Source organism: Dreissena polymorpha, chromosome 1 (assembly GCF_020536995.1).
Source record: "Dreissena polymorpha isolate Duluth1 chromosome 1, UMN_Dpol_1.0, whole genome shotgun sequence".
NCBI lineage: Eukaryota > Metazoa > Mollusca > Bivalvia > Myida > Dreissenidae > Dreissena > Dreissena polymorpha.
In genome coordinates, this window is record NC_068355.1 from 170,216,199 (window position 1) to 170,360,377 (window position 144,179).

Consider the following 144,179-nt stretch of genomic DNA (forward strand, 5'->3'; position numbering starts at 1 on the left):
GTTTCACGCGCTAATTACAATTACGTCACGTGTCGTCTGCATGATTTTACTTCCGGCATTGACTGCATGCGATTGCTGTCGCTCATTCAAAGCGTGCGCTCTCATTAACCAATATCGACTTTTTTAACACTTCGACGCTCCGCCTTGAGGCTGTTTTAAGTTGAGTAAAGTGATTTATGTTTTATATTCCATTTCATTTTATGACAAACATAAATTATTTATCATCTTACCATTTAGAATAAAAACAAACACATTTGTTTAGGTGTCATGACAAGCAGGGTATTTTATTTCTTGAAACACACGCACGGAGTGGGTGTTTGTATTTGACAAGGCTTTCTACACATAAATGCAAGAAACAAATCTTCTGACGATCGTATGTGTTCAATGAGCAACAGATATCGACCCCAATGGCACCGCTCAGTTGAAGAGTCTCGAGACGTCAGTAAACGTTGCGACATCCTTCTAATATATTTAAGAACTGAAACGATACTAAATCCATTCTGTAGAACATGTCGTTATACGTATCATTAAACATGCTCATGCGTTACATGTGAATAATTGAACATTATTAATACCCATCAGACGTCAAGCCTAAACTAAAAATAATACAATTGCACAATTTAACTACACAATTCAAAATCACAAGCCCAACCAAGGACGCCACGGCCCTAACAACCGCCCGTCCGCCGTCGATGCCCAAAAAGCACGGAGGACGCCCCCTATGCCCATCCACAACGCCTATTTGCGAAAAGTACATAAAGTGAAGCATTAGTTTTGATAAAAGCAGCTGCGATAATTACAAGATTTATTCATTACCATCAATTAAGAGAAGTGCACATGACTTCACGTACACCCCAAACAATAATCGGTGGTAACGAACGATTCAGGTGTAACCGCGAGCGGGATACGCAACCCTACTGCTCATTTTTCATTTTTCTTTTAATGGCAGGGGGACGTATGAGGACCCATGGCTCAAGACCGGTGTCTAGGTGCCTTCATCACCTCCTGAAACCTCTAATTTTAGAGAAATCTACAAATAATCAGCTGTTACTATATCGTAAACGTTAAGTATTCTTTTTAGAAAACTATGTAAATCCCATGGTAAAATGTCCGGAACCAATGCCCCTTTCTATCTCAAGTCAGTCATCCGTCTGCTCTCATAAAACCCACTGAAACACATAAAACATTATATTAACATCAACACACAAACAGAGCTTAAATAAATAAAACGATTTAAATCAAGTCTTCGCTCTACCCTGCTTGCCTGTCGAATGACTAAACCTACAAATCTGTGCACGAGGAAATCTTGATTTCCGCACCATTGGACATATATCACCTTCAAAAACCCGTATAACCAGTTTATTCATTCACACAACAATAATAAATACATACATGTTGTGAGCAGGTGATCGTAAATCGGCTCTAAAAATTTCGGCGAAGACTATTCTCCTGATTGACACATGCTGAAAATGTACGCGATCTTTGGACAATAGATTGATGCCACTATATGCTCTATTTGATTCATTAAACAACAACATTTATATTGAAAGACACACTTACCTAGATGGCAATGGTAATCCAATGCGTATAATAACAAAATAACAACGTTGTGATATCATGTTTTCTGTTATTCAATCATTTTATCCGTAAGTTATTGATTTGAAATCACAGTTCTTTAAACGATTGTTTCAAATGCTAACCGCTGTCACCAAAAGCTAGACTTAAGAAATTCAATGAGTTGTCGGAGCGATTGCAGTAATGTATTTCTATAGAAGCTACGTATTATGCTTGATAAACACACAATCCTAAATACGTGTTGGATTCGTTCGATTCTTAAAAAAATATTATACTGTTAAAATAATAACCCTCAAAGTCCGAATTGTGATCCCTACAATCCATAGAGTCTAGCAGAAATTACGTCACAAGATATACGTCTGTGACGTAGCCTTATAAACTCACTAAAAAACATACACAAGTCCTTTTCAATGTTCATAACGATTTATTTCTATATTTCTATTATAAGAATGTTATATACTTGTTGTATTATTAGAATCTCGAATCATGTACGGACACATTTTTTACAGGATAAAGAAATGAATAAATTTTAGATATTTGGTATTTTGTAAAGTTTCATTAGATTAAAAAAATAACGTGAACATAAGATTTTTTTAAGAGTGTTACATAAATTTTACATCATAGAAATAATGAAATTAAAGGCACACAAATAATTCAGGATTTTTTTAAGCTTTTTACATAATGTTGTATTATTTTGATTTAGAAAGTAAGAAAGTACAAATATAAATTAGAAAGCATAACAATTGTACGTTATTTTAATGTATGATATAAAAAAGCAATGTGCGAATTACAGATGATAAAGCAAATTTTATGAATTTTCAATAGGCGTTTTAGGCCACGACTTTTATATTTCTTGGTTTACAAAACCGCCGACCCTAATTTTTGGAAAAAGGGAAAAAAAATAAAATCGGAAAATCGTCTTTTTTTTAAATATTTTATTCCCGACCGCACTGCAAAACGAGCGAAACGAGAAAAAAAAAACGATCCGGTTTGAGTACGGTTGCGAATAAAATCAAGTAAGTACAATCAACGATTGGTTCACATATATTGCAGAGATCGGGATATTTTTCAATGTGACACATTATGTACCAGTCCTTTTATGGGCACTTCTCAAAATTTATTTCGGGTAAAAATTACAGACAATAAGAAAATCAGCGTCAGTAAAATGTCGACCCCATCAAAATTTATTTCCGAGTCTGTGACGCAACTATATTGTTTAACATGTTAATTATATTAAACAAACCCGATATTATAGTAGATAAAAAAGTATTTGATAATTAGTATAAATAATCCAATAAAACACTGCCATTATTTACGATATATGTGTTTAGGAATTTTGTAAACACGTCCGCCATAGTTTATAGGAACTGTACAGAAAGTTTGGAAATCGGAACAAATCGGTATATCTCGGAAAATCATTGATAAATGTATTATTTTGTCGTTTCAATGCTTAGGGCCGAGTAATTTCGGCAAATCGGAACTCAACTTGCGTAAAACACTAGCTCAATTAACCATTAAACTCCGCCTCCGTTCTCGGCAAAAGATTCGAAGGCGGAGCTATGCACGTGCTTTTATTAAATTGGAGGATTGCAATTGAGAAACAAACACACGATTGGTTCGGCATGTTGATTGCTAGACAAAGGAAGCCAATTTTTTCGGCGCGAAATTTGTCGCTTTATTGCTTCCGACAGAAAGCGGCTTTCCTTTGATGACGTCAAACTGTCAATTCACACAGACTGCACATTTTCGGAAGACTTTAACTGACTCCTTGTTTACAATTCCGGTAAAAAAAAACACTTGCTAACAATAAACTTTGGATTAAATTATCAAAATAAAGCAAAAGCGAAGTTGACAAATATGATTTAATTAATTCGCATCAGTTCAAATAAGACGTTTTGCGTTGTAAATCAACGAGTTTTCATGACAACAATAACTTTGACAAACATTACCGCGACGACGCATGGATCGATCTACCTCGATTTTTTTTCATGTACGATCTCATAAGTCGAGTAAGAGCAAACACATACCGGGTAATTTGTGTATGAGTAGTTTATCTTATATAAGATTTATGCAACGGGCATTGCATTGCGTAATGAAGCGCATCGAATTATGGAAATGAAGCGCAGTTTTTCGTTTTAATGGGAGAAGAACGCATGTCATTTAATGGAGTGTTTAAAATTGCCTGATGTTACAAAAGGTGCTTTTAGGACTCATTTCATTTGAAGATATAGATGTGTTTCATTGCATAATTTGATTTTTTGTCTCTGTGTTAAGGTTATAAAAGATATGTTGTCTTTGTTCTGATGTTATTAGTATTAACTTTTTTTTCCGTTTTTTTTTTTTTTTTTTTTTCGACCGCCCGATGGACCATTTTCAAAATAATTTTTGTAAACCAATAAAAAAAAAAGTCGTGGCCTTACTATTGTAATTAAAGAGATAGGTACAAGCATATACATATAAATGAGAATTTAGAGACATACGAATAAGGCAGAATATTTGAAGAATTGTACAACAATAACGCAATGTAAACATTAACAAGGGCTGTTTGTAAAACATGCATGCCCCCCATATGGGCTGTCAGTTGTAGTGGCAGCCATTGTGTAAATACGTTTTTTGTCAATGTGACCTTGACCTTTGAACTAATGTAAGATATCATCCGGAAACCACTGTACACTTTCGAGTCACTGTGACCTTGACCTTTGACCTAGTGACCTGAAAATCAATAGGGGTCATCTGCCAGTCATGATCAATGTACCTATGAAGTTTCATGATCCTAGGCGTAAGCATTCTTGAGTTATCATCCGAAAACCATTTAATATTTCAAGTCACTGTGACCTTTGACCTTGTTACCTAACAAGAGCTGTCAGAGGGCAGCGCGCTCGACTATTCGAGTGCTTGACAGTATAACGTAAGCCATCATGGGGAAATTGTTCATATTGGGGGGGGGGGTTGGAGGGTAGTGGGGGGGGGAAGGGGGTGGGGGTGAGAGGGGGTTATAATGTGGGGTGTGGTAATTTATGAGATGTTTTTAAAAAAAAATTTTTTTTGGGGGGGGGTAGGGGGTAGGGGGGGGGGGGGTGAGAGGGGGGTATAATGTTGGGTGTGGTAATTTATTAGATGTTCAAAATAAAAATTATAATTTTTTTTTTTTGGGGGGGGGGTGGGGGGTAGGGGGGTGGAAGGGTGAGAGGGGGGTATAATGTGGGGTGTGGTAATTTATTAGATGTTTTAAAAAATTTGGAGGGGGTGGATAGGGGGGGTGGGGGGGGTAGGGGGTGGGGGTGGGGGTGAGAGGGGGGTATAATGTGGGGTGTGGTAATTTATTAGATGTTTTAAAAAAATAAAAATAAAATTTGGGGGGGGGGTGGGGGGGTAGGGGGGTGGGGGTGAGAGGGGGGTATAATGTGGGGTGTGGTAATTTATTACATGTTTAAAAAAAAATTGGGGGGTGGATAGGGGGGTGGGGGGTAGGGGGTGGGGGTGGGGGGTGAGAGGGGGGTATAATGTGGGGTGTGGTAATTTATTAGATGTTTAAAAAAAATGGGGGGATGGGGTAGGGGGAGTAGGGGGGAGTGAGAGGGGGTATAATGTGGGGTGTGGTAATTTATAAGATGTTTAAAAAAATTGGGGGGGTGGGGGGTAGGGGGTAGTGAGAGGGGGGTATAATGTGGGTTGTAGATGTTTAAAAAAATTGGGGGGTGGGGGGTAGGGGGGTAGGGGGGAGTGAGAGGGGGGTTTAATGTTAGGTGTGTTATTTTATTAGATGTTTAAAAAAATTTTTTTTGGGGGGGTGGGGGGGTAGGGGGGTGGGGGTGAGAGGGGGTATAATGTGGGGTGTGGTAATTTATTAGATGATGTTAAAAAAATGGGGGAGGGGTGAGGTTGGGGGGGGGGAATAGAGGTTGGGATGATGTTGGTAAACAAGCATGCAAAATATAAAAGCAATATGTCAAGGGACAATGAAAAAAATAACAAATGATCTCACACTGACATAAACAAATATCCTCTATTTATTTAACATGAAATTTAAACTTATTGCATTTGTTTCCCCTGTATATAAGAAAGATATAATAGTGTATTACCTCTCCTGTCCTGTTTATATTTATATGAATCAACAAAATTAAACATTAACACAATATTTAATATACAAAATGTACAAAAAAATCTCATATTCTGATAATAGTTTTACTTTATTTTACTCAAATGATGATGTTTCATCGGACTGATAATTATAGATTTAGGATTACAGACCAGTTGCTTCAGTTATATTGTTCAGAGTTCGCCGTGTTGGCCGCGTATGCGTTCTTAAGTTATCATCCAAAAACCATTTTACTATTTCGGGTCACCGTGACCTTGACCTTTGACCTAGTGACCTCAAAATCAATAGGGGTCATCTGCGAGTCATAATCAATGTACCTATGAAGTTTCATGATCCTAGGCCCAAGCGTTCTTGAGTTATCTTCCGGAAACCACCGGGTGGACGGACCGACCGACCGACAGACCGACAGACCGACCGACATGAGCAAAGCAATATACCCCCTCTTCTTCGAAGGGGGGCATAATAAATTATGAATGTAAACAAAAATAGGAAAGTGGTCGAATGTGCGAGACAGACAATAATAATAAAACAGTAATGTAGAAATGTATGGAATGTATTTTGCGTATTGATATGAGATGGTTGTAAATTTGTATATACATATATCGAAGATCTTATGTAATTTAGGATAAGAATTTAATGTGTTTTTGTCGCGTATAGCACAGTTAAAATCTAATGATATGTGCGCATTAAAATTCTGTTTCGAATATACCTTATAGTTAAATGGATGCACGAATCTATGGTCACTCGGCTTCCCTTTACTCAAAAGTAAAGGCCGGTAGAGTTTAATGAATGCACGAGTCTGCTAGTAATCGGCTACCCGTTACTTAAGGTTATATAAAATATATATAATTGTTCTGTCTTTAAGCGTGTTAAGCTTAACAGAAAAGACCCTGCCTTTTGATTGTATGCATGGTGGAAGAATGCTTTTGCATTATATTTATGTGAGAATGGCTGTCAAATCGGCGTGTGCACATTTTGCATCCGGGATCGTAAATCAAAATAACACCCGAAATTGAGATAAATCAATAGGTAGGCATAAAAGTAAGGATAATGATTGTATACAAAAAGAAAACTGTCTGTCTCACCACAAAGTAAATATACTACATGGCTATTTGATAGTCTATTAAGTCAAAATATAACATTAATAAGAGTGTCATTATAAAATTGTTCAAAGGCGTACACATGTAAACAATTAAGTATACGAATGCTGAATCAGTTTTAAGCAGGTCGCTTAATTATTTGTCAGGCTGTATAGAGTAGATACACGATAGTGTGATTCCTAAATACACAGTACCAACAGGCCAAATAGCAAGTAGCGAAAGTCCTATAGCATGGTCTAAAAGTCAAATCTGTAATCACGAACAGTCAAGACGAGAGCCAATTATATCATGCACTTACAAACAGTCTAACACCAAGCATAACCACAAAGACAGCAAGCACTAACGGTATATATTGCAGTTCGTATACATCAAGTATTTACAGTCTACACAAAAGTATCTATAAACCAAGCCTTTAACAGTAAACCCAGCAGTTTCTTAACAGCAAAAACTACGTGTAGAAAGCAGTATCTATACAACACCCACTTACTTTCTAGACCGCCGTCTCTATCAACAATTCAAAAGTTATGGCCGCAATTACAGTGGTGTGTGTCATAGTTCAAGTGTTATATTGCTTAAATCAAATGATAAAGATCACGAAAACTGCTCCAGCTTCAAACAAAAATTAATCATATCTACTGAGTTATCACACTTTTCAATTTATCCCAGAAAAGAGCGTTCCCCTCGTGATCAGTCGTGTATTCAATGTAATTATTGTCTTGAATCCATCTTAACATTTCCAATGGCATAGCGCTATCGGGAACAGTTTCTAGCATCACAAGAACAAGCGATATGTCCTCCCCTCTAGAATATATGCTATCCATTCGCGCCATGTTGAATTCGTACAAGCACCACTTGCTCTTCAGAAAGGCATTTGACAATATGACGACCGTCTTTCTGCTGCTCTGAATGGCGAGAATTATGTTGTCGGAGATTGCGTTGCCAGGGAGGAAGTCTCTTTGATGAAGACAAAGTGACACATTCTCCGTCTCCAGACGAGGAATCACGTCATCAAGTATGAAACGTGTATTGTCCTCTGCATACGATATGAAAGCATCGAATTGATAGTTTTTTATAGCAGTGTAGTATGCCGTGTTGCGGTGTCCAAAAAACGTGTTCCTAGTCCTGTACATAAAATACCTAAATTTCCAACGGTTTTTGTAAACCAATCCACCGATGACGATGAAAATAAAAAGCGCCAGCACAATTACACATGTTATAATGATAAAAGTATATGAATAACACCTGTATTTTAGATGGCTTATATCGTCGAGGACATCTGTTGTAGACATCTGTTCTGTCTTGTCATTAAAGAACTGATAGTATTGGAAATCTGCCATGTTTTCTCTGAATCGTATCAACCACTGAATAAATGCTTGATTATGACAACCGTAGACCAATGGGTTGTTTCTTAAGTCGATTAAAAAGTGCTCTTTGTTTTCAAGTTGAATTTGTATTTGTCTACTCAGTGTTGGAATAGTGTTAAATGCAATATTTAAATAAAATATAGTTGACAATGTGTTTAAACTGATGTCAAAACTTTCAATGTTGTTGTGTCTAAGATCTAATTGTTCCAAGTGTATAAGGGAATCAAAGGTTGATGCAAACAATGTTGTTATTCCATTTGATGACAGGTCTAAGAATTTGAGAGACTGTAACATACTAAAAATGTTTGAGGATGTTTTATTGGAAAGCTGATCTCCAATGTCGTTTTGAGAAAGCCTCAATGTTGTAAGATTACCGAACATTAAAGAGGAAGGGCCGATCCGGGTTATGTAGCAACGGGACAAATTTAACGTTTGAAGATTTGGAGAAAACAATTCTCCATGAATATTTTCAAAGACGTTTCCCGATACATCCAGATAACGAATGTTATTAGTATATGTTGAAGTATAGTATGTAGAGTCATCATCGAGATTGTAAATAAAATTACATTCATATAAGTTAATCTTAACCAAATTTAAAGGTAGTGTAACATCAAAATGAATTTGAGTATTAAAGTCCTTATCAATATAGTTACAAGAATAAGCATTCCGCGCGAGTTCTTTTAAAAATGTTCGATTACAATATGGGCATGAACTCTCATAGTATTCATAGTCTACAGATGTATTTTCAATAACATACCTTATCGGATTAGTTTTATAGTTCAAATGTTGACTTAGAATCGTTGTAAGATTATTTATGCAACCAAGCTGAAGTAAATAAGGACCAAAGGTGAACTTGTTTTCAGTCACTTTAATAATCTCTAGCGATTGCGGTGTCAAAATTAAAGCATTTGTTTCGATGAATTCTATTCTATTGCCGGAAATATCCAATTCTTTCACGGATGTGTTCCAAAGATAACACAGGTCTGACAGGCTTATTTTAATACCTAATCCAAATGTGTTGTGCAAATAAGAAATGTTCAGATGACTAATCCTTGTAAACTGTAATCCGTATGTAACATTTGCTAAAGACTTGAATCCCAGTTGTCGGTTGTAAGAAAGATCCAATACACGAAGATTTTGAAGATGTTCGAACGCCCCAGCAGTTATTCTGGTAATACCACAGCCTGATATATTGAGGATTTGCAGAGATCTTATTTCCGCAAACGTGGAGTTTTCCACTGCAGTTAGGTCACAATTCCTTTCTATATTTAATCCGGACAGTATTAGTTGTTCCACATTCGGGAATTGGTAAACCATATTTGGAAGCCCGTCTAATGTCAGAAAACGAAGGGAATGTAAATGATGGAAACGCGGACAGGATGTTGCGTTTTTAATGGTTTTACATCCGTGTAATTTTAAAGTTTTTAAACAAGCTGGAAGGAATGATGTATCCCATGTGCTACTGTACACCGGAAACAAATTCTGAGATAAGTCAAGAATTGTTAAATTGGTAAAATTTATAAAAGCATAATTTTCAATCTCTGTGATTTGATTATAATGTAAATCAAGTTCATGCAAATTTTCACAACCTTCAAAATTAACGGATGCCAAGTTTCCAAAATTGTTTCTTCCTGCCTTTAACACATCAATCTTTTTCCGTTCACTTGAAATCGTCGAACATATGCTTGCTAATGATAAATTTGATTTACCTTCACAGTCCATTATAAATCCATCGCTTGTGCTATTCGTACAATAACACATCATATTTGGTCCACATTTAAATGCTGTAACTAATCCATAACTCCAAAAAGAAAAAAACATAATTATCACTTTAACAATATCCTGTAAACGTAGCATTTTTGTTGAAATCGATTTAAGAATGGAATGATATAATCGCGGAGTTGGTGATTCGTAACTGAACTAGTTTAAGCATCTGATTACAAAACATATCGTGCTCATGTATGGGAACGAAATGGGTAGACAGGTCCATTAAACTGATATTTAACGCCCATAAATGCATGGATAAGCACACACTTGTTAAATCGTATCTATGTATAGTCCTTCAGCAAGGGAAAGAGACTTGTTCACATAAACAAAACTGAAATATTTAAACAGTTATACATTATTTAAATAAAACAAAAAAAAGTAAAAAAACAGCCCGCCTTTGGGTTCGAACCCACGACCTATATAAACATGATTTCGTAAACACTCGGGGTGCGTTTCACTAAGCTGCGTACGCAAATAATTTCCGTAAATACTTGCGTATGCAAATCTTCTTCTCAAAAACGCATTTCACTAAACAGCGTAAATTAACGCAGTGCGTAAATTCTGTCGTAAATTACGCCAGATATGTTCTTTGCGAAAATCAGAAAAATTGGCGTAACGCCGATCTGTCAGTCCGATCCGTTACTGAAGCGTTAGCAGTACGCGAGATTCGTCCTCGATTATTCCGAGCACGAAGCCCTTAAGTTATCTAATGCCTCAGTCAAAAATAATCTGGTCGCCGGCCGACGATGTGTCCGATCTCCAGGCATCGGGAAGACTGGACACGTTTTCCGCTTATTGTGCATGCGACCGACCGATGATCGCACGGAAACCGGGCCAATTTGTAGCATCGGGCGGCGTCCGGATTAATTTTAAGTCTCACTTAAAATTTTACCTGACGTTGGGCCCGGGAAGGAATCAAGTTGAGATCGAAACAAGATCGGACGATCAACGCACGGGTATTGCCCGGCGATCGCACGACATCGGATTCATTGAACGTGTATCGGCAAAAGTAAAGGTATTTTACAGAGGCATATACATCGGCCGGCGACCGTCTGATTGCCGGAGGGCCTCCGCACGATGCCCGACGGACGCCGGACGATGCTGGTTATAATACACGTACAATTAATCCGATGTCGGGCGCACGCCGGGCGATAACCGTTCGTTGCTCGTCCGATCTTTTTTCGATCTCAGCTCGATTTCTTCCCGGGCCCGATGTCGGGTAAAACAAACTGTGATATAAAAATTTAATCCGGACGCCGCCCGATGCTACAAAATGACCCGATGTGCGTGCGATCATCGGTCGGCGCCAGCCCGATGAGCGGAAAAAAACGCCGGATTATTTTTGACTGAGGCATTATATAACTTAAGGGGGTCGATTCGTGCTCGGAATATTCGAGGACGAATCTCGCGTACTGCTAACGCTTCAGCAACGGCAGCCATGACAGATCGGCGTTATGCCAATTTTTCTGATTTACGCGAAGTACATATCTGGCGTAAATTTACGACAGAATTTACGCACTACGTTAATTTACGCTGTTTAGTGAAATGCGTTTTTGAGAAGAAGATTTGCGTACGCAAATATTTACGGAAATTATTTGCGTACGCAGCTTAGTGAAACGCACTCTAGGTCTCACACGCTTTTCAATTTAGATGTTAATTAAAACGCCGTCAGGTAATGCACGTTCTTGTTAAATTAGATTTGAAAAGCGTTACACACGGTTTATAAGTTTTGCAATGTTGATGGCTGATTATAAATACAAAATATTCATGTATTTACAGTTTTTAGTAAGTTAATTTGCTCGGTTAAAAAAATCATACATCCTATTATGAAACTGTGACAACTTTTTTTTAAACATTTTCAATTTTGAACACGTCCCTTTAACAATAGTCGAGAAATAAACATATAACTACAGATCTCGAGTAATTGTTGAATTGAAGGCTTTTCTAATTGAAATCGATCGTATTCCCACATTCGCTGTTTTTAATGCAATTAATTGTTCGTATAATATTTTGAAATATACAATTCCGTTAAGTCGTTTCATTATATTTACGCTGACTAGTGTTCGATGTGGGTGTTTTTATGAACATATGTGCCTCATTCAAATTGATAAATTCATTTAATGAATGCGTACATAATAAACCAAACGCCTGTTTAAAGTAATAAACCATAGTTAATAATAATTATAAGAGCAAGTTCAGTAATTTATTTGTATTCAGTTCTTAAGCATGCTCTCATAATGATAATGTTTACAGCGTTTGAGTCCTTGTTAATATTTCAGTGAACAAGATATGTGGCGTGTTGTTATTCACTCAATCGTAAAGATGAAAAATATTTTACAAAGTGACTGGTTACACGTGTACAGAGCATTGGAAGTATTATCGCGCGTTGGACGATTGTAACACACGCCATACACCCATTTACCATCAATACTTAGAAACTTAGAAGTTTAAATGAAGAGGGATGCGCGAAAAAGGTTTCAATTAACCCATTTATGCCTAGCGATTAGAAAAAAGGAATTGGCTAATAGCGTAGACCCAGATGAGACGCCGCATGAAGCGGCGTCTCATCAGGGTTTGCGCTGTTTGCTTAATGTAATTTCTGTAAAAATAAATAAATATAGAAGTAAGTATACTAGACATCCCTTATTTAGGAAATAAATTGATCCAATTTAGAAGGATGGGATAGTCCACTAGGCATAAATGGTTTAAACCCACTGACTAAAGGGACATGAGACCAATAGTATCCTTACACCGAGGTATATGTCAATCAATTCCTGTAGTTTAATTTGTTTTCACGTTTTTATCCGGAACACATGGTTACATAAAGTTGTTTGATTTAACAGCATGATAGGGTATTGACTTTGAATGAAAATTTGTCATCTGTAGCATCTGCAACCATACTCTAAACGACGGACGCATCAAATAGGGATTTCGGGTCAATAACTTTGGATTTTTATGAACAAGCTAAGGAAAACTTGCATTGAGGCCTAGCTTAAGATTGCATTATAAACCAATAAAAACAAGGTCAAGTTCATTGCTATTTAAATGTACAACAAGTTTTGCTTAAAGTTTGGGGGTATTCTGTTAAAATTTTATTAGGAGATAATATTAAATGTAGACCCAGCTTTGGATTGACTAAGAGGCCTATCCGGGCAAGGGCAAGGTAACTGCTACTAAAATAGAACAACTCGTGTGTTTTCAATACACTTTGTTTTCTACTTAATTAAATTTTCGAAGTTCAAATTTTGATCAAGGATTGTGTAATCATTAAATACTTGGAATATTTTGCAGTATTTGTTGTATTACATTACATAGTTAAAATTTATTTCCTTTTTTTTGAATTTACCAATAGGGTATCACAAAAGAATAATATTCTTTGTTATTCTTGGTGCATTTTAACTGTGTTGCACTGTTAGTGCGTCAATTTTTGCAAGTTAATATAACGATTGGTTGCTTTTATATTGATTTGAATTAGGTTCAATTAATCTTACATTTTTACACTAATAAAATCCATTTATCGTAAGGTTAGCCATATCATTTAGGAATGATCATTTCCTTGACAGTAGCAACTTCCAAATTCCATTGGTGATGCATAAAGTGAGCGTCGTTCTGGGAAAACTGGGCTTAATGGGAATTAGGCGATTAATTGGCTAATAACTTACATGTTGTTTTTTAAAAAACACATGAACACAAAATATAACTCAACACCTTTTTTAAACAAAAGATGATTCTATAATTATCACGATCAGTAACATCACCAAAATCACAGTATAAAACATATACTTTTGTAGAATAATATGATTATCGTTATTAGTACATGTTTTAGTGACATTTACATTGCTTAGGGCAAAATAATTATGCAGAACAGATTTAGAAACAGCAGAACAAAACATCAATAATAATGAGTTTTACGGATTTACGCTAGCCATGCATAAAATCAAAGGAAGGAAATGTTCACAATTCGTATTATTGTTCATCAATATGATAACATTATAAAATGATTGTAGATTCTCTATGCTTGTATGGCCACGTGTAATGTGCATGGTGTCATGTAAAGTAAATTATTAACAAATTATTTTGATTCATAGCAAATCATGTATATGAGCCTCGTTCAGGGAAAATCGGGCTTAATTAATGTGCGTTTTGTTGTCGCAGATTAGCCTGTTAAGTCCGCACAGGCTTGTCAAGGACGACTCTTACCGCCTAAACTGTTTTTTTTCGCAAAAAAATTTTTTTCCTTCAAACGAAAAATACCATACAAGCGGCGAGTTCTTTCCTTGATAAGTATGTGCGGTCTTCACGGGCATCTGGGACGACTTTTAATGTACATGTATTAAGCCCTGATTTCCCAGAGAGACGTTCATTCTCTATTTAGAAGAGGACACTTTATACATGGCTGTTGTGAATTTAAGACAAAATATCAAAATGGGAATGCCAATGATACATAAAAATGTATGTACTATTGCATGTGAATTAATTGATTTCAATCACTGTTAAATACTTACACCACATTTAATATAGTAGAGCACATGGCATAACATATGCTAGTATATTACACAATGATTTACACTATAGCATTTGCGATCACAGAAAAGCTTATCACACAACAAATTATAATTCTACAACATTATTTTACTGACCCATACACATATGAGTTATAGCAATAACATAAAATGTGAATTATGCATATAGTAAACATGATTACAAAAAAATTTCGCGAAACAATTACTTCAAACATAGCAGAAGGACAAACCATGCGCTCGAGCTTTAGATACAGGGTTTTCTAAAAACAAACACAAAACGCAAGCATGCATCTTCTTAATTTAGCTTATAAATACAAATGTATTAGTCATATTGGCTTAAGTTTATTAACTTAACTATACACATTAAAAAAACCATCAGCAGCGTCTCACACTCGTAGAACTTAACAAATAAGATTTGTTAAATCTGAAAGTTTTCGCGCGATTATTTAATTATAAAAAATACAACCATTTAGAATGTAGCTTGGTTTAAGTTAAAGAGTGAGGAAAAAAGTAAAGATCCCTTCCTCTGAACGTTTCTAGATTATTTGTGTATGAAGACCTGGTAGGAATAATAAGATAAATTACGAACATAAAACAACATAATATTTGAAATATAAAGCAGCACGAGTATTTCAAGATTGCTTTTTACAATAATACTACGTTTCCCCATGAACACTACAGTAGGCCTATAGCCAAACACTAAAAAAATAATAAAGCGAGAACAGTTTCAAACTTAAACATAAAGAAAAAAAAGAATAGTGTACAACCTATATACAAACATTTATTTAAAATAAGTAAAACAAATCGGAAAACAAAATGGTGCTCTCCGAAATAAGTCTTATTTACATTCAAAGTACATAGCATATGATATAGGATGTGCATGTGCTTATTTTTTCGACACACCTCTGTGCTTTTAAGCATCAATTAAAAAAATCTGTTACAACATTCATTTTGTATAGTTTAAAATTTTAATTTTTTCTTGTATGTTTTCCCGTCACTACTTGTAGCTCTAACCTCTAACTCCGTGCCTCCGAATCGCATGGCTACTGTAACTGCCTTTCTTGCCATTGGTTTAGCCACAGTTTGCGGAAACTCCACGTCGAACTGACCCACGAACTGACAACCTTCGTCAGTAATGTGATTCGGATCCGTTTTGTCGGAGGTAAAGACGTAGATAGTCGCCGACGTTTGGTGCTCACCTTCAGGGAAGTAATCCTTGTCAACGATCCATTCTCCAAGTTTAACAGCCTGGCCGCGAGTAACGTGTTTCCGAAACGAATTGTTTGCCCAAAGCCTTCCGCCGTCTTCAAATCTGTGTTCAACGCTGTGTCTTTCCGCATTAAATTCCATGGTACACGACACGCCATACGTGTACGGCATTATTCGGGAAGTTATGATGTCCTCCTTATGTCCGAAAAGTACTGCACCGAGCAAGACGGCCAACTCCGTGATTTGCGGGCGAACAACCGGGATGTTCTTTTCACCAAGCTCCTGCCTCAATGCCTTTATCACATAGCTTGACATCGCAAAACCTCCAACAGCTATCAGCGCTGTAATAGGCAATCCTTTAACTTCCTTGGACACAAGAATTTTATTTGTACAATTCAAAATTTCTTGTACACCTTCATCAAACATTTCCTGGATAATTTTTATTGGAAATGATAGGCGCGAACTTGCAAATTTTATATCTTTTTCCCTAATATGATCTTGTTTCATTATTTCTGATATGGGTTTGTTTGTTTTCTTTTCCCACAAAGTTTTTAGTGAATCAGGAATTCTGAGTCGAAATCGTGGGCTGGAATCCGAGTCACTGGGGTGTTTGACCTGTGAATTATTACATAGATAAATAGTTTAAACATGTAAAGACATATTATCTATTGTTTAATCTTAATAAAATAAATAACTCTGCATACATATCAATTTAAATAAACATTTAAATACCTTGATACTGGTTTTGTTTTTATTTTTATTTGACTGAAATATGACAGTTCAAATAATATTATCGTTTTTGCAGCACAGTTGTGTAATACCATATTTTATACCATTATTAATACAAATCAACATCAATGAATTGGAATATTTAAATCCATACCTCTCGTTTTTGTGTTTCAAAGTCCATTCTTAGATCGAAGTAATCCATTTCATTCTCCGTCACAAATCTATCCAAGACATCTTGGCCAATCAGGTCTCTAAGCATCGCGAAGAACTTGTCATCGATCCTCATACCGCCCCATGGTCCGCCACCTGACATCTGCACGTGCTCCATTTGCCCTCTTTCGCCAACGCGAACTGTTGTGACATCAACTGTACCTCCTAGATTAAAAATAAAACATGGTTTGTTTTGGTTATTTTTTAAAATTTTAAGGGCTAAACTGTAATGGATTGGGGAAATTAATAATTAATAATGACGTCTTAAGAAACTATAAAATATATTGCTTTGTCACAAACATTACTAATACCCCGAACGTTATTTCAGCTTTCTGTAAAGGCAAATAACTAAAAAGTGCCGAGATCATTTGGAAGTGTCATGCTCATCTACACGTCATGGTGATGACGTATTTGAAGTTTCAATTTAATCGCTTGAGAAATGTGGAAGTAGCACCCTCCACACACCTTGAGCATCAAAATCAGTCGAACATCCTAGAAACCAACCGACACAGTGACTCAAAAATACTCCATATCAAATGAGGTTTATAATAACCCATAATATTTATTGTTAGTTGTTTCCATTGCAGGAAATCTTAAAATATATTATTTAATGGTGATATGATATTTGTATCTAAAAGTATTAACCTTTCGCCTGGTTACAATTCAAGCTATCTATAAAATATTGGAAAATTGACAGCAGGTTATTATTTTTCTTTTAAATTTGTTTTTTCACGTCATGCTTAGGAAATAATTGCACTTTACTGTAGAACATATGTGGCTTTAAATGGCATGTTTTTAACATAAGGGCGACTGATATATCAAGAAAATATGTTTGTACCTCACGCTTAGTTTTGTCAGAGAATCATTTTGAAATGCAGCCGAACACAATTTTCTACTAGCTTATCTGCACATATAACTGAATGCTGCGTTGCATCATGTTTATTCATTATTTCAACAATTTCTAACCTCCCATGTCCACCAACATGAGCACAGAGTCCGGAGCCGCGATGTAACGCAGTTTGCCTCCATCACCGTCAATTTCAAGTTGTTGACGTGTGAGCTGACTGCAGTAGATGGCCGCACATTCCGGTTCTAGAGCAATCGTCAGGTTATCTGCTGGAATTCCTGCCTTCAAAGCGAGCACTTACCATCTTAGTTATATTTTTTTCAAAACAGATAAAATAGCAAATACTTTCCTGCTGTAGAGTCCAAAACTCATTCATGTTTTTGTTTAACATTATTAACGAATAAACGTGTAGGTGTAAGCGTAAACTTTTACGTTTTAAATTTCATGGAAGTAAAACAAACTAGACATCATCTTGATACAACTTCTGATCAAGTTTGGTGAAGATTGGATGAAAACTACTTGAATTAGAGAGCAGACAAAATGCTGAATGTTAAAAATGCACTAAGTGACCCCGTGACCTAGTTTTTGACCCGGCATGACCCATATTCAAACTCGACCTAGACATCATGTGGATACAACTTCTGACCAAGTTTGGAGAAGATTGGATGAAAACTACTGGAGTCAGAAAGCGGACAACATGCTGAATGTGTAAAACGCACTAAGTGACCCCATGACCTAGTTTTTGACCCGGCATGACCCATATTAAAACTTGAACTAGACATCATCTTGATACAACTTCTGACCAAGTTTGGTGAAGATTGGATGAAAACTACTTGAATTAGAGAGCGGACAACATGCTCAATGTTTAAAACGCACCAAGTGACCCCGTGACCTAGTTTTTGAACCGGCATGACCCATATTCGAACTTTACCTAGACATCATCTAGATACAACTTCTGACCAAGTTTGGTGAAGATCGGATGAAAACAACTTGAAATAGAGAGCGGACACTGAATACGGACCGACAGACAGACCGACCGACCGTCAGACAAGCTCACTCCTATATACCCCCTAAACTTCGTGTGTGGGGGTATAAAAAGTTCAGAAATTGTTCCATTATCAGATAGTGAATATAGTTTATTTAACATTCCTCGTACACATTAATGTATTATTTAAGATTGGGAAAATTAAATGCCGACACTCAAATAATATAAACTTAACGCTTCTGTAAACAAACTATAGCACACAGATTTCTTAAACCTATACGATACCGAACACGTGGTTACAATATACACTGTATAATTAATGTACGACAACAGTTCGTACCACTTCCGTAGCCGCTTTTCGCATCAAACCCTTTGCACGGTCAGTCCATATAGCCGGGATTGTGATCACCCATTTGGTATCATCTTCTATGTATGGAACTCCTGCTTCTTTAAGATTCTTTATTGCGTGGTCTTTCATAAACTGCATGGACTTTCCAAAGACCAATGAAGCTGACAGATGCTTTCCATTAGCGGCTTCCACTGTTGTATTAGCATCTAAAGAATTCTGTAACAGTCCAAAATAGTTTTCGATAACAAACTTTTCCCATTCATTCAATTCTCAAAGCCCTTTGTACACAAAAAGTGTTTAAAATATATATCGGATATTAATTCATGTAGCTGGTACTTTGTATGTTACAAAGGAAATTAGGTTATGGCATGAATGAACTACTCACGGCATTTGCATAAAGCATCATCTTGAAACCTCGGAAGAAGTACCAGTTTTCCCAGTCGGCTTCTTCTTCCTTGATTGTGCTGAACCTCTTGTCTGCTCGGAAACCGAACTCGGCCACCGACTTGTCAGGCTGTTTGACAAATATTCATGCGTTGTGATTTAAACAGTAATGCGTAGATTATTTATCTCAGCAGGTTAAAAATAAATAAGGAATGCACATTCATTATCTTAAAGTGTCTGATGTGTAGGCAGCAGACCACCTACCGCTTCTAAACATTTTAGACAAAAAGACACACTCGTGCATGAGTTTGCACCACGTCTGTGATTACGGAAAACATAATTTACATATGCGAGGAAACCACACCTCACAGTGTTTAACTAAATTATCCCCGCAACCCCGTTAATCGGAGGGTTTAAAAATAATTATGCAATGCAATATGTCTTGAAATGATAAAATAGCTTCGATAAGTATGGTTATCGATAGCATTGGTGCAGCTTGTTGTGTTCTTATAAGCCCTGATACGCCATGCAACTTAACGTCCTGAAAATTTAGCCGATTAAAAATAAATAACATATTTCTTTGCACAGGATTCTCTGTACAATAGTTTATGAATGCACATACAAATGTAGAAATAATTTTTAATATGTTTGTACCTTCAACAGCAGCGCAGTAAGTGTTTTGTAGCAACACAGTCCACCCTCTGACCATTTCGTGTTGATGTGGATGTCCAGACGATCTCGCTCAAAGTCCGTCCGAAACTGCCAAGCATACCCACTCGCGTAGGACCCGAAGTCGATCGCTATCACCAGGCGCGGGTCGGGAGACTGGAAATAAACAAGCTTTTATTGGTATTGAATGGAGTAACCATAAAACATGGTTTACTATGAAGTCGGGAAGATTATTACAATGTCTACTATCATACGTAATGAGAATTACTATTGTCTATAAGAATGTATGATACTGACGATTTGCTGGAAATAAATTAACCTTCTTATGGGCAGTGAAAAGTATTAGCTTTTAGTCAGTTTTGGTAAAGGTATGTTGTTTTTTAACTGTGTAAATATATTATTATTATGTCGGTATTGTATTTTTTAGAGAAATTATGTTGTATTCTCTCGTACTTTCGTGATAGCAGCTTATGTTTATATTATTAACAGTTATTATATATATATATATATATATATATATATATATATATATATATATATATATATATATATATATATATATATATATATATATCTGTTTCCACTGTCTGCATGCATACATATTGCAATAACATAACAGCAGTGAAAGTCTGCAGTCCAGAGTCCAGTGTTATTAGCACTTCCTGAGGCTAATCCACAATGGGTACGTTAGTATGGGAATATTTTGTATTGAGAAGTCAGACTTGTATATATTATTAAATGAACAATTTGAAGTATCGGTATAATGCTAGTGTGATCTAGTTGCGTATTATTAATTTTCGAGATTATTTGATGCCATTCATAAGACGCATTTTATTGACGGCCACAAGATAAAGATGTATTTATGTTTATCATGGTACGGTACTTTAATGTATATAAATGTTTTTCCTCCAAATACATGAAGAGATGATCATATAATACAAGTTTACAAGTATTAACAAAAAACATACGAGAAAAATGTATACATAGTACATCATCATACAGTTTTTTAGTGATCAGCACAGTTAACATTGACATTATAAACATAATGAACTTATATACACATATATTTGAACTAGGCAGGAAATTGAATTAATATTGTGAAGGAAAATAAATCTCCAAGTGGTAATTGAAACAGAAAAAACAACAACAGTACGCATGTGGTATAAACATTAAACATGTTATATCATAGTGCACACATAATTATATAAGGGAATAAGTGAATACGCATAACGCATATACACATGTATTTTCAAACCAATGCTGATAAAAACATACGCGAAAACAATCTGGCATTCTATGTACGAAAACGAAATTCTAGAATACCTTCTTTTCACTGATTTAATATGTACTCATAGCGTATTGCGGTTAGATTGATAGCAACATAAGAAACAAACTGGTTAACACGTAACGAAAATACCTTCTAGAAAACGTTATCTTTGCGGCCACAGTGCCCGGTCAAGTTTTTTCGTTGTTAAACGTATCCCTTTATCCCACGATATAACATTTTAAGCATTGTAAAGTTTGACGCGCCTGCGTTGAGGAACGTTTGACACAACAATAGGGCTTCACCAATTTTGAGACACTTTGTTGACTTTTAATACATTCGAAGAGACTGAACCTAAAATTATGTTGTTGTGATATTTACATTACATTTCATCAAATGAACGAGTATTGACATTGAGAGACACATTTACAGGACATAAATTAACTAAACTTGTTTTGTGTAGATACTTAATACTTATCTTTAAGATACAATGCCAAGCCACACGTACATATACACATATACATACTATTTCGAGTAGCTCTATCGCAGGGTTACTCGTGGCAGGCGGAGCGGCCCTGATCCCCGGTTGAACTCTGAAAGGGGACGGTTTGGGGGTCCGAGGGGCCAGCGGTGGACTCGGATTCGGGGAAGAACTTGCCATGGCAGCTGCTGCTCAATCACAACACGTTGTCACACAAAATAATTGTATTTTCTTATTGTTCATATAAATATTTCGAACTCCATTAACAGATCTGTAATATAAAATACAATAACGACATTTTGGCTTTGTATAGTAAAATACATATTAAAGGTTGATTTAATTCCGAATGCGTCTTTATAACTATTTAAATTCGCACTTTGAATTCGCTCATGATCTTGTTTCTTCATCAATACATTCTGGTTTTTCAATATCAGTATCAAATACGATATATACTTGCTAACACGTACGTGTATTGAAAGATCTGTAAGCAATTTAAAGAGAACAGGAACTATTACGTTAAAGGCGTATTTATTATTATAACATTCATCGAGTAGAATTTTCAAACATAATATTCAAATAAATTATCACGCGCAAAATAATTTCATCCTTCTGTAGCAAAACACGTATAAACAAAATATATGACTACTGTCGTTTGTTTCATGATATGACAGAAAATCTACGTAGCATGTGTATCCGTAGTATCGGCGCTCTTAATGAAAACATCTAAATATTTTAAGTGAACGATTTAAAAACACACATGTTTAATATGTCAAACTTTAGTTGAATGCGTATTTTTGGACATAACAACAAAACCTTCATTAAAATCGGTAATGTTTAGCAAAAATATTGGCGAGACTAAGCTCCATGTAGTAATCAGTATCATGTACACCGTTTCTCATAATATCGGCCCTTCTGATTGGTTGCTAAGATTTGTTACTATGCGCATATTCTTTTTCAATACATAGGAAAAACAAAGTTCGTGTTCATGTTTTTCTTACATTTATTTTTTTTAACAAATAAGCGGCTTATGCAACATTTGATAAACATACTAATGAACCAAAACAAACTAACACTCTTATGTGTAATCATAATATCGGCCTGAACTAAACATGGCCTACTTTCAAATGAAAACCGGAAATCATTACAAAGATCGTCGTAATAGTCATTAATAAACAGCAAATAACTTAAAACTTCTAAATGGAAACACATTTACTGTCCAACACTTCTTTAGGGGTTTTCATTAAAGGCACTATACAATGAGGATGGCCGATACTATGAGAATAAGGGATATAACAAAATACCACGAACACAAGTATTGCTTCCTAAAATTAAATTAAGTTGATATAATTTATATATTGAAGAGCTGTGCCTGATATAAAGTTGTTACGAAAGATTAATGTTAAATATGCAAATAATACCTTATATTAAAGCTTTTTACGCACATACGCTGTAGTCAATAGTCCATGTAAATCAAAACCTGGGTTTTCCATTCTATTTTTGGAAAAGAAAACCAGTTGAATAAAAATCTACTTACTCGGTATATTCGTATAAATTGAGGATCTTATTCACTTGATGAACTGACATGGATTAGCACTGTAAAATAACAAGTTTAATTTAACAAACAATTTATAAACATGTAAGAACCAAATTTAATTTCAACTATGTGTAACATCACTAATATTTAATGTAAGATTCGAATTGGATTTGGGACATCACGTCCAGTTAACACAGGCAAACGAAGGTAAATCTATAACGATTTTGTTCATATTAACGATTTTAATAATAACGAGTTGTTAACTATACTTCATACATGTTAAACGTAAGAAAAACAACTTACATGATCTTTTACAACTGTTCATGTGAGTGACGCGTTTGGAAATGAAGCATGGAATTCCAAACTTTATTTTTAGAAATTGAAAGTGGCTTACCTAAACTATGGTTCTCCGTTTTCGAAAAATGACGGCAAACGTACGTAAGAGTGAGATTTATTCAAATTATTGGTAGAACAAGTCAAACGCTAATTTGCACAAGTAAATTGTAATGTTTTTCCCGACTCGCTTGTTACGTTCTGCTTGGTTTGAGGTTTCAATATATATACATAATTGGGACGCCGGTTTGGGTTAACACTCGCATGCTCGTAAACACAGAGAATGGTGTACTGAACTGACCTCAAATACAGTCGCGTTCGGTAATCTTGCGTTAATGGAGTATGTTTATCTTATTGTAATATCGAATTGTTAAATATTTTACGGATCATTTACAAGAAATAATCTAGAACGAAAGTGCTGCTTTATTATGATATTTTCTTACTTGTTATGCTGCCGGATAGCGATCCAAGTATGTCCATATGAATCATGGCGAATGTTATTTTTAATGGAATAGAGTTTGTTGGGATGGGCATGCTTTAATTTTGAAATGTTAAATGTGTTGACACAACTTTGTGCTGTATAAAAATGTCTTACCATACTTTTCTAAAAATGGGGTGCTGATCGAAATTAAGTTTTTATCTCCAATTTGTTTGACCGATTGGCAAATTCGTGCGTATGGGATTTGAAATTTATTTGATATTAAGTTTTGTAAGCGATGCCCTTAACCATAACAATTTTATAATTTACCAGGCCCAACCTCCCCGAAAAAGACGTACATGTGTGTTAAAATGTAAATGGCAAAGGTCATTATAAGCTTTATAAATTTGAGAATGTGTAATTGTGTGTAAACTTCAGTTGTGTCTGTGTTCAGCTGTATACAGTACTTTGCACATTTTTCTGTATACTTTGCAATATAATAATTAGTTTTTTGAGCTAAATAAATATCTTGAATTTCCGTTATATAATCATTCAGGCCTTTTCTGTTTATTTTGGGGAAAAGTACCTAGCAAAATTGGGAATTTTTGAGTCGCGAAATCTTCCAAATTGGGAAGAATTTTCGTCGTCAAAAGCATTATTTGGGAAATTATTTTACTGATTTGTTTATATTAAATCTAATGTTTTCATACAAATGAATTGCCCAAAAATGCTAATAAAGTATTACACTGTTTTTTACAATGCAACAGTCATTGTCCACTGCTAACGTAAGTATGTGTATGATAAAAAAAACACACACTTTGTTATGCTTGAAGTTCACATAAAATACATAGCTCGATATGTTATTAAGGTTTTTTCATGATATTCACAGTCAAATGACCTGCATTTAACATATTTCTATTCAAAATTTAAGTTGCCAAATGTCTGAAGGCAACCATTTTTTGAAACACAAAAGTAAAGCTGAACATCATAGATATACAGTATTAAAATGTTAAGAAGCTACAAAGGGTAGTGGCTCTGAATCTGGAAGTGGCAAATGTTCATCACTTGCTTGCTCAGAAACCCCTTCTGGGGAACACAAACTGGCATTCTGACTTTGACTACTGGGAATGTTAATGGGCGAGTCAGATTCTGGGTTAGTTGCAATAATCTAACTCCCAGCTATTGACCCTCCGCGAAAAGCTGTACGTATGTACCCATAAATGCTCAGAGAATTCAAGAAGAACTAGATTCTGGGTTAACCGTAGACGGACTGGAGGTAGTATTTCCCCACAAAACATTCAGTGTTTGTGTGCCTTTCGAGTCAATTTATCGTATTGTACTTCGATAGTACTTCGAATGATGCGACATTTTTTACACTGGGTCCGATTTCCGTAAATTGTTACCCAAATTTATTCTTACGAACCAAAGTAACGTTGAAATTGAAACTAGTGCACAGTTATTTACCTCAGACCATCGATATCAATTCTCAACCAATTTACAATAATTAATGCGTATGGTTGTTACTGACTGAGTCGTGGGTTCTGTTTGATTCGTGGGTATAGAAATCGCGTGAAATCTCGCGATAGAACGTTCGCACATGATGCAGTTCGTTACGGAAAAATGTTTTGACACGGTCACCATTTATTTCCCATCAAAAATGCGTCAAAACAAGTAAATAGTGTAATTCATCATAACTTCATAGGTCCTTATAAAATATTTCCTCATTTATGTATTAGTCATATAGTGTTTCAAACTAACACAACATCGTTTATTGAGTATTTACCATGCTACATCGTCAGTTGACATTTTTCACAAGAAATTAATCTGTCCTGCAAGGTCAGTTTAAAGGCTATTTATAGAATGCAAATCTTGAAATTCTGGCAGCCAATCAGAACCCACGAATCAACCGGAAGCTTATTTTCATGATGGTAGTTTGACACTATCAACACAGTCGATTATTTTGATGTTTAAAGACGATAAACATTTGGAAAAAAGCAACAAATCTTAAAGAAGAAAGGTTAATAATTATTTTCATTATGATTCATGGCCATATATTTATAAAATATTTGTGATGTAACAACTTTATGAAAATTACCCACGGCTCAACCAGACTATAGCATACACATGGTTATCACTTGTTGTATACATACCTGATAATTCTGAATAATCCAGCACTTCAATATTTAAAAGCTAATTCTGACCGAAAATGGCCGTAAATGTGTCGTAAGAAATGCATAGACACAAGCGGTCGCCATTTTTTCTGAAGTGTCAAGATCGCAAAATTGCATTATGGAACACACGATACGATGAGGTTCTACGCGGAATTCCCATTGACACGCTAAAACACGGCGCCCGATTATTTAAAACACGGTACCTACCGGGAAACGCATTTTTTCGGCTTCGATTATTTCGGTCGGAAATAGGGAATTTTTTTTATAATTGGGAAAAAACATCCATAGTTGGCATTGGGAATGGGTCCGACTATCGGACTCGTGAGATAGGCAGAAAAAGGCCTTGTCAATTGATGCACTTTAACGTAATTATACTACTCTGCGGCAACTCAAACAATGTGTGTTAAAAATTAAGAATAACGTTACGAAACATTAAACCCACCTAAACCTGCAAATAAACGGTTGGTGCAATTGTTGTATTTCCATTCAGGTGTAGTTTATCACAAGTAAAGAGCTGCATTGAATCATATGGCGACCACTAGAGACAAAGTTCCATCATCTGAACATGAACATACCGGCGAAAATTATCAAGATACTCCTGCAGGCATGGACATCGATCGGTAAATTTACGGGGTTTAAGTGATAGGATTAACATGCTTTTCATGTTCTTCTTCAACTGCTCCCATGAACGGCCCCTCTAGAGCATCGACTCACTATGACTGTACAAGGAGTCCTGGGTCCGACCAGGGTATATCTAAAGAGCGCTCTTAAAGTGCAGAGTTTTAAAACCTTATAACCTTATAAGACATGCGATAACTATGATAAACTAATATCATCAATTAATCATATGTTACCAAACAGCCAGTAATATAAATAATGAAGCGCAGGTTAGTTTTTGGTTTATTAATTTACTAATTTAACATAATTAATATCAGAATAACGACGATGTAGCGATAGCCGTGTCCGCATATGCTGCTCTCCGGTGGTGATTTTTTTATGGACAGTTTTCGACCCTGTTGTTACAATCACTCAGCGAATAATGAGCTTCTTACAGAGATTTTTACAAGCACTTTTGGTGAATATTTCAGCCTCGTTTAAAGAAAACTGGGCTTCATGCATGTGCGTTGTTTTCCCAGATTACTCTGTGCAGTCCGCACAGGCTTATCAACAATTTCCGCCTAAACAAGATTGTTTTTTATAACGTTTTTATATACCTTTTCAGGAAAGAGATTGCAAAAAAAGTGAAATGTATGTATGTTATTTAATGCAGAGAAAGGAGAGTACAATACAATACAATTATTGCACATGCATTAATTGGTTTTATTTCAATATAATAATTGACAAACCAACATAGCGTACATGTCTGTAGATTTGCGGACACTTGTACTATTTGAATATTGTTCGTATCTAAATTTTCGGACACGAAATACAATAATTATTTTTTCGTCAACTTAGAGTAATTTGTTTAGAAGAGACCTCATGTAAACGAAAAATTTAATATAAGCGGAAAATGTCGTCCCTGATTATCATGTTCGGACTTCACAAGCTAATCCGGGATGACACTTTACGCATGCATGTTGCCAGGTTTTCTTAGAGCGAGGCTCATGTTTCAGAGAGATAGATAGGACAGACTCTGTTTCACAGCCGAAAGATGAGCAGTGTCCGGATTGCTTGAAATTAACGGTAATATTAGAAGAAAATGAACTTAATTTTTAAGTGACATGTTATATTACTGATCAGAAGAGTAAATTATTTGCGAGGATTAGATCAACGCTATTTAATTGTCCCATTTATTAGAAATTCAATTTGTGTGCCGGATTTGTTAAAACAAGAGGTTTAGGTGGAAGAACGATTTTTCAGTGAACTTTTTCATATTTTGTTTTCTCCAGGACGAACGGGATCAAGCAGAACTGAGTTTGAAGTTCTGGAAGCAAGAAGCTCGAAATTGGAAAGAAGACGCTAAATATTGGAAACAAAAGTAAGACAATTTTGGTAATGAATTTCTAGTGTATTTTTTACAATTTCGAAATATGTATCATTTTTAAGATTATTATGTCTCTTTTCTTCACGAAATTTACAAATTATAGGTACGACACTTGGCATGAGCAAATTGCTGAAACAATGGCGAAGAGTTCCGTTATGGAGAAAACGAGTGACATGACATCTAATACTAAAGTCGCGGACATGTTTGATGTGACTGTGAAAGAGATGTGGGTTAATCTATGTGAAGATTTACAAGACAACAACAAGTCAGAAATTCATCGAATTACCAACCTTTCGGAACTAATGCAGGTACTTTTTTCGATTTATGTGTACTTCGTTTACGGCATACAATGATTATTCTACCACCACAACAACAACACTACAACATCCAAAACAACAGCATTAACAACAACAAATGCAACTGCTTCTTTTACTTCAACAACAACAACAACTACTACAACTACTTCTACTACTACTACTACTACTACTACTACTACTACTACTACTTCAACTACTACTACTACTACTACTACTACTACTACTACTACTACTATTACCACCACTACTACTACTACTTCTACTACTACTACTACTACTACTACTACTACTACTACTACTACTACTACTACTTCAACTACTACTTCTACTACTACTACTTCTACTATTAACACCAACACCATCATCACCACCAGTTCTACTACTTATATTATTTCTGTACAACTATTTAATACAATGATTACTAATGTTGATGTTTACTTTTTCTTATTCAGGCAATATACAAAGAATGTACTAAAAAGGTTGATGCTGATACAAAAAAGTTAAGGGAATGTTCCTTCAGTATAAACGATATGGTCCCTGACGAGGTAACCTATTTTCGGTTATTTTGCATTTAGGTAACAAGTTCAAACGATCAATATTTATTTCACGAAACAAATTTCCAACAATATTTCATAACTTTTTATTAAAGTGATCTGATATACTGTATAATATGTTAAATGTGGGTTTCTGTAGATTGCGTTGGCAGTGAGAATGGTACGGAAGCAAATGTGTCAGAATGAAAGTCAAACGACACAGGTTATCGAGGTAATAGTTTGTGTTTGTACGTTTGTTGGTTAAGATAACTCGATATTTTCATTTGCATGTATACATGTTACGTGTTCTTGTTTTAAACTGTAACCATTTTCTTATTATTCTTACTTTTTTTAAACGCACCGCATAATAAATCCGCAACTCAACTTCATTAACTTTGTTGTTTAACAAAGTTGAACACTTCTGCATTTGCAGGAGATCGGAAAAATAATTTTTGACTCGACGATCGTACGAAGAATATCAACATCAAAACTAAAAATTAGTCTTAACGCGTTTATTGAAAAAGTTATCAGCATCAGCTGGTTAATGGTGTCGTCGGATCCACCTCTTCATCTCAACTTTGATGTAAAAGATGAAAAATATGAGGGTGCTATCAAGGAGAGATTTGTCCAGTATTCTACAGAAGAACCTATCAATCCAGAACCTGAAAAGGAGGGAACTGTGCTGGTTGTGGCTTGGCCGTGTTTGGAATTAAAGGAATTTCAAGGCAAACGGTCGAATTCTGGGTATCTCAAAAAGGGAGAAGTGATTGTTCGACCGTCCAGCACACACGTTCAAACAAACATACACTGATTTGTGTTTATTTTGGTGGGAAACTTAATAAACATTCATTGAAAAAATAAGATAAAAATGTGACTTATCAATTTATAACAAGATATAGGCACTTTTTTATCATTTCGAAATACATTTTAACAACTTGATCAAGTATCAGATAGGTCCTGTATCTACGTATGGGGTACTGTCACGAAAAATACTTTAAATTGTGTATTTCTTAGTGATTCATTTCAGCAAACTGATGAAATGATGGTCGACAGTAGTATCCTTTGATTGTAAGACCCTACCTTTTCCCATCAAAACAGCCATTCGCACTAGATTAACTTTATACAGTTTTTTTTATAAAACGTAACGATTTAATTTCATTTTTACAGGAAAGATATTACCAAGTACGAGGTGCGTGGTGATCTCATGCCGCGGTTGTGACACATAATCGAACCACTTGAGCCGATTTTTACTTTTTATCCCGAAGCCAAAGCTGTTGGTCGACATGCACAGACCATATACAGCTGCAGCTATTTTGTCGAACTTGTTGCACAACGCAAAGCCATGACATGGTACTTTATGCCTGAAACTACAAGACGACCACTCAGGGAAACATACTTTTTTAATAACAATAGCACTGACAGATGGTATGAATATCATCTCAGATTTAATTAAAATCATGATGTAATGTCGACCAAGCTTACTAGTCAAACACTGTGTATACTTGATTTAGTTTCATCATATCGTGCCGCAAAATTGCATTGCTTTGGTTTGGATCAGTCCATATTGTAGTTAAATGGTTATTAAACTGAAATTTATTATCTGTCATTGCTATTTAATCTGAATTATGATACAATGAAGTTAATTTGTATATACAGATCAAAGTTCACGGAATAAAAACACTCGATCTTGATACTTGAAATGTTGTCTATTGCTAATGCTTTCTCTAGCTTCTAACACCGTCGTTCGTTTGTAAGTGTACCGTATTTTGATTTGCCTCTACACAGCGAACGACAACTCTGTCTTATACTTCGTCAGTTCTATTTTTGGAAATCGAAAATTGGAACATTTACTGAATGGCAGGTAAGAATTGACATGTTCGACTTTATTTTCATTTACGTTGGTTACCGTCTAATTTTAAACTATCGTTACATATTTCATTCGGTATTCATATGAACAGTATTTTTATACTACGATAAACAAGAAACATGAATAATAAACGTAATGTGTCGAACAATAAATTGATGGAAAACGTTTCGTTTTAAATTCTATTATACATTTTATGTTTTCAGTTTAGGCTAACGCTGTAATTGCGTTTAAAGAAGAATGTATTGTATTTTATTTCGAAGTTAATTCGTAATTGCCCTAGATTGTGCATATAAAATTCAAGTGCTCGATTTCAAGATGGAAGTGGCGGTGTTATCTTAATAGTTAATTAATAGCGGAACAAAGTGCGATATGTACGTGGGAAGATAATTTATAGGCCGCAATTGAGTACGGTTTTACGCTGTTAGCTGGTGATCATGGTATGCATCTTTGTTTACTTTGTTACTGACATAACGATTAGATCAGAAAACATTAAAACATAAGTGCATGCACGCGTGTTTGCGAATGAATTAGATAAATACCCGGACCAAATCAGCCTGTTGCTAAATTCGTTGGTTTGTTATAATAAATTTAAACATAAGTTTAACTAATTTGTTATTTCTTTTATTGGATACTTTGCATTGTGATCTATTTTTATTATATAATAATTCATCTATAATGATGCTTTTTCTTTTATCAGTTGGAGATCAATGGCCGTAACGCACGTTATATCGTTCGTATGGCGGTAAGAATAACTTGTTTATGTTCAATTATTTGACGCTTGGTGTCCTTATTTGTTTATAAACAACGTAGTACGTTACGGTAATTTCTTTACAGTATGCAAAAGGCAAGTTAAGCATTTGTTTATTATATGTAAATATACAATAATATCGTTTGTTTTAGAGGCACATGGTTTGTTGGCAGTTGGGCATTTCTCATCATAAGGTAATTAAGTTCATTATGAGTCCCTTCCAAATGTACTCCTCTGTGTGTGTTATGATCATATTTTTGTATTATATTTAATTTATGTTTTCAAGTTTCTTTTAAGGGACCTTTTCACAGATTTTGGCAATTATTGAAGTTTGTAATTAAATGCTTTATATTGATAAATGTAAACATTTGATCTAATTAGAATTTAAGAAAGAAAAAAAGTAACCCTCAACTGGGCTCAAACCACTGGTTCCTGGAGTAAAAGTCTTACGCTAAGGCCACTCGGCCATCCGTGCTCAGACAATGACTGATGTATTTTATTCTTTATATAAGCAATCCTCGTAGTGTCACAAAATATAACGACAACAGCAGAACTCTCAAAATTATTCAATAGTTTCGCGTTTAAACGCTTTATAATTGTCAAGTGTTTAAATCGTCAAAAGATGCCTTTAGTTGATATTTTAGGGAATTTCCGCACACAGTTCATAACTACAACGAAACTTTGCGAATATGAAACAATTTTTAAAAAATTGTGTCAATTTACCAAAACGTGAAAAGGTCCCTATAAAAAACATATCGGCTTTTTTTAAAATAGGGATGTAGTCGGGCGGCTATTTGGAAGAGATCCGTATACACAATGTAAAGAGTTACAGGTAATTTATGTTGTCTTTTTTGTAAGTTATATACGAATTCCATAAATGTTACATTGATTTTCATTACTGCTTTTGTTTATATTTGAACTTTGATTCAATATAATCCAGTTCGCGCATTTACATGTTACAATCGGTCCTGCTGGACATTTGTCAACACAAAAATATTTCGCAAAAAAGAAGTTATTATGTTTAAAGCATAAGGGTAGTTTTAATGTAAAAAGTAAACGTATTTGCTGTCAAGTTTTAGCTAAGATATAACCGGCATAAAATAAATAAAGAAACATGTTGCTTAATCGAAAAAATGTTAGTTGACATATATCGAAACCATATTTTGCTTAGTGATAAGACATTCTAAGTTGTTTGATGTGTTATATATAGCTATATAAAATATGCACTAAATATAAGGCAATATGTCATCGTGATATACATGAACATCACTCTCCATGTGTATATTGCGTAGTTTGTACACTGTATTTGAATCAATGTTTCTGTTAAAAACATTACCTGAACACACTGACCATTGATTTATTGTATTTAATCAAATTATTTTCTACATTATGTACTGTGTTAAATTCTAATATCTACTTTTACTGGATTCTTGCACGTATTAGTATGATATTGAATACGTATAGCCACTTGTCATCTTTAATATAGGACCAAGCTTTAAATAATACGGTCAAAAATCGATAGTTTGGTACAACTGGATAATAATGTAATAATTTGTTTATCAATACATCGACTGCCAGTGTCACTGAAAGAAAACTTGTTGGAATTGATTTACTTATAATATGACTCGAATCATACCGTTTTATGTATGTGTTAATTCAGTAAATCAAGAGGAAAATGAAGTGATTGTTTTAAGATAATAAACGTAAAATGACCGATTTATATATACATGCAGACAGCAGTAACGAATATTTCCCTGCACATCCTGAGCATCGTTTTTGATTAATCGATAAATTATTGCCTCCTGATAATCGCCTAAGCTTATTAGTCAGTGTAATATCCGCGGTGTTTTACTGCAGATGCGGGAAGACGATTCAACGAAGGAGATCGACACTTTAAGAATGAAGATCGATGACCTTGAAGAGGAAAACGAAAATTTGCGCAACAAGTAAGCGTATCCGTGTACGGTCAAATATGTATCAATACATTGTCAACAAGGTCTTGCTTAAGCAAACATGGCTCTGTTCACGTTTTTTCCTGTATGTTCAAATACAGTGAGGTCTAAATGGGCATAGCAAATTGATATTAATCGTTAAATGGGATCTGCCATCCACCCTACTCGATACTTTGCGCACGAACAATTCTTTTCCACTTGGAGGACGATTCGACTTCTTTCATTAAATCAGTATAACTTACTAGTCGAGCTATTACTGTACCTCTTGTAATATTCGTGGAGCTTACTGTTCGTATTCCGCCGGGGCGGGATTCCGATGTTTTGTTTGATGTCGATAATGCACAGTGTAAACGTTTTGCAGAACTGTTACGATCAGAAATGGAGAGATTTTGAAAGATCCAGGTTGAACCGGATTCTGCTTTTCTTTAAATTGTTGGTGCTTTGTCGACCACTGGTTCAAAGAAACGTAAAATAAAGCCTACTTAACATAAACTTACTTAAGAACTAGGGTCTCTAAGTTTGAATAAAATGACATAATTTGAAGGAATAATACTGCAACTAGACTTACTTGATATTGCAAGCCTAATAAGTGTATGCGCTTGGATTGGTTTTAACGCTCCCTGAAAGCGGGGAGCACTCAGTTGCCGCTTAGTGATTCCGTCCAAAAAATAATTTTGATGGATTTTGTTAAAGTGGATCAGAAACGAATTTCCCCCATAACTGTTTCTGTCCTATTCGTTGTCCGTCCGCCCTTTCACCGCAACTTCCGTCTTTCAAACTATTTGCTTCCGCGCGAGAGCTCAGAAACTAATGATGCCTTTCGATGAAACCTTTATAAAGGGCAGGTATAAGCATCGTTCAAAGGTCGATTCAATATTTTTCAGGGAAAAATTGCTCTTTGATTATTGATATTTATGCCCCCCTTCGAAGAAGAGGGGGTATATTGCTTTGCTCATGTCGGTCGGTCTGTCGGTCGGTCTGTCGGTCTGTCGGTCCGTCCACCAGGTGGTTGTCAGACGATAACTCAAGAATGCTTGGGCCTAGGATCATGAAACTTCATAGGTACATTGATCATGACTCGCAGATGACCCCTATTGATTTTGAGGTTACCAGGTCAAAGGTCAAGGTCACGGTGACCAGAAATAGTAAAATGGTTTTTGAATGATAACTCAAGAACGCATACGCCTAGGATCATGAAACTTCATGGGTAGATTGATGATGACTTGCAGATGACCCCTATTGATTTTGAGGTAACTAGGTCAAAGGTCAAGGTCACGGTGACCCGAAATAGTAAAATGGTTTCCGGATGATAACTCAAGAACGCATACGCCTAGGATCATGAAACTTCAAGGGTAGTTTGGTCATGACTCGCAGATGACCCCTATTGATTTACAGGTCACTAGGTCACAGGTCAAGGTCACGGTGACCCGAAATAGTAAAATGGTTTTCGGATGATAACTCAAGAACGCATACGCCTAGGATCATGAAACTTCATAGGTAGATTGATCATGACTTGCAGATGACCCCTATTGATTTTGAGGTAACAAGGTCAAAGGTCAAGGTGACCCGAAATAGTAAAATGATTTTCGGATGATAACTCAAGAACGCTTTTGCCTAGGATCATGACACTTCATAGGTACATTGATCGTGACTCGCAGATGACCCCTATTGATTTTCAGGTCACTAGGTCAAAGGTCAAGGTCACAGTGACAAAAATCGTATTCACACAATGGCTGCCACTACAACGGACAGCCCATATGGGAGGCATGCATGTTTTACAAACAGCCCTTGTTCATTTTCCTTTTCCACGCGAGATTTCAGACGCTTAGGATCCAAATTTGATGAACGTTGATATGCAGCATCCCTACAGGATGGAAATGTGCATCGTTGACAGGTCTTTTCGGTCTTATTATTTTTCTGGAATTTTTTATAATGTGTTAATTAATATGATATTTTTTTAATTGATTTAACGTTTCCGCGCGAGAACTCGGTAACAAATGACCCGAATTTAAATAATGAGTTTAACGTTTCTGTGTCAGATAAAAGTCTTATGATCCGATTTAAAAAAACAACTTTATATTTAAAAAACCTACGGGGCGTTTATTGTCATGTCGTTCCGCTCCAGTGAAATTTCTTGATTAGATGATGATCTCGAACGTTACGCATCAATGGTTGTTCAAGAAATTCTTGTCCTTTTATGTATAATAAAACAATTTATGATGAAGTTTTACGTTTTTGCTCTAGATTTTAAGAGCAAATGATCAGATTTGATGACAATTGATATGAGGTAATGTTAAAGGATACGCCAGTGCATTTGTTCTGGTAATTCTATGATTTGTTTTTAGAGAGCATTGACATTTGGATAGTAATTTTGTTGTTAACTGAGCTCTCGGACATTTTACATCATTCAGCTTCAATATCAGGTCAATGCTATCACTTATTTTTCCATTGTTTGTTTTCATGCTTTTAAGTAACCAATACATTGACGGTTCGATACTTGGTCGCGTGGAGCAAAACTTTTTGTCTTGGCCAAATGTAAGGCATTACTCTATGAACTTTTTAGAGGCCACATTTATTCGTTAGTCTTTATAACACTCTGTCAGAAATTGTTGTTATGATATTCCGACAATGTAAGAAGCTGGCTAATATGGGGTCTAAGGTCAGCTGAAATAGGAAGCTTGTGAATTCTTTAAAGGCGACATGTAATGTCCTTTCTTCATGAAACGTGGTCAGAACATTTGTCCCAACGATATCACGACGGAATTCGAAACTGCGTCACATATGATCAAAGACTAGATCACTAGCTCATAGTAGAGGTAGAGCTTGTGAACACTATAGATAAATCATTTATATGTGCAATCGTTACACAGCTTATCGAGAACATTTAGACTAATGAGCTTTGTCGAGTGTGATAGTTGGAAAACATGGCCGAAATGATGAACACTATATGAGTGACATTTTTTTTTATCCATTCATCTTGAAAACTGGCTCAAAATATTCCAAGCATATGTTGTTGTGATACTGGGCGAAACATATTGTGGTTTGTTTAACATATATCTGCTAGTACAGTTTTTCTTGCAAGTCAATTGTGTGACCTTATGAACAATAGCTTTTCAAAACACTTTAATTCCCTGTGGTATAAGAAGAGAGCCGTTTAGCCTTTGATAATTTTGTTTTGTTTTGGTTATGCATCGACATTGGTCGATTTGTTTTACACACGTTACACTTTGTTTGCAGTCAATGCTTTTTTAAGAACATTAAAAGCTGATTCAATGCAATTGTTCCCATTTAATTCGATAAATGTATTGGCAGGATCGATGACTTTTACAAGCGTAGTGCACACATGATGGAAAAGAGTGGGTCGCAGGAAAATACAAACGATGAACTTTCAAACACTCGGCTGGCGGACCGCTTTGATGTTGCATTGAAAGAGCAATGGTTACAATTATGTGAAACACTCGCCAACACCTTTAACGAAATTCAATATCTAACACATCTATCTGAAGTTATGCAGGTATATTTATCAATTAAATATGTAAATTAGAGAATTGGATAGCATCGGTACAAAACAATACACTTTTTTATTTATATATGTTTTATCATACCTAATCTTAATGCTAACGTCATTGTTTCTTTTTAGCTGTTTTATCATAAATAATCTAAATTCTACCGTCTTTGTTTCTTTTTAGCTAAAAACATACGTATGCATGCAAACGTAACATTTTTAAATATTCCAGTCAGTTTTCAAGCACTGTACGCAGAAAGTTGAAGAAACTGAGAAACATCTGTTACAGATTGCCAAATATGCCAATGCAGACCATAAAAAGGTTTGATATTATAGAATTGACGTCAACATCTCTTGACATAATGGTCTCGTACGGAGCGTTTTTGAATGTTTTATTTTTTCGTCGTTCATTGTGCGTCGTGCGTCGTCGGCACATACTTTTTAAACACTCTAGAGACAACATTGACTGCCATTAGATATCGACCGAGGTAGAAACTGTGTAACATGGCCTCACAAATGGTGTTACTAAGGTCAATTTAAAACAAGTTTGTGAGCTCTCTAGAAGTCTAATAGCTTAATAATCTTTAAACTTGCTCACAACACGTGGTCTTATGATATCTCATTTGTGTAAGAAAATGATTCTGGTCCGTTGTAAAACACATATGTAAACGTCAAAAAGAGTTGAAAAATGGTCATATCGTCATTAAACAGGAGTTCAACTAATACTTCGGCCTAAAGCAGAAATGGTTCCGGTCTGTTTAAAAACCTGACCGAATGGCGTGTCAGTATGGAAAACTGGAGAGCAACCTAGAATTTATGTTAAGAACTCAATCATCATGATACTCTTTCTGAACATTTCGAGGGCTGAACGGAAAACTGCAGTATCTCCTATATTTAATATGACTTACAACAGTCTGCCGTTCAACCCTCGATTTGTTTACATGATATCTCAGCTGAGCTTCAAAATGGTTCCGTCCCCTGGAAACAAAATGGCCACACCGAGGAAAGGGTGGGGACATTTTCCTAATATGGCTTTGTGAAAAGCATGTGAACTCTATAGAAGTCATAGTTTCCAATCATCATGCAACTTTATTAAAACATTTGTTCGAAAGATATCTGAGCCGAGTTAAACAATTATTTTGTTCTTTGAAAAGTCTTGGATGTATACACTAGATTAAACTTTTTTGTCAAATCTTTATGAAACTATGCCACACCATCATTGACCATCATCTTTATTTAAAATTTTGACACAGATTTAATTTTTGGGTCACTTTCTTAAAGGTTATGAAAACACCTTGAGGTCAAAGGTAAAATGGGTGTCTGAACTATCATGTCTAAGGTACTAAAACAAATATGTGGGGATTCTGTCTGTTTCGATTAACGCCATGACCTATAATGCAGGTCAATTATTGTACAGCTTTATTTGCGAGTGTCTTCATTATTTTTTTTAGTATTTTAAAAATAGTCTTTCACACGCTGTCTAAATATAGAAAGTGCGTATCGCTCGCCTGTGACTTCTGTTTAACGGCAAAAAAGTCCAATGTTAAAAGTCTCCATTATTCATCATTTGAATATTAGATATGTATTTTGCATGTACTTGCTTGTTATTTGTCAAAGTTTAGATATGGCCAGTAGTGAGTTTGGTGTTTCGTGTAATTGGAATTCCCTTTGTATGTGCCCAATCATGTTAAATGAGCACATTTAATGTGTACGACATACATAGTCAGACGTTTTAATATTGCACGTCACAATTTGTTTATCAGACGCACGAAAACTGAGATTCTTATTATTAATACCATATACATGATGGGTGGATGTACGATAATATGTAACACACAGTGCATTTTTGATTTTATTCCATTTTAGCACATTATCATTATTGTATTTGGATTTGACTTATATTAGCTCCAATTAAGTTGAATACACGTTATGTTCAAGGATATATTTGAACTTGCAGGTACGACTCAACTTACGAGTTCTTCGAAAGCCACTAGGCCAGAAGCAGAGTACACGACACTGCGTAGTTCAGGTGACATTTGATAAAAATATATTCACAGTTGATTAATATTCGATTCTCTTCAATCAAATTACTTTATTTTTAATTCACATGTTTGATTTTTGAACCAGACTTGCATCATTTAATTAATGTGTTCTTCCGATAATCATTTAACTACAGGATATAGTCGCTAAAGCCAAAGAAGATGACAGGGTGAATGATTTATTAACTGAGCACACTTTGCCTGATGTCACGATCAAAACAATTGCCACATTTATGAATGATTTGGCGGACATCTGCTGGCTGATGTGTATTGCGAATCCACCTTTAAAACTGAACTTTGATTTAAAAGGAGTTGATTTCAAATCTGTCAGCGATAGATTTGTTGAATTCGCCTCCACTGGAGACGTCAAATATTCTGATGGAAAACCTGGTGCAGTTTATCTCGTTGCATGGCCGTCAGTAGAACATGAGGACAATAGTGGGTTTTTGAAGAAAGGCGAAGTCATTGTGTGTTGAAACATCGAACACCTTGAAATATAAAGGTTTTACTGATTGAAACAGTTTGAATGTGTTCTTTTACAACAGCACGTATTTTGTAACAAGTTTTAAACATATACACATTATATATGTATAAATATAAATAACATTATTTAATTATAGTTTATTTCATACTTTTTCTTAATGCGTAATGCTTGTTCCTTTAGCTTTGTAAAATTATTTGATATTTTTAAACCGTTTATTATTTGTGCTATGATTGTTATTTTTGTGATTATGTAAATTCTTAATATCCAAATGTGACATGTGAATGTAAATAGTTTTAACTCAATAAACCAAGCTTATTTTGCAAAAGTTATTGTGTTTCAGGGTATATTACGACTTAAGTTGTCGTTATATAATGCCGATATTAATACAAATTGGACACAACCGTCAAGACAAATTATCATCAGAGAAATTAGTGCAATTCTCCACCAGTGCATTATTAAAGGCATCTGATCCATTACCCATACAGCATGGGGCGATGCTTATGACACGACTTTAAACATGATTCGCAATATATTTTCTATGAACAAAAAATATTTTTGTAAGTCAATACTTAAACTTTTTGATAATGCTGCTTTCGAATTCTTTTAAATTATTCAGTACAATACACTCTGAAGCTAAATTTTCATAAAAACGATTTCTTTATAATATATTGAAATGTGATTTTAAAGATATAGTCAATCATAACATTACCCAATATGTTATCATGGTACGCCAACTCTAGCGTAGATAGCTATTTACCATTGACATTGTGATTAAACTGTTATCTTGATTTGTTTGGAAAGTCGACGTCACTGAAATTTAGTTGCTAGAAGGTCATGGAGATCATGGACAAAAGAAAATCAACTATGATGGGAATTTAGTTAATGCTTGGTGATGAAATTAAAAAAAATATTTGGGGAATAATTCCCGATATGTTGCTTCCAAACCTGACCATTGACTACTTTGATTTTACTTTCAACTTAATTTGAATATATTTCTTGTAACTGTTTATCATTGCAATTCACCACAAAAGTTGTTCAGTTACTCAACACAGTGGTTAAAAATATTAAACAATGTCATGATGGTGCCTGTGAAAACAACTTTTCATTGGACTTTGAAGTTATTTGAGCAAGGTACGACGTGTTAATTAAGAGTGGTTTTAAATCACAAGACGGATGGACAAGTGCAGGTTGCAACTTTAAAGCACAAACTTAACTGGAGTCAATTACTTTGATTTATCTTGAATGACATCCGATATACGTGATTATGATTTTTATGGTTCAAATATAAAGGCTATTTTACAGCTTCTTTGAACATGAATGGAAATATTCAACAAAAGTAATTATAAATGTGACGGTAACGTATATATGGCGCTTCGAAAATTGCATCGTAAGGTGAATAAGAGAATGTCGTACGATCTTTGATAAGACGTGCCCCTTATTTGCATCACTTAATAAGCGTAGAATCATATTTGGTGCTAAATAAAACCAATTTAAACCCTTAGGACTATGCAATTATCTTTTTCGTTTATTCCTTTTTTTGGTTTTTTATGCGTCAGGTGTTTGTGTGATGTTGCAGACAGTCTTGCATTGCTGGTGCTGCTTATGTTTCACTTTCAATTATTATATTATTTGGATACGTCTATTAAATACAGACATAGTGTGAGAATATGTGAGTGTTACTGATGAAATATCTGTATGGGATTGATTTACATCAAATGCGCTGCATCGCCAACTTGAGAACGACTACAGAATACCTTCTTACGAATAGTTATGTAGAATCGTTCCTTTTTAATGTGCTTTTTCGACTGCCGCAGTACGTTTAGTTAGATGATATATATCGTTAAATGATGATAATGAATAGCGCTACTTTTCTACACAATGAGCGGTGGGTTTGTCGAAGTATTTATATCTTTCTATCAAATATTGATTTATTAACAAAATTATTTCATACACAAATTAATGCGTGTTATGCATACTAAGCTAAAATAGTGTTTGATTCAACAACACATTAAAGTATAAAGGGAGCATACTCAACGAGGTTTAACAGAGATTTACGAACGGGAGTAAATAATTCAGTAAAGTTTTTCCTGTTACTTATTGTTATTTTATTCTCACATGTTTGGAGCGCATATAATACACATTTAAATAATTTAACAATAGTAGTTTAGTTTAAAAATATAAGGCTTTTTATACTACGACAATTTGTTAAACAATTCGCAATGTTTAGACGTCGATGCAAACGTCAATCATTAGCCCATAACACAATTTTTCAAAAGTAATGGTCTAGTATTTCACATTTACAGTAGCCGTGAATACTGGTCCCTCTACAATTATGTATTTCAAATGTTAGAAAATAACCGGACTTTTTAAATATCGCATTTAAATCAAAATAGTGTGCTATATAATGTCCCACTAATATTTTTTAGCCAAATGTTTCTACATGCACCGATGATTAATGTTAAAGAACTGAAATTTGATAAATTATATTCTAATTTATGAATGTACTTTCGTTTAATATTTTAAGTTCATTATGGATTGCAGTGCTTTAGTCTACCACACCCATATAAAGAATATCAAGGAACATAACGGATTTTTTGTTTGGACTTTTCTCTTCATAAATCAAATGCAGTTGGTGTTTTGTTAAGAACTATAATGTTGTTGCAAGTTGCTTCTTATGCAAGGCTTAACCAGGGAAGTTATTTTGGTAGTTTAGCGACCTAGGAAAGATTGTATTAGGTGAACGAAATTGGTGTGGTAATTAACCGGCTAATAAAGACTTGTACAGTGATAACAATCTCATGGATACAGCATTAACACGAGGCAATGAGACCGTTTGTGTATTTGTAATACTGTCAAGATACTTTTTTTGCAAAATGGGTAACCTGAGATAGCAGTACTCTATTTAAGTTAAATTGTATTTATAGTTCTGAGTTATTGTGGTTATTTCCCTTATATGCATTGCAGTCGTTAAATAAACCGAAATACAAGTAAACGGTTACCAACATATTAGTTAAATAACAATGTATTGTGTTATTGAATGGAATGTACTATCAATTTAACTTTAATCACGTTATATCTGATTAAGCCGAATGTGCATGCTTGAAAATGCGTATAGTTCGGAAACTACAATGACGGATTAGTTCCCTTGTGTAGATGTATGACACTATACTAAATCGAAAGTACTGTTCTAAAAGTAGTTGACGGGAAAATAACCATAAGGAAATTATGTTTTTGTGTAGCACGAACGGTTTTTAATGTAATTGTTTATGTTTTCGAATAAGATTCAAGATAAACTGCATTTTAATTATATAAGAATTGCATCTACACAATAAATTGAACAATTTATTGTTAAAGGCTTTTAAACTTTCGTTACATTGTCAAACTAAATTACTTTCGATTTAGATAATAAGCTCCATTATTCATGTTTAATTTAAGTTAGCAACTCAATATATTATTTTTATTTATATCTATATTTACCTTGAAAGGCTTTGATTTATATGCTTAGTATTAATAAATCGTTGGCTTGTATCGTTGTTAATCACAAGCTTTAGACATAACATTCTAAGGCGTATTCACTATCGTTACCTATTATATGATAGTTTTCTGTTACTTGTTCATCAGAACTTTTATTAAAATGAACATTTTATTCTGCTGAGAAACAGCTGTCACACCTATCTCTTAGCCTGTTATATTTGTTTCTCAAATTTTACTTATACGACACTCAGTCGCGAACGGTGCTCATAGTATTCGATTCACAAATTATACAATTTTGTATGATGATTGCGCCTATATTTCTTATTGATGTTGAAATTGAACTTGAAATTGTTAAATAATATATATGATGGTATAAAATGTTATTCACAGATTGGTTCTGGCAGTTATTCAAGTTAGGATTTGAAGCTGGGTAAGCGTTCTGATTTGAGGTTAAAGTGCATTTGTTAGGAACAATGTAAGTAAAAACTCGCTGAAGAGTGTGAGTTTCAATTCAGTTTATAACTCGCATTAAACGCTTTATGTCGCCTTTCAAGAGCTATATACACGACACGTTATCCTTGTGTTTATATTATTATATAATTTTGTTCGACGTATAAGAAAATTGCTGTTGTATAATATACGTGATCACATTCGTGTTGCGAAATACGTAATCAAGACGCTCGTAGTGTATCTTTCAGTGAACCATTACAGTCACAGAATGATGGGCTCGACTATAACTCATTGCATCCATGGGCAATCACGAAGCAACCAACTCAGGATACAGCCAATACTGTGCGTAATGTGAGACAATTATATTCCCTCTACAATAACAAACTACCTCCTCATATACTAGAAACAACGCCGGCACACGACATAAATTTTCAAATACATGAATCGGATTTTAACACAATTTAAATGCAATTTAGTTGAATTAATAATCTTCTTCATTGCAAATCAATGCGAATTCGAATCATTTCAGATAGACACTTATTTGCAAATCGATTGTTGTGACTAATTGTTGGCCTAATGTGATGTTTATGGTGTCTGCATTGGTACCGGATGATACCTCAAATCATTTTTTTATCGTTCGAAGGAGATGATAACAGTTTTAAGAATGTTTTATTGTATACCTTGCCACTAAATGTCGAATAGCATACACACATGGCCGATATTCGTATAATTAAAATACTAATACACGTATTTCGGTTGGTAATTCCATTTTCTTTCCTGGCGATATATCGGCAATGTCTAATACTATATTTCTTTCTATAATATGTATTTGCAGAACCGCAACCAAAACAAAGATGCCAGTTCACAAACAATAGAAAATCAACGGTTGGTATTGTTACTGCTTTAAGAGTCTTAACATTCATTTCGGATCTAAGATCTTCATTATTCTTTATAACGGAAACTGACGAGCTGAACTACATAATGAATAAATGACAAAGGGTGCTACGATGCCAATGGTATTTTACCACACGCTGCTTGATCTATGCCATTCATTAAAAGTGTCGATTTCTTTCTCAACTTTGTCGCTAAGTGTCATTCAGTGCAAGTAGTTAAGTAGCATTAAATTACCAAACAATTATTAGTAAATTAAAGTTTTATTTTTAAATATAACGTCGTTTGATTTTCAATACACAGTACGATTCTCATTGAACGATGAGAGTGCTTCTCTGAATCTGAAATAAAATACTGTAAAACCATAACAAACTTTATGAAATATGGAATAAGATAATCATATATTATTTATACCTCAAAACGTGTATTTGTAACAAAGTCCATTTTCTTTACTAAAATTAAAGAATATAACTTTACATGTTTATAGTGGCATTGTTTATATTTGATTAAGGAGCGTTAATTTTTAGTAAATTCTCGTATTACAGATGTCGAACCCTCTAAGAACAAATCAGCACTATGAGCAGCAACTATGAGGTGTAGTTTAACAGCATTTGTTTTATCATGCAAACATTATTAAGATTGTTTTAACATTTTATACATGTTGCAATAGTAAACTTTATGAGGAGTTGCAGTTGCAGTTATATTTATTAGTGTACTATATAACTTTCATTTTAAATATATATATATATAAACATCCAATGTTTTCACCTGTATATGTATTGAGTCGTAGTAAAAAACTAATAACATCATATACCATATATTGCTTTCAGAGTGTTTTATCGGTGAATATTCAACTCGAACATGACAATAAGATTTTACAGGACAAGTAAGTAAGCGTTTATATTGAAAATTGGAACATGTACCAATGACGGTTCATTGCAATTTGTCTTTTTTTCTATATTAGACATTCCGAATTCGCGAAAAATTACCAATGTTTTCAAGATTGTTTACCACAAACTAAATTATTGTTCATTTAATATAAGTTTGAGGTCATCTTTATGCAAGATTTTTAACGTACCGATTTGTGCAAATAGAAAATGAACATTGTCAATTTCTTTAAAATAAGCGAATCATTTCCTATATATTTGTTATCTAATGAAACGCCGTTTACAATTTAGATAATATCGTTCATAATACGTAATTTATTTGTCCTCTCGTAAGAAGTAGTTTAAAATTTAGGACATTAGTAATGTGTTCTTCAGCGGAATTTGAGGAAAGAATATAATTTATATCGTATTGCAAATAAAAGAACGCTACCAGTTGTCTGTAGACGAATACTGGGAAACAATAAGGCTTTGAAACATAGTATAATTACAGCGATTACCTCTCAAAAATGGGACTTTATTAAAACATATGACATAGATTTATGTCAGTTTAATACAGCCATTAAGTAGCATAGTTCTTATGAAAATATGCCAAAGTTCATCTTAGCTATGTTTGACGGACAAAACAATGAAATAACGTTAATATATTCTTCTATCCACATACCACGTTTCGTCAACCGAACTTGAGTGCTTTTTTTATTTATCCAAATAATCTAGAAGATTGTTATAATAAACTTTGTACGACAAATTTTAATAACGATGCAATTATTATAAATTAATTAAAACTTGATAATCAATTATAAGATTGCTTAAGTCCAGTAATTTTAATATTTTCATTTGAATCTTTCACACCTGTTTTATTTTAGGAGCATATTAATAATGAATGTTTATTTGTTATTACCTTAAGTAAGCAAGATTTTTTATAAGACATAGTCAAGATTTGTTAATCTCTGTAACCATACAAACCACCTATTTTGGTCGACTTAAAAGACTGGAATAACTTACCTATTTCCTATTTACATACCAAATATGACCAAACAATTTTAACTATTACTTAGTTATCGTAGGTTTTATTATCGCACGTTCAGACTATTAAATGTTCGCATGTTTGCTTTAAATACGAGAAAGTGAATTGTGTGTATATATCACAATAAGGTGACATACACAATAACAAAATAAACACGATGTATCATTATGCTTACGACAAAGTTATGATTACAAACAATACACAATGGACATCCTTAACGCCATACTCTTACATATCGAAAAGAAAGCAGGATTGTAGCGAATGTTTCTATAGGGGGAGGGGGATTCTCCCAAAACAAAAAATACAATTTTATGATTTTGTTTTTGAAGCTACTGGCGGGTATTTTTTTACATGTATTACATTTGCTATTAAATTATTTTAAATATTTTGATTTGGCACCTGCGTTGAAAGCATGCTACCAAACGCACGGTAGGCTTGCTCAATAGACGCGATTTGTTAAAGGGGCCTTTTCACAGATTTTGGCATGTTTTGAAGTTTGTCATTAAATGCTTTATATTGATTAATGTAAACATTAGATCTAAAAGGCTCAAGTAAAAAATCCATAATAAGATTTTTAAAAGAAAAAAATGATAACCCCCAGCAGGACTCGAACCACTGACCCCTGGTGCCCTGGAATAAAAAATCCACGCATTAGACCTCTCGGCCATCCTTCCGTATACAAGCTTGGAGGTATTGTATACTTGATATAAGCGATCCTCGTAGTTTCACAAAATATAACGACAACAACAGAACTCTCCAAATTATGTAATCGTTTGGCGTTGCAACGCTTTATAATTTTCAGGTTTTTAAATCGTCAAAAGATGCTTATAAAGGCTATTTTAGAGCATGGTAAATGTTCAGTATTACGGTTTCCTCACAAATATCATAACTAAAACGAAAATTTGCGAATATGAAACAACTTTTTTCAATTTTCTCAAATAAAACTATTTCTTTCAGGATAACATACCATGAACTACAAGCTTTAACGTTTGACAACGTTATTGCTGAGGTAAGTGCAGTGTTTGGATTGTTGTAAGTTACATATTATGAAAAACTAATTATATATGTATATCTTTCAATTTAAAAATTATAAAATATTTGTTTTGGTCAACATGTAACTCTAGTAATTGTAAGCTGGTGAGCCGAAAGTATTACACTAAACGAGTTTTTGTATGTTTATCGAAACTTCAACAACTTTTGTTACTTTTGTTACTTTGACTACACTATTTCAGAAGGTCTGCCTCATTCAAGAGCTGGAGGAAAGGTAAAAAGTTAAGGGATACAATTTTAACACAAACACTTCAGTTATTGCTAGAATCTATGCGTGTCGGTTTAATTCGAATATATTAGAGAACGTTACTGATTTAAGGTCATTGTAACGTTAAGCCAGCCTGAAAATAACATTGAATATATATATATATATATATTCGTTGTTAGTGATTAAAACCTTACATATGATTCATTTCTCTATGGAAATGTTTATTGAAAAAACAACCTTACATCGTCTTGGCGAAAGTGATTGTATTTTAGTTAAGTAATTAGTATGCTATCACTTACTTTATTATTCACAACAGATGTAAATCCCTAGAAGAAAACATCAGAAAACATCGTAGTAACTATGAGGTGGTATCAAAATACGTTTCTACTGCAACGAAGAGCATGCACTTTAATTTGCTTCTTAATGAATCAAGATTTATATTTAGATTTTAACGTTGATTGCATCACAAAGTTGTTTGGTTGCATGCAACTAGTGACTGTTGTACCATTTCCCAATTTAAAATAAAGTTAATGAAGGCATATGTCAATCTCAATTGTGTTTTCATTAATCGCCGCTGAAGAGCCATATTCGAAACAAATATATCATATATTGTTATCGCTTTCAGAGTGCTGTGTCGAAAAATGCTCAGCTTCAACACGAAATTAATTTATTACAGAGCAAGTAAGTGAATGTATTTCATAAAAGTTTACATAATGATACTGATGTTTCACAGCGTTACATGGTTACGAAGGTATACAGACTTCATGTGATAACCGCAGTTTCATTACTATTTGTATTTCCAAAACCCTACATCGTTATTTAGCTATGTAATGATCATTATTTCTTAATCGATTGTTATATTCATTTTCTGACATTTGTTTATTTCAAAGATTGAATGCATGGTATGTAAATGCTGCACAATCAATGGCAAAAAGTGGAAGCTCATAAAACACCAACGGCATGTATTCAAACACACGACTGGCGGAACAATTTGATGTTAATGTAAAAAATGTATGGTTGGATGTTTGTGACCGTCTAAATGCAACCATTCCGGAGTTGGACCGTCTGAAAGCATTGTCCGATATAATTGAGGTATAACGACATTTGTGCATTTTGATATCAATCTTTACTAAGGACGTTTTTTCGAAAGTGTGTAAATGTTTCGTCATAATGAAGTTAATAAGCATGAGAATATACATGTTGAACTCTTCCACTTATCGAAAAATGAAACACGTGTTTATGATATTATAACGATCTGAAATACGTTTTGTTCTTTCGACAAAATTAGGCAAAGAACACTACCATTATCATGAATTTCTCTTAAAATAAGCTAAACTAAACTTGAATTATATGCATTCATGGTGCCAGTGTGGTAAATGTTATCCAATTAAGGATACTCGGAACGAAAGCCCTGGATTCTGAGCCTCAGCGACAACAGCTCAGTTATGAAACATACCGTAAACTATCTATAGATTGTTTACAGCAAAAAATTGATATTTTCATCTGAATGTTTCAGACTGTATCGACCAAATGTATGGAGAAAGCTGATGCAGATGTTCAAATTATCACTTCAAGCTATGATGTGAACGAGGAGGTATGAACCATTGTCACTATGTTTTTTATTCGCTGTGTTATCAATTCATTTTGCAAAGAACGATGGACTAAATTGTATGATAGTCATTCAAAATAATGCATGTTTGATTAAAACTTTCAAAACTTTATCGTATTCAGGAAATGAACAATTTGTTGGACCTTCGAAGAAAATGTGGTCAAACCAGAAGGAAAATAGAGGACGTCGTTCTGGTAAGGACATATTTCTTAACAGAATGCATATTTAAATAGGTCAATGTTTGTTTAAATTATTCGTATCTTTGTTCGCTATATTTGAACGGAAAATATGTAAACAACCCAAATTCAATTAAGGAACAGAGTCACTTTACACACGGCATTGATTAAGACCGGATTGATTTATAAGTTTCTTAAAGCACCTGTCGATTTACGTATCATGCACTTTATATTAAATATTTGCAGGAAATTGCTGATCCGTTATGGAAAAATGAAAATGTGGAAACACTTATTCAAGCCGATAATACAAATGAAACGATACACCTCTACGTAGATTTATTAAAGATGCGATTGAGGTTTGTTGGTTGATGTCCATATCGCAGCCTCCTTTGATGCTCAATTTTGATGTTGACGGCATTATGTATACACCCAATGTCAAACAAAGATTTACTGAAATTTCGACCGATGATGTGATAGAATCGGATGGTGAGCCAGGTACCATTTTGTTGGTCGTCTGGCCGTCCGTAGAAAAACGAGACAAACGTGGATTTTTGAAAAAAGGAGAAGTAATCGTTGTTCCGTGGCGTGATGCAGACGTGTCTATCTAAATCCTCCAACATCATTGTAACTTTCTAAATGATATTGGGAATATTGCAATATTTTAACATGTTTATTATTGTTGAGCATCTATATTCACTTTTAAGGCTAGAAGCTTTATTGTAAGCTTTATTGCTGAAATAAATGTAATTGTTGTTGTTGTTTTTGTATAATCATGATATGAAAAGGATTTGTGTTCCTGTTATATTGTCGCCAATGATGTAATAGTGACTTATATCTTTCCCTTAAGTATTAAGAAATGCTATTTAATTTGATGGTGGCTGGTTGAACAATTTTTTTCGACACACGCGCATCTTCTTTTCATCTCCTGTTTAAGCGATTTGAATTTACATATTTGATGTTCAGATAGTTATTTTGCGTTTTTTCTTCACTCGAGTTAGCATAGTTTGCTTGTTATGTATGAAACTTACTACACACTTTTAGCAGAGAAGATTAAATTACCAAACTACATTCATTTATAAGTTAACCTGAACTTCTTTGATTGTACGTTATTATGGCAAGTAACGACCACACATTGTTTATGATAAGGAAAACATCCATTATAAAACCATTTCTGAGTGTACGATCATTCGATACGATTTTATAAATGGAAGTCACTCACACACTTTAATAGGAGAGAATTTCTTATTTACAATCGATAGTAGTTAACTTAAGTAAACCAACAGCCATACAACACAGGGGCAAATATACAACTCGATATGGAAAATAAGCGTTATTCATCATCATTGTTTTATGGCTTATGAACTATTGTTCATATTTTAATTTAAGAAATTTACACCCGTGTTACTTTGCAATGCACACACATTGGTTAACCATTGACAGGCTGAGTATTTCTTCGCTGTATGTATTTGGAATCATATGAGCATTATCGATATTGTGTTGAATGATTCAAACCTTCGTGCACTGCACAATGTTTAAAGATGAACAATACAATTTAAGTTAAAAACATTTATTGTGATGTTAACATGGTAGACACTTAAAAGTAGGCTTTATTTACAAATAAAATATAAAAAAAGTCAGTGTTAATTTGTTATTCTTAACTTTATTAAACCGCAAACATGAAGAGAAAATGAGTTAAACAATTAAATTATTACATAAGTTCTAGTCATTCACATCGAACTTTAAATGTAGGTAGCGCATAAGTGTGTATTATGTGTCTGTATGATAGTGGTCGAGTATTTCGTAGTTCATAATAAAAGCATGCTTCGTTTTAACTACGTGCACTATCTAACGATTATCATAATATTTCTATAATTTAGTACCATCTAAGCCACTGTCAATTTGACCCTACAATTATCTGAACAATTGACAATTAATGAGCCAACATAGTCACAATTTGATTTGAGTGAGATGAATAGATGTGTGCAAAAAGATAACCGTGTTTATCTATGCTCGCTTCTCCTTCTGCCACTACAGTTCTGTCAGATGCATGTAGATCTGAGTAAAGAGGGAAACATATTGACAATATAGCGTACCTTTCAACAAAGATTTCGTTGTGAGCTTAATTTTGCGTGCAGGTAAATATGTGCAACCGAAATATTACAATCCTGTGTTAGTACATGCTGCATGTTCATGTATGCATATTGCATGTTCATGTATGAAACTGCTACCAGATCACAGTAGACTGACCGGTAATAGATGTATGATGCTTTGAGCGGCTATCGTTTGAATCATGGTATAATGTAAGTTGATTTTGGTTATAATGAGGAATATATTCATATAAATCGGATATTGTTCTTTGCCAAATTGTACTAGGCGAAGAACATATAAAACATTAACATTCTCGAACGTCGATCAGTTAAGTTTAAACTGACCAGGTTTCAACACAAGTGTGAACATTTATGTGAAACTCATATTTAAGTATTTCTTTACAGAAGTGACTTCAAATTCAGGAAAACAGAAAATTCAATTATCACAGAAAGCAGACCGACGTCTAACTTTAACCTGACACACAATATGTACCGCTTTAAAATGGTTTAATTTCTAGAAGGATATTTAAATGCAAATGTGTGATATTTGAGCCATAACCTGTACCTATTTTTCACCAATTTGTATAGAATAAGATTGCTTGTTTAGGTTTTTTGTTAGTTTCGATTTCGCTGTATATTCTTATTTACGTAAGCTTAATATTCTCAAATTATAGACCCACATGTTTATATTATCTTTCTTAAACACAGTGTGTAACCTGATAAAGAGATATTAAAAGGTTATTTTTGGAAACCGAAACTAACGTATTTCATCATATTTATAGCATTTGTTCATACAAACATTGTGAATATTCTGTCGGACAACGAAGCTAAGGTAATGTAAATTTCTATATGTCTTAGCAACTTATTATTATTATTATTCTAGTATCAATAATATTATTAAACTTTAAATATTGATTGTGGATATCATATATATATATATATATATATATATATATATATATATATATATATATATATATATATATGGAACACACAATTGTAGTTTTCAATTAAAACTGGAAATACAAGTACAAATTTAAACTTAAAAATTTCTTTTTCAGAAACATGAATTTCTTTGGATCATGTAAGAGTTGCAAACAGTTGGAGGTACTACGGCAGTGAGCCGTTTTTATTGTTTGTGTGATATGTCGTTTACACAAAGTTTATATGTGTATATGTTATAAAAACACGAGATCGATTATCTGTACGTTTATGCAACAGAAGTACATTACCAAACTAAACAATGTACACGGAGAGTTATAACCTTGCATACTATATATAAACTATTTTCAAACATTTTCTGAAGAGTAAACATGCATTAGGATGATGAAACTTTTACACGTTGTATAATTGAACTGCAAGTAACAGGTTAAACTGTTGGCATTAGATGGAAAGATGAGTGTGTGAATTTTATAAACTCTGAAGTAACTTTAAATACCCAAAAATTCATTGTTTTTTGGGGGAAAAACGTCCAGTTAATTGCCTGTGCTTATACGTTTCAAATGATTATTCACTGGCTACTCGACTATTTATATCGGAAAGGAAATTATATATAACAAATCTAACAAAACTATTACAATCACGTACGTGTTTATATGATTTATCAGGTAATATTGACAGACACTATTTTGCTAAGGCTATATTTTAATTTACAATACTTGTGATTGTAATGTTTTAGGGAACAATTCGCGATACTCAAGCTCTACTAAATGAAGTTATGAATTCAACAGTTGAAAAAGAGGAACTTGTGAGGAAACAGGGCCAAAAGTAATTGTCTTCTTCGAAAAAATTAAGGAAACAAAAAGCAATCGCTATATATTTTTAACACATATTTGAAGATTCGTTTTGCATTTTTACTTAATTGCTTTATCCTAAATAATGTTTGGTTTAAATGTTATAATTGCTATATCAAAATACGACAATGCGTTTTATGTTATTTGCTTTAATGTTTATAAGATAGCCCCTACTGCTTTACTTGATTGTAAGTATGGTTTATGTTCCGTTACATTTGGCCTCTGAAGTTTATGCGTGTTTATTCCCGTTTGATATCTATTGACATATTGTTGCTTTAAAACCAACGTAAGGACAAGAAAGATCATTTAAAGTGAAAACATTAACTGCTATATGAAATTCTGTTTCATGCCGTGTAGAAAATGGATTGTTTTTTTATTTACAGATTAAACCAGTTGATGTCAGAGATAATGAACAAAAGTGGAAGTTTAGAAAACACAAATAATGAGATTACAAACACAAAACTAGCTGCCAAGTTTGACTCAAAAGTGAAACAAGGCTGGATTGAAATTTGTGAGGACCTTGAAGGGGACTTTTCGGAAATAGAGCTCTTAACAATTATGTCCAGAGTTTGCGAGGTGAGAAGTTCAAAATTAATTTGGAAATTCCGTTGAGTATCATGAAGGTATGGTTCGTCGGATTACAATTATTTGTTCTCCGAAAGGTGTACACAAATGTCGTAAGAGTTATTTAAATTCTTTAACTCGATCGTGCATACCGTTTAGTTTAAACATATTGTATTTAACGAACAATCATGGTTTACATGTGCATAGGATATACAATAACAACCGAATCACATTGCAGTGTTCTTCTCCATACGCAGTAATTGCAAGCTAGTGTGTAACATGTCTTTAGGTAGCAGACATTTATTTTAACAATGCAATACATGTATATCAAAAATAGTAAAACAATTTAGTTAAATGTATGTTAAATAGAAAGAAAGAGTGGGTTAATCAAGGTTGATGAGATGGATGTGAAAACACATCAGACAGAAAAAAAGACAAAGCGAAACTGTTTAAAAAAACAATACAAGGAAGTTGTTTTCCTTGACAGACAACTAGGTATCAAAACGTTCACTGCATTTTATGTACAAATGAACTGCATCGAAGATAAGCGTTTTTTTTTCTAAATTAAGACTTTCATCGCCACACAACTAAGTGTGTATGGTCGGAGAGGTATAATGAGCAATTCTACTGAAAAGAACTTCTATTTGGTGTGTAAATCGTTGACATTCTAAACAATAATGAGAAAATGTTTCCATTGCACCACAATCGCATACAGATGAAAGAACAATATTGCATTTAAATAGATGTTGATTAAAAGAATTACACTCAGTTTTGAGTCTTGAGTGAAGCATTTGTCGGCCCCTTTCGCCATAATAATATAATACATTTGGTTTCGAAACATTTATATTTGGAATATGCATACAAGACGTAAGATAATCAGCATGCTTTCTAGAATCTAGAGGAAGTTTGTCGAATTCCGTAATGGTTGATAGTACAAATGAATTAGAGTATGTTGTTGTGCGGGTCGTAACGTTTCTGATGTTGTCTCCCTTTCGTAATGGGTAGAGGTTATTAGCTTTGACTATTTCCGATACAATAGATTTTAGGCAAGCCGGCTTAAGATTTTTTTTGTGATTTTATACATGAGAACAAGTTTATGTTTTCGGCGTCTAGTATCTAATGTTTATCACCCAACATATTTGTAGAGCTCAGTAATCGCGACAAGTTTGGTATAACCCGATAAAATTCGTGTTGCTTGTATTTGATTTTTTTTTCTAAGTCGTCTTTTTCAAAATTACAGCAATTATCAAAAACTACGTCGGAAATATCAATTATTGGTCTTATAAACGAACAATATATAATGGCTAATGCTTTCCGATCGAGAGTATGTTTGAGGCGGCGCATGATATTTATTCGTTTCCAGGATTTGTCCTTAATGTATGCTATATGTTCGTGCCATGAGCCGTCATTCGCTATAAATATTCCTAAATGTTTATGAACGTTGACTTCTGAAATGGGTGTGTTTTGCATACTCAAAATTAGGTGGTTTGGTTTATTTTGTTTTCGGGAAATAAATGGTTTGCAAATAGTTTAACAATAAAAACGAATAATAATAGGCGATGTATGCTTTTTCTGCTTTGCATGACTTCATGCCTAGTGTGACCAAATCAAATGCAATTAAATTTATTCTAAGGCTTTTAGAAATAACATATAATGAATCAAATTCTGTAAGTTCAACTGCTGTTTTTTTATATGTACATTTATTTATTACTATTACACCGTTCAAATTAGTATTTTTCGATTATCGGGATGACTTAGATTTTAAAAGTGTTAATTATCTCTTTATGGATGACTATAATCCAAAATTACCCTTGTAGGGCGTATATTTCCAGATTAGTTCAATATCAAAAGGCATGTTTCATGAAGTAATAATTACAACTTCTGTCACATTTATATGAATGCTGCATTCTGATTGGATAATTTGTTCACGTGGCCGGTTTTTCATTTTCCGATGAACCCACTTCGTATGAAAATTTAAGCATGAATATTCATGGCGCTAATTTCTGGTCATAAACAAGTTACCAAAATGAAGTTATGTTTAGCGCGAAACTATATGGCGTTGTTTTTTATTGGTAAATAGCGAAATGACGTTATATTTTTTGCGCAAACTTCAACGTTATACCCGTTTGACGGAGATGAAACCGAAACTGAAAATAGATTCATGAGCTAGCTTACAAAAGACTTTTATGACCCTTACCACGATAGAATTTCAGCTTTAAGATCATTTTGTGTTGTAATTTTAAGAATTTAATAGCATTTTTTCTGCATTTTATCGGTGTATGAATTCTAAGGAAAAATACACCTAATTTATGCAAAGTAGGCTTACTTTTCCAGACAGTTCATACACCGATGAAATGTAGAAATATTATATTCAATTCTTTAATGACTTGAACAAATGCAACGTTTCTTTAAGTAATACATTATTTATATAATGATACCAATAACATGAACTACTCAAACGATTTACAACGTTTTTTTCTAAATTTAATTGTTTGATTTCGATGAATAAAGTTTCCTTGAAATCCTTACTGGTGAACGGAATTTCTCATTCATCATTTTATATTGACGTTTTTAAACGGTAACGTGTATTCATTCAAATTTGGATGCTGGAAACGTTGTTTATACATTGAATCGGTCCTATGTATCCAAATAATAAAACTCGCCTTCTCATAATAATAATTGTTTATTTGTTTTGATCTCCAATTTGATTATTAGTCAGTACTGTATCTATTTAAGGAAGGTAGCTGTTTGCTTCAACAGCGTAAATATATATCATATTATTAGTATTATTACTTAAACATGTACGTTGTGTTCTGCTAAAAAATATAATTTCATGCATATCATTTTATTAGTGTTTTTACAACCATATCCGTTATGAAAATAGTGTCGTCTGCTAGTAGATTTTAAATATGTATCTGTGTTGTGATTAATCCGTTGTTATGTATCTGTTTGTTGTGAATATTCTTTTTTATTGCTTTTGCATTTGAATAATTAACCTGTATGGTTAACTTTAATATACATGTTAATAAAAACTCGTATGTAAGTCGTTAATTTTGGCTAAGTGTGAAGTTTGACGCATCATTTACCCGGCTCTAGTCCCCAATACTTTACAGCGACCCTTACAAGGCTGTTACCCCAGCTTTAATCATGTGGATGTTTTATATGCTTGCTATTATTTGTTAACTACTTGAAATGCTTAATTGGATATCACTCCTGTTTTTCAGATCGTCTTTACTGAATGCCAAACAGTGATTAAACGGGCGGATGAACAACTTTTTGAAAGCATATTCAGTCATGAAAAACATATTTCCGAAGCGGTATGCATGAACACAGTTTGAATAATGTGTATATCTATGTAAAAGCATTGTCGTTATTACCTGGAAAAATAATATTTTAAAGTATGCTAAATAATTAATGCACACTCGATGTATTATTTCAGTTATTGAGGGAGATTCGATTTGCAAGAGCGACCAATGGAGCAAATACGGCAACAAGACAAAGCCAGGCGCAGGTCTGAGAATACTATTGTCTTTAAAATCAACAGCTATGAAATAAAAGGTGTAGTAAAATATAAAAATGAACACTTATTTAAATATTCATGTTGTGTTTTTTTATAGAAAATATTGGATCGCATCGAGTGGCCAGAGAATATAAAAACGATTATATCCGAATGTCCAAAGACTTGTATTCAAACATTTTTGACAGAGCTTGTCGATGTCTGCTGGTTGATGGTGACCTCCAATCCACCGTTGATCCTAAATTTTGACGTCAAAGGAAAGGAATATTCGGCTAATGTCAGGGAAAGATTTGTTCAAATTGCAACGACGGACGTAATTTCTGACAGCCAATGTTTGCCTGGACATGTTTTGTTAGTTGCATGGCCGTCAGTCGAGCTGGAGGATAATAGCAATTATCTCAAAAAGGGAGAAGTTGTTGTTATGCCAAACAAAACACAAACATAAATGAAAAGATACCATTTAATTGATCATACATGATAGTTATACTGTTGTAAATGCATACAATCTAGATGATTGTTTGTGAACGCTGTGAAAAATAAACGACCAGTGTCTTATCAAAGATCTTAAACAAATTACACTTTGACAAAATTGACTGCAATTTATTGACAATACTCGTACATTTACAATCAATGTGTATTGCTAATCATCCTTTAAAACTGAATTTTGAAGTGAAAAAGATATATTACAATTTTGTCGTCATTCGATTTGTTGAATATACCAACGCTGAGAACATGAATTTTCCTGATGGAAAACGCGGTTTAGTTCATCTGATTGCTTGGCTTTCTTTGGAGCTCGACAACACCAGTTGATTTAAAAATAAAAGCCTTAGCCTTCTTCTGCGCCTTCATCGATTTTTCTCAGGCGCTCGATAAAGTTTGGAGAGCTGGTCTCTGGCACAAAATACTTGGCACACAAATTAATGGTAACTTTTTTCGAGTCCTTTTAAACATGTACAGAAACATAACATCATGCATTTCCTTTAATGGAGAATGCTCCCAGTACTTCTTGTCATAAATAGGTGTCAGACAAGGCGAAAATCTATCCCCAGTCCTATTCTCACTTTTCTTAAATGACCTTCACTCATACCTGCATATAAATGGATCCGTTGGGGTTGAACTTATCAACCCAGATACTGCAATATCGTGGTTTAAGCTTCTGGTCCTGTTGTATGCAGATGACACCGTCATTGTCGCGAATAGTGCATCTGACCTGCAAAACAGTCTCAACACATTTCATAATTATTGCAAAAACTGGTACCTCAATGTAAATATTGCAAAAACAAAAGTTGTAATGTTCGGTGCAAGACAAACAAGAAACTTTAATTTTAAATGTGGCAATAATCAACTTGAAATTACAAGCACTTATCATTATCTTGGCGTTACATTCTCAAGTAATGGTTCTTTTTTAAACGCGCGCAAACATGTTAAAGAACAAGCCTCAAAAGCCATGCACCTACTCTGGAATCGTGTTAACAATGCAAATCTACCCATTGACCTAGCTATTAAACTTTTTGATCATACTGTCCTACCTATACTTACTTATGGCTCAGAAATATTTGGATATGAAAACCTAGAAATATTGGAACAAGTTCACAAAGATTTTACGAGAAAAATAACTAAAGCCCGTCGATCCACACCAATCAACTTTCTATATGGTGAACTAGGTCGCTACCCTTTAAGCATTAATGTAAACACAAAAATGATCTCTTTCTGGAATAGACTCATCACAGGCAAAGAAAGCAAAATATCTCTTCTTATTTATAAATACATGCTTTCACAACCAAATCTAAACTTCAAATGGATACATAAGATAAAAGAAATCCTAACATCTGTTGGAAGACCAGACATCTGGCAAAACCAAACACAAATTACACAAAACAACATCCACATACAAATCAAACAAACACTTATTGATTAATTTAAGCAATCGTGGAATGCTGAATTACAAATAAGCAACAAAGGGCGCATATACAGCAGTTTTAAAAGAAACCATGAGTTTGAGCCATACCTGATCAAAATTCACCCGGATGAGTCCCAAAATATCTTCAAATTCCGTACTGCCAATCACTTTCTTCCTGTAGAAACAGGCCGCTATGAAGGCACGCCATTCCATGCACGCCTTTGCAACCTATGTCACACAAACGAAATAGCTAATGAAAAACACTTTTTAATGACATGCCCTTATTTTTATTACGAACGGTATCGATATATGGGAAACCTAATAGAAAGGCACATGACGTTTAATGAAATCATTACGCCGATATCAATAGCAGAAATGAAACAGCTTTCGAGATTTACCAAAATAATAATGAAGAAATATACCAGGCATTAGACTAGGCTGTAAAGGTCGAACACTTATTTATTAAACAACAACAACAAACGCCAATGCCTCAACTCTCACTTACTATGCTTTTTAACAATTCACTTCTATCGAACACCTATAACCCTTATGTATGTACCTTGTAATAGCATTTACTTTTCAACTGTAAAATGCCCTACCTTAATCTCTCGAGCAGTATCCAATTAACTGTGCACTTGAACTCTGTAGAACACACGCGCCTGCCATAACCGATAATCTTCACACGAGGCAATGTACAATTCTAACTGCGCACGGTCTCAAACGAGGTCGCAAAGACCCGTATGTAAATAGCGCAGCGGCGTAGCCACCTGTCGCTTATATTATTATAGTACGATGTTTAACTGCGAGATGTATTTACTCTTATATAAAATACATAGCATATCTATATTCATATTTGTTAAAAATAGCTTTTTCTTATAAAGAGTTTACTTTGAAAACACAAAATTAAACGCCTGATAATTGTTTCGAGAGCAACCTACACTGTAATACTGATAAATATGTGCTTGATTAATGATCGCGAAAATCATTCCTTATCCTGATGCTTTTTGTCACTTGTAATTGTGCCATTATTATAATTATGATTATTATGATTATGACATTGATGTTGATTCTTCTTCTTCATCGTATTATTATTATTATTGTTATTATTATTATTATAATTATTATTATTATTATTATTACTACTATCATTCCTATTATTATTATTTTTATTTTTGATATTAGTATTATTATTATTATTATTATTATTATTATCTCGCCGTTGTTGTGATGACTACTACATGTCTTAATATTATTACAAACGTTCTTTTTGTAAACATGCTTATTCCATCTTCACCGTATTACGAATTAATACTATAAAATATCAAAGCATCTATATATAAAAGCTGCAAATAGATTCACATTGTTTATATGACTTCCCCCATACAACAAAATGTACCACACTTGAACCGGAAACATGATATGTATTTTGTAACATGTATATTATATGTTCCCCATGTTGTATCTATGTATACCTGGGGGAAATAAAGTATTGTTCTGTTCTGTTCTGTTCTAGCCGTTGTTTTAAAATGGAACAGAAAAGCTTATGTTCAAGCATTGTGTCATTTCTTATTTATAAAAGGTACTTGTTATGGATTAAACGTTAAACATAGAAACAGCAACAGTGCTTACGTACGGAGTAATGTGATAAAATAATAATACCCTTTCTAAATATCAAAGTTTTGCTAGTCTCCGAACTCTTATATGATAGTTTGAGCATATGTATAACATGCTTACACATACTAACGTCGCATCACCGCTGCCATTGCTACGAAAAAACAATGTGGTAACACGCATTCAAACCATGCAGGTCGTTGGTTGTCAGCTAGCATCCCAACCTTACATATCGTTGTCAGCTAGCATCCCAACCCTACATATCGTTGTCAGCTTTCATTCAAACCATATAGATCGTTTTCCGCGTTAGCATCACAACCCTACATATCGTTGTAATCTAGCATTCAAACCATACAGGTCGTTGTCAGCTAGCATCCCAACCCTACATATCGTTGTCAGCTAGCATTCAAACCACACATGTCAGTTGTAAATCGTCGATGCACTACTGGTGACTTTCTCTCCTTTGTAAATCTGCACAAAATAAAAAACACACGCACATACTAAACTATAGAATGCTTCGCAAACGGATGTTTCTACTTACAATACGAACATAAACATTATTACGGTACTTACAACATTACAAACTAATATATACTCATAATTAAAATAAGCGTAAAGATTATACAAGTTTGAACGCTTATTTGAGATGTTTAAAGTTAACTATATTGGATGAATATTCAAACTTAACTATAAACAAAATTTATGTTTAAGTTGTTTAAGCACAACACAAGGTTTACACAGAACATTATCTTATTAGATGTATACGCTAGATGTACAAACTCTGGCATCATCGTGCTTTTTTTCTTGTGCTGGCGTGTTAATATGTTTATGAAAAAGTTATATATTAAATACATTCGTGTTAATAAAGTATTCAAACAAACCAATTTAAACGAGTGATCCTCATCAAAGATGATTTTTGTCGCATCATTAACTGTTCTTTGAAATGTTCTTATGACCTGAAAAGTAATATAAAGTAACATATCACAGAGTGCAAAGCTAATCTCATAAACTATATACGAAAGATCTTATACCTTATTCAAATATTCCTGTTATTTATACACCCGCAAAAGTACAACACAAGTATAATTGTGCTTCAGGTGTCGCGTATCAGCAGTGCCGGATAAGCGCCGTGGAGGCCCATAGGCAATGATAGTTTTGGGGCCCAAGCCACTGGCCCTTAGTCGGCCTAGTGCTTAGTAGAGCGCCACTTAAATTAGCAAAACGATACGGTTTTTCAAATTATAAGTTATTGTCACTTTGTAAGAAAATGTCAAGCCTTTGATCGGAACATAACGTTGATATAAAACAATTGGAATCGTAAAATCATTAGATCTGGCTAAGTAAATAAAGAAAATTATTTCGTCACGGTATTATGGGGCGCCTAGAAGTCACGTGGCCCATACGCAGTTGCCAACTCTGCCTAATGGGTAATCCCGTACTGCTTTAAAATCAGCTAAACCGTGTGCTTAGGTTGGTTTGCATAATGGGTCCTCGTTTATCAGTTCGCTTATGAGCTAACGCGTGCGCTATTTTGATTGTATAATGGGTCCTCGGTAATCAGCTAACCGTGTGCTTATTTTGGTTGTATAATGGGTCCTCGCTTATCAGCTAACCCATGTGCTTAATTTGGTTGTATAGTAGGTCCTATAATATAATAATAATTTCATTTTGAACTATTATCTGCATTATACACTGTCTATAAACATTTGTTAGTATGTTAACAAACTTAATGTGTGCGTCATTTAAATCAAGTTAAAAATGCTTATCAATTGAATATGATGAATAAACAAACGGTTTAATCTCAAGTGATTTTGATTGCATACGAATTCGGAAAGGAAAGTAGAAATAACATGAACACTCAAGTATATGCATTTAATTGAATATACATTTATAAAAATACTGTACCTAGTGTTCACATTAATACAATGTCATCGTTATCAAGTAAATGCATGACTTATTATAGAAATGTAAAACGTTATGCTCGTTTAGATATAATTTAACTCCTCCGCGGACAACATCTAACTCCTCCGCGGACTACATCTAACTCGTCCGCGGACTACATCTAACTCGTCCGCGGACTACATCTAACTCCTCCGCGGACTACATCTAACTCCTCCGCGGACTACATCTAATGGCCATATTCCACTACAAAAACAAGCCTACGATTCGCTACGATTTATCACATTTTTTGAATCGGGAAGACTCGTGACAGTCTACGATTAAGTTACGACACTGGTACGATTGAGTTACGACGAATTGTGGGGTTCGGTTGAAGTCTTGCGAATAGGGTAGCGACTTCACTACGATGTGTAAGAATCTACTGCGACTGTACTACGAACGATGCAGATCGGTCACGACTAAGCTAGGACCTCGCCGAACGCACCCATGAATTAGGCGCCAATATATATTGATATTGATCATTCTTTACAATGTGACCTACATTCTTCTGTGTACATGTACATGTGTAAGAAGGCCTCCGTTCCTTTTTTGGCGCCAAATCAAAAATGGAAGTTCGACGAAGCGCAGCTGTAGTATTTGCACTAGAGCTTGAACATCAACACCAAGTGTTGATGGCAAGAGGAACAAAAAGAAGGACGAGAAGGCGAGCGACACCTAGTTGGTGGGTTAGACCATGGCTTACACCGACTAGAAGGCTAGAATATGGACATTATGACCAGTTTATGCAAGAGCTTAGGGTGGAAGACGAGAATGCGTTTGGAAATTATGTCAGAATGCCACCCAAACTGTTTGATGAGCTACTCAACATGATAACTCCGTACATCCAGAGGAAGACCACACATATGAGGAAACCATTAGAGGCCGGAATCAAGTTGGCGTTGACCATCAGACATCTTGCAACAGGAGATAGTTATAAAACTCTGCAGTACAATTTCAGATGTGGCTACTCTTCCGTGGTATGGTGTGTGCAGGACGTTTGTCAGGCCATAATACAAGAGCTGAAAGGCGAGGTCATGCCCCTTCCAAGGACGAAGGAAGTCTGAAAGATCATTGCAGAGTAGTTCCAAGACAAGTGGAATGTTCCCCATGCCCTTGGGACATTGGATGGAAAACGCATTGCCATCAAGAAACCACCAAAGTCGGACAGTGTGTTCTATAATTAGAAAAGGTTTCTTTTCTGTTGTGCTTTTGACACTAGTGGATGCGAATAATAAATTTATTTGGATAGATACTGGCGGATAAGGTCATCAATCTGACGCACATCTTTACGGTGCATCAGGACTGAAAGAGAGCATTGATGACGGCACCATCAACTTCCCTGACAGCGATCCCTTGCCAAATGAAAAAAACGACACACCCTACTTCATTCTTGGGGACGATGCATTTCCCTTGAGGACATTTCTAATGAAACCTTATGGCCGGAGGGGTCTGGACAATGACATGATGGTGACCAACTACAGATTGTTCAGAGGCAGACGTGTTGTAGAGAATGGCTTTGGAATACTTGCAAACAGATAGAGGTGCTTCCTGGGTACCATGGAACAAGGGCCTGATGTGGTGCGGTTACTTGTTGAAACAAGAGTCGTTCTTCACAATTTTCTGAGAATCAGATTCCCTACCATTGACCCTGCAGACGCGGACCGGTAGGATGAGAACCACAATATCATTCCTTGTGCCTGGAGAACATGTCTAGAGTTGGCGGAGATACCACAGCCGCACGTGGGCAACAAAGACAATCGAAAAGGAAAAGTGATGAGGGAATACCTTAACGCATATTTTAACAGCGAAGCAGGTTCTGTTCCGTGGCAAGAGAGACTTGCCGGTGTAAATGATAACTTAATGATAATACTCGTATTTTGATGGTAACATGACACACTATGGTTGAAAAATAGAGTGTTCTTACTGTTGATCTTTCGCATATCATAAACTGCATTGGACAATGTCTCAACTCTGGAAAGGCCTCAAACAATAAATGTTTAGATCTTATTACGTGCGTGTTAATCGTGTACATTACGTCAATACCAGTCGATAGCACTGTACTTCGTCTTGCATTTGTTGGTACCTACCTACCTACCTACCTACCTACCTACCTACCTACCTACCTACCTACCTACCTACCTACCTACCTACCTACCTACCTACCTACCTACCTACCTACCTACCTACCAACCTACGTACCTACCTACCTACGTACCTACGTACCTACTTACCTACGTACCTACCTACCTACATACCTACCTACCTACCTACATACCTACCTACCTACCTACCTACGTACCTACCTACCTACCTACCTACCTACCTACCTACCTACCTACCTACCTACCTACCTACCTACCTACCTACCTACCTACCTACCTACCTACCTACCTACCTACCTACCTACCTACCTACCTACCTACCTACCTACCTACCTACCTGCCTACCTACCTACGTACCTACGTACCTACGTACCTACCTACCTATCCACCTACCTACCTACCTACCTACTTACCTACCTACCTGCCTACCTACATAAATACAATGTGGATATATTCTTATTTCTAACGAATTGTGAAGACAACTTCCGCATGACTCACAACGTTTTATTTTGTTTTATATTAAATATAAACAAAATACAGAACTGCAAATCAAAGGGAACGTTTATGGTGATTTATATTAAATTAGTTCAGATCTTTCTCAATTATTATACCAAGCATAAAAAAATAACTTGAAGCAATCCGTTTAACACATGAAAGCAAACATAGCAAACAGTCAAAGATAACCGTCTCAACACAACTTAAAGAGTACAGTCTGACACGAAACTCAGTGTAAGTCGTCTCTGTGGCCTGAACGTCATCTGCTGTCGGATCACTGTTCATCATATAAGCAGACAAGCTGAATGAACCGTCTTCCTGAGACCCAGAGGCCCCAGAGGATCTTTGGCGCTGCTTTCTACCGACAGAAGGCACCATTCCGGTGTAAGTGAAGGTCTGCAAAGACATCTTACGAGACAGTTCCTGTTGACTTGGAGACTGGGCGTATCCTGGGAACTGTTTATCGACCCAGGCTGGTTCCTGGGAGTGCCAAACCGACCGAGCTGAAGCTACAGGCCGGGACGGCCACTGCGAGGGATCTGGTTGCCACTGCTGATACTGTTGCGGAGGAATGTTGAATGATGCCGGTACAGACATTCTTGATTCCATATCTGCCTGTTTCTCAGCGTTAAACATAAGTTCGAACATTGACTTCTGAACATCACGGTATATGGATATCGGGAGGTTCTGAAACGCATGTCCAAGGTATTCAGCGAACTTTAATCTCTCGGAATGGGGAACCTGTGGCACAGCAGGGGTTTGCAATAACTGTAACGGTTTTTCCTGACGAACTTTACTGGTGTGAAGTTCCTTGTCCAGGATCTCGGTCTCTTTCGTCTTGGCTCCTTTCGACATCTTCCTGAGAACCCTCTCCCTGGCTTGTGGCAGCGTCATTCCGGAAGCTCTGAGGCACAAGGAACTGGAATCGTCTCCACATCCACTGCTGGCGTTCTGTCATCAAAACAGCTGCCTGTCCAGTCTTCTTCCGTCTGAGTTTTCCCATCTGGGTGCGTATGCTCTCAAAAAAGGTGGTTAGTACCTTCACATCCCTTTCCATGTCCTTAGCTAGATCTCCCCACGCCTTATTCTTTTTGAACACATCTAACTCCTCCGCAGACTACATCTTACTCCTCCGCGGACTACATCTAACGCCTCCGCGTACTACATCTTACTCCTCCGTAGACTACATCTTACTCCTCCGTAGACTACATCTAACTCCTCCGCGGACTACATCTAAGTCAAGAGGACTTTATCTAAGTGCGTGCATATCTAACATACAAATGACAATGACGTAGTGACATCATTGCATGTAAAAAAGTGACAATGCGTAGTGACATCATGGAATGTAAGCAAATTAAAATTTCGTAGTGACATGATGGTATGTATACGATGCCAACGTATGACAAAAACAACAACAACAATAAATCACACGAGAACTCAGAACTCCGATAGTCGGATGTGAAGTTAGGAGAAATTTTACTTGCAATTAAAATTACGCAATGCCAAAACTAATCGAATGCCGACATTGGTCTAAAGTTGTTATGTGATTGCAAAATAGCTTTGTCAGGTAATATTTTCCTCTCATTAAAGACGGTACCACCGAAACCCCCGCGAACATAAAAGTTACACAGATGAGCCGTATTCTAAGAAAACTTGACTTAACGCATGTGCGTAAAGTGTCGACCAAGATTAGCCTGTTCACATTCGCTCAGGCATTCAAGAACGACACTCTCCGCTTTTATGGATTTTTTTGTTTAAAGAAAGTCTCTTCTGTAAGCGAATTCAGTGTAGCTGGCAAGTGTCAGGCCAGATTAACATTTGCGTATTGCACAGGCTAATCTGGAGGGACGCTTTACGCAAATACATTAAACCCAATTTTCCCAGAACGATGCTCATTTATGATTCCTTAAAAAATGTTGACCTCCTGTTTGTCTTCCGTTTTTGTGACTTTCTTTTACTCAACTCAGAAGATGAGTTGTGGGTATCCACTCAGCTGAGTATTGAGAACGTCGGTAACCGCAGAAACAATCTCATATCTCAGCTAATGGAGTATGCACATATTATTCCGCAAACTCAGGGTTGAGTCGGGCCAAAACTTATAAAATACTTGTGTGCATACTTAAACGATGGTCAAACTCAAATCAATTTTTTTCAAAAACAAACTACAAGTTGAGATTATTGACTTATGTACGTTCATGAAATTAGGCCTTGAACTTCTCCTACCTTCTTGCTGCCGTCTTCTTCCCGCGCTGTGCCCGGCCACGCCCTGTGTGCGGGAACCACGAGAAAATACGTGGGCACAAACCCCACGCGCACCATCCTTATGAGCGTGCTGAGGAAAGGGTCAGCCATGCGCGACTCGCCCGGAAGCGACGGACATTTCGTGACTACAATATATTAAGAGGTCAGTCATGCGTGGCTCGCCAGGAAGAGACGGGCATTTCATGACTACAATAGATTAAAGAGTCAGTCATGCGCGACTAGTCCGAAAGTGACGGACATTTCGTGACTGAAAAAACCAGGTGCATAATTAGTTTTGTTATAGATCTCTTAACAAGAATTCGGTTTATACTCTTTGAAAAGGTCAGTCATGCCAGACTCTCCCATAAGAGACATTTCGTGACTGAAATCATTTGGTGCATAATTATTTTTGTTTATTATCCTCTACAGATGTATTGGGATTATAGTCTTTGATACTGTAAATGTGACATTAACTTTGCACTCTGGATCATCAGACGATTTATTGCTTTAATCTGCCTTTCTTATGGAGGATTCCGGAGATAGTCGATGTATCACGACTGCCTGTCTTATGGAGGATTCCGGATATAGTCGATGTATCACGATTAATTAATTTTGGTATATTGGGTGGGTTGACAGACACACTAATTTAACAAAAATGGATTGGAAAATGACCGACGCGACTTTCTACCCAAAAATCAAAAATTCCCGACAAAAATCTTGTTCAAACCATGATATTTCGAGCCGATGATAACAAATTGTTTTACAGTAATTGAAAATTATGCTTCGATTTTTCTAGACATTGAAAGCACGCATATGCTTCAACTTAACATATTTAAAGATAAATATATATTGAATGGCAACAATGCGAAAAGGCGTGCATTTTAGAGTAACAGGAAAGTCTGTTTCTAAATTACTCCAATAGACCATGTTATAATAACATTGAGCTCTTTAACATCAATTGCTTCGTGCGCTAATTTTGACTGCTCGTTAAGTATATTTTATGTCTACAAAAACGTCCTTATAAAATTCCTTTCTTAGTTTGTTCTTATGATTCGGTGTCTGGTCAAATTTAACATGTATGAGCAATTGAACGAAAAGACGATTTTATCCTGCACGTGTGATGCTCGTGGCTACTCACGTGGCATATCGTTGATCGTCTTCTCGTAGATTGGAGCACTTGACACGTGATTGGACGCGTTACTGAACGCGACATCGACCCTAAGAGCGCTGAAGACCACCAACTTGTCAACACAGCTGCAACGTGACAACGCACACATAACCAGACCATTCAGATGTCATGAACAGTCATTTGCGTAAAGGATATGGTGTCCGCCTGGCGACCGGAAAGTCATGGGTTGTATGTCAGCTGTGAGAACATTCTTGAAATCTCCCAAAAGTCACCAACTACTGGTTCTATCCAGGAAACGAACTCGGGAGTTTCAATCAGCCTTTGGCATTCGATGCAATCAAGCTTAAATAAGTAGGTAAACTAAACACGACATACAAACATCACACACATGCCATGAACATACTCGGGTCATGCAAATGTCAGATACACGTCATACAGTCACATGTCATTCATATTCGTTTCTCTGCTGCTCGCTCCCATTATTTCTCGAAACTGAACCGATCAAATAGGTTTATAATAAAGCATTCAATAGAAAACACAAAATTCTGGAGATGGGAAACATATGTTTAGTTGCAGAGCTTTATATTGGGAACCACTCTTCATCTTATTATTGGCAACGGGAACCACTCTACCACTTGGAAAGGGGAACATATACAACTCTACCACTTTTTATTAGGAACGAGAACCACTCATTCAATTTTTATTGGGGTCTAGAATCACTCCACCACTTTGTATTGGGAACGGGAACCACTTTGTTTCTGGAACGGGAACCACATTTTATAGGGAACCACTGCTACTCAGCATTTTTAACGGGTACATGATACACAGTCGAACTATTGATAAACTTATAATAAAAATAGATTATAAAATCTGCTATTTATTTCGATATTAAACGCTTTCATACCCGATTGTTTATATTGTCATTCTTCGTTCCGATATTCGTCTTTCAACGCAACCGGATACTATATATACCATAAAATGCGCATGGCCTAATAATTGTCATTTCATATCGACAATAAATAACTTTAGATTCGATTTGAATTGATTTGAAACACAAACTTCCACATTTCATCAACTGGCATTAAAATAAATTATCTGGATAAACGGGGCTAAATGCATCTGTGTACAGAGGTTTTCATAAATAGCCTATGCAGTCCGCACAGGCTAATCAGGGACGAAACTTTGCGCTTTAAAATAGTTTTTGTTTAAAGGATGTCTACGCTTCTCAAAGAAAATCCAATATATGCGTAAAGTTTCGTCCCAAATTAAACTGTGCGAACTGCACATACTATTATTGGACGACACTTTACGCATGTGCATTAAGCCCCGTTTTCCTAGAGCGAGGCACACATTATTTCATATCAATACAAAACTACGTGTACCTGCTCGAGCACATGTCGACTATCCAGCTGCACACGTGGTGACAGGTTTCCGGCTTGAGAATCGTGTTCACCAGAATTACTGAAAACTAGATACAAATTTTCCAGTAGACAGAATCACTAAAACGAGATATGAGGCGCGTTCGAGGAAAATGGTGTTTAATGAATGTACGAGTTGCACCATAGCATTTACTTCGAATACAAAGACACGTAATCATTAGAATTAATTTATGGCTAAGACAATGAGACCAACGTCATAGTAACAACAGGGTACATTTCCAAATGATAATAATGTGCAATTAAAAGGCATTTCTTAAGTTAACTTAAATGAACGAATAAATCAAGGGTAAATAACAACTCATGTGTGAACTCGACTTTGGTATATAAACAAGTTATAAATGCTATCTCCATTGTATGACTCCAATATTATAATTGAGTTGTAAAAAGCAATTCAAACTTAACAAAATATCAGTGATGGGAAAAAGCGTTCAATGTACATGTGCATTAAAAAGAATTGAGGACAATACATGTGATTGTTATGGAACGCCTCGTCTGTCTTCTGATAACTATTGATATATCGGAGGTTTCATTGAACTGATGTGGGTTTAAAGCATATGATATGAGTTTATAATAGTATGCTGTGTGCTTGCCATAGTGTGCTGTGTTTTTGTGATGGTATGATGTGTGTTTGTGACAATGGTTATTCTCAGAGAACGGACTAGACTATGTCTCTATAAGCTAAGTTTAAAATAAAATGCTCCTCGTTAATTGAAAACGTTGCTTATTGCATGCACGTAAAGTGTCGTCTCACATTAGCCTATGCAGTCCGCACATCGGGGACACCACATTCCGCTTTTATAGTTTTTCGTATAAAGGAAGTCCCTCCTTAGCGAAATTATATTTAAGGCGGAAGGTGTCGTCCCTGATTAGCCTGTGCAGGACGACACTTTACGCACATGCATTTAGCCCAGTTTTCCCAGAATTAGGCTCATATAGGTTCATCCGTAGGTTCCAATGGGACCACGTGGTTTCGGTACGACATAACTATCGTCTGCTCTTGCAATTGTTTTCGGAAACAAGAAACTTAATGTTCGACGTAACGAATATAGCTTAGTATTAAATTATTGCGTCCATTAAATTTGCACAATTAAGCAATTGACTGTTATTCATGTGTGTATTTATATACATAGTTGTAAATTTAAAATTATAAATAATTAATTATGATTTATAAGAAAGCATGCTATATATATCAGACACACGAGAATGTATTTTTTTTATTATAGTACGTGTTTAAAGGTAATAATGATTCTGCCACATTAGCACGGTTTTCACAAACCCGTGTAAAACACTTTTAAAACAGTTCATCAATTCAGTTGCTTCTTATCAGTTACATCTGCACATACCGACGTCACAATTCGTGTCTTATCTTTACATTGACTACAGTAATCCATCTTTTTTAAAACAACGTTTCATGAAAATGCTTTTAGCACGAATTCTCTTTCCGATAAATGAACGTATAGAAACACCAGCAATATAACAATTTTGAAGTTTACAGCCTTCAGAGGAATACAATTTGCACTATTGTTGCGATTAAAGGATTAGCTGTTTATTAAAACCTTTGAAAAGATTATATTAATACATAAAGCATGGATCACTCTTATTACCAAATATCAATCAACAAGTGGCTGATTGATTCCGATAACAATTTCGGTGTTTAAGGGAATATTGGCGTGCACTTCTGACAAAACATCATTCAATTTATGATTATATTTAATCTTCAAAAGCCATTAATTTATTATGGTGTTTACGTTTATTTGTATACATACAAAGGAATTTTGTCTCGTTTGCAGTGACGTTATGTAACACGAGAGCATTGTTGCAGCAAATGAATAAACCTCTTATTTATTGTTAAAATATATCAAACACATTTGTTTGTTGACGAATCGATCTCTAATCGTTATTGGTCATGCTTATGGGCTTCAAACTGATTTCTTTTTCATTTTCTTATTTTATTATTTTTCTTTTGCTACCGGATATAATATTTTAATTTTATTAATATTTGATAACGAAATATATTCTTTGAAACACTATTCGTTATTTGTTCGTTGCGCATGCGTCAATGCTGATCTAACATTGTACATGTAATCTGACTCAGTCTTGTTGATAAGTCATATTGCAATTGTAAACTTTTGACAGAGATCCTTTGTGCTTTTTAAAATTTAAGTTTGAATATTGTTAATATTATTAAATAAAAACAAATCAGTATCCTCAGAAGAAAATAATTAACAGTAAATGTTTATTTTATGCTGGCTAAACAACGGGTTAATTAGTTAGGGGCTAACTTTGTAACTTGGTCTTCTGCAGCATCGAACTTGAAATATCTTTCGAATATGAAGATATTTATTTCAAGTACTAAACCAATATGTATACTTGGAGACTTTTCTAACGCAACATTTTTCAAACTTGAATATCTCAATTATAAGTTAAGATTTTGATTTAAAATTGTACTTGTGATTATATGACTACATTTTGAGAAAGCTCACGATAAAATCATGCATCATTGGCGATCGGACGCTGTAGCACTAGGGGTATATATTGTTTCATCTGTTTGCTAGTGGAAATGGTAAAACAATATTATTATACATTTAGTTTAAACGTATTTATTCATTTCGTCATAATACAATTCAACACATTGTTGCTAAGTTTACATTCATGGATTAGAAAACAAACGTAAAGTTTATATTAATTCTTTTCCATGGTGGAGTTGACTCATACATGTATATGTTTTGCATTTAGGCGGCCACAAAAACATGGATACGCTTACGTAAATGTAAGGATTGTGATTAGATCGGGTTCAAAGTTCAAACGGAATCATGACAGTGTGGATGTATGTCATACAAACAAAATCGATAGTTGATTAAGAAGGTACTGAGGCGTAGTGTCATAGAGGCCCCTACTAGGGTCGGGTCAACGTCCACAGCAGCATCGTTCTACGAGTCAAATCGTTTAGTTGCTTCAATAAACTAATGGATACGAAGAAATAATAAAGTGTTTAGGTCAAATGTTCGTCACCATTTAAACGTTATTAACAGTTGTTGCGCATGGAAGATTATTAAAACAATGTTGTCGTATGTGCTGATACCTTGGACAGTGAAGCAAGAAGTGAGACGGAGTTTCAATGGCGCCAGATATGCAATCCGGTGAAGAAGTAAGGTTTCTACGATGAAGATCGTAGTTCAAGGAGCTACAGCCAAGTCGTAGGTTTGTAATCTTCTATCACCAACGTTGAAAAATGGACACGATTTCGTTTGATTTTTCTCTTAAATTCAAAAACTGAATTGGAGTTTCTGACTTCAGAAGAAAGATTGTTCCAGTGGCGGATTGCGGAAGGGAGGAAGGAATATAAATATAGTTGAGTATTTGCATTAACTGGAAGTATTCCGTTTTGGGATCGTAGGTGAAGGGCTTTGGATGTGCGAACTGGGATCAGGTTGCATAGATAGAATGGTGCAATATTGTTCTGCTTTTTGTATATTTGCGTCATACTATGGTTCTTTCTTCGTTGGGAGAGTGCTTTTCAGTTTAGGTCCTCTGAGAAGCCGGTCGATGTTGCAATATTGTGTAGCACCTGTCACGTTCCTTGCGGCTTCAACTTCGACAGATTAAATGTCATGAGCTACAGAACAGTTGTCCCTAATGATGTCGCAATACTCAAGAAGTGGTCTTATAAGGGTGATGTACATCTTTTCAAAATTTGACATTGTCATTGTATATTCCAGGCTTCGAAGTATACCGATTCTCTGCCAGGCTTTTGCAAGGATAAATGATTTGTGAGAAGACTACTTGGCGTCCTCAGAAAGGACCAAGCCTAGGTGGGTGAGAGTTTTGTTTTGGGAAATCGAAGTTTGTTCCATTAAAAGTGGTGGATGAGTAGGTGTTATGGTTTTTATCGAAAAGAGCATACATTCGTTTTTTGAAGGATTAAATGAGACCAGCCATGAAAGTGACCATGAGATTTTGCGAGTCAAGTCAAGTTTTAAAGTGACAGCAGATGAGGCTGGGTTTTCAACAATTATGTACAGACTGGTGTCGTCGGCGAATAGACGAATGTTTGCCTGGATATCTGTAACTATGTCGTTGATGTAGAGTAGAAAGAGGGGTGGACCAAGTATGGACCTCTGCGGGACACCAGCTTCAACTGTAGTCCAACAGAAAGAAGAGTTGTTAATGACGACACGCTGCTTTCGGTCTGATAAATAAGACCTGAACCAATTAATAAGGTTACGTCGAATGCCTGCTGCTGTTTCTTGAGGAGCCACACTCTGTCAAAGGCTTTGTAAATATCACATAAAACGGCTCAAACCTCTTTGCCTTCGTCAAGAGCTTTAAGGTTATCGTGGTATAAAAAGATAAGCTGGTTGACCGTGGAATCACCTTTCATAAGACCTGACTGGAATTGTGTGATCATATTATTGAAGATGAGATAGTTGTATAGATATTTATGGAAACAGCGTTTCATGAGTTTTGCAAGACAACTAAGAAGGGAGATTTGACGATAGTTAGAAGGCATTGAAGGGTCGGACTTTAAAAAAACGGGACAAACGTTAGCTAATTTCCATGACGATGGGAATACTGACTTAGAAATGAGTGTTATGAAGATGACAGAGAGCGGGACAAAAAGTTCATGAATTTCCTCTTTGATGAGTTTAGGGCTTATCAAATCGGGTCCACTTGCCTTTGAAGGTTCAATGAGCGTCGCTGCGTCGCGGACATCCTGTGCTGACACTTGAATATCTGAGAGGACGTTATTGGTGATTGAGTAAATTTAAGGGATCGTGTGTGTGCTGTTATCTACAGTTGATTGCTTAGTGAAGAAGTTGTTTACGAGATCAGCTTTTTCTGCGTTTGTCGATGCTTCTGTGCCGTTGTCAATAAGCGTTGGAATAGTGGTGGAGGATTGTTTATTTGAAAGCTGTTTGACCATTTTAAACCAGTTTTTAGTGTCGATATTATCAGAGTTTATTTTGGAGATAAGTTTTTCATGGTATGTTTTTTTAGTGTCGCTGATGACTTTCGTTGTTTCATTACCGGATTTACGGAATTGAGCCCATGCTGCGTGTATTTTTAATCGTCTTGCTTTTTGGTGAGAGCGTTAACGTTTTCTTATCAACAGGCGAACTTCTTTGGTCATCCAGGGTACGTCTTCAAGTCGAATAGTTATTATCTTGTTTGGAATGCCGTCAGATGCAGCAGAACAGATACTGTCAGCTACCTTATCAGCCAAGCTATTAAGATCTTACTCGTTGAGAATCGAGTCTCAGTTAGTTTATTTGAGATTGTTTGTAAATTTTGTGTAGTCGCCTTTGTTGTATAATCAGATGCGACGCTTGTAAGTTGGAGGCTTAGGTTGTACAAAGAACAACTCCTACTGGACAATTAAAGCGAATAATATAAAGAACAAAAGGATCAGTAACGAAGCTCGTAAGCACTCGTGAAGGATATTTTATAAAACGGGATCAATTAAGGAAGACGAGTGTTCAGTAGTGTGTCGGGGTGGTAATGAGTTGTTCAGTGTTTTAGGAGTCCATAAGGTTTGTTAGTGTGTTGGAATGATTGGTTAAAAGGTTAATGTTGAAGTCGCCAGAAACTAGGATGTTGCCAAACTGTCCATCAATGCCTGGTCGAGACTCTGCTTTATGTTTAGCCATTGTGTATTTTTAGAGTCTGGTGGACGATAAATTCCACCAATGAGAAGTTGTCGATGATTTATGTGGACTTCGACCCAAAGGGCCACTAGGTTGTTGATGTGCAGATCAGTACGCGTCGTTGCAGGTATGCTTTCCCGAACGTAGATCGCTTCTCCACCACCAATGCGGTCTTTTCGATCACAACGAAATGGTAATTTGAAGTTGGGAATGTGTAGTTCAGCGTCTGTAATGGATCCATGTTTCGGTGAAGACTAATACGTCATATGGCTGTGCCTCTACTGAAAGTAAGTCAATTTTCGGCACTAGGCTCTGGATGTTGAGATGCATTATACTGAGACCGTGGTTGGTAAAAACCGAGTAGATAGTTGGATGCGTGTGGGGGTCAGGGCCTTGGTTCGATTCGATGTCGCCAGATAATGTTAGTAACAAGGCGTACAGGAATATGTCATACAAGCACAGAATTTGTGTCACAGACAGGGCAGCACCAGGGAATGTATGTTTAGGTGTTTGTTAAATCATGGAGGTCGGTTGTTGTTAAGGTGTGATCCCGATGCTGAAGCATAACACACTGACCGTAATAAGAAGAAGCCGTATGGACTCGAACCCGACTTACCCGAGAAGGCCCCTGTGACACCACGACATATTATCAGCACCAAAACAATCATTTCCAAAACGCAAACGGAGGCAATCGGACGCGGGTAATTAACAGGGATTTTAAAACATTTTCGATGTGTATGTATATTGTTTTTTTATTTTATATCATTCGTGTTTATTATTTGATATTGTAAAATTTCATATGTGAATAATTGGAATATAGGATTGAAAAGAAATAACAGAGAAAAAGGCTAAATAATAACCTCATAACCGAACCAACCCGGTGTGACTTCCTGCCGGTTTAAATCTCCAGTGTTTTAGAAAAACCGTTCTTATGAGGTGACCACCGCGTAAGTCTGTCTATTTTACAGATTGCATTTTATGTTTTGTCCAGTATTGTAAATGAAAACGGCCACCTTCCCTATTAGTTCGCTTCTAGTTATAGACCATCACTTATATAACCGGGAATAGTGCTCAACTTTACCCATAGCCTGCGCTTTATTTCGTCACAATAGAGTAAATAATGAGATACTTACGTGGATTTAAAGTTTCTTAGCGGAGGCAATGTTTACAATTTTCTACTTGGCGTGCTAGTCAAAATGACGTCACGGACCACGTTGTATGGCCACACTGGTGAAATATTCCGAAAAACATTCGATGAAATCCGGTATCCAAAAGTACGTTCTGAAGTTGTAAAGGGACACACATGTGTATGCATGTATTTTGATTTTACCCCTATTTCATTTAGTTTTGCAAGTGTTTGTTACCAAGCGAAATTTTGTCAGTTAATCGAAATATTCGAAGCGCTTGCGCGTGACGTCATCACGAGAGCCGCGTTCTTTATGTAAACACAATAATCGACTTCAGGTCAATGTCAGTGAACCGTAAAATATAGACATTCTTCATACAACTGTTAATACTAAATACATGTATTAGCTCTACTAGATACGAAACCGACTACTTACGTTACATTTTATTTATTACTTAAAACATGGGTTCTACAACAAAATCACATACATCCGTGAAATATCTACTTCATTTCCATCTGATAAGCCTGTTTGGCAGCGACTACTGAGGAGATAGTGGACACTTGTTGCATGGTCTAACCCGCGCATATTTCCATTTTCTTTTAGTTCGGCTTACGTATCGCTTGAACTTTCAGTGTTGTCAAAACCTTGTTAACCCTTCCTGGACCACAAATATTGTCGATATTTGCTAAACACATGATAAATATGTATAAATTGTAACTTGCATAACGACAATACATAATTTATTTATGAGATCACACAAGTAGCGCTTCTTGGCGTATCATTTTCATTATAGTTTTAGGAACATATTCTTTTGTTGTTTGTTTAAGGAAAACAACATCACTTAGTAATTAAAGTAAAACATGCTGCCCTTAATTTCCACGCACTTACAAAATAACGTTTTCCGTGCATGGTATCTTTTCATAAAAAATGTAAGCAAATATAAGCCTGATTATATGAATAAAAATCATTGACAGAGTGCATGTTTCCTCTAAAATCTACTTTACTTCCATTATGAATGCTGAAACTGTGTTAAACTTAAAAATATATTGCATAATCAATGTAATTGCCTGTTCCGATCTTTGTATTGATGTCAAAACAAGCCATTCCACTTTTTGGTTACGTGATGGGTTTTGTCGTACGATACAAGGTTTACATGGCTACAGTCAACATTCTGACATCGCACAAACAAAAAAGCACTTAATCCCTTTATCTGTTACAAAGGAGATTAAATTTAGTAAGTGGCACGGGTCCTAAACGGCATTTTTGTCAGTGGGTCAAATTTTGAACAGCGTTTGGAATTTGACCATCCGGCGACCGTATTTCCACGAATCTTTTTCTCTATAATTATCAACACTGCTAATAGTTTACCTTTATCTTTAACTCCAATCACATAATTACCTTCAACAATACTACTTCTTTCAATATTTCTTTTTAGAAATATTTTTCTTTTTGCTAAAACAACCTTACTTATAACGCAAGGTGTCGACCATTTTAGTTGCCATTTTTTGTAACTTTAGGGTCCTACATTAAGTATTTTATATCGATATTTATCGAATATTCGTCGTTTTTCGCACATACCCGGAATACGTTCGGAGTGACGGATAGGTACAGAATAAGGCGATATTGCACGTAGTTCGTCAGAGTGCTAAAACCTAAAACATTGTAGAGAAACAATCCAAAGGGTCATTTTCTTATCGTAATAGATACTGGAAGAGGAGACAAATTATTATGTAAACTTTTTAAATATGATTCATTATTTATAACATACATTATACAGCATGACGGAGGAAAAGTGGATCATCGATGGTTATCACAAAAGCTTAGTGTGTGTCTACAATATAACAAACTAAAGAACGAGCGTGTCCACCAATGGACACTTATCTGTTGCGCAATGGGTTTCCGCATCCATCGTGGACAACCGTAGAATATAGATTTCTTTAAAATATAATAAAATAATGTCCAGTTTGAAGGACGACAGAACATCAACGGCTTCAAGACATCCGCATTCGTGAGGTTCGATTGCATCAAAATTGGGAAAAAAGATGAGAACGAAGCAAGTATCTCTTCCATAGCTGATGTTTATGCGTATACGTATCGTTAATTGATATCTTGCAGCAATATCCTTATGGAAATTTTGAAATTCCCTTTCATTACTGTTTAATTTGAGTTGCAATGATATGAGGTTAAATTTTATTTACACTTATATGTATCATGAATATTGCTGGGCCAAGTGTTAGGTTGAGCGCTCTAAAACCGGTTTAAATCCCATTTTTTGACCGTTCGAAGGTGGTGACCCCAGCTTTATTCTTCTATGTGTGTATGTTGTTTCGTATTGTGCTGTGTCGTACTTTTTTTGGCAATTGGTCACTTGCCTTACATAAAGGTCCAACTAATTAAGAAATAGAAAACCTTACTGAGGGCCCTATGGCAGAATAGTGACCAGCCAGGCAGCCCCAAATAGTATATGGACCTCAGCCGAAATTGGGCCTGAAGTGAGGTTTTCTATTTCTTATATTATACCGAACATTTTTGTGCAGATAAATGTCAATAGAATTAAAAATAAATAACACAATATAAATTCCATCAATATTTATCAGTTACTATTAATAATATGTACCGTATTATTGTTGTGCGCGAGTTGTCTCCCTGCATAAGTTGGACACGCAAATTTTTTCTTTTTTACATTCATTTTTATTGTTAAGCTTTTCACATATTGAGGTAAATTTGATATAAAGATAACTGCTTACATTAAAGACAATATGTTGCAAAACATTTATCCCAAATATAGCATTACATTTTTGTATTTTTTAAGATGTGATTAATAATAAAAAACACACACTCGTGACCTGCCAAACGAATCGTGCGTTTACCCTTAGTATATATACAACAATCTTTGCGTTGTAAAACTTGCACAAATGTTACTAATAACTAACCAATCTCCACGCAGAGTTGTCGTTCCTTGCTCTCACATACAACTCTGCGAAATGCTTAGCTTGCCATTTTGCCTATGAAATAGGTAAAACCGAACAAACGCATTCAATGTATATTTGATTGGATATTTAAGATCGCATGCATTAAATTAAGAAATATGACTTTTAAATGTACGCTAAATCGTGCAAAAACTTGCGAGTTTTAATGCAACTCTTTGGAACTATTTTATTGCCCATTTAGGCAGATGGAATCATTCCACGCACTTTACAAATGTAAACAATTGAACATAATGTTTAGTGAGTGGCGTTAGGAATTGCTTCGACGTGTGTGTGTGTATGTTGGTTTCTTAACATCAAAAAACCATATCAATTTTATTATAATGAATTAAGACTGATATAAGATATCATGGTATGAGATGGTTTTCTTTAATGCAGTGAATGCAATGTAACCGTCGTGCAAGAGATTGATAACTAACATTCTAGCGGGCACTATAAGATGCGCGCGCATCTAGTCAGCGAGCGCTATTACGTTATAGCGCCCGCTGACTAGAAGAAATACATTTATGTGAGGTATAGTATTTGTTTATAATGATAATGCAATACTGCTCCAGCAGCTGGAATTTCACTTGTTTATATTGAGTGTTTGTTACTGTAACATCGGCCATAAAAGAGTAACATGATCAGTAGCTATGCAACAACTATCATAATCACGAGAAATAAAGGGATATATATTGATATTGTTTGACAAGTTAAACCATTTAAAGAAAGACATTGAAAACAGGAACTTAACCATTATTCGGTTAATTAGTCAATCGTAAGCATATCGCGATATAAGAAAATCATTACATTATCGGGTGAAAACCTTTTTAACCATCCGCTTTTAAGAACATCCATGTTAAAAATCTAAGAAATACATGCTTTGAAAAAAGGGACAAATCCATTAAATAAACAGAATTCAAAATGAATACACAATTAAAATAAATAAGTACAATACAAAGTCAAAGAAAAGATAGATCACAAATGGTTTCTAAAACATATAGATATAACAAATCACGTGGTTGGATAATATAACAGTTTTATAGTATAGATATTAGTAGTCGAAGATATATTTTCAATGTGTTTTTATTTTAAATGTATATGATTATTGGAGCAAAGTCAGAAATGTTACTAAGTTACTTCATGCATAGTACCATCGCGACATAATCGTTGTTCACGATCAATACCGTTTAATATAATTGAATCAAATCGTTAGAGATGGGATGATCGCCTGAAACGTTGTAATTGTTGATCAGATAAGCAAATAATTTTAACAAGATAATTTTGATTTTAACACACAATATAAAGAAGTGAAACTCCAGCTGAATTAAATCGGTTTTGAAAATTTCCCGACAGTTAATACACAAATGTAATGCTGAAAAATCTTATGCAATCTATAATACTGGTGAAGTTGACTGAATTTGTGTTCGCCATTCCGGTATGTAAGTATCGATAAGTTAACATGTTATGCTAGCGCCATTCTTGATACACCAAAAAGCAATTTCGCTTGCATTAACGGAATATATATACTATTCCCTGCTGGATTTATATTTTTCGCAATTTCAACCAGAAATAAATGGCATTTTCTTGACATCAAATTGAATGAGCAAGAGAGAAACGACCTAATTTACTTCTTAAATCCAAGAAGTTCATTTAAAAATTGAACATGTAAAATGTCTGTATCGTTCATATTGTAACCCCCCCCCCTTAAAAAAAAAAAAAAACATAAAGAAGATTTATAATTTCAGATACAAATGATAATATTGGGACAACAATAGAAATTTGTTTTGATATATTACTTAACACGGTTAAATCTTGCCATAAGCTTTAATTTATTGATAATTGTAAATTGTTACCCAATATTTCACAGTGTGATTATATGTAAAATGTATACCTCGATACATTAAATTGTCTACACTTATTTTTTGTTCTTTATTTATTTTTATATTTATTTTTATTTATAATACTATACTCAGCGGTATTTAATTGCTGCCCTTTATAAATAGCGACAAAATCACCTCTTGTCCATAGCATGTGATAACCATTGTTATCAAGGAAGAGTATGAAAAGTTGCCTTCATTTATACACTTGATGTGTTAATTAAATGGTTTAACATGGCAAGCTATTTACATTGCCAGAGGAGGAGAAGGGTGTTTACAAACTTGTTCACATACTTCATACATTTGCGCGACTGATAAAAACAATACCATTTTTGCAAACTACATTTGCAAAAATAGCAAACATATAGAGCATCATATTGCCAACCCTACAGCCGCATTTGAATGGTCTTTATGCGACACCCAACGCACATAGCATGTATCAATATATACGTCAGTTCCGCTGCCATGTAACAAACACGTATTATAAGTGACAATAATTAAATTCAATTAAATGCTTGTTTGTTTTATCTGGTAATTGTTTGGTATAGGTTTTTTAAAGGTTATTTTACGTTTTTCGAAAACTTAAGTATCATTTTAGTAGACTGTTTTTAATCTTAAATGCCGAACATATTTTGAAAGCCATCGCTTTTAACTGATTTAAATACTTATAAGTTCTTCTGTTATAGACCGTTAAATTATTTGCTAAAAAGCGATTTGCTTCATCGTTTAAATTGTCGGTTTAAATATAATACAGATACTAATACATGTAGATATGTGTAAGATAAACTTGCGTTGAATATAAACGTCAAATATTTATCTCACAATTAGTTATCACCAAGTGGAATATGATCTAGTGACATACGTTATATATTTATAGATATCGAAACAGACGTGTGTAATCATGTGATTGTACATGAGGTAAAGCAAATACCCTGATAACTGTGTCGAACAGCGGAACACGTCAGTGATGTTAATTGTATTTGTGTATTACTATCGCATGCGAGACACACATAATAATATAACTGAACGTTAAACGCAGTTGTCAAATATATATGTAATACATAATAACTGTTTAAAAAGCCACGGAATAAACATCAACAAAAAGTGCAATTTTTTGATTGCGTTTATCGCCGATAATTAAAAGAATTTCTTAATACATGTTAGCTGTATATTTCTGTCTCCCTAAAACGGATCTACAACTGCGTGTTTAAATTTGCACTTGCAAATCGGTTTTTGTCCGGCTATTGTGTTAATGGCTTTTTATTTGTCTTTATAGAACCATGAGTTGCTTTAAATGTCAGCATTGCGATGAGTTGAAGGTAAGAAACAATTTTACCGCTTTAACTGGGTGTGTATTTGCATTTAACAACCCTTAGGTTTTTAATGAAATTCTTTAAGAGTGAAAATTGAACATGTGTTTACAGTTTTTGTCGGCAGCGAACTTTTCCAAACTGATAAAGTACAGGTACTTTACACACACATTATTGTTTTTTACGGTTGTCAATTATTTTATAAAAACAATACGCGATGAGGATACATTACCCTTAAATACTTGACGTACTTACCAAAAACCCGCGTCAATCAACAATTAGAATATCAGACCTAAACTTAAACTTATTTTTGTGTCTCAAATTTTAAGTTTAGCTCAACTGAATACGAGTCTATAATATAGAATACACAACTTTATAATTATGGTTCAAGTTAAGTTCAACATTTAAACTTAACTACTTGTATATGACATGAGCGTTCTTACGTTTGCGTTACCGTAAACATATACCATAATTGAATAAATATAACATTTATATTATTTTTATATGTAGCGATTTACATTCATACATTACTCTTTTATTTTTTCTAAAAAATCTAATGTTTGAACTTTACTTTATTTGTGTATAAATACAATAAAAAGCATTACATTTTAAATCAATAGCTCAATACCTTGTAGATATTTTTTAGTGTAGAGCCTATACAGATTTTTCATTTTCATATACTTTACTTAGAATTGAGCCGACACAGGTATTATTCCACTCATTTGTGAGCGTAGGTTTAAAAGCGACGTTAAATTCGGATTAAGCTTTGCATGTACAACTCGACGGTTCTATCCTATATGTTTACAGTTTATCAAATATCGTTTGCGCGGTTTATATTTACAATAGCACCATTTAAGTGTTTATATATTGACTGGTTGTTGTTTATTTCAAGACAATTAATGAACATGCATCGATTCAATACAGCTTAGCTACGCCCCTGCTGGACTGTGATAAACGTATACGTTTCCACATGAAAATGATGTTACATGAACGTTTTTTAATGCCGCCGGTTATAAAAAGTCTTCTTTTTTTATAGACAGAAAGACAGACAGACAGACAGATATTTTTATTCAAGACTTATACAAAATACATTGTCTATATATATACAATCGCCCACATATATTGTCAGGTGATTTTATACAAAACATAAATAAGCAGAAAAAAATATGTTAGGTACAAAAAAACAACACAAAAAGCAAAACTCGTGGTTTTTAAAATAAGATTGTTACATTGCAGTTGGAAATATATTACATACATCATAAGTATACAGGAGATGAATATATTATGACATATCATTTATCAGTCTTGATCGTATAAAAAGCGCTTTTTTGACAAACAGTGACAGATAAATAAGTTCCATTTTATCCACCGTTTTTAACAAATTCAAATATTCATAAACAGATGGTTTGATATAATAGTTTTTTTTGTGTGTTTTTTTGTCTAAAATCATTATACATAGGGCATACACAAACAAAATGATATTCATCCTCAATGTCATTTAAATCACAGAACATGCAGTATCTTAAAGATCTTTCCTCTACATTTCTAGCGTATCTAACCGTTTGAATTCTCAAAGGGTGTACATATAAACGTAATCTACTAACATATGCTCTTAAAGATTTAGGTACAATATTTAGATATGATTCATATACTAGAGATGCTTTAAAATTCCTATACATATCCATCATCGAGCTTTCGTTCACAGCATTGTACCATTTAAGTTTAAAAGAGTCAACAATTCTACATTTAAATACATACAAAAATGATTTAATATCAAAAGCATGCGCATTTTCGAATACATCTGGAAAACCATAATCATTTAACATCTTTTTAACATTATATATCCAATTTGTGCAACCCTTTTCACAATATCTAATTGCTTCGTTGTATACATATTTTAAAATAATGTTGTCGCTTGACTGCAGCTTAAACCAATATTTTAGTATACGTACATATCTAGGTATATAAAGCGGATATCTCCCAAGTTTGCCATACACCATATTATTACATGTATTAAGTCTAACTTTTAATAGACGTTTTAAGAATTTTAGATGCAGCCTTTCTAATTCTTTTGACTTAGTTTATCCCCTAACTTCTGCTCCATAATTGATGATAGAGCCAACAAAGGCGTCAAACAATTGACAAAGAGTACTAGGCTTCAAATCATAGTCCTGACATTTACAAAGTAAAACATTTATGGCATTTAGCCCTTTACCAACTAAATATTCTTGATTAAGATTAAAACTACCAGTATAATTTAGAACAACTCCTAGATAGTTAAAATCACTAACAACTTCTATTGGCTGACTATTGTAGGTCCACTTCTCTGAGGTCAGTAATCCACCTCGCTTACGAAAACCCATAATTTTGGTCTTATTTATGTTAACCTGCAATCTCCAATTATTGCAGTTAGTGTGTAAATGGTCTAAATGGTTTTGAATTTCTGTTGGATTTTTACCTATAATAGCATGTCGTCAGCAAACTAAAGTAATAAAATCATAACATCATCTAAACGTATGCCTGCATTAATATCATCTTGGAGATAAAGTTCCAAGTCCTCAACAAAGAGAGAAAATAGCAAAGGGGACATTACCTCCCCCTGACGCAAGCCTACTGAGTATGAGAAATAATCAGAAAATGAAGAAAATGATTTAACACATGATTTAACATTGTTATACATATCTCTAACAACTCGTAAAACTTTACACTGATTTCCCGATTTAAACATTTTCAACCAAAGACCGTTTCTATAAATAAAATCAAAACATTTCAACATATCGACAAAAATAACATACAAACGTTTATTTTCAAACAAATAGTTCTCAACTAATGACTGAAGTATATATATTGCATCTACAGTTGAACGTCATTTTCGAAATCCGAATTGGGCGTCCGAAATAATGTTATATTAATTGCAGACATTTTCAACCCTCTTATTAATAACTGAGGTAAACAGTTAAGAAAGACAGTTTACAAGTACCTCTGTAGTTGTTTACATCTGACTCGGAGCCCTTTTTGTGAAATGGAACAATAATACCGACTGTCCACGCTTCGGGGAAAACTCCAGAGTTTATTATCTTATTGAACATATCACTCAAAGGCAAAGCTAAAATGTCAATAGATTCTATAAAATATTCATTTAACAAATTATCATGTCCATGGGCTTTGTTCTGCTTAAGCAGTTTAACGGCTTTAACAATTTCTTCCACAGAGATAGGTCTATCTAGCTCCGGATGAACGTTATTCGGCAAATCAAAATTATTATGTGCATTAAAAAACTCAGATTCATCATTTTCACAATTAAAAACATTGCCCCCTAAGTTCTTTAAAAAGTCTCGAAAAGCATCTAAAGGTATATTTCCAGATTTATTTTTAGTTTTTGTTCTAAAGTGTTTCCAAAAATCTCTCGTTTTTTTCTTCTAAGATCCTCAATCTAATTCATTTTCGTTTTGTAACTTGCGTTTTTTTTCCGAATAATACCTTTATAATGCTTTTTACGTTCACATAAAAATATACGATTTTCTTGCGACTTATCTAAATTGAACAGTCTATATATACAGTCTATATATTGTACTATTATATACTACTATAACTATTGCGAGCTGTATTACAAACTGGATCAAACCAATTATTTCTATGTACAGGTGACGTACTGAAACGAAGATCTTGTTTAAAATAACATTTTTTTGCAAACAAAGGATCTGCTATACTTCTCACTGTATCCGTAAACTTATTAATCATAGTCTTTTTTATATTAAACTAGCGCTTTCATGCTTGATGTATGTGTGGACTTTTCTGTCAGATATTTAACAAACGGATCATTTTGTGTAATTATAGTAATACAAGTGTTTGTTTTACTGTAGACACACTTTAAATGAATTGTCTTATAAAACAGTCCATGGGTTCTACAATGTGGACAGTATTGTGTTGCAAATATAGCGCCCCATAATCAGGCTTTGTTTATGCATTTGTAATATTTGATACTGGTCGACTAAATCAGCGGAAATAACAGTTCTTTATGTTGGGGTTTATGTTTGGTTTTTCATAAGATACTATTTTAGCCATGGTGTGGCTTTGTCCACCATTTTAAAGATTCGAACGAGTTTTTGTGACTGCCTTAGAATGTTGAGTACCCATCTTAGATTAAATATCAGCTTACGGATTCATATTTTTCATAGTCATTATATCCAGACGAAGCTCAAGTCGGAAGTTTAGAACAAAAGTGAGTTAAGTCTGACAATTGAACTTCAATAACATTATAAGTAGTGTGCAAGGCTTTATCTGTAACGTACATATTGGCGTTAATATTCCAGAGAGAAGTAATAGAGAAAGACGAGGAGAAAGAACGTTTTATAGACCAAGTGATACAAGCAATGGAAGACAAAGATGAGGAATTGAAGCAAATGAAGAAAAAACTAGAAGAACAGGAGCAAAAGTTATTGGGATTAAATTATATACTTAATTTATTTGATAACACAATAAATAATAAATAAATCTCTGACATAAAATTCAACAAACTACAAGTTCCGTATGTGGCTACACGACTTTTCTGATTTTGTACTACCACCACAGTGGACTGTTTTAAAGAGGAAGTTAAATAGGTACGCAAAAAGAAAATGACTCGATAGCGGTACACATTGATAAACAACGGAGTCAGTTTAAGTACGAACTCTCAATTAAATTGAGGTAAATGGGAGTTTCGAAATCTCCGAAATAACCACATTTTGAGCACATTCAAGGTAGCAGCGTCAATCGGTTTAGATTAGACGTGCTAGTATAACACACATAAACACTAAGAAGGATGCCTTGTTATCCTATAATGTCTCACACACTTTTTCCGTAACAGCGTTTTTATAAAAGTATACGACACTTTCACTTCTTCTTTGCCAAAATTCAAACGCAGAGGCGTAAACGACTTCTCCTACAAGAAAGTGAACACATTTTTAATTTTAAATCCTCACAAGTTAAAAAGTTGTAGATAAACATATTTTATCGCGTTTCTAGTTTTGCTTGCGCAACTAACAATTTTTGCATTTTAATATATATTATAAATAATTTAAACATTATACATGATGTGTATGTTTAGCGTTAACAAAATATTTCCTGATAAGTAAGACACGCCGTGTATGCTTGATGATTTATAGGCTAAAGTTTTAGAACAGACAAGACGGTTTACCGATTTAATACCTCCGGTGCTTTTTAGTGACAGTTCCAATGCTTAACACCTGTTTTGAAAATGCTTAAATGATGTAATATTTTGTTTTACTTAAAATCCTGACGATATTAATAATTTATATTTCCTATTAGTTTCTGTAGTTTCAAGTTTGAATATATTATACTATCGTCGGAACCCATGTTCACTAAAACACGTTATTTTTAAGGAGCCTTGGGTTATCACGTTAGCAAAATTTCTTATATATAAGGCGACATTTTATTGGTTCCACGTGCTTTCTGCACGGAATTAAAAAACAAAATAACTAACGCGTTTTTTTTAAACTGGTACATGAAATGGGTTAGCGTTTTGTCGTTTGTATCATTATCCGCTTTACTTTATAGTCCGTTATCTGATCAACATTAGCATTTCCTTCCAGGTCTAATTCACCATTTAATTTAGTGGCAATGCTAAATATCCCGTTAGTTTCAATGATGATTCAAGTACGACATAGACGGTATTCTTACGTTACACTAGAGGAGCACACAGTTTATATTCGTTTTATTCATGATATTTTGTTTACATAAATCTCTGCCTAGTATGGTATACGACATACATAAGCCACTCGAATGAACATTACAACTGGAACAATATATTTGCATACTATTTCCTATTTAGTATATGTAAAATAAAAGTATCAATAAACACATAAATATGATTGTGATATCGTTACCAATTTGTTTGCTATTTTCATCCTTTTTGATCAATTATGGTCTAAAATTGTGGATAGCAACAATGATTTCTCCAGAGTTTCTTGAGATTATTTTTTTACTATAATACACCACCGTTATATTTTTGTTTTATTAAATATGACATAACAATCTTTTTATTTATTTTGTGTTAGTAAAGTATAAATTATGATGCATGCTACATTTTGTTTGCGATAATAATCTCCTTTATATTCCGTTTTACCATACTTGGGTTATAAAACGCTGTTTAAACGTAAATTTACGTTCGTTGTTATTTTAACCTTGCTGCATTATTTTAACAATGTTGGGCTTTTTATAATATCATATTAAACTGTTTATGTCCGAGATCATGAACAGACTTTTAAGGTTAAACAACAGTAAACGTAATGTTTTATGCGAACATATTAAAAAAAAGTGCTTATTTGTGGTTTATCTTAAATGTGCAACGGGCTACACACGGATACATGTAAACGTTAGACACCTTATCAAAGTCGTGTTTAAATACAAATATATTGGCAGGTGCAGTACACAGAAAATGAGAGAGAGTGGATCCCAGGAAAATACAAATGACGAGTTCTCAAACACCCATCTTGCAGAACGCTTTGTTAGTTCACTCAAGAGGCAATGGCTAGACATATGTGATGCACTTCAATTAATAATCAACGAAATTCAGAAACTGACAGCTCTTTCTGGAATAATGGAGGTATATTTATTTATTTATATTTGATTAATTGACCAGAATTTAAAAATTCTTTTATAAAAGGAATAATATATATTACAATATGTAATATGCCTTAAATTTATTAGATAATGCTTTGTCATAAATGTTATCGTTTCATTATGTATTTTCTTTCTTTACAACAACATATAATGAATGCATTGTGAACACATATTGACATATTTCAGGCAGTCTCCAAGCACACCGCCCACACGGTTAATGATACGGAAAAAAATCTCGTCCTATTAGCCCAATATGCCAATGAAGACCAGAATGCGGTTTGACATTTTCTTTTCCGATTGGCGTATAGAACTAATGAAAGCAATTCGTTTTATTTGTTCATCATTTCAACAGTTTGTTTTAATCGGTTTGCTTTCAATTTCAGGTTCGGCACACCATTCGAGTTTTAAGACAGAGACTTGGTCAGAAAAAGAGCACACGGGACAATGTTGTTAAGGTGAGCTGAAATTATGATGATTGTTAAAATTGATTTGAGTTCTTTCAGTAACTTCAGGTATCATGGCTTGATATAACTTAACTACCATCAAAAATGGCGTACATCAGCTTTTAAATGTTTTAAAAATTGTGTGCTCCCAAGTTATTTATGGGGTCTGTTGGTGGACGATATTGCTAGCTGTGTGCGGAAACGGCTTTTAAACTTCAACAACAGTTAAACGTTGTTGATAAATTTTGCATTAATACTGGAATGGAGATTTATTTAGAAAAAAATGAAATTATTGTTTTTTAGAAATGGCTGACCTTTTAGAAATTACGAGCGCTGGACATATCGGGGTACGAAAATAAGTACCACTTCCGCTTATAAATACATGGGGTTATTGTGTACACCCAAATTATCGTGGAACGCGGCGCAAGATAAACTGAGTTCACAATCTCAAACAGCAAAATTCTCAATGTAAAGTTATAAAAGGACTTCCCTATTAAAGAACTCATACTTTTTGATAGCATAGTAAAGCCAATATAGTGTAACTGCTTACAGATATGGGGATATGAATATGTAAATGCCATTGAAACTGTCCAAAATAAATTTGTAAACGCCATCTGCATGTAAGGAAAAATACGAATACCTTTATCGCCCTTCTCGAATGTTGCCGACTACACTTATCTGTTACATATTTTGTTAATTGCATTAAATATTGGTGTAAACTGCTAATGATGCCTAATAACAGATTTCCTAAACAATGCTATAATATGTTAATATCAAAAGATACCGCCGGGCGTACCTTCTGGTCAACGAATGTAAAATCATTAATATTTAGATATGGTTTCGGGTTCGTCTTGATCTCTCAGGATGTTGGAAACGCAGATTTATTTGTATGCAATTTTCGTCAGCGTATAATTGATTGCGTCACCCAAAATTGGCATAATGACATAAGAAATACATCTAGAGGTAACCATTATAAGAACTATAAACTCCACTTAACACCGAAAGAAATTTGCAGTTGGAATTTGCATATAATTTGAGAATTTGTAATTTTTAGCTCGACTAATATATATAATATATATTTAATGGAGCTATCCTACTAGAGTTGCGACACATTAAGGGTTTCGCGGGATAGAATGAGTGAGGACTAAAATATGTGGGTACGAAAATTTTGGGTAAGAAAAATGTGGGTACGAAAATTTTGGTTACGAAAAAAAATGTGGGTACGAAAATTTTGGGTACGAAAAAATTATGCAAAAAAAATTACGTACGAATAAAATTTCGGTGCAAAAAAACATGTTGGTACGAAAAATATTAGTACGAAAACAAAATGTGGGTACGAAAATTTTTGGGACGAACAATTTATGCCAAAAATAATTTGGGTACGAAAAAAATGAGCTTGGGATCTTGATCACCAAACTGGCATTTATTTTACAGACTCATCCGTTCTCTGATCACTTTTATAGAATCGAAAGTGTTCCGCTATCACTAATGGTCTAGGGTTGAAGTATTTCTGCAACCGTTCACATAGTACTTTATAGGTATTTGTACCTGGTTTGTCTGGGGAAGTCAAATCTCTCAAAATCTGGTAAGTTCTTCCACCGACTAATGACAACAGAGCCAGTACACGCTTTTCGTTGGCTATCTCATTAGCAGTAAAATATTCCTCCAACCTTTCACTGTAACAGTTTCACGACTCCGTACTGTCATCGAAAATATCAATGTTTCCGATACATGTCGCCCCCTTTCAGTGAATGTTTCTACCAAGTCACCGGTTGAAGACAAACAAATCAAATTTGTATACTTGAAAATGCCAAGTTGACGTTCCAAACTGTCAGCCGACACTCGCCTATCACAAATCCTCGTCGCCAATGTTAATTGAAGGGTTCGCAAGAAGATTAAACTATTAATTTAAGGCTGGAATTGCGAAGACAAAAACGCATGGTTATTTCCGGTGTGTAACCAACAGGCTAACAAACACACTTATGCACTAGCACTGAATCCCCGATGCCGGACAAAACATCAAGTTAAGTTGTGTAAGAAATAAATGGGTTTACAAACTTTCTCGCGTGGTAGGCCTAATGGTATATACAATTCAACTCGTTGGACAAATTCAAGATCACACTTACACTTACACTTACCTAGTTTTCTGTCACGCCTATTTGAACAACTGTACACTGCACAAAGCGCGGGCCTCTGTATTGATGATATTTAAACACAATAATTCCGTCGTTGATTATTTAAATAGTATATACCATCGAACGAAGTTTGGAGAATTACTAGTTGTCAACGAAATGATTGAAACATAAAATAATAATAATCTGGCAAACGCCGCGTGCAAACCATAACATTGTAACGTCACCAGAAGATGTGTTCACGTCACGAAAAGCGCTACTTCCGTCCAAGCGCGTTTTTATAGCGATTGCGCAATAAAAAACACCCCTTTTTCGGGATTTAATCAAAAACTGGATTTTTCACAGATATGACGAATACGCCATCGTGTAGATCGCGTTCTGGTCCATATACATGTCAAATTCCAGCACAAGTGTTGGGCCAGTTTTCAAGAAGCCCAAATCACGGCTGGAGCTTAACGAAACTCAGCCCCCATTATCATTCGTTCAATTGAACGTCATCAAATGATGACGTCAATATAGCAATCATTTCATACTCACCCCGGCGTCGGCGTGAGCGTTGAAATGTTTAAGTTTGCGTACAACCTCAAATATTTTCTATGTCCCTTAACATATTGCTTTAATATTGTGCATACTTCTTAACCAATATGACCCCAATATATAAACAAGAGATGACAACTGTATCAAGCATTTAATAAGAATAACGGCCCTTTTTTTCACTAAGAATATGCATAATAATTATAAATCTATGTTAAAGTTTGCGTTCCACCTCAAATATTTTCTTTGTCCCTTGACATTTTTTTATTTATATTTTGCATACTTCTTTACCAACATGACCCCCATCTATAAACAAGATTAGACAAATGTATTCATGATTTTGTAAGAATTATGGCCCTTTTCAAATTAGAATATGAATATTATTGATTAATCTATGCAAAAGTATGCGTACCACCTCGAAAATTTCTATGTACCTTGTCAAATTGCATTTATATTTTGCATACTTCTTTACCAACATGACCCCAATCTATAAACAAGAGACGACAACTGTATCAAGCATTTTGTAAGACTTATGTTCCCTTTTTATACTTAGAAAATTGCAAATTTTGTTAAGTTTTGCGTTAAGGTTCACTTTATCCTAAAGTATCAAGTTATTGCTTTTATACTTGCAACACTACCTAACTTTCATCAGGGAACTGTGCAGGCAAAGTTATGTAACTCTGACTGGCATTTTGACAGAATTATGGCTCCTTTTATACCTAGATAATTGAACATTCGGTTTAGTTTTTCAGACTTGGAAAACTCGCTAACTATCGTTAGGGAACTGTACATGGCAAGTTGCATAACTCTGGTTGACATTTTAACGGAATTATGGCTCTTTTTGTCTTAGTATCTTTGAATATTTTGTTAAATTTTGTGTTAAGATCCACTTTACTTCCAAAGAATCAAGGATATTGCTTTCAAACGGTACTGTACCTGGCAAGTTGAATTTGAACTTGACCTTTGAATGATCTCAATGTCAAATTAATAAATTTTGCTTAAATTGCCATAACTTCTTTATTTATGATCAGAGTTGATTCATACTTTGGCAAAACAACACTTATATATATTTTTTTCTTTGTTTTCTTATTTTTTAAAGAGCATCTAATAAATCACCACACCCCCTCATTATACTCCCCTCTCCACCCTCACCCCACCTTAAAAGGTTTTGTTTGAAACATGGTAAAAAACAACACAAATATTTATTGATTTTATTTTTGAAGGACCGTCCAACCATCCAACCGAAGCTATTGCTATCAAACTTGAAATAAAATCTTATTAGTTTTTTTAATGTCTTTACACATGTTCAATAGATTGTGGCAAATATACCTGAACTCAGAATCGTCTATAAAGTACAACTTCTTTAAAACATAAGCGATCAATATGTTTCAATTATGGTCTTTTTCCAATTAGAACATTACTATATTACATTGACCTTATTGAATATGAACAATTTCCAGATGATGGCTTACGTTATACTGTCAAGCACTCGAATAGTCGAGCGCACTGTCAGCGCGTTTTGTTTTAACGAGAATAATTGATCTATTATTGATTGTGAATACCATGCGTTCTTTCAATGTAGTAAATATGACGTTGTCCGTAGAAAATTTCTATATAACTGGCACATGGGTGGTAATCCTGTACATGACTTTTATAATCTGATGAGAAAAACAGATAATGACACATTATTGAAATAATGTTTGTATGTGTATCATCTGTCCAAAATATATGTACATACTGACATTCCCAAAACATGTGGGTGTTTCATTCAGGATACATTGAGCAGAATCCTCACAAACTTCAAGACTTTATTTAACATTTGTGCAAAAATTGGTTGTTTGGGATAATGTGCATTACATATTTGTACTGAAATCTTCTCAAATTGGTATAAACATATCATTTGAAGACAATTGATGTGAAATTAATTTTTTTAATTATGTTCTCCTTTTCATTTATTTATTTGTTAGAACTCTTATGGTTTTTGGTAAAGCACTAATCTGTTAAATACACATTGACATGGTTGGGTAGATTTTGTTTTTTTATCATTCCGGAGCTTAATATGCAAAGTTAATTGGAGGAAGCAGTTTTTTCTTTTCGTTAGGAATGCTGTTGATCAACGTGCTATATGTTTGTTTTCATTAAATAATTATATGATTTCTGGGAAAAAGTAAATTATTTGGGTTCTAAAATCAAATATATGTTCTAAACATTGAAAACCGTTGTCTAACCATGTTTTGATAAACAAGGTTTTAATTGTGTTCTTTATAAAATAATTGTTAAATAAGTTCTTTTTGAATTGGCATTCTGCTGTCGTTGAAAGACGTGCGCACATTACCATCCGTGAATCAACTGTTTTAGAAATTAAGATTGTGAATGTATTTTTGTTTAACGTCTGTTTGTTTTAAATTTGAGTTGAATATTAATAAACCGCCATATTTATCGAGCAGGGTTGTGTATATTTGTATTAATTTAGATTTCTTTTTAAATACAACGTTTATTATAACTTACTTTACTTGATTCAGTGAAAATGTCAATATTAATCATTTGTTTCTTATAAAAGCAAGCTTACACGAGGGATACGTGTTCAGTTTTACTTTACGTAATGAAGATATAACGCACTTAACACCAATATAACTGTTTATATATAACATTGATTCCGTTGATATTCGACATTATTAATTTTTCGTCGACAAATACAAATTACAGACTGCCGTACTGAGGATACGAACGAAACCCCAATTATATACTTTTTTTTTTAAAGAAGGAAACTCCAAACTGGAGTAAACGCAACTGTTCGATGCACACAATTATAATAAAACCCAGCCATGCACATGTATGCACAAGTAGTGTGTCAGTGCATGTCAGTGCATACATTAATGTCTGTCGTATGTATTATCTGGTACAGCCAGTTAGGTAGGCAATACATGAAACAAGTGACCTTCTGATATCGTAAAGGGAAATACAACGTTCCATCACATACAGGATATTCAACAATATCCATTAAACATGGAATAAATATCGCCGGAAGTTCTCTTATGAGAATCCGCTAAATGGCTTATATTGATATATTGAAAGGATTCATTTAAAAGTTTTGGAAATTATATATTGCATAAAAGCATGTCTAATTAAATGCGTTTTTTACTTCACTGTTTTGAAACGCAGAGGTTATCTCTGATTTTACCATGCCTAAAATTGAGTTTGCCCCTTGATGAAAGTGACAACCAACAATTGTCAGCAAATCAGCGTATTGGCAAGACACTGGATATGATCGATGCTGAACTGTCTGAATGTATAATATATGTGCTGTCGCAATCATTTTATATATAAGTTTGTTTAGATAAATATGTACTTAGCAATATTCACCTAAATTGATGAACACAAAACGAAGAACCTTTAGTGTTTTTGTTTTACCAATTAGTTTGAATGAAAAACACACATGTCGATATAAAACGAAAATATATTTCACTTATTGCTAATATGAACTCATCTTCAAGTAACAAGACTTTAGCAGCGATTCGGATTTCCTATACAGCCCTATCACCATCATTCAGGTTATGCAACTATACATACCATTTTTGGTGCAAATCGTTTGTTCAAGCATACATTTAATTGTTTTTGCCAACATGTATATAATGAAAAACCCTTTTGTGTTACAGGATATAGTCGCTTAAGTGAAAGAAGATGAAATTGTTCGAAGTATATTAACCCACTTCAATGTGCCTGATGCAACGGTCGCCACTATTGAAAGATTTATGTATGATCTTGCGGACATTTGCTGGTTGATGTGTATTGGTAATCCGCCTTTAAAACTGAACTTTGACGTAAAAGGAGTGGATTTCAATGAAATCGACAATCGATTTGTTGAATACGCGATTATTGAGAACGAGTTTTCTGACGGAAAACCCGGAGCAGTGTATCTGGTAGCTTGGCCCTCATTGGAACTTGAGGACAACACAGGATTTTTAAAAAAAGGCGAAGCTATTGTGTGTAGATAGATATTAACTGTTTAACAAAAACGCATATTATGGTAATCTTAGCGTATCTCTTATTTAAAGGGACGTTTTATGGGTGAAACGTTTTTTATAAAAGCCCAATATTAACATAATTTAAAAAAAAGATAGAATTATGTCATTTAAACATGTTTCTTTTCTTTGTTAGTTGTAAAATTTTTAATGTATAATTTATATTCTCACTGATCGTATTACAATTGTGTATATTCAAAAAAGTCAAATGAGATTTTTTTGTAAATTGTTTTGACAAATATACATACTTTATTATTACAAAAACACTCACACGCACGCACGCACGCACGCACGCACGCATGCTCACAGTGCGTGTGTGTGTGTGACAAAATAGTTATGTTGAGGGACATATAACGGCTGAAATTGATCTGTACTATCAAAAATTCACAAATATTTAAAATACAAAATTCAAGAATCATTCTCAGGAGTAATACGCTTTTTAAAATCTGCTACTTGCTTATTAAAGGGTAGCGACCATTGCCTTTGACATGCATGGCAATACGTGTTTTTGTGTTATGTTGTTTTTATGTTTTCGCCTGCATTGTATAGGAAATCTGTTAGTTTCCTGAAATAAAGGACCAGTGGGACAAAATTTACTTCTGGTAATATTTCTATAGTTGGATAATACATATTCTGTTTTCTATAGACAATCAAGGATATGAAGTTATGGCTATTATGTAATAATAATTGTAATAGCCTAATTCAATGAAAACTATTCTGCATATTTCTTGGATATCGTTAAATACAATGTAGTCGACTCAACGCGCTCTATTTAAATCCATCTAAACTTACATATTTAGTAGTATATTGACTTTTGTCATATTACATGCACGTTTTATACTTAATTTTTGAAAAATAAAATGGTTATTTTATATGCGTGTGTTATCGTCTTACACCACAATAGCCTCGATAACAATTCACCATAACATTTGTTTTTTAGAATTGTTGTCAATAAATCTTTTGTTGTTTTTAATAAATATTCTTTTAGAATAAATATTACTGACATCTTTGACGCTCGTACATATATTTCGTAGATAAGTAAAGTTCTCTAAAAATGCCGTTTACTTGCAAACTATAAAAAGTACATTTCGTTAGCATCGAAATAGTTTTGTGATATAATAATGTGTTTTCTTATGAAGAGTACAGATAAGTCTTATCAAATTAATTGTTCATACACATGTATACCCAAAATGGTAAAAAGTCGACAAACGACTATATAAACATATTATATTCTAAGTTAATTACAACGAACAATTTTATATACACTTCCATAGCCAAATACACATATTTATCTTATTATTTTATGAAAAGGACAGGTTATCGCATTTATGCGGAGGTAAAATGAAGAACGGCACTATAGAATAATAGGTTTTCTCACCCGAAAATGAGTGCCTTAACTAACAAATCAGATCTACACCAATCGACCGTCTTTAGCTAATGGCATTTCATTCTTCCTGATCCCCACACTAGCGATTTTTTTCGGAATAGATATTGCTCTCAAAAATGACTCCTACATGCATACTCGAGCACCTCTCTGTCATTGTAACTAAAACTCTATGGACAGAAGCTCATGGTTCTTCCTGCTGGGTATGTATAAAACAATACTATTTTATCCTGAATTGCAGATGACGTATAAAACAGCGTGCGCTTTTACTTTGTGAGACAAATCAGTCATTAATTGTTTGTTTCCAACAAAAAAGCTTCACTTTTTTCCAGAACTGCAAGATTATATAAACTGAATCTATTTCTCCGATGGTCACAATGTGCCATTATGGGATATTTCAATTGTATTTTCTGAAAACCAAAAAAACATTTAATATAAAAAGGGATATAAGATCGAAATGACCAAATTATAATCAACATACACAAACACGCGGTGACCTAGTAAGCACAGCCACTTGCGCTCCAAATTAAAGATAAAGATTAATGATCCATAAACACATTTAAGTATTGCCCCAATTACACTTTTATTTGTGAACGCTCTCTTTTTACATTTTCGTCTTACCGAATCGATGAGAGCAGGACGCCCTCGCTTGAGTACCGCTTATTAATAACATAATGGTTTATCATGAGAACTACGCCGTGCTTCCGACGCTGCCCGGAGCCAATCTCGCGTTGTCTCGTACATATTCGGATATCGTCGCTAGAAATTCATATGGAATATATTGTCACACAAAAAACCCACAAAAAACAACATTGGCGGAAACACAATACTAACAAACTGTAACATAATATAAGCTATAGGAACTTTTGTTATACAAAAAAAAATATCTGCTACCATAAAATGTGTGATTAGGCCAGTTAAGGCCTGTTTGACTTGTTTCCAATACTTGTGGTTTCCGATCTTGTGTTGATTTACCTTCGTTATTGTTGCAAATGGATCAAATTCAATAAGGAGCAACAGCTTTAATAGGTTGTGGTTTTGCAACTGTTATATACATCCCGTGTTGTGTGAGAAGTTAAAGATCGCACTTAATGCAGGCAGAATGTGTGTACATTATTATTCTTTAATTAAACAGTCAAATTTTATAATAAATGTAATAAATTAATTACATAAAATATATAGTTATACACGTAAACCATGTTAAGTATGTGTTTACTTGTAAATCATAAAGCTTACAGGCATATTGAATTGATGCCGCTTTCCATTTAACACCTTTTCTTTGTTAATTTCAAAGCATACTAGTCAGATATCGGTTATGTAGTTAAAATAAGTGATACGACATAAACATTAAAACTGAGTAACGATTGCAATATATGGAATATGTCCCTTTTATTTGGCTCGTTTACAGTCTCAAGCTGAAATAGTTGGCAAAGTGCCATCAAGCGTTAATCGGTATAAAAAGGTCTATGTAGATGACAACTTTGTTATATAGTTAATATATTATACCTGATCTGGATATTAGCAGTTATTAGAGAAATTCTTTACATTTAAAAAAGTACGAACTTGGGTGTAAGGCTTCTTTGGACGGACACAATTACAACAGAGCGACCACTTTACACTGTTCGTCGTGTCTATATATTTAAGTCGCACAATACACGTTCGCAGTTTTTCGGTTTGATAGCTTTTTAATGTTTACTTCGTTTTGTCTTCTAAATGTGGGATTCATTCCGCATTGTTCTTGTCCGTTAATCCGTCAATCCGTACGCCTGAAATTTCGGCCTAATACGTGTTTACTCAGTTTACACAACTCATCTTTTACCGCTGTGGATTACGCTCAAAGGTTTTTATCTGAATGTATCTTAAACGAAGTTTGGCAGCAACCAGTTTGAGAAGAAATATGGCCATTTCACTGTTTTTGACGATTTAAAAATAACGATCAATAGATAATTGTATTTCCTGCGCGTGTGCGGGCGGTCGTTATGCGTCGTTAATCCATTGGTTTGATAGAGGCTTTGTTTTAAAGAAGCCTTTTCACAGAATTTGGCATGTATTGAAGTTTGATATTAAATGCTTTATTTTGATAAATGTAAACAATGAACCTAAAAATCCCCAGTAAATAAAAACAAGAATACAATTAAAAAAACATAAAAAAAGTAAACCTCAACTGGGCTTGAACCACTGACTCCTGGAATCCTGGAGTAAAAAGTGTTCCGTTAAACCACTCGGCCATCCGTACTCATGCTATGATGGCATGTATTGTTTACCTTATATAAGCAATCCTCGTAGTTTCGCAAAATATAACGACAACAACAGAACTTTCCCAATTATTATTTCGTTTTGCGTTGCAACGTTTTATAATTTTCAGGTTTTCAACTTGTTAAAAGATGCATAGATGTACAATGGAGATTTTAGAGAAAATTTGCGAATCTGAAACAACTTTTTTTTTTATTTTGTGAAAAAAGTGAAAAGGCCCCTTAAAAATTGTGTTCGCATATATCTTAGAGTCAGACTTAGCTTTGCCGTGATAAAGAAAGTTTTGAATAAAACCATGTATGCACTGTGCGTCTTAATTGACCAAATACCTTGTATTTAAATAATGACTTAAAAATCCACACGAAAGCCGAAAACGCTTAATGCGTAAGCGATTTTGCATTTTTAATGAACGTTTGTTAACATAATCAAGTACCATTCTGAGCAGAAAAAGGAAACACAACCGAAGGGAAACAGATACAACACCTTTGTATTTAATATGTCGTTATTCAAAACAACTTTCAAATTCTCTTTTAGTATGGGAATAATGACATTCTAGAAACATAAGCAACAGATAAAATTGGTATGCATACCATCGTCTTTTATTTAAAGCAAATAAACAATACAATTAAAACAATTTACGCAACATTAAACATTAAATCATTAATTCTATATGTCTGTGCATATACTTATCAGATACTAAAATTCAGTCATTTTTTGCAGAAGGTGTGCTAGAAAAGTAGCATGTGAAAAGTAGCATGCGTTTTCAGTTTTTCCATTCAGTGACAATATCTCACATATTAAAGCATCATTTGTACAAACGTTTGCTATAACAAATAAAAGCCTGGTATTACCTGTTGATATTAGCGTTTTATGTTTTATCACAGTTACAATAACAAAGATTACTATTTATCCTAATTTTTACTCATTAAATGCACATGCGTTCATATTTGTTTTGTAATAATATACATCCCGTAAACCAATGCTCTGTTCGCTTTACTTTTTTATTTTCATGCGATTATATAGTATATTAAAACATAATTAACCATAATATGTATTGTTTTGTATACTATTGTGGAATAATTAACCACATCCTAATTAAAACAAAACATACAAATTAAAACAAAAATGTATATTGTTTTGGGTACACTTTTCTGTAATAATATTCTACTAATCAAAAATAGAAACACAATGTGTTTATCTTTGTAGAAAGATAAAAAATGAATTTCGACAATTTTGGAAAGGGCAAACATATTGTTTTAAATCAAAAATGCATAAACATCTGCGTAGAGTATGGATTTTAAAAAGACACCGATTTTAAATTAAATGTGGAAAAAATTATCAAGATTATAAAAAGTAAATATGCTAATATTCAAACACAATTTATATTTGTGTTTTATTTATATTTAGAATAGTTACACACATATAGAGGAAATAACACAATTACTATTAAACAATATATACTATATTAAAATACATGAAGTAAATCAAAGGTAAAATATCAACAATCACAAATTAAACAAATAGCATTAATTATAAATAAGCAAATTTCTAAAGGCTAGTGTGTACTGTATGTTCTATTCGAACTTTACACAAATACGTGTGTATTACCCGATGGCGGCGTTTTAAACTATTAGCTTTGATAAAATAAATTATAGACTGAAATAACGTCATAACCAAATTGATTTTGTTTTCCGATTGCTGCAGCATTAAGAAGATTTAATTAATCCTCTGTTTCAAACATAAACAATAGTTTCAACAGCATAATCGAAATAAAATAATTGTATGTTTTCAACTACTATAACCTTATATAAATTGGTACATTATTAACATTATCAACAAAGGTGCTTTTCATAGTCTGAGGTTAAAACGCTATACACAAATTCATAATGTATTGTAAGTTTTGTTTGACCACGTACAATCACAAGAAAATGTATTAGTAATGTTCTTAAACATCTTGGTTGAGATGAGTATGATGAATAAGATAATGAACATAAAATTAACATATTCTAATCAATTTGGAGAAATCTTTATTTTCGTAGGGATAGATCTAGTTTCTCTTTTTATAAATGTGGTTGCATGATTTTGATACCGAAGTTTCTTTTAAATTATGGTATATATGTTGCTTAAATGTAATATTTTTTGAAAATTGGAAGGGAAATGCAATCAGGGTCCACACAAACTGGTTCAAAGGAGCTCAAAACCACACAATTTGCTCACAGGTATTAAAACAACGTATGAATTTGTATAAAAATTAACCTCACATTATCACGATTCAACGCAAGCAGCAATAAAAGAGAAAACATTTCAATTATATTTGCATTTAACTACTCAACAGTGGAATTCAGACCAGAGAAATCTATTTTTAGAGGTTTGTGACACACAGATATACAACTTAAACAATTATCAACTATGTTAAAGTAATGTTTCTTCAACCGCGCTTTGTGCCACATAAAATAAAGTGTAAAGTCACCCGCGTTGGATATTGGTCAGATACACATATAGGAGCTTCGATGTACCGCCTTTTCCTGCTTTTCGGTACTTTTCGTTCTTTATGTGACTTTTTATGTGTCTGTTATTAAACTGCATCCTTGTTGCTTTTGTGTACATTTTGCTTAACTTTTCATACAGCTATTTAAAATTTAAAGAAAATTTTGTTTTACTGTTTGTAAATAATTCTCAACAATTGGAAAAAGAGCTGTGTTCATTACTGATTTTCCCAACAATTTACCCTCAAGTTTTAAATCATTTTACCCTACGCTATGCCTTTAATTGTAAGGCATTGACTTTTAAAAATATAAAATAATTGTTATGATTGTTAAGACGATAAGTGTATTAGGGGTATTTTTTTCTGTATGATTCCTACAAACGGATAATTAAAAATTGCAATTAAATCCATCATCTATATCGTTTCATGATAGGATTTATATATGATTAGAAACATAAAATGAATCACAAATATAAGTATAACTAACAGTATTTTAAACCCATTTACCGTTTATTCAAAGGCTTTACGGAAATGTTTTCGTACAATTTAAAAAAAACAACAGAACAAATGTATGTTATGTGTACTAAATTCTTGTCATATTAATAACATCACCAACCAACACGTTGGTTCCTACGTACGTTACACGTTGAGTTATTGAGTGATTGAGAAACATAATACAATTGATTTTACATTACTACCAAATATCACTTTATAATTGTTTTTCTTAGTTTATTGTAAACATTAAGAAAAAGAGAAAATCAAGAAGACAAAAAAGCCACACACGTGAGGGGGCTTTATCTACACTTCGGTCGTTTTCGGAACACTAATTAACTTCGAAAAAATATTCATAAAATTGACGGTAATATCACATATAATTAATCATGACTGAAATATGGAAATAAAGAACCTCCTGGCACATTATCAGGATTTTTGTTAACATTCACTAGTTGTATGTGAAGTGGAATTCGCCTGATTAATAGGAAGCACATTTGTCACCGAGGTAAAAGTTTCGTAGCAAAACAATGGCAGTTCAAACCGGTTGAACGTAAGACTTTTTGTGCAGTTAGATTATATCCGAGTGACAACCGATATGGCGATTTGTAAACAAGTGATTGTGTGTCTCCACTCTTTGTTCATATTGCGAAAAAGGTACACAATCATCAAATCATTTGATTTGATAATATATTCGTTTTAACCCGAATGAGTGCATATTTGGTAAGTATCTTCATTTGCAAACAGGTAAACTGTTCCGTAAATATGGGTGAGTGTATGTTCAAGTCAATGTCTTGATAAGGTAGTCAGCGCATTAGAAGTACGTTGATAACATACTCTCCTGAAACTCTCGACCATTCATTACTGAAATGACATGTAGCAAATGTAAGTATCATCCCATTTCATTTGTATAATAAAGGGTATACACCCGACTACAACTCAATTATTACATTAAACAATTCTCACGAAACGCTTTAAGGTAGAAAACATTGCTATAAGTATTGCATGAACAGTGATACTGTCACAAACGCTTTCACATTTTTAAGTATTTGAAATATGTTTTTCCTGTTGTTGTGTTTGTGGCTTTAACTTCAATCTCTGTGCCTCCAAATCGCATGGACACACTAACCGCTCGATTGACTTTTTTTTCTTCATCACATGGTGGAAAATCCACATCGAACTGACCGATAAACATGCATCCCTCATCTGTTGTATGGTTTGGATCGGTTTTATCGGAAGAAAACATATAAATGGTTGCAATTGTTTGATTTGCATCTGCTGGATAGTAATCTTTATCAACTATCCATTCTCCACATTTTACTGACTGACCGATCGTAACGTGCTTTCTAAATACTGTGTTAGCCCACACTTTTCCTCCGTCTCTAAATGTTAAATCTTTATTATGTCTTTTCTTATCATATTCCATTGTACAAGCTACCCCATAGGTTCGCGGCATTATACGTGATGTAACAATCGCTTCGTTGTGACCAAACAGTACGGCGCCCTTTAGAATAGAAAGTTCTGCGTCATCTGGTCGGATTACAGGTATGGGACGACTCGCAAGATCTTCCCTTATTGCATTTGTCACGTAATCTGAATTTGCAAATCCTCCAACTACAACAACAGCCGTAACTTCATGTATCAATTGCATTTGTTCGAGGATGTCTGTGATAAACTCGCATATGTCTTTGATAACATTGTTAAACAAATCCAACACTTTCTTTATTGGAATATACAGTCGTGAATTCGTGAAAGATAATTCACTTGCTTGAAGAACCTCTTGGACCTTTTCGCCTTTGATTTTTTTGAACAGCGATACGAGCGTTTGTGAAACCTGAACTCGAAAATGTTCTTGTTCGTTATGAGGCCCAACCTTTGAATATAAAGCATTATTTATAATATTTAAAAATTATATAATTTAACATACATACTGTTTGCGAAGTGTTTGTTCTTGCTTATGCATACATTAGAAAATTATAATTGATATAATGTTTTTACAAATCAATGTTTTAATCTTGGAATCGACGATTATTATTGCGCCTGGATATCTTACGTTTAAATCATGTAGTTTTATTGCATGAACTAGTATTTGTGTTAAAGCATATTTGTAATGAAGGAACACGGTACACAAAGAGCCGAAAAAACACTTAAGACGTTGGTTATAATGAAAATAAATTATCTTATAATAGTAAATATCACATAAAATTGATAACATTATTAATTTTTATAAACGACAAAAGATTGAATATTTTGGAATGTGTTTTCGGACATCACATGGATTCCTTATCAAATAAAAACAATTTATATGTTACAATCTGGGTGATCCAGATAGCAGTTTAATCCAAAAGCCATTGGTTCAAATATTAATGGTACTAGCATACTAACAGTTTATGTTTCGAGTAATAATTGTCTAATTGTTTAATTAAACTATTTAAATTCCAGTGCTTGAATATATAAATTTAATGACAGACCTAAATTTTACCAGTTTTTATAGGTTTAAAAGGTCTTCAAACATAAATTATCATATCGCCAAATTTAAATTACCGCAAATAGTAAAATGCATGCTAAGACGGCGAAAGTTCTAAAAAAACAAGCACGAGCCGTTTTCATCACTGGAATGTCTTAGTAGGGAACATTTGTAGCGAAATAGTATGGGATGCTTTTGTATAGAAGTATTTGCGACACAATTTAGGATGTCAGTTAGAACTTCTGACAACGCATTAAACGATGTAGAAATATATATTGGTCTTATACAAATAGTTAGGGCTTGTCCCAATGAAGAAAACAGAAAACAATTAAAAAACTTACCCAATCTTAACGATTAACATATACCGGTGCTAACGACATAATAAGATCCTTTATCTAGCCATACTGAATTCACAGACATAAATGGCCTTATTAAAATTGAAAACAACATATGTGCTTCAAAAAGGATACTTTCGGTATAAAACACTAAGTCATAAAATAATTCAATCGCAAAATTAATTGTACACATTTTTGGCATTGTACAATATTATTTTTGACTAAAAAACCTTTCTTAATTGTGTTTAGTTCTAAAATATACTCGGACCTCACTGTATCGCGGCATTCATTGTACCGCGCTTTTTTATAACTCTAAATATTTGTTTTATTTATATATCATAAATGCTTTTCTAATTGAACTTATCATTTTCTTGCATAGTTTGGCTAAACAAGTGCTTACTTTCCTAAAAATATTTTTGACAGTTTGCGATCGTCTGTTAAGTTTGAAAGGCACGACATTTCCGCTGTTGAAAATAAAGTTAACGGAAGCGCATAGTAATACAATATTTAAATATTGAATGAAAATTGAAGCAATCATTTTTTTAATGCATAAATTTTAGGTTTCATTTTTGAATAAATGGTGATGTAATCGAATTTGAACTAATAATTTTGTTCTATTTTTAGGAACCTCAACCAAAAAACAGCGTCTGCTGCATGACAGAGAGATACTTCAGATGGCGTTTGAGGCCACTTTGGGTGGTGTTTCTGCGTCCAGAGCCGCAATGATATACTCTGTACCAGAAACAACCCTTAGGGACAGAATAACAGGTCACATTGATGCTGATGCAAAAGTTGGACAAAAACGTCACGACAAACACTCAATAAATATTATGATGAACTTTTCCATGTACTATCAAGAACAAAATAATAGATAAACATCAAAAGATATTAAATATCGACGAATCTGGAGTCACCAGTGAACATATACCACCAAACAAATCATATGCAAAACGGACACTGTTCCACAAAATGTAAGATCTGCACAGTCTTCCAGGTTTACCATCATAGCAGCTGGTTATGCTGCTGGTCAAAATGTTCCATCTTATTATGTCTTCCCATGACACCGTTGAAACGACAATTTATTTAAAGGATCATGTCCAGGGTTAGCAGGGGTGATGTCAAAGTCTGGATGGCCCAATACATTAGTGTTCCTGAACTATCTGACGAAACATTTCATTTCCTATGTGTCTATACAACGAATATCCCACACTCATACTGTACGATGGTCACCGCTCACAATTGGCAAAAACGAATAATGTCATCCTTTTCGTTCTGTAACCACACTCAAGTAATTTCACCCTGTTCCTGGATGTTGGCATTTTCGGGGCTTTCATAAACATATATTATTATCAGGAATGTCAGCGCTTCATGAAGATAAATCCTTGCTTGAACATTACACAATACAATATTGCCGAACTAAACTCAAAGCCCTATCTGAAAGCCCCTTCTGCAGAATATTTAACATCAGCATTCAAGAATACTGGAATATCACCACACAACAAATCAGCAATATATGACTCCAAAATAGCATCTTGTACAATCTTTGATGAACCAGATATTACCACCGAACAAACGACATATAGTGAAGAAAAACCAAACCTGATGCAGATTGATGTTGATGCAAAACACGATTCTTAGTCTCTAGCTGTTGATTTCTTTACCAAAAAGACAATCACTTGAGCCGTTAACCCCAAACCTAAAAGATTTGTGCCTCAATTTAAAAGCACAAGCAACTTGATGGTTGAGAAGTATGTTCAGCAGCTAACAGCTGCAGCCAGCTCGTGATCCCGAAGATGAAGAAAAGGACACCAAATGGACCTAAGCCGAGTACATCTGGACTCAGCCAAACAACATTTGCCCAGTTTGAGTCCTGAGGATGCGAACAGTGATGATGACATTTAGACTTACTCTGAAACATGTTGCGCGTGCAATAGGTGTGAGCCAGCAGATATTGACAATTTCCAATACAAAACATTGGTGACACGAGGAAAGTGTGAAATATGTCCACATTAGACTCATTTGAAATTATGTTCAAATGTCAGAGTAATACGACGGGACACTGAATGTCTTTGTTTGGCAATTGTTGCCCACCATACTTGAATTTGAATTGTGTTTCCTTTTGTAACATTAGCGCGATAGAATGGAGTGACCTAGATTGTAAGGATGTTTTGACAGGTATAGCGTGTTTGCTTATACGTCAATAATTCTCACACCAAAGTGAAATACATGCGATTGTTTTGTGAAATTATGTTTTTATGGATTTTATCTTTATTTGAGGTAATAAATCGGCGTTTTTGAAACGCTGTCATTGATTTTCAACAAGTACCGCGATACAGTGAGGTCCCATGATAAACGCATGGTTGCGAAGAAAAGCTGACCCTACAGGATCTGCTTATATAAACAAATAAGTTGAGAGCAAGATAAATGCTTTTAGATCATTTAAAGATCAAATCTACTTCATGGCAAGTTAATAGTGCATTTATTTGGTACAACATATCATATAGTGAGTCATTTTTTGAGTCTGGACATTTGTTTAGACGCCAAGGCTTAAAACACGATCTTCATAAAATAAATTAATGCGCTTAGACCCTTTTACATTTAAAACTAAGACTACTCTCTGCGTTGAGTCACCAATTGACCCTGGGTTCTACAAACACGGACCGCGTATTGTTTTTCGGAAAGCGGAAAGCATATATTATTTGATAAAGATGTTAACATAATACTAATATAATATAATTCTAAGATATACAAGCATGTGTTGGGTGTTCGCGGTATGCAACAACTTGATAATCGGCTTACCAACTGTTTAGGTTACGGTATGATTACATATGATACGACAAGGTTCCTATAAGAAAAAGGCTTCAAAATTAACTAAGCATATCGTATTTAGCAGCTCTACACAGATATTCAAAGTGTATGCCATTCTAGGCATATATGCTCACCTGACGTTTTTGAGTTTCAACGTCCATTTGCAAGTCGATGAAATCCATTTTATTCTTGACTTGAAATATATCGAATACCTCATGGCCAAATACTCCCATAATCATATTTAAGACCTCGTCATTAACCCTCATGCCTCCCCACGCTCCACCTCCAGACTTGTGGACATGTTTCAGGCTGAGGTCATCATTCACCTTCACCGTTGTTATGTCAACTGTTCCACCTGAAATTATACACGACGTCGATTTTATAAAATGTCAAACATTTCAGAAAACTTAATCTGGTAACTGGTAGAACAAGCAAGTAGAAAACATCAGCAAACAAACGAGCAAGGTATATGGAAGTGATTCAATATTCAGTTTTCAAAACAACATGTAATAGAACTAGTTATACATAACTATGTTTAAATGTATGGGTAAGTTTGTTTATCTAATTGTAGGCATTGGAAAATAATAAGATAAAATCATCAACGAACATATTTCACGGTAAGCATACACGACTAAAATGTTGTAAACATAACTAAAGTAGAATCAATATGCAATTCATTTACATTGTTTTAACATTAAAACATGATTACCTCCCATGTCAACTACCATTACGGTGGATCCAGGTTCGAAGGCGTATTTTTTGTCTGAATTATTTGCACTGACAAGGAACTGACCGCGTGGAAGTTTTTGACAGTAGATTGCTGCGCATTCCGGTTCTAGTGCTATTGTTAGATTGCTGTCTCTTATGTTCGCCTTTAAAATTGAGATCAGATATCAATTATCCAGTATAATGTGTTAAACGGAAACAATCAATATTATAATGTATATCCATAACGCTGATTGTTTATGCAATTATGATACTGCAAGCGATGATCACAGAGTATCCGTTTAGCATAAAAAACCTTGCCTTAATTACAAGACCTTACGCCCTTCTAAAATAGAATTGTCTGATTTATGTGTGTATATAAGCGCCATGCCAAAGCTTTTGTTTGCCGATTGGCTGCACCATACTAGTTTGTTAAAGTTAAGAGATTTAAGAAATAGGAAAGCGACCAAGTTGTGTGAGCTTTATTATATGAAGGATGTTGTAATAACGCGACACAATGTTACCCTTAATACATGTTTATCTCGTTTAACAAGGCCCGGGTGATTCCCTTTTCATAAAATGGCATACGTTATGATTATAAATCAAACTAAAGAACCTTATTAATTAACTAGTATTTTATGTTTTTCACGGTTCCGAAGATATCAACTTATCTTGCATTTATAGAAACAATAAATTGCCATACATTTTACCTAAATGGGACTGTGATTATTACTATAATCAAATGTCTTCATCTACGACCAAAGTCGTAGGTTGAGGTCAACATAGAAAAAAATACTCGTATAAGTGGAATCAGTGTTCAATCACTCGCTTATCTTTTCAGCGATTACTATTAAAACAACTTGGTACTTATGGTAAGCCTTTTCAAGGTCGTATTACACCGAAGAATCAATGCTTATCTGTATTGTTCAATAATCCTTATTACTAAAGTAATACAGGATGTTATGGTTGTCAATAATATATTAAAGGTTGAAATAAAATAGTTGAATCAATTCAAAATACAAAAACATTGATCTTTATGAACCGCGAATACATTTTAATGGTAAACGAATACAAAAATATATTGCTGAAAAAACAACAACCGCTTTTAGGAGCATACTTTCAAAATACTCAGTAAACATGTACGTTTCATACAATAATAAACAAAACCGTCAATACAATCCTATCAGGATGTTGGAATAAAATGTTTGTCTCATTGCACATATTATAGACGACTATATGGAAACACAAAAATGCTCATTTTCGGTCATATTGAATGACAAATAAAGTTTTTATCACATTTACATACAACACCTTGTTGATATTTAACAGACCATCGATTAATTTTGAGAAAGTCCAACTTAAAACATTTATAACTGACATAATAAACTAAACAAACTTTTACAACAACCTGCAAAATACTTGGTAAAGAAATGGCGTTTATATGAGAAATGTCCAACAAAGCCCAGAACGACCCTATAAGCCTGCTGCCTATGATTACCTGTCTTGCCGCTTCTCTCATTATACTCTTGGCTGAGTCAGTCCAAATAGCTGGGATCGTGACAACCCATTTCGTTTCCGCATCAAGGTAATCAACGTTATTTACTTTAAAATGACGTACCGCATGGTCTTTGAAATATTTAATCACACATCCAAAAACAAATGACGCAGGTAGATGTCTTCCTTTGTAATCTTCGATTGTTTGGTTGAAATCTACACATTCCTATAACACAGTTTTTGTTGACATTAAATATTATAACGAAATAATGTTAGCATACAATCGCTAGGAGAAATTTCATCTGTTAACTCTAAGCATAAATTGATGAATATTATTAAGACTTATATCTTGTAATTAAATGATACAAAGAAAGAAAAAATAAATATATGTTTAAAAAGGAATTATTATACATGCGATAGATTATTGTGAATTCTTAAAAAGTATTGTTTCTATGTGGGAACGGTGAAATCAAATATTATAAAACGGTTTGGTCTATAGATTAACATGTTGGTACTTTTTTTCTATGCAACGTCATCTTGAAGCCTTGGAAAAAATACCAGTCTTCGTGGTCTTCATGATTTTGCTCAAGTGTACACAACTTTTCTATGGCTACGTAGCCAAAGGCGGCAATAGTCTTATCTGGCTAGATAAAACCAATTTAAAGAGAATTGTTAGAAGCATACGTGCGAATAGGTATACTTTAATAAATTATGATATCATGGTTATCATACGGTTTATACCTGTTCAGGAACAATTTTATAATAACTTTCTACTATGAATAATATAAATAGAACATATTTATTCATTTAATGATTAAAATCGAATCGAACCGGCAATTTCAATGAAATGCCTTTGGAAAACGTATAGACAAATATTCTAAACAAATTTTTATTAAATAAAATGAAAATATCCTCATTAAAGAATATACTATATTTAACCAGCCACTGCTCGTATGTTTCAGGCGCACACATATATCAATAATTTTGGAATCTGTGTGGGTTAGAACGGTTATTTAATTACATATGTGTTGCTATGTTTGTTCGATCGTTGTGGTGAGATCAGTTATCACTACGGTTTAATATTTTAAAGTTATATGTTTATGTTTTGTATACGCATATGGGTAAATTTTGCTTTATTGTCGCCCTTTATTTAAAGTATATTTTAAACTCTATAAATGTTTGAATATTACATCATCAACGAACTAGTGTCTACTTTTGACTATTTCATCATTTGACGGCGGCGAAGTAAGTTTACATAATATACCGAATTATACGGACATCATCATACACATATTTACATAAAATCAACTTCCTGACGCTGAACAAGGAAAGCCATTACGTCAGATTGTTGGTATTCAAATACCTTTAATAGAAGAGCTGTCAGTGTTTTCTGTAAAACACGTGATCCATGCTGCCAGTTGGGATTTGTTTGTACTGCTAAAGGCGTTTTTTCGTATTCCCATTTCCAAAGCCAGGCATACCCGCTTGCATACGATCCTATATCTATTGCAATCACTAGAAGAGGCGTGGTCTTAAACAAAGTTAACAACAATTAAAAACGCACTAGTGCAATATTCGTAAATGCAATCTTACAACTAGCTGATTGTACTCTGAGTTTTAGCTTTTTTTACTATACACGTGTGATTATGTTATAATTATAGTACATCGTGTGTTTTATGTATTGTCAAATGAGGTTGTCTTCATAAGTTTTAACCTAACGCAAAATGTTGACAAAAGTGACACACGTTATAAAGTTTCCTAAACTAAATAAATTAGTTCTTACCACACACAGCTTTAATGACATTATACATTTAGATAAATAAACTGTTTAAGAAATATAAGCTGCTAACCTTATCTATCGCCTTCTCCATTACAGGTACCTGTGTATCCTGCGAAAAACAGAGTTTTTCAGAGATATTCCTTACGCTTACCGAAACGTTTTGCATTGCATTTTAAGATGCACGCTGTAACAAGAGCTGTCAGAAGACAGCGCGCTCGACTTTTCGAGTGCTTGACAGTATAATGGGGAAATTGTTCATATTCTATTAACTGGAAGAGGACCATAATTGAAACATACTGATCGCTTATGTTTTAAAGAATTATAGACGATTCTGAGTTCATGTATATTTTCCACAATCTATTGAAAATTTGTAAAGACATAACACAAACTAATAAGATTATATTTCAAGTTTGATAGCAATAGCTTGGGTGTGATGGTTGGACGGTCTTTCAAAAATAAAATAATAAAAATAAATATTTGTGTTTTTTACCATGTTTAAAAAAAATATTTGTGTGTGGGGGTGGAGTGGGGGAAAAATGGTGGATGTGTGGTCATTTATTAGATGATATTTAAAAAATAAGATGAAAACAAACGGAATTTTTTTTTTTCGGGGGGGGGGATTCTGGGGTGGAGCATGGGGGATGGTTTGGGTGGAGTCCATTGTGGTATGTCAGGTAAGTGTTGTAAGAGCTCCGTTCATGAAACACAGTGCCCCCTACTGCGCCGCTTTGAAGCCATATATTTGACTTTTGACCTTGAAGGATGACCTTGACCTTGACTTTTCGCCACTCAAAATGTGCAACTCCATGAGATACGCATGCTTGCCAAATATCGTGTTGCTATCTTCAATATTGCAAAATTTGACCTTAGACCTTGACGGATGACCTTGACCTTTCACCCCTCAAAATGCGCAGCTCCATGAGATACGCATACATTCCAAATATCGAGTTGCTATATTCAATTTCGCAAGATTTGACCTTTGACCTTGAAGGATGACCTTGACCTTTCACCACTCAAAATGTGCAACTCCATGAGATACGCTAGCATGCCAAATAACGTGTTGCTATCTTCAATATTGCAAAATTTGACCTTTGACTTTGAAGGATGACCTTGACCTTTCACCACTCAAAATGTGCAGCTCCATGAGATACGCATGCATGCCAAATATTCAGTTGCTATCTTCAATATTACAAAATTTGACCTTTGACCTTTGATCTAGATGGATGACCTTGATCTTTCACCACTAAAAATGTGCAGCTCCATGAGATACGCATGCATGCCAAATATCGAATTGCTATCTTCAATATTGCAAACTTTTACCATTGACTTTGACCTTTGACCTTTGAAAATTTGGTTAATTTTTGCGTTTAGGTCCACTTTATTCCTAAAGTATCAAAGCTATTGCTTTCATACTTGCCACACTTACTAACTATCATAAGGGGACTGTGCAGACAAAGTAATGTAAATCTGTCTTAGTAAGTGTTGCAAGTATGAAAGCAATGGCTTTGATACTTTAGGAATAAAGTGGACCTAAACACAAAAAATAACCAAATGTACAATTGTCTAAGTATAAAAAGTGGCATAACTCTAAAAGATAATGCTGACAGAGTTATGCAACTTTACATACACAATTGTCTAATTGCCATAAAGAAGTATTCCAAGTATCAGTTACTTGTCTTTGATAGTGTTAACCTTATTTGACTTTATAAAAAACGTTCACCAACGGCGACGGCGACGGCGACGACAAGGCGAGTAGTAAAGTTCTCATTTTTCTTCAAAAGGTCGATCTAAAAATGATATAACAGCGATGGGCGTTCTTCTAAACTATACTGGTACAACAAATATCGAATGAAGTACCTAGTTACAAAGTGTATCACCCCGTTTAAACCAACCTAGAAATCTGACTTACTTTCAACAAAGTTTAAGTATAAGTGTTTTCCCAATAGTGTATACACTATTGCTCAAGGAGAATAACCCGGTGACGATTTAACATGGTATAGATATTATTCAATCACCAAATAATTAGACAAGGTTTCATCAATATTAAACCATAAATGTTGCTTGTAGTGTGCATATTAGATCTTAGATAAGATAGTGTGACCTACTTTTTTGAATCCGCTTGACCAATATTCAAACTTTGTGAAGGTATTGCTTACATTAACATTCTTACAAAGTTTCATAAAGATTGAAGATAAATGTGGCTGCAATGCCATCAAGGTTAAATAAAACTGTGGTCTGTATACTGATAATGAGATAAATATTGACGATGCACGACGCTTAACGCACGACGACGAACGATCGACTCCGACTCACAACAGTAGCCTACACCAAGAATTCCGTGCTCATGTGATCAAAACTACTTAACTGCATTTGCCAAGCAATATGTAAAGACTTGATACATCAAAAGACGTGATAAGCGAATTTTAGCTTTTATGTGTTGTGCACATTGTTAATTGTTCATGTTGAAATGTTGGTGTGTGTTTTTATAATTTATAAAACTATTCCATGTTTTACAGACGAAATACAAAACGATAACCAATTGGCTGGATCTTACTGTCAAAGTTGATGTGCTTGGCAAACTGTGTTCATCGATACCCGTTACGTCGACCTTTGTATTTGGCGTTTCTTTTGGCGATGGATGCTGGAAAGAAACATTAACTTTACTTTAAATAGTTATACACGCTGTTAGTTTCACGTCGTTCTAATCGGCCTGGTTTGAATAATCAACATTTATCTAAGAAGTTAGCGGAATGTTTAACTTAAATCGATCCACACGATGTTTGTGTTTCGAGCGTTTTTGGCTAAACTGTTAAATAATGCAACATGATACATCACAATAGTAAGTACTTTACTTCAAACCATTTAATACATTCACATAAGAATATTTATAGGTAATATGTGTACTATTGTGTACTAGTTATTTACTAGCAACATTGTCTGAAAATAATAAAGATCATTTGACTTGTTTACATATAATTGCTTCATTAAGTTTAAGCCAAAACTTAAACATTGATACATGTACATAAGTTTTGAATGCATGACAATAGCATTGTGCAAAATGTTTGTTATATACATATTAATTAATAAACGATATTTAAATGAATCTGTTTAAAATGTACTTTGTGTCACTAAGAAGGTTCAATGGAAAAGCTACATTGTGACATATTTCATGTTTTACCCTATTAAGTTTCGAACAAATGAGAAACACTTCATTGGAAAAAGGTGCAATATGATATTCTGCTACTTTCAATCTCAACAAGTTTTAACAAGTTATGAATAGTTTAGTTGGGAAAGGTACCATATATGACTTACTGTTCCTTATACTCTTACCATAAAAACATATACATTCAAACATATTACTTTGTCATAATGTTGATACTAGTTGTTCCTATAATACTGTTAAAATGTTGGGACTTCTAGATTATATACATGAACATGGTTTGACAACATACATTTAAGGTCAACAGTCAAGCCTTTTGGCGTTTATTTTTTTTCAACACGCCTGAATCATTATCAACTTGACTGAGATATTATCCAAAAACACGTTTTATCAAGATGTATGGTGTTTAGGCTAAAGGTGTAATTTACTGAGTGTTCTCGGGCGTTTTATTGACTAGGTTTTAACCACATGTGGCCCTGTTTCGATATCGTCTGAGATATATTTGCAACAAGAGGTTCATAATAATTGGGAAATAAATATGGCCTTTATACAATTTATCTTTGTATTTTAGTGTGTCTGTATAGCCTATATGTCAAATTGCTAAGTTTCAAAAGTAACAAATTAATTCATGGGTAATAATTACAAATAGGGAATAAATCTTTAAGGTTTGAATAATGTCCCTCAAGCAAATCCTTTAAAAGTTGATTTTCGAAGACTTTAACATATCAAAGACGTCATTGCCGAATGGGTAGCTTAGTCTAGAGCTACACTGGCCGCATGGTGCATATGAGCAATCATTGCAAGACGCGGCTCATATGTGCATACTGAATACTCGCTATCAGTTACATACATTATCATAAATCAAGCATACACGTATAATTTAAACCGTGACAATTTGTTTAAACTCGAGTTCTCTCAGTGAAAATTATTACACTGTTTCAAACAGTGTAAGAATTAATGCGCTTGATAGATTTGAGTTGATTAATAATATCCATATTTGTTACTATATTGAATAGATTTAAAATCATTCAAGTATTGTCCACATAATGTCGCACTAGCTGCAAAGAAAAAAAATACAGTCGAAACCCGATAGCTCGATTTCGCTTGTCTCGAATTTCCGGTTGGCTCGAACTCTCTTCGAAGCAACGATTTTTTATTGCTATGTATTCATATATATTTGTGCCGGATGGCTCGAATTCGCGAGGCGCGAATTATCGGATGGCTCGAACTGTTTTCACAGTCCCGGTCACAGTTTTCACACATTCTTTTTGTTCGTTTGGGTCGAACTCGCTTCGGGTGGAATAAAGCTGTCTAGCGATTATGATCACTTTATTGAAGGCCCGCTATAATTGCAAACATGCCATAGGCTCGATCGTTAATTGATTTGAGTAAAAGATAACATTTTGTATACAATCTAGCGTTTTTAGTAGATGCTGTAAGATTATGGCTTTGTTTCATAGCGCTGTTCCTTACATGTACCCGTAAATGTGCTACGTAAAAGACGGGCTGATATATATATTTAGTCTTCACACAACTAAGCACAATTTTCGATCTATAAATTATATAACAAATTATAAATCCTTAATTGGTGTTTTCAAGGCCAGGGTAAAAAACAGAGATAAAAATTCATCAGAAGCCCAATGTAAAATAACTCTGGAAAACTGTACCTGAAAACAACCAATATTAACATGTAACTTAACATTATGTCACACAAACATAACATGTCATTTGAGCCAATTTACTACTAATGCGGTTCGAATTTTAAAAAAGTAAAAGTTTACTGATCGAAGTCTAGCGTAGAACTGACCAAACAATGAACACCCCGTGCAAATTCCCGCCTATGTCCACCTGAGTGACCATCACTCACGTGACAACCACACGCATGAACGAACCGCACATATACCTGTTTTGTGCGGTGCGTTATGTTTAGACATACGTTCTGTGCTATACTCCGTAACGCACAGAACTGAAAAGTCCTTACTAATTAAACAACTCTTCAACTGGATATGTAAATCTATTGCAGATTCATTTTAGTAAACATAAGTATATTAGAAATCGGTTGGCTCGAATTCCGGATGGCTCGAACTTGTGTTGTCGGTCCCGGCGAGTTCGTGCCAGCGGGTTGCGACGGTATAGCGACTTGTGTTTAATTAACTGTTTAGTTTGCACTGATATTAAACTGACTTGAAACACATTACGACACTTGAAGTGGCACTATGATTACGTTCTTTATGCTTACCGGTTAATCTCAAATTAAATATCTGTTCATGAAATATGCCGGAATTTCCGTGTGTAAATTGCACCTGCTTTAATGATTACTGTGTAGATAATGCATATGTATCTTCATTTCTAATCTCATATTGAACAACCATTTATAAGTGTCTTGATAATGCATGTAAGGCTACGGGACATCGAGGAAAACTTGGTCGTACTTGCTTTTAATATCATATTAATGGGCGATAATTAAAAAGGTTAGAAAGATCTTATGTTTCCCCAAATTAAAAAAACATAGCTCTATATCTTAAACTCTCTGCAGACAGAAATATGAAAACATTGAAAATGTTCGAGGGTATCTTCTACTTCATCCACCAAGTTAACTAATTCATTTGGTTGTACTACAATAGTTGAAATGGTACTTCCAAACGAAACGAGAGAAGATAAAAATTTAAATGTACATATATTGTAATATGGATCTAACAATTGATAAATAAAACAAGTAAACTTGCTTAACCTATTAAAAGGCTTTCAAAACAGCATACAAATGCTTTATACCGTGTGAGGTTTCTCTGCAGCTGATCGTTCTAACGATGATGCTCTTCTTGACTCTTTTTGACCCATTTCTGATTTGCTGCGCCCCTATATATGCCTGAACAAAACCGACATTGTTTTATTTGCAAGATAAGTAAAATGGGATAGTTTGAAAGACTGCATTTAAACGTCGGCAAGTGTTTGCTCATTGTTGCTTTAAATGTGAATAATGTTTTCACATAATTGTAGTATGGTCGCTTAAAGCATTGCATTGCAGTGTTCTACATATACCTCAAAGGTCATGCGCGTTTTTGTTTTACCATTCTAATGTATAACAACCTGAAAAAAACATATTTGTATGAGCACATTGTAACAGAACACACGAACAACATTACATTTTCACATTTCAAGGTTTCAATACTCACTTACAAACAGTGCTGAAAACAATTTCTCAAACATTATGAATTCTTCCGCAGACTGCTAGACATCATGCGATGTTGAGTTCTGTGTTATTCTGTACAGTCATGTTATTATTTAGCACGTTAGAGATGATCGACAGTGTATCGCATACATATGCATATAATATATACTCGTTTCTGACTTTTCTTATATTGACACGTCAATAGCATTACCCCCGGATAACGTTTGCATTACAGTATTGTATATAGCATTCAAATGCGAGGAACGTCTGTTGTTAATCCATTGTCACTAGAAGTCCTTAGCATTACTCCTTACTTAATTTAATAATAGTACTTAATTTCTTTATATGACTATTTGTTACGAAAATACAAAACACAACAATTGACATTTGAATGTGCTATATTTATTTATTGAGTCAGAGTATCTATATGCAGGAGTCTCCTTCGTGTGTCACTAAATTAAATAGATGTTAAATGGCGATACTATAAAATATTTGACTGAACGGTTTCCGCTGCATAACCATAGCTAAACTATCAATCGTTTACCCTTTTCAGTGAATAAACAAACACTTGTATATACAAAAATAGGATTTACCTTCACATCCAAACGAGAACGGCATATGGCCTATAACTTGTTATTAGTCCAACTAAAATCACAACGCATATGTACAGATAAAGTATTCTAAATGCAAGCATTACGATAAAAATAATTTGAGTCGAATGAGCACACGAGATAACGAGTTACGAGGCCATTTGTTTACTTTAATATTATACAGATTATGTACTGTGCGATAAATATGATATGTATCCATCTAAACTTTAAAAGTTGGCCTTGTACGCCTTTACAAGTAGTTAATTGATAATGTACATTACCGTTGATACTTTTATTGAAAAGACTTTGTATTAATGCCTTAATATTGTTTATAAAATATTGTTTGTATTTAGAACAACGTCTCATGCGCATGTTTGCATATACTTTATATCAGTCGAAGATACTATTTTCCTTGTTAAACAGATACACATTTTCTCATCTACTTCAAAAATTGTCTCAACTCCTTTATAAAAGGTTGTTCAATACTGATTGGAAACTTTCAAAATCAAAATTGTATGATTGCAAAAACTAGACTGATGCTAAGAGGATTGCATTTTTTTTGCAGGCTAGACGTGAGTATTGCTGTATGAAGCGCAAAGTTTAATTAATTAAAAAACAAAAAAATCATTATGCGCAATGAGTAAATCTAACTCGCGTAAGATCTGTGAGAATATTTAAAAATATAGCCCAAATATTAATGATACAAATAAGATTAATCCTAATGAATTTGTTTATCATTTTTTGAATATGTCAGCAATACACAACGACAGTTCTTTTCGTGATGATACTGTTCAGAAATCAGCCGACGGGGTATATAGTGATGGCCTGAATTACCCTTTGTCGATTGAAAGATTACGAACATTGATTTCATATATAACAATACATAAAAGCAGTGATCTGTTTGTCTATAAGTAAATGTGAGTCTGGTATAACACGCTAGTGTATAATGTTCAATTTGTTCGGTCAAATCGTTCGTCATGGTAATATATCCCATCCCCTATAACAATATATTTCCCTTATGATGTGCGATATTCTTGTTCCAAGCATACCCTGAAATATTTCAGATAGGTGAACATGTTAAGTTTGACTTTTAATCTGTACTTCTTAATCAATGCCTTAAAAGCGCTTTATGACAAATATTATTTTATGGGGGTATCTTTTTATTGTAAACGACTTAAACTATTGAGTATTAAAAACTATATTAAACCATGCAATATGTCATTCCTTTCTAATAAGCACTAACATTACTAATTTTATATTTCACCCGTGTTTATATGCCCAAAATATTTCTCAAATAGCGGGCCTAATTTTTTTATTTCATCCATGTTATTCGCAATATATCAAATTAAAATGAAGTGACTAATTAACACAATAACTTTTGACCTGATTTGTTACATCTGTAGTACATATGGCTCGCACGTTACAAAAGCGGTTTTGTTTACGTGAATGTTTTAATACAATACTTATATGACCTAACATGAGGATTGTGAACACATAAGTTTAATTTATTTTTTGTACTTGTTAAACAGATTGTGTTTGTTGCCTGCAAACTTTGAATTTGCACCCAACCGAATTTCAAAGTACACAAGGCGCTTAATCATGAGCAAAAGCTTGTCAGAGATGTAGGTCATCTTTAATTATTATTAATAGAAATCCCGAACTTATGCGTAAAGTTTTATTTCGACATTTGTAGAAAATTGAGAAATGTCGTATTTGTAAGAAAAAAATGATCAACGATTCGTAAATTCGAATCGGGGTATGGTTCTGCTAAATTGGAGGTCAGAGTTATGAAACCTGGTCGGTGACCTCACACAATTACCCCGAACACAAGTGGGAAGTTTCAATTGAATACATGTACTATAAGAAACAGTGATATGGAGTTGTTGCCAGTTTTCAATAACCCAATTTTTAAGGTGAAAAGGGGCACCATTCTGCCTTATTGCATTTAAGAGTTAATGAACTTGGTCAGTTTTCTCCAACAATGACCCCGTTCACTTATGTGAAGTTAAAATATATACCAGTAGTGTAAACACTTATGTGGAGAGGTTGCGCATTTACCTGAATCAAGTCTCTAAGTACATTAAAAGGCATACGTGTACTAAATTGCAGGTGAAACCTGTGACATTTGATCAGTGGTCACGACTAATGGCCCCAAACACATGTGTGACTCTTGCACTGAATATCTGTTTACCTTAACCGGAGCAGTACGCGAATTCCGTCGGCGACGACCATGCCAGAATCTAGGTGAGACAGTCGTTGCATAGTCAAGCTTAAAATAGAAAAAACATCTTAAATCAATATTCTGCTAATTTTGAACTATAATTGACCTTTCGACAGCCGATTGATTGACAGGCTTATTAACCAATCAGATTACTGCATAGATTAGGCCCGTTTCTATCCGCCATTTTGTCCGTCAAACTCGCCGTTGTTCGTCACATAAGCTTATACGTAATGCTGTGTTTTAAACAAAGAAAATGGTTAAAAGTTGCTGTTATGGCACTTGTTATTCAGACACAATGTATCCAGAACGGTTAAAAGATGGAACTACGTTTTTTCCGTTCTATTAACCGGGTACTTATCTTAAAAAATGCAAACGTTGGATTCGTCTTTGTAGTCGTCTCAACGAACAGCTTAATCTCAACATATTAAGCTATCGCCCGAAAGCAAAACACCTCGACGTTTGTTCTAAGGTCGTCATAATAAGATACTACGCGAAAATAGAATACAGTCCAACCTGCCTAAGCGACCGCCTGTGAATAGCGACCAGTTGTCAATAACGACCACATTGCTTTCCCCCGGAACGATTTCACTATATTCTGTACCTGCGAATAACGCCCACCTGCCAACAACGACCAGCGACCGCAATTTTACATTCCCAAAGTCGAATTTGATAGCTAACAACGACCACGTCAATGACCAGCGACAACCATTTTACATTCCCAAAAGTCGAGTGACTAACAAAATCGTTTTAATTATCATAATATAACGTTTCATAACGAATAATTTAGATTTGACAAAACAGCATACACTAACTTATTAATACAATGACAATATATTTTTTGAAGGATTTTCTATTAAACTTTGTACGTTGTCATCGGTTTGCAAAAAAAATAATCTTGTATTCCTTGAAAGAGGCTTACAACGACCACTTCAATCATAACAATTAACGATTTCACAACTGTCAATAAAACAATGACCGCCATAATGCTGTGATAGTCACGTGATAAACATCTTACCAGTGCATTGGTCGGTCGCTATGGAGATATTGGCAAGTGACAGTTTACTCGATAGCTGTTTCTTTTGTTTATTTAACACACATTACTAATTGGTAGCCACCTGCTTCTTTTATGCATTTGGCAGTTTGACGAAGGTGTAAGAAGTTGCCTTTTTTATTTTATTGGCTCGCGATTATTTATATACTAATTGCCGAAAATACCAAACGTTTGGGGCTTATATCAACTTATAAAGGAAATTTACGGTTTCTTTACAATTACGATGCAAATTGTACACATACAATTTAAATTCATTCCTTTCTTAAATTTCTCCGTGATACGACGCGCATAGATGATAGATAAGTAAATTTTCTGTTAAAGTTAACCATTATGGCATCCAAGCGTTAGTTCGTTTCTAAGTTTATGTTTGGAAATTGAAATTATACATGTAAATATAAAACACAATTGTGATTTCAATCCTTTTTTACATTACACATGTTTTAGAATTCACACATTTAAACAATAGAGCACATACATCATACGGTACCTGTTAAAAGCCTACTAGCATATTTTGCAAAGTTTCAATCGACCCTGCGAATAAAGACCACCTGTGAACAAAGACCACAACGACCAAATCCCTCGAGTGGTCGTTATTGGCAGGTTGGACTGTATGTAAGTTTTGCACCGGACACGCTATAGAAAACGAGTATCACTTTTTACTTGTTTTTCCTCTATATAGAGAAATTAGAAAGGAACATTTAACCATATTTTCAAAGGTGGCTAACGTTAAATAAATTTGACATTCTAATGCAGTCGGCTAATAAAAAAATATTCTAAACTTTGCTAACTAGATTATTAATGCTAATGAAATGCGTAATAATAAAGACAATCAGTTATAATTTTTAATAATATCACATAAAATAGAGCATTTTTATTTCTCTCGGTTTAAATCTTCCGAATTTAATGTAGCTAGTTGTATATCGTTAAAAGTTAAGAAACTATTTTAAAATGCGCATGTAATTATCAATAGTTGCCAATAAATGTCATTTTACACCATATGTGGGCTTTCTACTAATCCGTTATCAAAACAGATGCCGCAAACTGTGAATGACCCTTGACACTTTGATAGCCAGTCTGATTAGCGAGTTTTTTTTTTGTACATGAAAATTCTTTCAACTTCTTATATTTTAAACATTGCAAAAAATAGTTTAAGAGGAAATTAATAATATATTGTGTATGTTACTTTTTTGACGACATTGACTATGTTACACGATTATAACAATGCTCATGGGTCATTTTGACCAAACGCATTATAGATATGTGTTATATCGGATTTCAATATAACGTTCTTTGTCTTCTTATATAATAAATTTACTTACCTTTGCCACATTTGCAATATTGCCATCGGTTGCAAAATTAACGGCTTTTAATTAAAAAACTGAAACATCTATTACTCAATGAAAAGTATTGTGACAAACGACAATGCATACTGTATGTGATAATTTGCGATAATTGGCCGACTTTGACTATAGATTAACGACTTTTAAGTAGACTTATAAAAAAGTTATGACTATTTCATAGATATGATAATTATATTCAGCATAACTATTCAATGATAATAAAAATATTGTATGGCCTTTCTGGTATACCATGAGGCGTTTTTGGTTCACTGATGCGGACTTTTTGGGAAGCCTTTTTGGTAAACGGCCTTTCTGGTACTATATCTTTGAGGGGAGCTAAACACCTATTTGATACATTACATTTAACACATTTTAAATAAAACATGATAGCAATAGAAACATTTCATGTAATTTGGACCGAAATCTTTGTGAATATCTTCCAACGTACCGATTCGCGTAGCCAGTTTTATGACGGACTTCGGCGGAGTGACCTCCCTTGAAATCGGGGGGCGTGGCTTCACTCTCGCTGTCGAAAGGTCAATTGGCAACATATGAAGCCGGCTTTAATACGAAGTAAAGATATGCTTTGCGTTAAAAATGTACTTTCTGTTGGCTGACTGTTACAATGACAACTTAAAATTAACATTTTAATGAAAGATTCAACTAGAACCGTTGTTACAACGAACTCAAATTCCAATTGAACAGCTTTTATCTCACTATTCTTAGAATGAATGAAGTTAGTAGTGAATTTTTCTACATTTATCATTCGGGTTCAGTCGTGGCTTTTATCGTAAAAACCGTCGATTTAATCTTCAAAGATATCGCAAACCTAGTTGTAACGTATCGATATGGAGCGCACAGAAACAATATGAACGTAGGATACTGCTTCACCCCGTACAGCATCTTCATAATTTGGTGAATCTGATATTGCTTCAATACCCTATCGACGATATCGACGTGACACACACACAATCTACACATCTAAATTAATCTCAACAAAATGTAGCTTACATTGCTTAAGTTACTTTTACGCAACACTGATATGGTAACTGTGCCCAGACATAACATAACATAACAGCCGTGAAATTGTGCGTCCCTAGAAATTGTTTCCGTAATAAGATACGTGTACGATCAGTGGTCTGTTAAATGTAGCCCATACCCCTCGATCTTCTAGTTTCTACCACTCGAAAATATCCTTGCAGTATGTTTTAACAGTCTTAAAAAACAAAAACCAAAAAACACAAGTTTGTCTTACGAAGAATGTTGTTCCAAGGTTGAATGCTAATTAAACTGGCTCAGACTCAAACTTGACAAGGTGGAAATTGTCGCTAGAAACTGCTCCAGACAATGCTTCCACACGAAGTCTGAGACATGCCCAACACCTAAATAAAAAACTAACCAAACTGCCTGTCAATGTGTCAATAAGTTACATAAATTATTAATACATCATGCAGTTCTAAAATGTCGTTATTTATAAGCCACAATTGATAGGATAAATATGTGCTATGTATAAAAATGTGGATAAAACATACCGTAATAATAATGTGTCTGCAATAAAATGCCTCCATTTTAACAGCAGAACAATTTTAGCTATCGGCATCACATTCTAGTTTTGTTTTTGCAGACCGTCCGGTCTTATTACGCACTTTCATTTTGCAACAAACTTTTTTTTTCAAACGAATTTATTAAAATAAATTTAATTTTGAAGTAAATAAATCAATCTTAAGAAGATGAACACATTACGTTCTAAAATACACACATTGTTCCGTGTTTTATGTTCTAAATTAAAACTCACTCTTTTATTTTGTATTTTAATTATTATTTCCGGGCTTTTACGTAAATATCCAATCGTTGCCGAACGCTTTCCGAATACGTCGATATCGCCCGAATATTGCCGATCTCATGAATTCCCTGTTGCCTTAACCCTTTATTGAATGATGTAAATATATATATATATATAAGATAAAACATAACAGCAACAGATGTATAACAAACATATATTTAATGACATGGTTGTAATTATCAGTCTAAATGATAATATACAAATCAAGTTAATAGTCACAAAGTGACATTATAATAAAACATTGTCTTTAATTGACAAGGTTTTGATGTTTGTATTATGTGAAGCGTATCAAAGTAAATTATCAACAAAAAGAAATTAAATATTATTAAATTGAAATTATATTAAATATGAGTATTAAATATTATACGCATTGGACAATTATAATCAACAGAAATTCAATGTTATCAGTGGGTCACGACATTGGCAAATTCCTACTATATGCTTTGGAGCGGTGTCAATATTGAATAAATACCAATCTAATTATGGATGTGGCTCATCTTATTAACATCATCATTTATTGGCGAATCGGCATATTAACGATACATGTTTTAGAGCGATGCCAGATGATAATACAGGTACTATACGACAAGAAAACTTCAAGTAAATTACTCAAAGCTTACCCCGCTAATAAGTCATGTCTTGAGTATGCGGGCAGCCCATTTATTGTTATTTGATTTCGTGTAAATAGCGGGCTTCCATCCTTATTCGTCTATCACATATATCATATTACTTCGCTACTTTTGGGCACGTTGTTTTGCACAAGATCCCGTTGGAAATTGTATAAGTCATCATTTGGTGATCTGATCTATATTAATACTCAGTTATTCAGTAGAGAGCAGAAATACATACACGGTTGGACGGTCATACAATTTGTCATTGTCTCCGGGCCAATATGCCACTAAATTGAGCTTATAGTTTAGAATATTTTACGAACATGGGAAAACGTTGTGTTGCTATCAAATAAATAAACATAAATCGCTATGAACATTGAAAAGGACTTGTGTATGTTTATTATGAGTCTCAAAGATTACGTCACATTTTCATGAATAGGAAACGTAAGAGACTTAAACTGTATTGATGAAAGTAGTCATTCCACAGGTCTTCTATGCGTTTTGGAAAACAATACATCACAAACAACATGTATTTCAGGGAGATGACTTCAGTACGCGTTTATCGATAACATAATCAATCAACATGATGGAGCGCTAAAGTAGACTTGAAGGAAGACCATAGTTATAAAAATGCGATTTGCATACATATATCACCGGAATTATGATGAATAAAAATGAACGACATCTGACAAAAAAGTGCAACAAAATGACGGAGTACAGATTATTTTCTTAAGTCACATAGATAAAACATGTGACACACGACGTAGAACATTCAAACCTAAAAAATACCATAAAGGTCAGACGGAAATACGGACTAAACGATAAAATCTACACCATATTGAACCGCTGACATTCTGTAAAATACGTTTTATTACTTTCATTATTTTATAAGTTATACGTTCCGTTCTTATGCGACATTCATCATCGAGTCAGAAGGGTTTTCCCATGGTAATGAGTAAGGTTTAAGGTTTCATAACTCAAGTAATTATACTGATTTTCTAACATAACACACAACGATCCGACGGAAGAACGAATGGCTAAATGGGCAAAGGAATATCATAATCCCCCAAATAAAATTGGGGCACACAAGTAAATACGTTCAGATTATTCTCCTCTAAAATCGAAAACCGTAAAATTTATATCTATTATATATTTACAAATTAAAATTGTACTATTTTTGAAACACGTGTAATAAGAACATTATTATAGTAATAAATGCGCAATTGTCTTTTAACATTTCAGTTTTCAACTGCTGTACATACATGGGTATACTTTGGGAACCCATTTAACTGAGCGACCGAAAACTCTGCTTTTCACAAAATTGTCAGTTCTATTTTTGGAAACAGAAAGTTAGAGCGTTTTTTTGTGTGACGAACAGTCTTAAAAATAAAAGCGGGTAAGACGTACTGTTGTATTTTACTTAACGTTTGTAAGTGTTACTATAATTATAGCATGCAATTTATCGATCCAAAGATAAACAATTATACAAATCAGTATAATGATAGCGGACTTCTCACATACACCAGTTTTCAAATCGAAAGTGAGCGGAAATCGTTCACATTTGATGCCATTTTATTTATTTGTTTGTCGTGAATACTTTGAGCAAATTGGTACATAAATGTCCAGCGACCCGGATAGTCATTTCCCCGGGACCTGGGCCCGTATTCACCAACCGATTCTTAGACTTAACAATAAAGAATAGACTTAGAACCAAGAAAAATGTGGCCAGTGTTTGTATATATACAGGTGTCCACTGGTGATTATGTCATTAACAAAATGTTGTATATGAAGAATAATATAGATAGAGATGTTTACTGCAGAGTTTGACTCAAAATTAAAGAAATTCTTGAATATTCTAATTTTAAGAATTTTCTTCATTCGTAGACTTCAGTCTAAGAATTGTTTGGTGAATACGGACCCTGTACTATTTTAACTGTTGTGCTTGTTTAATTAAAAGCATATGTTATTAGCCATTACCGCGATTTCCATAATCAAGTGCGTTTGTTATCGTTTAATCAAGTAACGGTCACAGTTGATAATTTTGCTTGTTCTTTGTCGAGTCAAATGCCGTCACATTGTCGTAGCGTATCGTCTTTGCTCGGTTTGATTGTTCTAATGACATATTTGTATTGCTCGATTAAGCGATACAATTTGAAGCGTTAGCGATTCATTTATTGATAGCGGATCATATGCGCTATGAACGAGTGCAATGTCCATATAATGAAACGCGCGTAGCTTGATTAGGATTTATAGTACACCTTTAGTCAAATGAGGGATATGGAGTAGGATTGATAGTACAACTTCAGTCTACTGAGAGGCATAGAATAGTATTGATAGTTCATGAAAGTTATGTGGTAGGATTGATAGTACACCTTCAGTCAACTGAGAGGTATGGAGTTGGATTGATAGTACAACTTCAGTCAACTGAGAGGTATGGAGTTGGATTGATAGTACACCTTCAGTCAAGTGAGAGGTATGGAGTTGGATTGATAGTACAGCTTCAGTCAACTGAGAGGTATGGAGTTGGATTGATAGTACAACTTCAGTCAAATGAAAGGTATGGAATAAGATTGATAGTACAACGAAAGTCAAATTAAAGGAATGGGGTAGGATTGATAGTACACCTTTAGTCAAATGAAAGGTATGGGGTAGGATTGATAGTACACGTTTAGTCGAATGGCAGGTATTCAGTAGGATTGATAGTACACGTTTAGTCGAATGGCAGGTATTCAGTAGGATTGATAGTGCAACTTAAGTAACGGTAGGTATAGAGTAGGATTGATAGTACAACTTCAGTCAAATGAGATTTATGAAGTAAGGTTTTTAAAACACCTTTAGTCGAATGAAGAATATGGTGAAGGGTTGATAGTACAACTTTAGTAAAATGAGGTAGGAATGATAGTACAACTTAATGAAATGGGAGAGCTGAAGTAGGATTGATAGTAAAACCTAAGTCAAATGAGAGGTATGGAGTATGATTGACAGTACAACAGTAGTCAAGTGAGAGTTACGGAGTAGGATTGATAGTACACCTTTAGTCAAATGAGATTTATGGAGTAGGATTCAGAGTACAACTTTAGTCAAATGAGAGATATGGCGTAGGATTGATAGTACAACTTCAGTCAAATGAGAGATATGGCGTAGGATTGATAGTACAACTTCAGTCAAATGAAAGATATGGCGTAGGATTGATAGTGCAACCTCAGTCAAATTAGAGGTATGGAGTTGGATTGATAGTACAATTTTAGTCAAATAAAAAGGAATGGGGTAGGATTGATAGTACACCTTTTGTCAAATGAGAGGTATGGAGTAGGATTGATAGTACAACCTCAGTCAAATGAGAGGTATGGAGTTGGATTGATAGTACAACCTCAGTCAAATAAGAAGTATGGAGTTGGATTTATAGTACAACCTCAGTCAAATGAGAGGTATGGAGTTAGATTGATAGTACAACTTTAGTCAATGAAAGGTATGGAGTAAGATTGGCAGTGAAACGCCGGTGTGACGGGGTTTATAGGACTTTTACTGAAGCTTTTTTGCATGCAGTTGAAATGCTGTTATGGACACGAATCAAAACACATCATCAACACATAAGTCTTTCGGACACGTGTTGCGAATGTGTCATTTTCGTCATCGTTATGAGCATGGTATTTACCTAAACATGGCAAGTTTTACCCCACCGGAATATATGTTTCAAAATTAGAACTTGGTACGGCGATACTATGTAATGAAGAATTGGTAAATACAACGATGTTTCTTTTCATACGGACTATAAAGGTGATTCAATTGATAAAACTTGCGAAATGTACATGATGTTTTATGTGCCTTACATTTAATTACGATCTTTTATAAAGCAGCTACTGGCCTTTTATTGTCACATGATTTTCGAAGATTTATATTTTGGTTCGTCTTATGTATCGTCCATTAAAAGGTTGCTTGACATATTTGTCTCGTTTTTATAAATAAACAAAAATAAGTAATTAAAATAATAAATTTCGTATCATAACCACTATCTCCGGGGACACTTTAAGAGGGCGCAGGAAAATCAGTAGCAAGATAATCAGTTTTAATAAAACATATATCAGGTCCCGCTACAAGAATACATGCTTGACGACAATGCGGCATACATAAGGAACACTGATATTTGAAGTCAATGTCGTGAGCCCGTAAACCACATTAGGCATGTATTAAAAAGTATTTTTTTTTAATTTTGTACTGAACGTTTTCATATTTTAAAATTGTCACCAAATACATTTCTGCTGGAAAAGTAAGAAAAAACAGTATTTATACATGTAAGTTATTAATTTGCGGGATAGAAACCGTTGAAGTGCTCCGTCAATATAACGATTACATTCCAGAAACCATGAGTACGAATGAAAATGCATATAAGTATGTTTAGAAATAACATCAACATGGGGTATTAAGATTCGGTCATTAGTAACTTAATGTGTATGCTTTCTTCGGAGATTCAGGTTTATATAGTTGCTTAACACTTCTCCGTGGGAAGGTAGATCGGATGATCGGGCGGTCCATATATAATTCGTTTCCGCTTTATTTATAGAAAACCTCATTACTGACATGCATGCAAATTGGTATGATTGTTCATTTGGAGAAAAGCAAGCTTGATTTAAAAAAAGAACACAGGTTAAGATACCAAGGGCTTGTAACAGTAAATTCGTTTCGCATGACATTTTTAAAACGCCCTGAAATCAAACATGAACATGGATGAGTGGCCTTATTGAAAAGATCAGACATTTTGATTTTAGCTCCAATGTTACTGGTCAAGATCGCAAGAGCTTGTATTACGAAACTGGTTTCTACATCATAGTATTAATATATATTGAACTTCGATTATCTGTGTTGGTATGCTAGCAAGTTTGAGAGGATATTAAGACGCCTATGTGTTTATGTCACCAGGTCAAAGGTCAACGTCATATTAGCTTGTTATAGAAAATTTCTTTCTTCACGATACCTTTATATCGCGTTGACCAACACTGAACATTAGTATAGTGATTACCATGGTAGAATGGAAGACGCATATAAAATTTAAATTGCCCAGGTTTAACGTACAAGTCCGTGTTAAATGACTTTGGTGTCCAAACAATATCTTGCGAACGCTTTCACTTATTAACATCTAAATTGGAATGCTAATAACATGTGAGGTTAGAACAATTAATTTTGAGTTCTTCAGGTCAAAGATCAAAGTAAGATAGATTAGTAGCCTGCTTTGTTCTATTCCATGTTCAGAGAATGTTTATGGTAACATCAAATAGTGTGGAAGCTTTTAACACCATTAGATTTAATGTCATTGACACTGGGACGACTTGTCTTCATGTCGGAGGCATAATTGTTTAATAAATATCTATTGATTGGTAGTGTTAGTTTATTGTTGCATTGAATCGATTATCTTTTATGGATTAGTTGTGATACATTGTGATATATTTTATAGAATTTATAATGATGCTTTTCCTTTTATTAGCTGGGAATCATCACGTATTCATCTAGGGTATACCATGCTTCGTATACCGTTCAGGATACCGTAAGTATTGCATTTTTATGTTTAAAACTGTAATCCTTCATTCCACATATGCCGTTATTTAAATGACAAATGCTACATTTATTTCATTGATATGTTTTACGTGCTTTTTCGACATTTGCTTTCTTATACATGAAAACGTAAATATATTTTATTCTTATTTTTAGACGCATATGGACTGTTGTCGGTTTGCCGATTCTTGCCATAAGGTAATACTTACCTATAATAACTTTATGACATCTTTTTTTGATAGGCGCTTAAGGTTATTTACATTTGACGTTATATTAAATATCGGTTCTACTTTCTTTAAAAGCGTTCTACTTTATTTTCAATTAAGTTTCATATTCCGGATGGTTTGGAGGAAAGCGCCGAGTGCAGAATGTAGTGATTTGCAGGTATGTATGTTCCTTATTTGTGATTCGGTATGTTTAAATATTATAAATGATCATAATTTGATGTTTTTTATAGTTAATATTTGTATTTGAACTTAAATGACATTTTCTCTGATTCGTCTACTTGTCAACACTTTCTTAAAACTTTTCAACACAAATATTATTTTGCAAAACTGTGTTGATCTGTTTAAGGGGTGTTGCTGCAGTTTTGCTGATTTTTTTCCACCAAATAGATTTTGTTCAAAATTTATATTCAAGTACTATTTACAAATACTATATGAAAAATGAAATAAAAATATAGGGTTACCGGCCTTGTTTTGATTTTATTCACCATTTTATAACATGTACGTTTTTCATTTAAACTGGAAAATCTCTAATTGCCTCAAACCAATTAATAACCTTTGAAATAGACAACATATAAATATTATATAAGCTGAGATACATATAATACCATTTAATTAAACAACACAATGCCACAAAAATGGAGAACATAAGTTAAATTAAACAAAAATATATTTTTTGAAATTTTATGTCACCCCAAAAAACATCATTTTTTAACTATTTTTAACACCAAAATGTAATTTAAAAAAAAATCTGTCAAATAGAGTTCTGCAAAACTGCTCAAATATGTTCATATACGTGTTGTCATCATACACAAATAAAAAAGGGGGTCACCGCACTTTTAACCGAGATTTTTTGTTTTAACTATCCCTACCGTCTACGTCAAATTTGATAAAAATACATCAATTAGGCAAAACCCAAGTACCGGTACATAGATTGTAAGAAATATGCATAAACATAAGAAATTGTTTACAATCTTAACTGGGATCACAACAGCTTACCAAAAGACATTAATAAAAAACAATATTTAATCACAAACATAATACCATACAGTATCAAACTCGACCTTAATCATTAATAACTTACATGTAGTTGTTCACAGATTTTGACTTGTTTTGAAGTTTGTGATTAAATGCTTTGAATTGATAAATTTAAACGACATGACTAAAAAGCTCCAGTATAAAACAAGAATGAAATTAAAGAAATAAAAAAAAGTTTAAAAAAAGTTAGCCCCACCTGGGATCGAACCACTGACAATTGAATAATGAACCAACTCGGTCATTTCTGATGATACTGGGAACAAAAATATTGAGTTATAATAATAGCATCATCGGTGTTGCTATAAATATATTCTCGCTTAAATAAACTGCCGCAACACCCCTTTAAAAGGATACCTGTATTATTGTTGTATTAAGGCAGCATTTGATTTTAAATGTTAAAATATAAAGGGAATTAGTTTCATGGTAGATTATACTTGTACATCTAACTAACGTAACGGAAATATGGAAATGTTTATTTTTATCAATCGAGAAAATTGGTCTTAATATATCGCTGTAATACATGGTTTGTATGCTTAACGATAAGACGAATAAGCACTATGTATTGAATTAAAGGGGTAACGATTTGTTTTCCACGTTTGTATCATTAAAACTTTGCTGAAATTTAAGGAAGTTACTTTTCGAGAGAAAGTTCCAGTTCAGTCGGACTCGTCTCGTATTTTGTTTGTGAAAAGTCTTCAAGCCTGTACGTAACCATTTTCAATATCCTTTTGGTAACATTAACATATTAATGTTTTAAGTAAGTTATTTTAACCGCATTATATAATATTTGACAGATGGAGGTTGACAGTTTGACGAAGGAGGTTGACAGTTTAAGGAAGCAGATCGATATTCTTAGACAGGATAATGATATGTTACGAAACAAGTGAGTTTATCTGCGCAATATCTGTGTTTCAAATTTACCCATCATATTGTCAAGCAGGTCTCTCGTAAGTTGTTTACGGTCACACAATGCCAAGATCACGTGTGGCGATTGCAAATTAAGTTAATCTCTGTATACAACCTGTTGTTCACCATTGTCCAGCTTGCTTACGAATTGGTACTCCTTTACACTGCATCGACATTTCCTCATCTTGTATGAAACGATTCTAATAAAATGTTATTTCCAACAATAAACGCGAAACAGAACATTTTCAAGCGTAATTATCGTGCTTTTAATCTAAGTATGCGGTGTTGCTGGGTAAACATGTTGCCGATGTTATACATTGATTCCGATTAGGCTCAGAATGATTTAGATTGTTGCATAAATTTTACTAGAAGATACGGAATATTATCAGATTGAGAGGGAATTTGAATTTTTATCGATTCTGATTTTTGCTTATTCCGCTTTTTCGTTAATGCTTTTTTGGGTGACTGGTAAAATGGAGTAGAAAACACAATATATCAGACATAATCGGAATCAGATTGGGCTTGTGTTTTAATAAAATTGCAAAATGGTTTATTTGTAGGAACAATGAATTGTACAAGCAAGGTGCTCAGATGATGGAAGAGAGTGGGTCACTTGAAAATACAAACGACGAATTCTCGAACACCCGGCTTGCGGAACGCTTTGATGGAGCTCTGAAGAAAAGATGGATTGATTTATGTGAAGCACTTGGGGACGCTTTCACCGAAATTCAGTATCTAACAAATCTTTCTCACGTTATGCAGGTATAAAAATCTTTTAATATATAAACAAGTATTAAAAAACATCGGTTAGAAAAAAATAGAACATTTAATTATTAAATGCTCAAACCTAATCTTCATGTTAACTCTGATGGTTTCTCTTTTCTACATTTATTTGCCTCAACATGTAACATATATTCGAACGTTCCAGTCGGTTTTCAAAGAATGTTCCCTGACTGTTGAGGAAACTGAGAAACCTATGTTACAGATAGCCAAATATGCCAACGGAGACCATGATAAGGTTAGATATATTAGATTAGCGCCAACAACTATATATGCAATATCTTGCTATGGCCATAGTTTGTGTCTTTTTTATTTCCCCTCTAAACCTAAACCATATACATTTTTTCTGCTAGAACCTTATATGTTTCGTGTATTTTTAAAATGAACTTGACACAGCTTGTCACTTTGTTGGGTCCCTAGCCCGAAGATTATGGTCGTATATTAATGTCAGAAGTCAAATGCTTGTCAGGACTTAAAATTAAAAAAAAAATTCAAACAACAAATGCGATTGTTGCCTATTGCGATTCAAGCCATGACCTTAAGGTCAGATGTAAAATGTAGGTCATTATACAGCTTTTTGGGCCGTTGTCTTTTGTTTACATAGTTTTCAACGCTTGCAATATCGAATTGGCCTGTCGAGTGCTGAACGCTATGCCCCCATATTTAAGGTTCAATGTCAAACTTAGAGATCAACTATCAAACTTGTACACAATGGATTATTTGTAGGCTTTACCTATTTCACTTGCATCAATCTTCTCTGTTAATAATTACTTGCGACGAATGTCTATTGTTTGTCTATATCTCAATAAAAAATAAAAACACTCTTAAGGTTGATGTTGCGTGTTATTGGCATGCCCCTTTGATGTGTCGAAACATATAACATGAGCGTATTCACTTCTTTGACATACATACACTTCTTTGAATGACACGCAAATAAGTGTTCATCTGAACTTGAAGCAGAAGTTCTGAAAACATTTAACAAATCCAGTGTGGAATAAATATGAAAATACAAGCTATAGTGCATACATTTATGTAATTTCATAAAATTACCTTATGGGTTTGTCTTGTAAAATATCAATTCCTATTTGATTGACCAGACCATAACTTCAGAGCATGTATTTGCACCTGCAGGTGCGACACGCCCTACGAGTTGTTCGAAGGCCAATTGGTCAGAAACAGAGTACACGAGAGTGCGTTGTAAGGGTAAGTTTTGATTGAAGATGTTGACAGTCTATTCACTTTCTTTTAAACGTTTCATTTTTAGCTCGACTTTTCGAAGAAAAATTAGAGCTATACCACTCGCCCCGTCGTCGGCGTCGCCGTTGGTTAATATTTTTTATAAAGTCAAATACCTTTAACACTATCAAAGATAATTAAGTTAAACTTGGAACACTTCTTTCTCATAACAAGAAAATTGTGTAGGTCAAGGCTCATAACTCTGTCAGCATTACTTTTAGAGTTATGCTCCTTTTTATACCTAGAAAATTGAAAATTTGGAAAGGTTTTGTGTTTGGGTCCACTTCCTAAAGTATCAAAGTTATTGCTTTCAAACTTGCAACACATACTAACTATCATAAGAGGACTGTGCAGGCAAAGTTATGTAACTCTGACTGGCATTTTGACAGAATTATGGCCCTTTTTATGCTAAGAAAATTGAAAATTTATTTAAGTTTTGTGTTTTTGTCCATTTACTCTTAAAGTATCATAGCTATTGCTTTCAGACTTGCTCCAGCAGCTGGAGTTACTCTTCTTTATATTGGAACACTCGCTAACTACCATAAGGGGACTGTACAGGACAAGTTGTGTAACTCTGATTGGACTTTAACGGAGTTATAACCCTTTATTGACTTAGTAACTTTGAATATTTTGTTAATTTTTAGCGACCCTTTTTTGGAGAAAACCCGAGGTATTGTCATAGCCTATTCGTCGTCCGACGTGCGCCAGTGCCGGCGTCGTGCTAAAACCTTTACATTGGCTTTAAAATCAAAGTGCTTCCAGCTACAACTTTAAAACTTCATATATAGATGCACCTTAATGAGTTCTACACGCCACATCCATTTTGGATCACTAGATCAAAGGTCAAGGTCACTGTGATCTCTAAAAAAAAATCTGACAAGCTTTCGCAGCCGAGCGTGGCACCCGTCATGCGGTGCTCTTGTTGTGTTTAGATACACTTTACTTCTAAAGTATCAAGGCTATTGCTTTCGAACTTAAAATACTTTCTTACTTTCATGAAGGTACTTTAACTGGCAAGTTGAATTTGACCTTGAACTTTAGATTACCTTGAATCTCAAGGTCAAATAAATAAATTGTTCTTAAATTGCCATAACTTCTTTATATAGGATCAGATTGTATTCATACTTTGACAAAAGAACACTTACCGGACATACCACAATGAACTCCACCCAAACCATCCCCATGCCCCACCACAGAATTCCCGCCCCCCCCCAAAAAAAAAAAAAAAAACAAACAAAAAAACACAAACACAACAACACAATTAGGTACAAATATTTATTTTTTTCCTTTTTTTTTCTTATTTTTGAAATATCATCTAAAGAAAGATTTTTTAAACATGGTAAAAAACACAAAGATTTATTTTTATTATCTAAGTTTTCGAAAGACCGCCCATCCGTCCCACCCAAGCTTTTGCTATCAAACTTGAAATATAATCTTATTAGTTTGTTTTATGTCTTTACAAATGTTCAATAGATTGTGGAAAATATACCTGAACTCAGAATCGTCTATAATGAACCACTTCTTTAAAACATATCAGCGATAAATATGTTTCAATTATGGTCCTCTTCTAGTTAGAATATGACTTAATTACCTTGACCTTATTGAATATAACAAATTCCCATGATGGCTTACGTTATACTGTCAAGCACTCGAAAAGTCTTCTGACAGCTCTTGTTTATTTTACATGCGTTTAAGTGCAACATATAGAGTATACATGGCTGGTGCCGAGATGGAGAAAGTTTATCCGGTCAGGCTTAGAAAAAGAAAATAGGGCGAGCTCTATATTTCTTTTTCGGGCCGAATCGGATAAAATTTCTATATTTATCCTGCTTCATGCCGTTTACACATTTTATCAAAGACAAATGATTAATTGACATAACAATATAATTATTCTTGTCGAGCCTCCTTCATGTACACAACATTCCAGACGACCGAATAACTACCGATTGTGTCACTTAAAATATAGTTCCACTTTAAACTGTTCCGTTTAAGACTTTCCTATTGAAAATATAAGAAAAAATTATATGAGAACAAACGAATCGATAATGTGATATTTTTCTTGGTAAAAAATGAAAAAAAACATGCAGCAGCAAAACACAAATTAAATGTTATTTACCTGAATGACAATGTTAATCCATTGCTTAGAATATAACAATAAATTTAAAACGATAAACACATCCATTTTCTATTATTCCATCCCGTTGTCGAAATCCATTTTCTGCTTTTCCGTCCCTATTATCGAAAAGTATTTTAAACCACACTATATTTCGATAGCGTTTGTTTCGAATACTAACCACTCTGACATAAAACCCGATTTTCGAAATCGTAATCCTGCCGTAGGTTTAGCGAATTATTTTATTCCTATCGAAGTAAACAATTATGAATGACAAACACACAATCCGAAATACATTTATGATTCGTTCGATGCTTTTAAAATATTAAAAAAAAATACTGTTAAAACCACCATGTCAAAATTGTTGTCTCTAAATCCTGAGAGAAACTAGATGATATGTTTTGTCTGAGAAATGACGTCACACTAGATACGTCATAAATTGCGTAATCAAGTAAATGAAAATGAATAATACGGAAAGCTGGTTCGGTTATATATTTTACAGAAGAAAAAAAAATGATGATATATAATATAAGGATAACATTCATGATGCGTCCCAATAAATTTCAAAGGTCAAATATTAGAACATGTTAATCGTCACAGCGTGCTTAGGAATACACTACTTCCTGTTGACCGGAGATAGGACAATTTATTCGACCCTGCTTTATTTGGTCTATTTTTGCAACAGTTGCAGGATAAATTTGTGACATGTGCATCACAAAATATTTTATTGTTCATTTATCACAAGTTTAAAATGTTGTTTTTTTACAGGATATAGTCTCTAAAGTGAAACCAGACGATTTGTTTACCAGTCATAATGTGCCTGGTGCCACAGTCAGAAACATTCAACTATTTCTTAATGATTTGGCGGAAGTTTGCTGGCTGATGTGTATTGCTAACCCACCTTTAAAACTTAACTTTGATGTAAAAGGCACTGATTACAACTGTGTCAGCCATCGATTTATGGAATTCGCAACTATTGGGAACAACACATATTCTGATGGCGAACCCGGCGCAGTATATCTTGTTGCTTGGCCTTCTGTGGAACGTGAGGACAACAGTGGGTTTTTGAAGAAAGGCGAAGTAATTGTGTGTCGATAAATCGGAAAAAAGCAAAATATTGTTTTGAATGATTGAAACAGTTTATATGTGTTCTTTTAGAGAAGCACCTATTTTGGAACAAGAGTTAAACATATAAGCTTTTCATTAATATATATATATATATATATATATATATATATATATATATATATATATATATATATATATATATATATATATACTATATATACTATACTTACGGGGTCAATATAAAAAACGGGGTCTGTATACAACACCGTGTTCTAGGCACCTTTAATAACAATGAGGGGGCTGTAGGGGAGGTAATGCAATATATATATAGCCAGTTACGCGGTCTCGGTAGTTTTCAGACTATACTTACGGGGTCAATATAAAAAACGGGGTCTGTATACAACACCGCGTTCTAGGCACCTTTAATAACTATGAGGGGGGTGTAGGGGAGGTAATGCAATCAAATGTCACAATAAGATCTTAAATCGACAACCACAATCACGTCTGAAATTGAAATGTTATATACCTCGCAATTCATTTCGCGATATATTTCCTGGTATAAGACGTTAAATTAATGACGTATTTTAATATAATAATATATTAGGTACCCCTATATACCTTAATTCGTGTTTATATATTTAAAGTGGGAACCCCATGACCTATTTCTAAATCAGAGACCCCGTACCTGGCCATATGTGTGTACACATATAAATATATACTTTGCGTGCATAGGTAACATCACACTATGCGTAAAATGTACTACTTGTTACTGTAGCTTTATGACATTATAGTAGAAATTGATTTTAATTATTGTTTTGTTTTAATCTTAGAGAGAGAGAGGGCGAGGGAGAGGGGGAGGGGGAGAGGGAGGGGGAGGGAGGGAGGGAGGAAGGGAGGGAGGGAGAGGTAGAATATTGAGGGACAAACATCTACTTTTGTGTGACCACGCATAATCCCATATATTCGTTTTTTAGCGAAGTATGTTTACGTTTTCGACCGCAGACTGACAACATGTGCAGGACAAATTAAAAAACAAATTTACAGTAGCAAACTCAAAGGGAGTTGATTTTGAGACATAATTATAACCGATTTTAATCTTGACACAATTGCATACTTTAACACACGCCAGAGCCGTTGCAGTGTTGTCTGATTTATAATTGAACGCGCTAATTTTTGTGTTTGTCTTAAGAACTCTAGACATGAATTTTTTGTAGTATTGGTTTAGATATTGCATTTACGTTTAAAACAAGAGTTGTAACGTCTGAATATGTGTTTCATACAAAACTTTGCATTGCCAATAAAAAAAGAACGTGTCACAATCGTTCTTCTAATGAAGCATTACAATACAATGGGTTGATAAATCCGTTCAGTTTAATAGTCGCGCTGTAGCAATACAATTATTAAGACATATTCGACAAGACTGTTCTTTAGAATACGAGATAATTAAAAGAAATAAAACAATATACTGAGTGTCTTATTTTTTTTTACTAATGGTTTCGTTATGAGCTTATATTGACCAAGCTTTATAATTATATATACTGTACTCTTATGTATTCGGTTGCATTACTTATACGATAGTGCAGTTTTCTGTCATATCCTTGTACATTATCAGGTTCTTCACGTAATACGTTTGCTTGCTTATTATCATTGATAGTGTAAACTTATATATTTATCACTAAATTTTGATTAAGCAAATATGAAGTGACAAACAACTGCTCAGAGTTCAGCACATACAATCTGATACTCGTAATCTATTTTCATCGAATAAGTGCAGGTGATCATACCCATTTAAAGACACGATACACATCGCTTCATGAAAGCATGTAAGAAAAAATAATTAATTTAACAATCTCAATTAAATGTACGTATGAAGACAGATAGTGAACGCATCTGATGCTCTGAACGGGATTCCAATCTGGAACTTCCCTTTTCCTAGACCAGCAACCTACCGCTGTTCCCCAAACATAAACTGACTGGCGACGTGTTGAGGACTATTACATATATAGCTATGTTTGGGGAGCGTTTGTAGTTGCTTTATGTCATCGAGTCATGAAGGTTATAGTTCTCTTGCTCTAACTTGCATCACGTCATTGACTTAGAGTAACTCCAAAAATCAGTTAAACCCCAAATGCTGTTGAATGGATCGTTTATTTGTGTGTGTATGTACTGTGTCAAGTGTTTTTGTGTTGTGTCAGACTGTCTTGCAATCGTTACAAATAAAGCACCTAGTTCTTTGATATTGTTATAATTGCCTCTTGCTGATGTTGTCGACTTTACACTAGTGTTATTTTTTTAGATTAGTATATTAAAATCTTAAATTAACTATTTTTACGAAAAGTACTGTTAGAACACAATACGGTGCCATTATATGACTATTAATATTTTCAGGTACATTTTGATATTTTACCAGTCATTTCTGTGAAGGACTTAAACGATTGTAAATTATACTTGAATATTGCAATGTACTTTGATTTTATATTCTCCTTATGTCTACCACATTCATATTTGAAAAAAAGGATGACACGAACAACATTAATATTGGACTGTCACTTCATAAATCAATCGCTGTGGTTGTATTGTGTAGAATTGTTTTATTGTTGCGCGTTTTTTTTCAAATGTAGCTGTACGTTTAAGCAGGGACGTTCGTATGATGGTTTATCAACAAATTAAGTTTAGCGACATTTGTGCGGCGATACAGTAGCTAATAAATACGAGCTAAATGATAACAATCATTTTGAATACAGTATTGATAATAAAATGAGATCGTATGTTTACAACAATACTATCCAGATACTCGTATTGTGTTACAGTTATAACGTGTGATAGCGATACGTTATTTGAGTTATAGTGCGTTACTAGTTCCCAATCATGGAGGTCATTAACCTTATGTGCATCGTGTTAGTTAAATAAACTAAAAAATCATTGAACGGATCCCAGTATATAAATTTAATAACTGGTTGTGTTATTGAAAAGTATAATGCATTATTATTTAAAGCACAATCACCTTTTGTTTGAAACGACACGTGTTCATGTTCGAAAATGCGTATAGTGCGAACACTGCAATAACAGATTAGTTCCCTTGTCTAAATGTAGGACATTATATGGAAATCGAAAGTACTGTTCTTAAGGTTGTTGACGATAACATTTAGTGAAGGAAACTATGTTTAGCATCGGAGGTTCGTAATGTATTTGTGAATATTTTAAATTGAGATTTCATATATACTGTTTTAATTAATTATTTATGAAATGCATTACTCAATATATATCGAACAACTTTTTGATTCATACACATGAAAATTTTAACCCCCTTTAAATAGTCAAGCTTTATTCGTTTAATGGAATAGTTGGGCTCAAGTGTCCGTTTACATTTTAAGTAAGCAAATGTTTGGTTACAGTTTGTATTTATTTCTTAAAACCCCATCCCCAAACGCGTAATATGTGTTTTACCAGAATTATTGATACAGCACTCAGACACGGATGGTGCATTATATGATTCAGTTGATTAACATTTAAGCTTTATTGCGGTGTAGAAATCACACAGACAGGCTATACAGACGATTGCAACACCATAGAAATACATATCCTTGCGTAGAGGTTGTTTGTTGAATGGTTTACATTTAACCGATTTGACTATACTGCAATGTGCTTTCATTTACCATAACAAATATCAACCATGATTTCTAAACTTGCCTTCTTTTCAATTAAAATTAGATCCAAGCTCATAAAACTTTGTAATCTGCCATTTTGCAAAATGTAATACGACTTCGTCCTGCTATGCATCTTTTCAGAAAGAAGGGATTTCTCGAAAACGTGTATTTACTTCATTTAAATATGCCTAAGCATTTTTTAATTAATTTGATCAAGTGATTTAACACAACTGAGTAATTGTTGTTAAATTCATATGATATTTTCGTGTGTTACTATTTAATTTGAAGTGCAGGTTTATCCGGTTAATGTAAAATTTACCTTTGCGTGTTTTATGATAAACGATGAGTTTTATGTAAGGGTCGCGATTTAAACCGGTAAAATCCCCCCCCCCCTCAGTATGTACATGTATATACATAGACCGCTCCAGTCCCATTATTGCTAAGCTAAGTCTGAGATTAGGCATGTCTTTAGACTAACTTAAACCCAAAAACTTTGCGTTGACCTTGCTCAGGCGGTGACCCCAGCTTTTCATTGTCATACACGTTGAAGGTAATTGGTCACGGGCCTTTGATAAAAGACCAACGGATGGTAGCGCGAATGTTCTCCTGATAATATTTCTTGATTTTTAATATCTTATTTACAGATTGCTTGCGGTTGTGCAAGCTAGGATTTGAAGCAGGGTAAGCGTTTCCGTCTAACATTCACAAATTTTAAGCAAACATGCAA

The 144,179-nt window shown here is 34.3% G+C and overlaps 10 protein-coding genes and 1 long non-coding RNA gene across 37 annotated transcripts in view; 7 read left to right on the plus strand and 4 right to left on the minus strand.

Moving 5' to 3' along the window:
• Positions 1 to 7,017: 7,017 nt before the first annotated feature.
• On the minus strand, positions 7,018 to 9,860 carry LOC127864455 (uncharacterized). Its single transcript, XM_052404076.1, has 4 exons — positions 9,848 to 9,860; positions 9,602 to 9,727; positions 9,006 to 9,142; positions 7,018 to 7,023 (listed from the first exon to the last, which is right to left on the minus strand). Exons 1-4 carry the CDS (start codon positions 9,858 to 9,860, stop codon positions 7,018 to 7,020), a joined length of 282 nt encoding a protein of 93 aa, XP_052260036.1.
• A 4,538-nt stretch (positions 9,861 to 14,398) lies between these two features.
• LOC127860396 (heat shock 70 kDa protein 12B-like) lies at positions 14,399 to 23,884 on the minus strand. Of its 7 annotated transcripts, none has more exons than XM_052398457.1 (9): positions 23,866 to 23,884; positions 23,090 to 23,148; positions 21,601 to 21,826; positions 19,796 to 19,966; positions 19,143 to 19,271; positions 18,749 to 18,973; positions 17,543 to 17,705; positions 16,521 to 16,741; positions 14,399 to 16,252 (listed from the first exon to the last, which is right to left on the minus strand). In XM_052398457.1, the coding sequence occupies exons 3-9, from the start codon at positions 21,733 to 21,735 to the stop codon at positions 15,389 to 15,391; spliced, it is 1,908 nt and encodes a 635-aa protein (XP_052254417.1). In that variant the 5' UTR covers positions 21,736 to 21,826; positions 23,090 to 23,148; positions 23,866 to 23,884; the 3' UTR covers positions 14,399 to 15,388. The 7 variants fall into 7 exon arrangements, with proteins under 7 accessions (XP_052254417.1, XP_052254410.1, XP_052254434.1 ...); XM_052398450.1 differs by lacking the exon at positions 23,866 to 23,884 and adding an exon at positions 23,393 to 23,487; XM_052398474.1 differs by lacking the exon at positions 23,866 to 23,884 and adding an exon at positions 23,393 to 23,453 and having other exon boundaries at positions 21,601 to 21,743.
• Positions 23,149 to 30,536, plus strand: LOC127860437 (uncharacterized). 6 transcript variants are annotated; one of them, XM_052398526.1, is made up of 9 exons: positions 23,149 to 23,296; positions 26,502 to 26,631; positions 27,625 to 27,694; positions 27,901 to 27,989; positions 28,099 to 28,303; positions 28,765 to 28,857; positions 29,006 to 29,077; positions 29,279 to 29,671; positions 30,013 to 30,536. In XM_052398526.1, exons 2-8 carry the CDS (start codon positions 26,540 to 26,542, stop codon positions 29,654 to 29,656), a joined length of 999 nt encoding a protein of 332 aa, XP_052254486.1. In that variant the 5' UTR covers positions 23,149 to 23,296; positions 26,502 to 26,539; the 3' UTR covers positions 29,657 to 29,671; positions 30,013 to 30,536. The 6 variants fall into 6 exon arrangements, with proteins under 6 accessions (XP_052254486.1, XP_052254482.1, XP_052254512.1 ...); XM_052398522.1 differs by having other exon boundaries at positions 29,279 to 30,536; XM_052398552.1 differs by lacking the exon at positions 29,279 to 29,671.
• A 23-nt stretch (positions 30,537 to 30,559) lies between these two features.
• LOC127860472 (uncharacterized) lies at positions 30,560 to 39,765 on the plus strand. Of its 6 annotated transcripts, none has more exons than XM_052398562.1 (9): positions 30,560 to 30,706; positions 31,410 to 31,454; positions 31,613 to 31,654; positions 32,235 to 32,292; positions 33,318 to 33,406; positions 36,725 to 36,926; positions 37,150 to 37,239; positions 38,875 to 38,946; positions 39,094 to 39,765. In XM_052398562.1, exons 2-9 carry the CDS (start codon positions 31,420 to 31,422, stop codon positions 39,430 to 39,432), a joined length of 927 nt encoding a protein of 308 aa, XP_052254522.1. In that variant the 5' UTR covers positions 30,560 to 30,706; positions 31,410 to 31,419; the 3' UTR covers positions 39,433 to 39,765. The 6 variants fall into 6 exon arrangements, with proteins under 6 accessions (XP_052254522.1, XP_052254556.1, XP_052254540.1 ...); XM_052398580.1 differs by lacking the exon at positions 30,560 to 30,706 and adding an exon at positions 30,730 to 31,149; XM_052398571.1 differs by lacking the exon at positions 30,560 to 30,706 and adding an exon at positions 31,186 to 31,284.
• Positions 39,766 to 41,900: 2,135 nt separating this feature from the next.
• On the plus strand, positions 41,901 to 49,996 carry LOC127860559 (uncharacterized). Its single transcript, XM_052398682.1, has 13 exons — positions 41,901 to 42,696; positions 43,305 to 43,344; positions 43,613 to 43,706; positions 44,200 to 44,249; positions 44,801 to 44,849; positions 45,086 to 45,141; positions 47,124 to 47,175; positions 47,399 to 47,430; positions 47,741 to 47,789; positions 48,050 to 48,105; positions 48,941 to 49,018; positions 49,156 to 49,227; positions 49,456 to 49,996. The coding sequence occupies exons 5-11, from the start codon at positions 44,832 to 44,834 to the stop codon at positions 49,008 to 49,010; spliced, it is 333 nt and encodes a 110-aa protein (XP_052254642.1). The 5' UTR covers positions 41,901 to 42,696; positions 43,305 to 43,344; positions 43,613 to 43,706; positions 44,200 to 44,249; positions 44,801 to 44,831; the 3' UTR covers positions 49,011 to 49,018; positions 49,156 to 49,227; positions 49,456 to 49,996.
• Positions 49,997 to 51,241: 1,245 nt separating this feature from the next.
• Positions 51,242 to 57,862, plus strand: LOC127860505 (uncharacterized). Of its 3 annotated transcripts, none has more exons than XM_052398623.1 (7): positions 51,242 to 51,344; positions 52,358 to 52,403; positions 52,975 to 53,063; positions 53,473 to 53,665; positions 56,878 to 56,970; positions 57,093 to 57,164; positions 57,271 to 57,862. In XM_052398623.1, the coding sequence occupies exons 2-7, from the start codon at positions 52,362 to 52,364 to the stop codon at positions 57,613 to 57,615; spliced, it is 834 nt and encodes a 277-aa protein (XP_052254583.1). In that variant the 5' UTR covers positions 51,242 to 51,344; positions 52,358 to 52,361; the 3' UTR covers positions 57,616 to 57,862. The 3 variants fall into 3 exon arrangements, with proteins under 3 accessions (XP_052254583.1, XP_052254573.1, XP_052254590.1); XM_052398613.1 differs by lacking the exon at positions 51,242 to 51,344 and adding an exon at positions 51,367 to 51,509; XM_052398630.1 differs by lacking the exon at positions 51,242 to 51,344 and adding an exon at positions 52,029 to 52,128.
• LOC127860569 (uncharacterized) lies at positions 57,617 to 59,815 on the minus strand. Its single transcript, XR_008039845.1, has 3 exons — positions 59,670 to 59,815; positions 59,179 to 59,298; positions 57,617 to 58,380 (listed from the first exon to the last, which is right to left on the minus strand). It is a non-coding gene; the product is annotated as an uncharacterized LOC127860569 (long non-coding RNA).
• Positions 59,816 to 82,540: 22,725 nt separating this feature from the next.
• LOC127860535 (uncharacterized) lies at positions 82,541 to 97,715 on the plus strand. 4 transcript variants are annotated; one of them, XM_052398664.1, is made up of 7 exons: positions 82,541 to 82,603; positions 82,920 to 82,962; positions 87,267 to 87,388; positions 89,374 to 89,557; positions 89,761 to 89,850; positions 89,958 to 90,029; positions 96,340 to 97,715. In XM_052398664.1, the coding sequence occupies exons 2-7, from the start codon at positions 82,924 to 82,926 to the stop codon at positions 96,352 to 96,354; spliced, it is 522 nt and encodes a 173-aa protein (XP_052254624.1). In that variant the 5' UTR covers positions 82,541 to 82,603; positions 82,920 to 82,923; the 3' UTR covers positions 96,355 to 97,715. The 4 variants fall into 4 exon arrangements, with proteins under 4 accessions (XP_052254624.1, XP_052254607.1, XP_052254614.1 ...); XM_052398647.1 differs by having other exon boundaries at positions 82,542 to 82,561; XM_052398654.1 differs by lacking the exon at positions 82,541 to 82,603 and adding an exon at positions 82,613 to 82,747.
• Positions 97,716 to 100,919: 3,204 nt separating this feature from the next.
• Positions 100,920 to 119,951, minus strand: LOC127860375 (heat shock 70 kDa protein 12A-like). 5 transcript variants are annotated; one of them, XM_052398414.1, is made up of 11 exons: positions 119,831 to 119,951; positions 118,841 to 118,934; positions 115,463 to 115,549; positions 114,633 to 114,695; positions 112,979 to 113,017; positions 112,492 to 112,659; positions 111,644 to 111,772; positions 111,133 to 111,354; positions 109,639 to 109,801; positions 109,064 to 109,284; positions 100,920 to 105,192 (listed from the first exon to the last, which is right to left on the minus strand). In XM_052398414.1, exons 2-11 carry the CDS (start codon positions 118,904 to 118,906, stop codon positions 104,353 to 104,355), a joined length of 1,998 nt encoding a protein of 665 aa, XP_052254374.1. In that variant the 5' UTR covers positions 118,907 to 118,934; positions 119,831 to 119,951; the 3' UTR covers positions 100,920 to 104,352. The 5 variants fall into 5 exon arrangements, with proteins under 5 accessions (XP_052254374.1, XP_052254383.1, XP_052254400.1 ...); XM_052398423.1 differs by lacking the exon at positions 114,633 to 114,695; XM_052398440.1 differs by lacking the exons at positions 118,841 to 118,934; positions 119,831 to 119,951 and adding an exon at positions 118,308 to 118,353 and having other exon boundaries at positions 114,601 to 114,695.
• A 9,213-nt stretch (positions 119,952 to 129,164) lies between these two features.
• LOC127860524 (uncharacterized) lies at positions 129,165 to 139,954 on the plus strand. The gene is made up of 9 exons (XM_052398641.1): positions 129,165 to 129,450; positions 132,373 to 132,432; positions 132,597 to 132,638; positions 132,767 to 132,824; positions 134,497 to 134,585; positions 135,169 to 135,370; positions 135,537 to 135,626; positions 136,520 to 136,591; positions 139,506 to 139,954. Exons 2-9 carry the CDS (start codon positions 132,407 to 132,409, stop codon positions 139,833 to 139,835), a joined length of 909 nt encoding a protein of 302 aa, XP_052254601.1. The 5' UTR covers positions 129,165 to 129,450; positions 132,373 to 132,406; the 3' UTR covers positions 139,836 to 139,954.
• Positions 139,955 to 142,560: 2,606 nt separating this feature from the next.
• LOC127860423 (uncharacterized) overlaps positions 142,561 to 144,179 on the plus strand; it is an 8,438-nt gene continuing 6,819 nt past the window's right edge. The window contains exons 1-2 of one of the 2 annotated variants that reach the window (XM_052398509.1): positions 142,561 to 142,981; positions 144,097 to 144,133. In XM_052398509.1, coding sequence (XP_052254469.1) covers positions 142,966 to 142,981; positions 144,097 to 144,133 — 53 coding nt within the window. In that variant the 5' untranslated portion in view covers positions 142,561 to 142,965. The remainder of the gene's footprint in view (positions 142,982 to 144,096; positions 144,134 to 144,179) is intronic. The other variant, XM_052398502.1, reaches the window with a different exon arrangement.

What these genes read in the sequence shown, in the direction of transcription:
- LOC127864455 (XM_052404076.1), bottom strand. An exon ending in GAATTTGTTTCCGGTGTACA is followed by an intron (nt 9,143 to 9,601) that starts GTAGCACATGGG and finishes CATTTGGATTAG; the next exon opens with GTATTAAAATAAGCCTGTCA.
- LOC127860396 (XM_052398457.1), bottom strand. Translation starts at nt 21,735, where the DNA reads ATGGCAAGTTCTTCCCCGAATCCGAGTCCACCGCTGGCCCCTCGGACC. An exon ending in TTACTGCGCTGCTGTTGAAG is followed by an intron (nt 19,272 to 19,795) that starts GTACAAACATAT and finishes TTTGTCAAACAG; the next exon opens with CCTGACAAGTCGGTGGCCGA. An exon ending in TTGAAACACAAAAACGAGAG is followed by an intron (nt 16,253 to 16,520) that starts GTATGGATTTAA and finishes AATAATTCACAG; the next exon opens with GTCAAACACCCCAGTGACTC.
- LOC127860437 (XM_052398522.1), top strand. Translation starts at nt 26,540, where the DNA reads ATGGCGACCACTAGAGACAAAGTTCCATCATCTGAACATGAACATACC. An exon ending in GCTAAATATTGGAAACAAAA is followed by an intron (nt 27,990 to 28,098) that starts GTAAGACAATTT and finishes TACAAATTATAG; the next exon opens with GTACGACACTTGGCATGAGC. An exon ending in AAACGACACAGGTTATCGAG is followed by an intron (nt 29,078 to 29,278) that starts GTAATAGTTTGT and finishes CTGCATTTGCAG; the next exon opens with GAGATCGGAAAAATAATTTT.
- LOC127860472 (XM_052398562.1), top strand. Translation starts at nt 31,420, where the DNA reads ATGGCCGTAACGCACGTTATATCGTTCGTATGGCG. An exon ending in GTTATATCGTTCGTATGGCG is followed by an intron (nt 31,455 to 31,612) that starts GTAAGAATAACT and finishes CGTTTGTTTTAG; the next exon opens with AGGCACATGGTTTGTTGGCA. An exon ending in CACAATGTAAAGAGTTACAG is followed by an intron (nt 32,293 to 33,317) that starts GTAATTTATGTT and finishes GTTTTACTGCAG; the next exon opens with ATGCGGGAAGACGATTCAAC.
- LOC127860559 (XM_052398682.1), top strand. An exon ending in TTGACAACGTTATTGCTGAG is followed by an intron (nt 47,176 to 47,398) that starts GTAAGTGCAGTG and finishes ACACTATTTCAG; the next exon opens with AAGGTCTGCCTCATTCAAGA. An exon ending in ATTAATTTATTACAGAGCAA is followed by an intron (nt 48,106 to 48,940) that starts GTAAGTGAATGT and finishes TGAATGTTTCAG; the next exon opens with ACTGTATCGACCAAATGTAT.
- LOC127860505 (XM_052398613.1), top strand. Translation starts at nt 51,466, where the DNA reads ATGTATGATGCTTTGAGCGGCTATCGTTTGAATCATGGTATAAT. An exon ending in TTATGTCCAGAGTTTGCGAG is followed by an intron (nt 53,666 to 56,877) that starts GTGAGAAGTTCA and finishes CCTGTTTTTCAG; the next exon opens with ATCGTCTTTACTGAATGCCA. An exon ending in AAAAACATATTTCCGAAGCG is followed by an intron (nt 56,971 to 57,092) that starts GTATGCATGAAC and finishes GTATTATTTCAG; the next exon opens with TTATTGAGGGAGATTCGATT.
- LOC127860535 (XM_052398647.1), top strand. An exon ending in CTAGAAGAACAGGAGCAAAA is followed by an intron (nt 87,389 to 89,373) that starts GTTATTGGGATT and finishes ATATATTGGCAG; the next exon opens with GTGCAGTACACAGAAAATGA. An exon ending in CTCTTTCTGGAATAATGGAG is followed by an intron (nt 89,558 to 89,760) that starts GTATATTTATTT and finishes GACATATTTCAG; the next exon opens with GCAGTCTCCAAGCACACCGC.
- LOC127860375 (XM_052398414.1), bottom strand. Translation starts at nt 118,906, where the DNA reads ATGGGTCAAAAAGAGTCAAGAAGAGCATCATCGTTAGAACGATCAGCT. An exon ending in CAAGCACATCAACTTTGACA is followed by an intron (nt 114,696 to 115,462) that starts GTAAGATCCAGC and finishes TATCATTTTTAG; the next exon opens with ATCGACCTTTTGAAGAAAAA. An exon ending in TGAGAGAAGCGGCAAGACAG is followed by an intron (nt 109,802 to 111,132) that starts GTAATCATAGGC and finishes TCAATTTTAAAG; the next exon opens with GCGAACATAAGAGACAGCAA.
- LOC127860524 (XM_052398641.1), top strand. Translation starts at nt 132,407, where the DNA reads ATGCTTCGTATACCGTTCAGGATACC. An exon ending in TTGCCGATTCTTGCCATAAG is followed by an intron (nt 132,639 to 132,766) that starts GTAATACTTACC and finishes TTTTCAATTAAG; the next exon opens with TTTCATATTCCGGATGGTTT. An exon ending in CAGAATGTAGTGATTTGCAG is followed by an intron (nt 132,825 to 134,496) that starts GTATGTATGTTC and finishes AATATTTGACAG; the next exon opens with ATGGAGGTTGACAGTTTGAC.